General features: G+C 38.5%; 7 protein-coding genes and 1 long non-coding RNA gene across 12 annotated transcripts; 4 read left to right on the plus strand and 4 right to left on the minus strand.

Moving 5' to 3' along the window:
- Positions 1-559: 559 nt before the first annotated feature.
- Positions 560-9,118, minus strand: LOC141798252 (coatomer subunit delta). Its single transcript, XM_074680097.1, has 10 exons — positions 8,898-9,118; positions 4,588-4,851; positions 4,045-4,224; positions 3,467-3,672; positions 3,182-3,343; positions 2,798-2,963; positions 2,336-2,483; positions 2,100-2,208; positions 1,498-1,702; positions 560-1,405 (listed from the first exon to the last, which is right to left on the minus strand). The coding sequence occupies exons 1-10, from the start codon at positions 8,898-8,900 to the stop codon at positions 1,316-1,318; spliced, it is 1,533 nt and encodes a 510-aa protein (XP_074536198.1). The 5' UTR covers positions 8,901-9,118; the 3' UTR covers positions 560-1,315.
- A 1,545-nt stretch (positions 9,119-10,663) lies between these two features.
- LOC141798381 (porphobilinogen deaminase-like) lies at positions 10,664-19,075 on the plus strand. Its single transcript, XM_074680293.1, has 14 exons — positions 10,664-10,893; positions 13,041-13,094; positions 13,655-13,727; positions 13,971-14,020; positions 14,453-14,508; positions 15,068-15,145; positions 15,325-15,402; positions 15,543-15,618; positions 15,747-15,860; positions 15,936-15,974; positions 16,157-16,276; positions 16,760-16,813; positions 16,928-17,014; positions 17,108-19,075. Exons 1-14 carry the CDS (start codon positions 10,870-10,872, stop codon positions 17,279-17,281), a joined length of 1,077 nt encoding a protein of 358 aa, XP_074536394.1. The 5' UTR covers positions 10,664-10,869; the 3' UTR covers positions 17,282-19,075.
- A 7,532-nt stretch (positions 19,076-26,607) lies between these two features.
- Positions 26,608-86,844, plus strand: igsf11 (immunoglobulin superfamily member 11). The gene is made up of 7 exons (XM_074679223.1): positions 26,608-27,165; positions 70,610-70,773; positions 79,251-79,458; positions 79,749-79,904; positions 82,074-82,196; positions 82,403-82,550; positions 82,941-86,844. Exons 1-7 carry the CDS (start codon positions 27,084-27,086, stop codon positions 83,485-83,487), a joined length of 1,428 nt encoding a protein of 475 aa, XP_074535324.1. The 5' UTR covers positions 26,608-27,083; the 3' UTR covers positions 83,488-86,844.
- A 3,216-nt stretch (positions 86,845-90,060) lies between these two features.
- snrpd2 (small nuclear ribonucleoprotein D2 polypeptide) lies at positions 90,061-93,348 on the minus strand. The gene is made up of 3 exons (XM_074679224.1): positions 93,201-93,348; positions 90,977-91,156; positions 90,061-90,321 (listed from the first exon to the last, which is right to left on the minus strand). Coding segments are annotated over exons 1-3 (357 nt in total). The 5' UTR covers positions 93,203-93,348; the 3' UTR covers positions 90,061-90,146.
- A 4,940-nt stretch (positions 93,349-98,288) lies between these two features.
- Positions 98,289-123,656, plus strand: ptgir (prostaglandin I2 receptor). Its single transcript, XM_074679759.1, has 3 exons — positions 98,289-98,481; positions 98,715-99,659; positions 120,457-123,656. Exons 2-3 carry the CDS (start codon positions 98,814-98,816, stop codon positions 120,742-120,744), a joined length of 1,134 nt encoding a protein of 377 aa, XP_074535860.1. The 5' UTR covers positions 98,289-98,481; positions 98,715-98,813; the 3' UTR covers positions 120,745-123,656.
- A 3,738-nt stretch (positions 123,657-127,394) lies between these two features.
- Positions 127,395-130,373, minus strand: LOC141797919 (amino acid transporter heavy chain SLC3A2). 5 transcript variants are annotated; one of them, XM_074679620.1, is made up of 10 exons: positions 130,184-130,373; positions 129,646-130,026; positions 129,320-129,484; positions 129,153-129,235; positions 128,993-129,070; positions 128,864-128,919; positions 128,598-128,775; positions 128,186-128,293; positions 128,039-128,101; positions 127,395-127,937 (listed from the first exon to the last, which is right to left on the minus strand). In XM_074679620.1, the coding sequence occupies exons 1-10, from the start codon at positions 130,218-130,220 to the stop codon at positions 127,536-127,538; spliced, it is 1,551 nt and encodes a 516-aa protein (XP_074535721.1). In that variant the 5' UTR covers positions 130,221-130,373; the 3' UTR covers positions 127,395-127,535. The 5 variants fall into 5 exon arrangements, with proteins under 5 accessions (XP_074535721.1, XP_074535722.1, XP_074535723.1 ...); XM_074679621.1 differs by having other exon boundaries at positions 129,646-130,030; XM_074679622.1 differs by having other exon boundaries at positions 130,176-130,373.
- Positions 129,970-136,514, plus strand: LOC141797922 (uncharacterized). Its single transcript, XR_012599116.1, has 3 exons — positions 129,970-130,049; positions 131,466-131,537; positions 136,440-136,514. It is a non-coding gene; the product is annotated as an uncharacterized LOC141797922 (long non-coding RNA).
- ppm1na (protein phosphatase, Mg2+/Mn2+ dependent, 1Na (putative)) lies at positions 133,364-138,889 on the minus strand. The gene is made up of 6 exons (XM_074679625.1): positions 138,377-138,889; positions 136,433-137,004; positions 134,072-134,189; positions 133,879-133,993; positions 133,711-133,774; positions 133,364-133,396 (listed from the first exon to the last, which is right to left on the minus strand). Exons 1-6 carry the CDS (start codon positions 138,780-138,782, stop codon positions 133,364-133,366), a joined length of 1,308 nt encoding a protein of 435 aa, XP_074535726.1. The 5' UTR covers positions 138,783-138,889.
- Between the last annotated feature and the right edge of the window lie 5,290 nt (positions 138,890-144,179).

Below are 144,179 nucleotides of genomic sequence, written 5' to 3' on the forward strand. Positions count from 1 at the left end.
TGTACACTGGAATGTTAAGATTCCCCTTCAGTAATTTAGTTAAAAATGCTCAAATCCAGTCATTTTCAACCCGGCGTCCACACAACCATTGCTAAATTGAAATTTGGGGAGTACAAATGAAAAAAATGAAACAAACAAGAACATGAACGACGAATGTTAGATGCTGAATAATGTGGAAGTTCTGTGAAAATGAAAGTAAAGGATGACTGGGTGGATGAAGAGCAGAGTGATACTGCGTGACCCTCACTGCGCACAGGCGCATGTGTCTGTTAAAATGTTTTCTACCACCTCAGATCTGGAAGGCGTCCTGTGGGATGTCAGATTAGGGGGCTTGGATGTTGTTTCTGGGCTGTGTTCAAAGTATTTGTGCTCTGTGAGATCTGAGGGCTGATCTTCAGACTTAAATGGACCAGAGAAAAACACAGCGTCTCTTTTTTTGTACAAAGTGAGGAGTGGCTGCAATGGTGTTGAAGAAAAAAAAAACAGATAAGTCTAACAGATGTGATGCATGTTCGAGATGGTGGGTAACTTCGCCAAAGTCCTGCCCTTTACCGTCAAAATTTCAAATTCCAGATTAGTGGTAAACATTAAACAAATGATACAGCAAACAGTAAAAAATACTTAAAATAAAAAGGAACACATTTTCTGATGAACTGCAGACAGAACAGACGTCATACCAAGCACAGAGCCAGATTTATCATTCAGAGAAGGTCCAAAAAACTTCTCACGAGAGAGAAAAATCAGATATCGATAAGCAAATCACAACCGATTAAAATGACTGACACAGCTACAATCTGCAGTTATTATGGATGAGAAAGTCTGAAATTAAAGAGAGAAAGCAAGAACCCCAGTTAAAGATTTATCAATGAAACATTGAGTGTGAAGAAGAAAAGGTTGTGGAGGAAGCTAAACTACCAGCGCTTATTAGCTCTAGCGGTGCCAGACGGCGTGGCCTCAGGTCTGACCCCCGCAGTCATCCTCTACTTAGTCTGAAGTCCTCTTTACAGTCCCGCTCAGCCAACACAACAGCATCAGTGTGTTTTTCTGTTTGTGTGTGTGTGTGTTTGTAGGTTTTTCCTGTTCAATTAACTCTATATATAGATGATCCTCTCTCATACAAACATATAAATACACCACCGCTGCTCTGCTCCACCACAGGAAGAGGCGTAGTCCTGTCGATGTACACAGTCTTTGAAATAGTATACAGGGTGGGCAGGCAAGAAAATCTTCAACTTTCTCTGTAGCATAGATTTGGACTTTTTTCCCGTTGGTGATTTTTTTTTGTCGATTTTGTTTTATTTCTGAATATTTTTTTTTACAGGATTTCATATTTGTCGACAACAAAGGAGGTTTCTGAAGAGTATCTAACGGAGCTGTCGCCGTCTACATGAGTCACTTTGGTAACCTGAAAAAAAAAAAAGAACAGCGGTCAGTACAAATCTGAAGTTTCATAATACAAGTACTATTTAACACTAGCGCCTGTGTGCAGTGACCCACCTGGATGTCGCAGTAGTTGCGTTTGGACACAAAGGACACGTTGATGGGGAAGAAGTCATTGGGCTGCCCGGCAATGCTGAACTCCAGGCTGCCAGTCTTGTTGTTGGCATCGATGACGGGTAGGCACCACTCCAGGACGTTTCGCCTGCTGTCGTGTTTGTATTCACCGTCCAGATCGCCGATCACGGGAGCTCCCACACCAGACCTGCAGTGGAGAACAACAGCGTGTTAATACCACAGCCTCAGAGAGCAGCGGCCATTCAGCTGAGCTCTCTGATGTAGACACTGGGCAGTAAAATGGTTGTGCTTTCACTATCTTTGGGTATTTGTTTACATTTGCTGCCTTGTTTTATCTCTTTTTTAAAGTCATTTTTAATTAATCTACCTATTTTATCTATCCTATTTACTTTCTTATTTATACTTACTTTATAATGCTTCATTTCTTTTATCTCATCTTAATGTTTTACTCTCCTATCTTCTTCAGATTTCATACATTCTTGGTCCTCCTGCTCTGAGTCCATGTTGTTTGTTTCTTGTGTTTTCCATCTTCACACTCAGTCAATGGTTCAGATTAAGTCTGTGAGTTCAGCAGAGCTACTTACGGTACAGGGATGCTGATCACTACATCGTTGAGTTCAAGGCTCTCCTCTTGCAGCTCATATTCAATGTTGACATCACAGCCACTCCCACTCTCTGAAGGCCAGCAGTTTACTGTGGCAGGACAGAGACAAACATATTAATCACACATAGTAGTTTCTTCATTGAATAACAGATCACAGTCTTACAACCCCCTCTTCCCCTGGCTCTACTCCAGGGATGCACAGGTTTTAGGACTTACTGGTTAGAGGTATGAGGGACTCGTCTGTAGTCTGTAACCTCCACTTCAGCACACCAACGTCATTGTTGAGAGGGAAGGACTTCTCTGGGTTCTTCAGGCCGATCACTGACTCAGATGTGAACAACTTCTTGTCCACGTTGGGATGTGTCTGAGAGAACGAGACGGACACAACTCGGTCAACTCTAAGAAACAGTGTGTGGATATCATTCTCATATATTTTGTTATGTATGTTACTTTTGATGTTATTTTACACTTTTTATGCCTTTTTTGTTTACTTTTGAAAAGCAGGTTTCATGATATGTTAGAAAACTTTTTCCTGTTGGATCCATCTGACTTGGTGTGTACTAAGCTTCATTTTATCTCAGTTAGTTGAATGTATGGAAGAACCTCAATCAGCCTTCTTATAACTTCAAACCGTGCCGTAACATGGTATGGCGGTGTTGTAAGATGTGATGGACGCACTTGAAGCTGAAGTCCTTTGTTGTCATTGTTGTTGATTATGAGGCGGATGCGCCCATTTTTGTCCTCTGTGACTCGGAGCGTCACCAGACCCAGAACTTCCATGTTCTGTAGGCCACCATCGCGGCCGCAGGTCAGTGAGATCTTTTCCTCCACACGCAGGTGCACACTGATGAGAAAACAAACCCAAAGCGTTCATTAGTTGGTGACAGAAAGAGAGACAAGAAGCCAGCTGACGTCTTTAGAGAACATGAGTGAGAGACTCACTTCACATCTGCGACACAGTTCCAGTATTTTTAGCTTTGTGCTGAGCAGATCTGGACAGTATATTCCACGTGAGACAGTAAGCTTAGTTTGCTTTCAAATATAATGATGATTTGTTTGTACCTCTCCACATTGACTGGTGGTGGTAGAACTTTAGAAACATCAGAGCCTCTCTTTCCTGTGGAGGGCATGATGGTTTCGCCCTCAGACTTCAGTTTGTCGACAAAGTTGTCCACTTCTTTCCCTTTAGCGCCCAGTTTCAGAGCCTTACTGGGTCCACTTGGTCTGAAAAGACACAAACACCGTCTTTAACTGTGGCCATGAAAACACAGAACACCAGGCCAAGGACACCAACATCAAAACTACATATATTATAAATGTTCCCCATCGTTATTTCTGGACATGTACCTGGCTGGAGTAGGTGTGATCTTGGGTTTCTCAGGCTCAACGATGGTGTCTGTGATGATGGACCCTGAGGACACGCTGGTCATGCCAGCACTGCCAAATCCGCCAAAGGCTGGAACCTTCTTTCCAGAGCGCTCGGCATCCCTCCTCGCCTGCTGCAGCTCCCTGGCCTTCCTCTTCATCTCTGCCTTGGCCTCTCTTTCCTGGGTCTGTGGATCGACAAAGTGAGCGGCAAAAATCATTGAACAAGAGTTTATCTTCCAAAATATAAATGTGGTCAAAGGCATCGGCTGTTATTTAAAAACAGAGCAATCCAGTCTCACTGTCTCTGCTCAACATCAATACAACCACCAGTTTTCTACTTAATGTGACAAAATAAATGACTTCATGAACAAGAAAACATCAGTCATAAATATAAACCATCACAGAAGATTACAAATTATACTATCTTTCAATACAGAGACTAATTCTCCAGCATGTATAGCCACACATTCAAAAGTTCGCAACACAAAGTAATTGACAGATGTTTACTAGTTTACCATAAGGAACCGAGTTAGAAAGACAAAAGGAGGTAATCTTACCTCTCTGACAGCCCGGAAAACCTTCTCCTCATGAGAGTCCATCTCTGTGAAGGTTCGGATCTGAGCCAGGTTTACGTTCTCTCTGTAGCCTAGTGCCACGATCTCATCAAAGGCAAAGATCAGGTCAAAACAGTGCTCTGATATCTCACTCTCCTCCAGGACGCGGCAGTATTCTGGGATCTGGAACAAAAAAGGATAAATAAACTATTAAACCAGCTGAAACACTGTATTAAAAAACTGCCTATAGTGAGTAAGAGACTGGAAAGTTAAGGAAATACACTTTCCTTGAATATAGACCAACTGTAAATGTATATTGGGATCTTGGAGGCTGCGACATTGCATGCTACAGTGAATGTCTGAATGTTTGAAAAAGCAGACACCTGTTACTGTCCTCTGATTTATGATAACCTGTAGCTTCAGAGGGAAATAAATATCTAACTGTAACTATTCACACTGCTTCTGTAACCTATGGAAACTCCTGAGATGGATATGATTACATTTCTAAGCCCAGACATAAACAAACTGAGCTCTGTGTTGACTCACCACACGGGAAAAGAGTCTGAGCGTCTCCAGGTCCTCCAGGATGTTGCTGTTCTTGGTGGTGATGAGGACCATGTAGAGTTTCTCCAGCGGCTGATACACATAGCGAACGCTGTCTGTTTCCACGAAGGTGTGCTGCTTGCCCGTGTTCATCAGTTTGGGGAACGCAGCCAGGAGACCCTCAATGCGTGTTCGGGTCATTTCCACAAACTGCCGTGATACAATGGCCTTACCGGCCTTGGTGCACACCGCCGCTGCCAACAGCACCTGTGAGTCAAAGACACAAGGTTTAGTCTCACATTCCAGGTTTCTCTGGATAGTTTTTAGGAAGGGTATTTATTTTTCCAACCAAGGTGTGCTCCTTGATTAAGAAAAAAAAAAAGACATCAACACAATAAAATCATCATATCAGGGACAAACAGCATCTAATGGTCAAAACTAACCTTATATATAAAAACCCTTTGGCTTTCCTAGTTCTGTTTTAGCCTCACAGAAGCCTTTGTGATTCCTTTCATCTAGTTAAAAACAACACCTGGCAGAGTATTTCTCTTTAGAAACCATTTGTATTACATGCACAGGTTCATTTGAGCATGAAGCTATCATTGTAAGATCGACAAGTCAATTATACGACCAAAGGAGCTCTCTCACAAGAGTGAAACAACAGACTATATTAAAATATTTTCCTAAGACAAACAGTTTTTAGCCCACACTGCTTGAGGCACCTCACTTTGTTAACTTTTGGTGAGTGAGTGTGTTAAACCAACCAACAAGTAGAAAGCTTGTTATAGTAATTACTGCATTAACAACTTTGTATTACAGGTTCAACCAAGTGAATCAGAAGATGAGTCACGCTGACTATATGTTAATCAGTAGTGTAAGGAGATAAAGACAAAGATCATATTGTAAAGAAAATATAGTAAAGAAAAAAAGCTGTATAGCTCAGACTCAGTAGCACAGAGGTTTAAAAACGTGGTAACATCCACATCTGGAGCAGGTAATGTTTTCACTCACAGAAATTATTTTTCATAAATCTGGAAGTTTTTGTGTGGATAGAAATATAAAATTCTTAATGTTTGACTGTAGAATCATAGTCTCTTTGTAGGACACCCTTTATTTTAAGAAATGAGAAAACATGAACTGAGTGAATGTCAGAGTTTTGATTTTCTTCAATGTCCCTTTGACTCTGTTTTTTTGCTAGGTAGTAAAACCACCAGTCTACCATCCAAATGTAGTATGTTTTTAAGACATTCTTATGATTGAAGGAACATTAACAGTGGTCAGGATTTCGTGTGTATGAATGGCCGTAGGAACAACAACACTCCTCTATGTCCTTGTTCAGCATTAAGTAAGATTTCTATGACTGTGTGGGTAATGAGGGCTTCAGGAACGTGACGCATTGGATGTAAGACATGTCATCCTGTCATTCAAATATCCCTCTCAGCGGCATCTCCCTTGAGCTGCGGGCAGTGTATGGAGTGGATACCAGAAAAGATGCCACACTTTGTCTCTACCACTGACACCTGGTCAAGCTCAAAAATGAAGCTGTGAATATAGAATGTGGATCAGAATCAGGTAAAGTGTCTTAATATGAGTCTGGGTTTGATGCCAAATATGGACTTGTGCCAGAATTTAGTACAAAAGAGGCCAGAGTTTTTCCTGCAATCTAAAAGTAAGAGGTGGTCACCTCAGCTTAATTTCTCTACCGCCCCTGGCCCTGTCTGCTCTTACAGGCTTTTTCATAAGGAATACATTACTGGATTCTGGCATTACATCGAGGCAGCACTGTTTTGTAATCAGTCCAGTGCATCAGTGCAGCCTGATCTGCCTCCGAGGAAGAAAAGGAAAAGTTGTCCTCAGAGTGCAGCGTTTTTTTCTGAAAATTCAAACAAGTACACGTGTCTGATGTAGGATATATGGATTTCTATGCTTGCTCGCCATTTTCTCTCTTCCTCTCTGGCACCACTGAGCTGTAATACATCTGTTATTATAAAACTGATTAATTTAAAGCATCACGGTTCAAGCATGTTAGTGTTTTATGAAAAATCTTTGACATGCCCAAGTAAATATAAAAATAATAGAAACAAAAAGTGTTTTTCCCATAAAGATTCACTGAAGGAGAAGGGGATAGAAAAGAGACAGACAGACAGAATGTTCCCAGTACTGGTGTGCTAACAGGGTACAGTCAGGTCACGCTAACAGCTCAACCACTGTATTCGGGCTCTGAGGATGATACTGAAAATGTAGATGCATGTGGTGAATCAAAAAATAAGAGTTTTCAACTGTAATAAAATTACAGAATATAAAAATTATTTGTAAATCTGTCTAATAATGTCCGTACTGGATATTCCACACCAAAGTCTGAATGTAGTATGTACTATGTACTATGAGTATTGTGGAGCTTACTGGGCTTCCCTGGTTTTCCATTTTGGAAAGCATAGGTAAACAATGGCCAAGCTGATTGCACAACAGCTTTGGTTGAATCCACACACAGTTTTGAAAATGTTAACTGATGGGATTTATAAAATTTCGGAATTTTCCCAGGAGTCAGAATTTCCTTACAAGATGAGTATCACTACTGTAATAACTAGAAGTAACAAGATTCAGGGTGTTTCTGTCACTTTGCTTCACTCAAAGTCATGGGCCACTGAACATTAGTGTTGTAACTCTTGTCCACACTTTTAACCAATAGGTGGCGATGCACCCATGAAACAGGGTGCTGCTTGCCAAGAATGGAAAAATGTAAGAAACTGTATGCAAGGGGAACTGGTCTGCTGTATACTTATTTTCCTGATTTAGAAGGGTATCCAGGTAGTTTTGCATACTACAGATTGAGCTCTTCTGTACTTACAGCATATTTACTAAATCAATATATAATGCTACAATAGTTGGCAATTTTAAACAGCCTCTGTCCGAAAATATGAAGATAGTTTCATAACAAACTGACAGATTATGCATAAACATGAGTACACGGTATAGCTTTTTCATGCTTAAAAATGTAATGACAATGTTTCTTTAAAACGTACATATTAGCTTTATAATGTAATGACTTCAATTTGGATAAAATAATTGTTTAAATTTCCAAAATAAACTGCTTGTAATAAGTGTTTGGTCAAAAATATAAGCTGGCATGTGCCCACAGGAAGTAGGGTCCAACCATCCACCTATCAGATTGACCTATTCAACTCGGTTCTATCTATGCTCTTCTGTGTTCATCAGGTAGGTCAGAGGATTTTTGTTAGACAGAGCTGAAACAGCATAATGGAAGACAACTAAAGCAACTCAGACATTTGGTGGTCTGTAAGGCTTGTTCACCAACAACTTTGTTGGTGACTTGCAATATAAGTTAAGATTAGTTCCTGAATTACCAAGTTATCCACTTCTGAGGTTCACAGTTAGATTGTAATCAGTGTTTCCTCCAGGACACTACCACAGGAATAGAGAATGTAAAATTTATACTACCATCAGATAAGGTTAGTATTGATATTGGTCATTAACTAAGCCCAGGTATTAGAATTTGTGTTGTAATTTAAAGTTTGCACATGTGCATCCTTGGTCGTTGATAATAATATAAGCAACAATAATAATAACAATACTACTACTAATAATAATAACAATAATAATAGTACTAAAGGTAAGAAATATTTATAACTAGCCGATACTTATAAATACAACCCTAATGCAAACAGTACATATGGGTACGCTATGCTAATAATACTATATAAACCCACATAAAAATGTAAATTAGATTGTTTTGGTTGACAAACTATAAACGTAAATGTTCCTCCCCTTTGGTCTCTGTATTATAACACAGTAATAATTCCACGTTGACAATGGCTAAAGTTAGAAATGAAAGACGCCAACGACACAAGACAACACCTGTGGTTCAGCATGACAGTCCAGAACACATGTTGCATAGCTGAAAGTGCTAAGTAATGTTTTACCAAGTACTATTTTAAATGATTTCCCTAGAAAAGACATTTTGACAGCAGATAACGTTAGCTCGGATCAGTGACAGGAGCTAATGCTAGCGCTGGCTATGTTAACGTCAGCAATGTCTGCACATTCACTCCACGCCTACTCCCCCGTAATTTGAGCTTATACCATAGAAATCCAATTATTTTAAAACCTCATTTAAGCTTTCCAATAACTTGTTGTCAATGTCAGAGCAGATAACATTATTATCTTCTGATTTCGTTCTCGAAGAACCTCGGGGACTGACACTTAGCTTAGCTTGCCCCATGTTAGCCAATGTTATGATAATTGTAGGCCCAACTGAAGCCGAAGAAATGTGAACACTTTCGACCATAACTCACCATTTTGGTCTCTTCCTAGTACACGACGATCTTCTTTGTCTCGTTGTTTCTTGCTCTGGTGATGTCTGTTCACTCTGAAACAGCTCGGTGTAAATATTCGGCTGACTACAAGTTGTGTGATTGTTAGCTGGTTAGCGTCAATATGGCAGCAGTACAGAGCCACGTCTCCACCGGAAGAGCAGCGATGCAACCTGCCCACCGTGGAAACCAGTGACGTGGGACCCGAAATGGCGGCCTAGTGCTTTTACTACTTTAAGTTACGAGTTATTTGTTTGTTTCCTTATCAAACAAATTGCGAAACATCCTTTTTTCATTGTCAAAGCCATCAAATGATTAACCACTTTCCCGTTTTGTTTTATTTATTTTTATTTTACTTTAAGTTACTCACGGACGTCTGTTTGTTTTTTTCCCCTCATCAATAGCTTAACATCCTTATTATCAGAGTGTCAAAAAGTCATCAAATGACAGACCACTTTCCCATAACGATTTCGTGATTTTACTTTTACTTGTAGTTTTAGGGTTTTCTTAGTTGCTGGTATGTTTTTTTAATGAGGTAGAATGTATTTATAATTGTTTTTTATCTTTGATTATATAGAGCACTTTGGTCAAACCTTGGTTGTTTTAAATGTGCTATATAAAGAAACTTCAATTCACTTTACTTGACTTATAAATACCAGGACACCAAACAAATGATATTCAGTTGCCTTTGCATTTTCTTCTTTTGATTATGCTATTTATTTAACTTTTTTTTAGAAACCTGGATTATTTTTTATTCTCTTTTTATGACGTTTTATATGGAAGCCAATTTGTGGGGAAAAAAAATAAAATCTATTTTAAAAAGTTTTATTTTCTATATTATTATTATAAGTAGTAGTAGTAGTTGTTGTTGTGGTAGTAGTAGTAGAACTATTACTTGTTGTTCTTTACTTTTCCAGAGGAAACTTTGTATTTAACATGTTGTGTACTTTATTAATATTTAAAACGATTTATTTATTTATTTATTTATTTATTTATTTATTTATTTATTTATCTATTTTTGCTTGTATCTTCTGTTGGGTTTTTGATGTGATTTTTGGCATTTTGCCATTCTTAGGTCTTCTGTGGTTTTGGAATTAGAGTTATTGAGTTGTATGTATGCTTTTGTTTGAATGTATAGCTATATTTGTATTCAGTCCTGCACCTGGTTTCCTTTAATATTTTTTGTTATTCCTTTACGTTGAACTTCAACATTAGTTTTAAATGACAGCAACCCCAGAGACTTCTTCCTTGAACCATTTTCTCCACTAGATATCAGCATTTAAACAGTGCTTGGGACACGAGGAGGCAAACTGCCAGTTGTGTTTAGTCAGAGGGAGGATGTTGCAACACTAAATTTATGTAATTTGCACTTTGCATAGTAATAGACACAACACTTTACAAGTTTATATTCAGCACTGTTTATCTTAAATACATGCGTAGCACACAGGAAACGCTGTCAATAAAGTCATTCATGTTATCTTTTACATTTGTTTAGTTGCAGCTCTCTCTGTAACTTATTTTTCTATACCTGGAATAAAAAAAAAAATCCGTATTTAAAATTTATACAGGAAAAGTTACAAAACTGTCATTTAATTTCACTGCATGGGTCTTTTCCTTTTTTATGCACACTTTATGAATCAACAAATGTATTTACAATACAACGATGTGCAAAAAACATTCATTTTAGGTATATAGCATATATACAGTATAGAATGCATGTTTAAAGTGTTTTGGTTTTCATGTGACACGCAAAGCGACTACCTGAGGAGGAAGCTGACAGACGGAACAAGGAAACGACCTCTAGCCGGTCACGTGTTCCTCCTTCATTCATAGTGACGCTAGTTTGAGGAGATCTGAGATTCCTTTCAAATTATCGTGTTTTTAATGGAGCCTGTGATTCAGAAAACGAACTGTTAATTCGTGTTTTATCCACAAACTGAACCGGACCAGCGACATGTCTGAGGAAGCAAATTCTCCGGTAAGTTTGACCTGAACTGATCAGGTTGTTAGCCTCTGGAAGCATGCACGAAGCTCATTCAGCGCCCGCTGGTATTTGGAGCGCGATGATTGGTTAATCTTTGTGTCTGTCAAATGTTCCTGTTCTCCCATTGGATAACAGAGGAAATATGACGCTTCTGTCAAACGTGCTCTAGGAAGGAGCTAGATAAAGCAACTGGAGAGATAGAGACTCAGTTTGAGTTTTTGTATCACTTTGTTTGTTAATAAACTGATTTTATATAGTGTCGTGAGTTAATATAATGTAGGTACAAACGTTTCTCGGCAATCAAACCACAAGTCTTCGACAGCTGTTCCCTCTTATCTTCAGACCCAGATACTTTGTTGGTGTCACGTTAAACCTATAACTATCTTTAAATGTTAAACAAAATCATGTTTTGAAAACTTTTAGTGACTTTCCCGTTCAATTAGTTTAAATATCTGCAATCCTGCTTCTACGTGCCTAGCATCCTTGTCTTGTCCCACCCTCTTTCCTAACGCGTGTTTTGACAGCAGTTGGTCTCAGATTCAACTGTAATTCATATTCTGCGAAACAAACGAACACAGATATGACAGTTTATCAGACTGAGTGCTGTTTTCTACGCTTCATGACTTATTGAATGGAAGTGTGTGAACTCCTGACAAGAAAAAGATACGCTCATGTGAAAACGTTCGTTAAGGATCCACAGTGACCAAAACAGAGACAGTGGAAATAAAGGAAGATAGCCTTTTGTTAAATATATCCTATGTATCAGACACAAACCTACAGAAGAGACAAGTTACAGTGTGATTCACTTAAAAAGGTGCACACAAGAACAGATTCCTTTTCACTAAGTACAATATTGGTCTATTCAGATGGAAACACCTCTAAAATAGATTTAGTTGTTTTACTAGTTAATTGCAGAAAGTTTGGCTGTGTCTGGCCTCTTCTCTTTTTTCATCTTTTTCACATAGATTTTTATATATTTATTTTTTCATTTATCAAGACTCTCTTTTTAGCTTATCCCAAGCCTACACTCCCTCTGCAAGGCATAGATTTTAAGAAATTGTTGTTAATAACTTGCCTCATTATGTGAAGCTTAACTAAAATGGCAAAAAAAAGATGTATAGTGTACATATGTTGAACATTCGTGGTATGATCCAGGAAAAAGATGTTCTCCCTCATATTCCAGGGGTGGATGATTTAATACCCCCGGGTAATTCCAGTAGGGACAGGGTGAGCATAGTGTTGCATTCATGTGGCGTCAGGTAAATCTAAAAAAAAATGAGTTAACATGTTGGAAAATGCATGTGAATGTTATTGTTTGTGTCAAAAAACATTTAATTGATTTTTGACCTCTTTGAAAATGAGATAATTCATCCCACGGGGCTATCCTGCCAATAAATGAATTTATAAAATATCCATCAACTTTTTGCCCAAATATTATTTGGGTATATGGTTTTAGAAATTTGATGACTTCTTATGAAAGTGACTTAGATTTTTAGAAGTTATTTATGTTCATGTTAAACCTAATTTTCCAGGTTAAAAGCACCTAATCATACTGAAGTCAGTAGATCGACCTTTCAACTGGCCATCAAGGTGCACATGAATGCAGCATAAACCTTATACCAACAAGCTGTTTACGATACCAGAATGTGATCTGAAAATGAAAAAGTTTTTAGTGGCTGGATGCTAAGAAACATAAAACTCTTCAAACCACAGAAGACTTAGTGACCACACCTCAAACTCAGGACAAATCTTCAGCGCCCCTCCCTGCCTTTAATAACGGACTCTATGAATCGGCGCTCTTATCTTTTGAAGCAGAGATATCTTGGGGTGGAGGTCCTGATGAAGGAGGGGGAGTGTATTCCAGTAAAAGACAGCTCTGTTCAGTATCTTGAGTCTACATGACCTCAGCACATCTCCTTACTAAAGAGACACAGCAGGCAGACAGAGGACACAATAGGCCGCACAGTGCATGCGCTCAGTGCAGACACTCAGGATTATGGAAGAAGGACCTTACAAGTACATCAGGGTGAGGCCAGCAGAGAAAATGCCTTTAAACCAGTTAAAAAGGAGGTTATTCCTGTTTTTAAAACCTTTAGGTGTGTTATCACAAAGCCATATCAAACCCTTTCTTTTCCTCGCAGGATGGGAGTGGAAAAGTCAGTCGGGTCATCCGGATCGGGACCCGTCAGAGCCAGGTACAGATCTCCATTTGAACCATCGGCCTACATTTCACTCTGATCTGTAAAATACTTTAAATGTGTGACTTTCAACAGGGTTGAGCTTGAGTTAATGTGAGCCTCGGAGCCTCAATGTGAGGTTTGAACCTGAATAAGAGCTGAAACGATTCATAGACTTTAAAAAAGGATTCAGTCAGTGATTTTTTAAGCATCAGATAAAATAAATAATAACACTTTACGGAGTTTGTGATGGAAAAGTAGCTAAAAGGCCTTAAATCAGATATTTGTTTGTTAAAGGCCTTACTCTCTTTTTCTGTTAAAGTGTTAAATTGTCGTAAATGAATTTTTCCTCACAATAATCTACAGATTTATTGAGCTCTGTTAATGATGATCCATTTGGTTCTGTCTCTGGGCTGCTTCAGGCTAAGCAGTGAGATGTCCGAGGCTCCTCTAACACAGATAACAGAGCTGTGACTCTCAGATAACTGTGTCTCAGTCTGTCTGGACTGTAAAATAATTTTCTAGACCGTTGATACGATCCAGTTGAAGTCAAGCTCTTCTATTTTCCTCTGTTGCAGCTGGCTCGTATCCAGACTGACAGCGTGGCCGAAAAGTTGAAGGAACTGTACAGCGATGTCCACCTGGAGATAGGTGAGAGTCACAGCAGCCTTTTTTTTTCTGTCAGAGGATCCTGTTCAGGTGTTTCAGCCTCATTAAGAGCCTGATCCATTCATCTGTCAGAGCAAAAATCAGACTGATAAAAGTTACACTCAGGCTCCTCCTGAATTGAGGATTTATTGATCACTAAAAACAAAGAACGGTATTCATGTAAACACTGTCAGAGGTCTGGACAGTCTCTAAACTCACCTTTATGTCATCTCTCGTCTCTTTCAGTCGGCATGACCACGACCGGGGACAAAATTCTGGACACAGCGTTATCGAAGGTGAGACTTGTCATGACAACCACAGATCAGCGATTTCTTTAAAGAGGTGAAGTTGTGTTTATATTTCAGGATTATATGGTCCCTCTGATAACTGCAGCGTGATTTACAGATCAAACATGCTTTACTGATCTCAGGCTGCTGTTTTTAAGAGCCCCAGCCATTCTGTTGCAGTGCTCCAAACTCATTTTTGGCTTCAACAAATTATGAATTAGCCCGTTTTAAGGGAATTCTCCATCTGCCGGTGTCACAATCTGAAAATCACGTCTTGATCCCGCTGAATTCTCATGTGACTTTGTGAACAAGCCGTTCAGAGCACCCCGAAGTCTCGTCCTCATCAGTCGACACAAGTTTACCTCACTGTTCGAAACTGTGACCAAGTTTAGTTCAAACGTCCAACATTTTGACTCTAAAGTTTGTCTTTCTTTGTTTCAGATTGGTGAGAAGAGTCTGTTCACCAAAGAGCTGGAGAATGCTCTGGAGAGGAATGAGTGAGTGCAAACAGAGCCATGTGTGTGTGACAGCACACAGGCTTCACACACACACACTGTGAAGCATTAAAACTGAACAGTAGTCTCCACTCAGACTTTAGCAAAGCTACAAAAAGAAACACCACATGCTTGAGAAGCTGAAGAACAACTCAACGACTAACCATCTCCACTGTCACACCTCTCCTTCTGCCTTGAACTTAACCAGCCTTTGTTTGTGTGTGTGTGTGTGTGTGTGTGTGTGTGTGTGTGTGTGTGAGTGTGTGTGTGTGTGTGTGTGTGTGTGTGTGTGTGTGTGTGTGTGTGTGTGTGTGTGTGTGTGTCTGTCTGTCTGTCTGTCTGTCTGTCTGTCTGTCTGTCTGTCTGTGTCTGTGTGTGTCCCTGTCTGTCTGTCTGTCTGTCTGTCTGTCTGTCTGTCTGTCTGTCTGTCTGTCTGTGTCTCTGTGTGTGTCTGTGTGTGTCTGTGTCCCTGTGTGTCCCTGTGTGTGTGTGTGTGTGTGTGTGTGTGTGTGTGTGTGTGTGTCTGTCTGTGTGTCTGTGTGTGTCTGTGTGTCCCCTTTAGGGTTGACCTGGTCGTTCACTCCCTCAAAGACCTTCCAACCACTCTCCCTCCAGGATTCACTATCGGGGCCGTGCTTAAGTGAGTGTCACACGTGTAGTGTTCAGTGTGGAGCTCAGTCTAAATCAGTCACTTCATCCCTTTATTTTTCACTCTGTGTGTGTTTGTAGTGTTTGTGGTTAAGCTTTTTGTGGTTGTTTTGTGAGCAGCTCTAACCTTTAGTAACCTCCTGATGTAGTGTTACTTCCTGTTGCCTGTAGGAGAGAAAACCCCCATGATGCAGTGGTGCTTCATCCCAAACATAAAGGGAAGACTCTGGAGACTCTGCCCGAAAACAGGTTCAATCACACAGGCCCTTAAGCTCTCTTTGTGTTCCTCTCTGTTCATACTGAGGATAGTATCACTTCATTGTGTGTGTGTGTGTGTGTGTGTGTGTGTGTGTGTGTGTGGGTGTGTGTGCGTGTGTGCGTGTGTGCAGTGTGATCGGCACCAGCTCACTGCGCCGCGCCGCTCAGCTAAAGAAGAGGTTCCCCCACCTGACCTTCAAAGATATTGTATCCTTTCAGAGATTTTCAGAGTCAGTCAGAGCACTGAGAGCAGGAAACAAGGAGCTGAGCCACAAACACCTCATTTCTCAGTGTCAATACCTGTCCCTCTTTGTTTTCCTGAGCGTCATTTTCAGCGTGGGAACCTGAACACTCGTCTGAAGAAGCTGGACGAGAAGGAAGACTATGCTGCCATCATCCTGGCTGCTGCCGGCCTCAGGAGGATGGGCTGGGAGAGCCGGATCAGCCAGGTACCAAGAGTCCTCCATGATCTGAAGTCTGAGGAGATATTTCTCATCTGACAGTCTAATCTTTGTCTCTGCTAGGTTTTGGAGCCTGAGGACTGTATGTACGCTGTTGGACAGGTAAGAACGAGGTGCTGAAACACACCACTGAGCTCGAAGCAGGTCTGATATTTGAAACCTGTGAAACAGAATTTTAACCTTTCAACCTCAACGCATCTGAAACGCATTGATCTGTTTTATTTCAACAATTTTAGTGAAATGTGTGATTGTTTCATTTTCTGTGTGTGTTTGTGTGTTTTCAGGGCGCCCTTGCAGTGGAGGTTCGGGCCAGAGATGAAGATATCCTGGAGATGGTTTCTGTCCTCCATGACCCTGACACAGTGCTGCGCTGCATCGCTGAGAGAGCCTTCCTCAGACACCTGGTACACACTCACACACACATACATAGACACACACTGTCTAAGGGACTTGTACACACGTAGCTGGGTATGTTCCAAAACAAATAACCCCCTCTCATTCATTTAAAAAAATTCTTTCATCCACACGCAGCCGGCAAATCTGCCGGTAAGTGCGGCTCAAGGCATGCCAAACACAAACTTGGCAGTGTTTTCCAGATGTAAAACCTGTGCCAGCCAATCAGAATGAGCCAAGTCATTCAGCTGTGACATTTGAGAACTGAAAACTCTGTTGGCCAACATGTACACAAAACCATGAAACCGGAGTTTTCCAAAATCTTCACTTTGGCTAGAAAACATCGTCTTTAGTGATGTAAAACTGCGGTTTCGTGCTGCTGACAGGCCTAAATCTATGAAAACATATATGGTTTCCCAGATAACCTGCTACATGTGGACATGGCCTAGAGTCTTAGTGCATGGATGGTGAGCTGACTGTGTTGTGGTTTGTAGGAGGGAGGATGCAGCGTTCCTGTGGCTGTTCACACACAGCTGAAGGACTCTCAGGTGAGAACGCTCCACTAACACCAGGAAATAAATGTTTCCCCGCCAAATTAAAACACCAAAGTGATTGTCTGAATGTTTCTGCCTGAGCTCAGAGTGTGTGATACTTTCCTGCAGCTCTACCTGACGGGGGCTGTGTACAGTCTGGACGGATCAGACAGTCTGAAGGAAACTATGCAGACAAATGTTGCTGCTGCTGAAAAGGTAACAGCTGAGAGCCCAGAGTGGACGGAGCATGTTGCAGGTCTTTTTGACTCTTTTAATAAACTTTAAATGTATGATATGTGTGTATGCCAGAGCTCTGAGGGCGTTGACGAGCGGCTCCAGCGAGTGGGAGTCACAGCCACAAAGATCTCCGGTGAAGCCCAGGACCGGGCTGAGCGGCTGGGGGTAGACCTGGCCGAGTTACTGCTGAGCAAAGGAGCCAAGGAGATCCTAACAGTGGCCAGGCAGCTCAACGATGCCAGATAATCCTGAGGGGGTGAGGGGCTTGGAACACATGTTTGAGTTTAGTTTTTACTTACAGAGAGATAAATGCTAACTTCCGCAGATAAATAGTGGAGGATTTCAATCACTGCTGGGAACCAAAGCTGCTGAAAGGAGCAAGTCTATAACTCTCCTGTTTGTGGTTCCTGCCTGTTCTTCAACGCAGAACCTCAGAGAACCTTCTCCTGAGCCATGAAGTCTTCCTGGTACTATTAGAGAAATACCACACTGCCTTTAAACACACTAATGGCTGTTAAAGTATCATCACTGACTGATGTCCTCACTATTTTTAGATCATCTCAGTATTTACTTGGAAACTCTGCATCCTAAAAGATCTTCCTCATTCAGTGATGTCACGCTGAGGCTGAGATTGAATCCTGACATCATGTTATACGGCTGATAAATAATCCAAACACATGTACACAATAGTGAAGATAAACGCTCATGTAAGATTATAAAACAGTAAAATATAAACCTCTAAGTTAGTCATAAGTCAGTCAGATATGACTTCTACCTCCTCACCTGCAGTACCTTCTCATCCCACCAGGGGGCTTCAGTTTACACTCTCAGGAGCCAAACAGACTCGTTCATGTGAAACTCGAGATTCTGTCTTCAGACTGTAACAGAGTTTGACATGTGAACACTCATTTTGCTGACTCTAAACCAGAGGGAAGCTCAGTTTGGTTCTTTAATGGAGACACTTCTGAGTGTCAACAAACAATTCAAGCTAAAGTGATGAGAATAAGAGCAGATAAATAAGAGTCATCATCAGACATAGTTCTTAAATATCTGACTCTGGCCTGATTTAATCTCCTGTATTTTCCAACAGAAGATCTGACCTCATATTTAGGGTTTATTTGTCACATTTATGTGACTATTTGATAAGCTGATGTCTCACAGACCGTTTATAAGAAGAGGGCAGAGCCAGACAGACACTTCATGACCCAGAGTGATTATTAAGGTGAAACTTTAATTTATCAGGATGTTAATTCTGACTTCAGACCAATCACAAACACACTTTGAACTTCAAACTCAGAGCTGTGAGTGTTTTATCATCAGAGACAGCAGCTCTAAGCATCCACTTTCTTCATTACTTCTGTTTTATTCTACTCATCTTTCTACATCACGTTTTAATAAAGAAGAGCTCAAACTACAAACTGAGACTATGGAAATGTTTAATGAGGTCATAACTTAAAATAAGAAGTTTCTTTTATACTCAGACTTCTGTTTTTAAACACTGATGTCCCCCTGCTGGCTCATAGAGTGAAAGTCACATCCACTTAAACAGTCTGTGGGATTTCTACATCATAATCATACTTAATGAGATTAAAGAATATCATTTTACAGGTCTAAAATGATTTAAAATTTAGTGTAGAGCTTTTGTGCTCATGTAAAAGTCAGAAAAATAAAGATGAGCTTTTATATTTGCTGTAATAAAGACAAGCTAAACAGATGAAAGTGTTTTCATGTAGTTTCTATTGAAGTGCCAGCTCAGTTTATGTTTCATTTGTGCCTCAGATAAATGCAGATCTGCCTTGAGGACGGTCAGTCATCTTCTTTGTTTCAGTTTACTCTCAGCACACTCTCTGTGATGGTATATTTTATTTGTGTTATTATGAATGAACCACTTTAAATGTCCACCTCCACTGGAAGTTAGTTAACTTCAGCCATGTTTGTTTTAAAGCTTTAATGAATGTCTGAATGAACAAATACATTTGGTTTGTCTCTTTATGTGAACATGCAGAATAAGTCAAAAATAAATGTCAATAAAACCGTGGAGTCATGTCCAGATTTTGTGTCCTGTTTTAATGGGGTTAACTGACTCATTTTATTAGATTTGTGTTAGATTGTGTGATAGGAATTATAAATAATGTCTACAACATGTAAATGCTACATGAAATATATACTATATGTTGACAATGTATTCTTTGAAAGTCAGGATGTCAAAGCTGGCTTGCAGTAGCCTTTCAGTTTGGGACTGTTGCACATTTCCTGTTGCTTGTCGCTTAATTCATGACTTCAAAACAACCATCTTTTTATATCCTTTTAGTATAGAGCTTAGCTTTATGTGTTACTAGTCTTTTGTCTCTCTGAGGCCACCTTATCTCTTCCAAATGTCAACACTAAGGAGTCCAAAGCCAGCAAGTCACTTATGACTGTGAACAGAGTTTGTGGTTTCTGTAGCCTCTACTCATAAAACGTCAAAGTTTCAGTGTGAATCCAAGCAGCGTTTCCCCTTCATTGAAAATGTAGTTTCTCCTTCCATAGGAGACACTACGACATTGAGTCAGAAGACAGATTAAAAAACTAGCATCTTTATAAAGTCAGTTTGTGGACGTAATGGTCGCGCTGGTTTAGCTCAGTGGTTACTTCGAAACATCAAATCTTTCAGGTTTCGCTGTTCTCCATCCTTCCCTGGGATCGAGCCACGGGTGCTGTCCAGCGTTTTTACCTCCTGAACCCCAAAAATGTGCCACAGTACCCAAAAAACAAGACTCACAAACCCTTTTTAAAAAACCTAAACCTTTTTCCGGACTTCTAAAGATATATTGATTGATTCTCTGTAAAAATCAATCTTCAGAGATTTATAAAGATCATTATGATAAAATTAAAAAATAAAGAAAAGATCAGCTGAAAGGTTTGGCTTTTTATTGTCATCACTTATAAAATTATTCAGGTTTCTCCTGGACAATATAAATAGGCTTACGGTCATTGTCATGTGACTATGTGAGCTAGCTAAATAATGCCATTTGGTGACAGAAATTTTATTTTTATATTTATAAAATATAAAATGTTAAAAAATTAAAATTAGAAATATGTATTTATAAATCCAATTTTGATTACGCTTCTGGTGTTGGCTTAGCTCAGTTAGGCTACTTCGACCATCAATCCTCCTCCAGGATTTGATGCAGTCCATCCCTCCCCGGGCGCTGTCCGGCGCTCTCGGCACCTGAACCAAACTGTGCTCTTATGTTATCTTTATCTGACACTCCATGGTTTCATAGTTTCAGTAAACATGTTTAGACATCAAGCATCTTAATAAAGTCAGTTTTTGGACCTGATGGTCGCGCTGGTTTAGCTCAGTGGTTACTTCGAAACATCAAACCTTTCAGATTTCGCTGTTCTCCATCCTTCCCGGGGATCGAGCCACGGGTGCTGTCCAGCGTTTTTACCTCCTGAACCCCAAAACTGTGCCACAGTACCCAAAAAAGAAAGCTCACAAATCCTCTTTAAAAACAAGGACCTTTCTCTGGACTTCTAAAGATATATTGCTTGATTGTCTGTAAGAATTAATCCTCGGAGATATAGGGCCTAGCTAAAGATCATTATAATGAAATTAAAAAATAAGAAAAGAAAGGAAAAAAGACCAGCTAAGGGGTTTGGCTTTTCATTGTCATCACTTATAACAATATTCAAGTTTCTCCTGGACAATATAAATAGGCTAATGGTCATTGGTCGTAGTCGCGCTGGTTTAGCTCAGTGGTTACTTCGAAACATCAAATCTTTCAGGTTTCGCTGTTCTCCATCCTTCCCTAGGATCGAGCCACGGGTGCTGTCCAGCGTTTTTACCTCCTGAACCCCAAAACTGTGCCACAGTAACCCCAAGAGTCACTTCTTCTTAAACAGGTTGAGCATACGTGTTTGTAATTTTTTTTTTTGACTTAAATGTTAACTTTAGTCTGGATTATTTTAGGATAATTTATAATTCTTATTTTAGGATAAAGACACTAGAGACAGTGCCCATAGTTCGACCCCGGGTCGGATTGGAGCGCATCAATCCCTCCTTGAGGTGTCGATGCTCGCAGTAACCACCGAGCTAATCCAATGCGGATGTCTGCTGAGAGAAACAGACTTTAAGAAGTCTAATCTGACGCTGGGACAGGGAAAATAGTGCATGGTGCAAACTGACAACCGGCTTTAGTTCTTTTTGTTTTGTGAACACCAAGAATCTGACGGGAAGAGGAATTTGCTGCGTATTTCAGAAAAAAAAATCACTGGACAGCTCCCGTAGCCCGATCCCATGCAGGGAAGGATGGAGATCAGCGAACTCTGGAATAGTTGATGTTTCGAAGTAAACACTGAGCTAAACCAGCGCGACCATCAAGTCCAAAATCTGACTTTATGAAGATGATAGTGTTTCAATCTGTCAGAGAAATTGAGCCTGGACTTATGAACCCACCCTATAAAACCATAGACTGTCAGCTAAAGCTAAAATAAGAGCACACTGAGAGTTTGTGAATTAAAATGTGATTTTTAGTGTTTATTCTTTCGAGAGTACGGAAGCGTATTGCATTCACTTGAAGAAAAAAAAACAACTCAGGTTTTTCAGAGTAATTTATTCTTCGGTTTGTTTTTTGTGGTAATTAATTTTGTTTTTCAGATTAATATTTTTTTATTGGTTTGTTTTTTGTTATATTTTTTTCTGTTTTTATGAGTATTTTTTGTGGTAATTAATTTTTTTTTTCTGATTAATATTTTTTTATTGGTTTGTTTAAAAATTAGCACGAAAAACGGCAGGTTGGAGGTTCTCGCGGGATTTCGAAGTAGCTCGATACTTCAGGAAAAAAATTACTCCTAAAAACAGGAGGAAAAAAAATTACTCATAAAACAGAAAAAACTATAACAAAAAACAAACCAATAAAAAACATTAATCAGAAAAACAAAATTAATTACCACAAAAAAAAATTACTCATAAAAACAGAAAAAATTATTACAAAAAACAAAACAATAAAAAATATTAATCAGAAAAACAAAATTAATTACCACAAAAAACAAACCGAAGAATAAATTACTCTGAAAAACCATAGTTGTTTTTTTTTTCTTCAAGTGAATGCAATACGGTTCCGTACACCCGAAGGTTCGAGCCATCAATGTCATCACTTGCTAATTAGTCCAACTCAGATATTTGTTTCATTACTGGATTATACATAAATATCTTCTTCTCCAACTTTGCTCTCATTTTTTTTCCGTCAACAGACTTAATATTGATGTCAAGAGTAAAATGTTGAATGTCTACTGATTTCTACTGTTGATCTTAAATTGTTAATTGGATTTTCTATCATGTGTTAACTGTGAGGTGATGGACACAACAGTTTAAGGAAAGTTATAGGTGTGGTAAATGGTTTTGACAATACCTTTCGATACTCTAGTTTAATACACATATTCTGTTCATTCTACATAGGATTCTTTATCATTCTCCTCATACATTTATCTAACAACTTCCTAAAGACTCAGGGTAAATTTAAACATACAACTAATCTCTTAAGTAGAATACATTTCCTCTACTCTGGTAACTAATGTTCAGAATAGCTAACCTTTTAAGTTCTTCCCTGAGTGCACATTCCCTTTCATCTGTGTTCATAATTGTATTGTACCTTAATATATTTAATATATTATTTCTATATAAGTATAAAATACCGAGTTACCAAGCTGAAGTTAGAAGCTAACAACCCCTCAAACGTTGTGAGGAAGTAACCTAAGTTATTACTTTATTTCTCTTTACTTCCTAAGAAGGCTCGCACTGTTGTTTTAAGACAGTCAGAGTAATTTCAGTTTCTCTTTCTTCTCCTTTTTTTTTGTTTTGTTTTCTCTTCTTAGTGTTTTTTATTTGTCTAAGGGAATGGATAGCCAGTTGAAGGGTAATGGGAAGATTCTAGGGAGAATGGGTTGGGTTACTTGGGGGTGCTTTTCACTTAGATACCATATGACTAAATCTGTGATACTGAAAATGTTCTGGTCAAAGTTTACTGATGCAAAGTAATGCAACCAACAACATTTTAAAGTTGGAATGTTAGTGGAGTAAATAATCCAGTTAAAAGGGGGAAGGTTCTGGCTCATCTGAGGACACTTGCTTCGGACATTATGTTTCTACAAGAGACCACCTGAAAAAGAATTCTCATGGTAGATTAAAAACAAAATGGATAGGAGATATATACCATTCAACTTTTACAGCCAAAGCAAGAGGCACGGCTATTCTATTCAGAAAAGGTGTTCCCTTTACGCAAAAGAATGTAATCACAGATAAAGAGGGTCGATACATCATAGTAATAGGAGAAATTTACAATGTCTCTCTCACTCTTGTTAATATATATGCTCCTAATACAGACAATCCTATATTTTTTCAAAAAATCTTTTCATTGATCCCTGATATTTCCCAAACAAATCTTGTTATTGGTGGAGACTTTAATACAGTCCTTGATACTTACCTTGATAGATCCTCCACAAAGAGAATTCCAAGGAATAAATCAAGCGAATTCTTGAACACCTTCATTAATAACACAAATATTCTAGACGTATGGCGAACATTGAACCCAACAGGGAGGGACTACTCATTTTATTCATCAGTGCATAACTCCTACAGTAGAATAGATTATTTCTTAATTGATTCTAAACTTGTGCCTTTCACAGTGAATACAAAATATCATAATATTGTGATATCTGATCATAGCCCTCTCACATTCTCGGTGCATCTGAACTGTATAGATAAACCCCATAGGTCTTGGAGACTGAATCCTCTTTTATTCACAGAAAATAAGTTCTGTGAATACTTGAAAACCCAGATGTCGATATATTTTGATATGAATGATATTCCCGAAACTTCACCTTCAACTCTTTGGGAAGCTTTTAAAGCCTACCTTAGGGGCTGTGTGATCTCATATGAAGCTTCAAAAAAGAAGGAAAATATGACCAAGTTGAAAGATCTAGAACATCAAATAAAACTACTGGATGAAGAGAATGCCCAATCTCCTTCAATGATGCTGTACAGAAAAATTGCAGTACTAAAATATGAGTACAATAATGTAATGTCAACAAAAAGAAGTAAAGCCTTCCTCTATGCCAAGCAAAGATACTTTGAATTCAGTGACAAGCCACAAAAACTTTTAGCTAGACAGCTTAGAAAGATGGAAAGTAAGCGGACAATACACAAAATTAAAGCTAGGGACAGTACAGTACTAACAAAGCCAAAAGATATTAATGACAGGTTCCTTGAATTCTATACCGAACTATACACCTAAGCCATCAGAAACTTTACTTTTTGGTTAGATACTTCACTACCTTCACCTAACTGGCTCAAGATGGAAAAAGAAGACTGTAACCCATATTCCATTGGTGCAATCTTGCTTACCCCAACTAGAACTGGAATTAAAAAAGTGCTTTACAATAACAACCCCATAATACACAGTTCACTACGTATTTGGAATCAAATCAAATCCAATCTTAAACTTGAATCTTTATCTCTGGCCCTACCGATCCACAAAAACCCCACTTTTGCCCCATCTATTTTGGATGGGATCTATTCTACATGGAGTAGAATCGGTATACATTGTATCAGTGATTTATATATAAACAACTTGTCTTTAGGGACTCAGGGATTTATGACAATGTTATTCATTGTGAGTGGAATCCAAATTTTAGTGTAGGTATATAGGTAAGGAAATGTGTATGTATCTGTGTACATGTGTGTATATATGGATATGTATGTATATGTGTATATTTTTGTGTCTTCTTTTTTTAAATTTATTTATTCAAATTATTTATTTATTTATGTTTTATTTATTTAAATTATTTTATAATTTGTTATTATTATTATTATTATTTATATAAGTGTATGTGTATGTATGTATGTGTGTGTGTGTATGTATGTATGTATATATGTATATATGTGTATGTGTGTGTATATGTGTTTATGTATGTGTGTTTGTATGTATGTATGCATGTATATATATGTACTTTATTTATTTATTTATTTATTAATTTTTTTTATGTGTATATATGTGTAAATAGATGAAGAAATATTCTAATATGTATATACCTCTACAACTGAGCCCTCTAGATCCCACTCCACTCTATTCTCCCGCTCCCCTTTTTTTTTTCTTCTTTCTATTATTTTTGTAATTGTTTGCACAACTGTTCGGTGTTTCTTATTTGAAGTTTATTATTTGTTAAGATATAATAGTACAACTGTATCAAGGCTAAAAAGAGACAGAGATGTATATTTGGAATGTATGGGATATGAATACTCATTAAAAAAAATCTATTAAGTAAAAAAGTGGAAAATGGAATTACTTGTATTATATTGCATTAGACTGCATGCTAAGTTATTCCATCAATAGATTGTGGCAGTGTATGACACGCCATTAAATTGTTATGGTTTTGTTGTTGTAATGCCATCTCACTCCAGTAGGTGGAGGCAATGCACCATATACTGAGTCCCACCCGCCTTAAACAGAAACAAAAAAAAAAAAAAACACGATCATGATTAATGCCGTGCATTTTGAGAAACATGTGGGCTAGACTGGCCAGATGCATGCCAGAAAGTTTTCCTAAATCAGGTGGAAATCCGTTTATTTTTGACATACAGCAGATTTAGCTCCTCTCACATATTACGTGGATTTTTGTCTAATAATTAGGCTTTCTAGTCCACTGGGCGGTGTCAACGCTGCCGTGGTTCTTACTCTTTCCCTGTTTTTCAAATTATCTTCACACTTTTCGTGTAGTTGTATGTGACTTCAACAGGTACGTCCTCCCATAGCTTTGATATCCGCCCCTCTGCTACAAGCTGAGGGTGGGTGGGGGGAACCCTCCTTCTCTTTTGTTCGCTCTCGCGCTCGCCCTCTCTCTATCGCTGGCGTCAGCGGTCTCCAGGCAACTGCCGGGCTTGAGCTCATCTCAATCAGCCTCATCGGAACGCTATCAAAGTACAGAAATACGGGAAGGCCACAAAAGGAACTGGTTTGACTTACCTGACAAATAAAAGCGCACTGAGTGGAAACCTTTTTTAAATCTCCAGTGAAGGTCTAACCAAAGGAAACCTCCCCCATCCACCTGTGAAGGAATTTTTGTGAGAGGATTTCATCTCATACATTTTCCAAATACTTGATTAATTTTTTAAGACGATATCACGTCTTTAACAAATCCAAGTCAATCAAATTAATGTACTCAATTTCCAGGTTAGCTTTCTTTATGATCAACTTAGCTTTGTCCCGGCCCTATCTCCCCTCCCAAAACACACCACATACCCACACTCACTCTGTCTTACACACACACACACACACACACACACACACACACACACACACACACACACACACACACACACACACACACACACACACACACACACACACACACACACACACACTCATTATCCCCTAGTTTGTCAAAATCTTCGGATTAATGATACAGCTATATATCGTTCAAGTTAAATGTGCCAAATCCAGAAAAAAATGTCCCACAAATTTCCCCCGACACAACTGACCTGCTTCTCTGATATTTTAATTTGAAAGGCGACAACCGGAAATGCCATAGCCAACACCACTTAATTTGCTCCCCGTTCGGCTTTTCTGCATAAGAACAGAAACGACACATCAAGCAAACTAGCGGCGAATACGCGGAAGATGACAGCTTTATGTGCTTAGTCTTTAAGTCACTGTCAGATACGACTATGTTTTGCGTTTGATTGCGGTTGGACTTAATATCTTTGCAAGCTTGCACAAATTAAGTGGAGCGGTCGAGGAAAGAAAGAAGTGGCCCGTGGCTACCAAAGGAAGGGGGATAAGGCGGAGTTTGGGGTAAACGAATACAGGTTTTATACACATGCTGTCGGCGATTTTTCCCACACTATTTCCAACACATCTTATGCTTTTTTGGAGAAATGTCGTTGGTGCACGCTGCGTGACACCCGAACTGCGTTCATGTCTCGTGCCCCTAGAGGGATCAGTTACTTTTCTTCAAGGGAACTGTAAGCAGAGCTGAGATTTAACAAAGGATAGTTGGATAAAACTCAATGCATGAACAGCTACGAACGATGGTGAAGTTCCACAACTCAGACCTCTGGATAGCCTGGGTGGTCATTTTCTTCATGGAGGGTGAGTAATGGAGATGATTGTAAACTTGTTTTTCTATTCCTTTCTACTACACATGGCACCTCATCAACCAATAGTTGTTGTCCTACCACTTCAACAACTTCAACCTTTACTTCTGATAAAATATGATTTTATAATAATAATAATAATAATAATAATAATAATAATAATAATAATAATAATAACAACAACAACATAAATAAACTAGGCTACATGGAAAACAAATCAAATGGCATAAGTACTTTCTGTCACGTGTACTTATTCACAAGCCATCTGTATCAATTCTGCCAAAACAGATGTATCTGGAAATATAATGTCCCTCAGGTTCAGTGTCTTTCCTGTCAAAGCCCCCCTTAATACCGTATGTTTGGATCAAGCTGACAAATCCCAGATATTACCACAAAACTAAAGCACTGATTCAGATTGACTTCTCTCTATAAACCACCATGGCAGATTACTCCAGGAGCACATTTGATTGTGCACAACCTGATGTTCTCTTATTTGGCTGTTGTATTCTTTTTGATTTTTTTTCGTTAGACTCTCTGTGACCTCTCACAAACATGGAACAACCATCTAAACAAATCTTAATGAAGCATCACGGTCAGAGAGTCTGTGTTGAAACAGATATAAGAGAGAAAAGATAACTTGCGGTGAAAAACAATATACAACGTCAAAAAAAACAAACAAAAAAAAACAAACAACACAAAACACCCATTAATCTTGCCGAGTTTTGCACAAGTAAATAGTTTTGACAACAGCCTACTGTTAAAAATGCATGGAGATTATGTAGTACAAACACAAAAATATACACATTAAATTCTTAATGTCTCTTCCAAGTGTGGTCTGTACACCCCACACCAGAAATAAAACCCTCAGCCTTTATGACAGTAAAATTACAAATCTGCTTCTGACTGAACTCTAAGAACGAATCACTCAGCTGATTTAACTCAACAGCTCTATTAAATGGCCTTACTCAGGGAGAACTGCATTTGCCGGACAGTTTTTCTCCCTCTCCCTTTGGGTCCCGGTTAAGAGCTGCCAGTGTTTCTATAAATACATTTGAATGCAGCAATGTCTGTATCTATTGTAGTTGCTTGCGTTGTCAGTATAAACTGACCTCAACTTTTTTTGCGACAAATTTGTTGGAACGACCTGTTAAAGACGTTAAAAACAAGATCCTTTTGGGTAATGCTGAGGCTAAAATCGTTTTGATTTATTGTACACATACTTTCCACAGAAAAATATTTCAGAGCAAAAGAGTGTTTCGTGGTGTGGATATTCTAAACTTCTCAGATTTTGTTTATGGCTCAGACACATTTTCTGGGAAACAAGAGAAAGGAGTTGAGTTCTGTGAATCTGAAAAACAAAAGTCAGACAGCAAAGAGAAGACAAAATACATCTGTGACTAGCTATACTCAGAAATTTTGTAACTGTCCTGCTAGGATTAAAAAACAAACAAAAAAATCTTCTCATAGAAACGTAGTGAAGAAGCTGCTTGGTTTAAATCTGCAGTTCCTAAAACTTGAAGATAAAGTTTTTCAAAGTTGCATGAATAAACAGTAGAGGCCCTATGCCGATGAATTAATTGGTTCTGCTGTTGTCAGCACAATACCCTGTCAACACAGACTCAGAAACATTCACTCCCTGATATCCCAACTTCAGTGATTCAACTAAAACAACCCACAAGGGGTGCTGCTCAGACTGATCTTGAATGTTAAGTAGGACAACAAATTAAACATGCTGTGGATCTGTTTTAATTGTACTGCAGAGCCACCCTTTAGCTCTGAGTTGCAGGCTCATGAATACATGACTCCTAACAAGGCGTTTGTTTTGGAAAATGTTTAATACACACAGTTTAGCCTTTAGCTACTGCTCTGTCACTCTCCTGTTTGGCTTACTTCTTCTCTTCTGTCCTTTTTCTGTCTGACAGTTAGGCTCCTGTGTCCACCATCGCTACAAAATTAATCACTGAAATTGTTTTCGTTAGAGAAAAACACAGATCTCTCTCCTTGCTGCTAAAAGTTGTCAGCCAGCGTGGTGTTGTCATAGAGAGGTGCAGTCAATCAATCTGGTCCTGCTTGACCCGACAGAGAAGTCAAGGAGACGCATTTCGAAATGACCTATATAAGTGCTGATAATTTCATTTTAAAGTGTGGATTATGATCCGGCATATATCTAGAAGGGAGACTTTTTCAAGCTCACTTAGAAACTCCTCACAGGGACTTAAATTTCAAGTAAAGGTAGTGACTAAAACTTATCTAATACTCATGTTTTTTTTTGTCTATTTTTTTGGTTTACTGCCAATAGGTCCTGCGCAACATAACGATTTAAACAAACTTGAGTGTTTAGTCTGACTCAAGGCTACATTTGTCCTAGTCTGGAGTGAGTCCGGGGAAAAGATTGGACTAGGAGTGTAAAAATCAAAGGAAAACAAACAAAAAAATGTATGTTCTTTTGTTGATATAAGGAATGGATGTTTGCATCACAGCTGTGTTTGACTACATCTCAACTAAGCTTACTAAACAGACTAACTAAAAATGATAACATGGGAAGAAAAGAAGCATATCCACTATGACACAAACTTAAACATGGGGAGGTGTCTTGCTTTTAGGAACCCTGAACAGCTGTAGTAATGTCGAGTCACACTGGCACAAAACACACAGCACTTTTTGTGTTTTTGTAAAGATAAACAAATCACATTTTGTGCTTTGGGGTAATAAAAAAGAATGCGAGACCAGAGAGAGCAGTGCAACAATATCTTCCTTCTTCCTTGATTTTGTCACTGGGTAGATCTTTTTGTCTTAAATCCTATTTTAACCACAGTGTCAGGTTAAGAATATTCTTCAGTCAAATTCAAACTGATACAGAGTGGTAAATGGTGAATGCTCACAACCCAAAAAATATCCTGTCTTTGTCAGTAGTATATGAAAGGTTTTGCCCCCATCCCCCTTATATGCCTGCCGCTAAAAAGGAGCAGCTGGAACAAGAGTGTTCGACAGATGGAACTTTCCACCTCGATTATTTTTCTTTCTAAATATAGACTCTCAAAAAATTAAAAGACCTCTGGGATCACTTCGAAAGTGCATGTGTGAGCATGCGTTTGCTTGTGTATAGATGATTAAGAGAGACCCAAAAAACTTAGATGATAGGGTCCTGACATGATTGTGGTAGGAACAACCCTGGATTGAGTATAAAAAAAATGATGCCACAAATTTGGAAAAGAATGAACACAGTGTTCCCCTGGTTTAAAAAACTCCTGGGCACTCACTGAACCAGTTCCTGAAGAATGCACAACCTGCCGTGCTGTTGGTCAAGCATCACGGGCAAACATCTAAAGTTGTCAGTTTATAGGGTTTTAGGGAATGGTGCCCTGAGGTTTTGGCACTGGCTATACCTAGAATTAAAGTAGCATCCTCAGTAAATCATGAAACTTCTATAAACGGGATGACGATAAAGCAAAAATTGTATCTATCTTTTTTTCTTTAACTACATTTAGGTTTGATGAATGAGAGGCACTTTTAGAAGTTTCATTAAAAAAGAATCATTACACGGTGGTGGCTTTGCACCTTTTTTTCTCATTCCTTTACTTCTAGCATCAAAGACGCCTTAAGACTTAATGAATTGACTCTGCTGTGGCAGAGTTATATATTTTAGAATAAAAGCTATAATTGTCCATTCATGCAATTTTATTCTTTGATGTATGACTCAGACAAATTTGTGCAATGATCTCCAAGATAACCTTGCTTGAATCAGGAGCAGTAAATGCTCAATATCATGAATTCCATCCACAAGATTTGAACCTTCACTTTTTGGATGAAATGTGAAAAAACAGTCTCACTCCCTATGGTATGACAAAGCAAGTCCACAAAGTAGTCGGTTTGCAGTTGTTATGTTATACAACAGTATCTTGGTTTGTCATCCACAATACTATTGTACACTTAACACGCATAACTATATACTGTGACAGATTGTACCATTTGGATGAGTCCATTATCCCTTTAGAATGTGCGTGCAAAAAGCCTTATACATATTACAGGAGGATGTCTTCCACATGTCAGGGCACCATGAAAGATCTTCTTGAAATAAACATTTGAGCTTTAAATGCATTTGAGATTTAACAGGGTCTTTTTGACAGGACTCTGACATCACTTACCCAAGAGATATTTAGAGCATGAGGGTAAACTAAAAGGTAGGCCTGACCATGTCTTGGTCAGGGTAATTTAAAAGAAAAAAAGAAACTTTATATATATATATATATATATATATATATATATATATATATATATATATATATATATATATATATATATATATATATATATATATATATATATATATACTGGTCATTATTATTTGATAGAAATTGAAGTTCATTGTTGTCTAAACACTTCAACATAAACAAGGAAGTAAAAAATGCATTTGTATTCAATGAACCCATCCCACAACTCTGGGAACAGTCATTAGATGTGCCCGAGAATCTTGAACAACAGCATAGCAGGTTGTGCATTCTTCAAGGCCTGTGCCTTGAAGACTTTTAACACTGAGCTCAGTCTTCTCCGAATATCTGATATCATTTATTAATTCTTAATCCCAGGATGGTTTCTACTGGCATCATCTCAGGACCCCATCATCTGAGTAATGTTTTTTTGTTCACTCACCATGTTGGCAAATACTCACTTTGAAATTTGTTAGTCTTTACTGTTCTACCAGATAGCCTATTTTATTTTTTTGCACTATTCTTGACAGGACACATTTGCGTTTCTTTGCCCACAGCCAACTGTTTGGCTTATTTGTCCGTAATGTACAAGAGACAGTTATTAAGTTTTTGCATCTTAGTTTTGTATAACTTTTGGGTCATTCCAGAATTCAAGGAGATTTTGAGCTTCAAAAATTTTTCAAAAATAAACCTTATTTATGTGTTACATATTCATGAATAAAAGCTAAAAAACTGTCCAAGTCTGTATTAACCCAGCTTGATTGGTGCAGTTTACACATCAGTGGCACAATCTTTATAACATGTTTTATCTGTTGCTGCTTGCTATACTTCGTGCAACCACTCAAGAACATGAACAAAGTAAATTAATTGATCCCTAAAATATAGTTTTTTGCCATTAACAAAAGGAAGTAACACTCTCTCTGAATTAGTTTCACATTCAACATCATTTAAATCAATTCTAGCAACTTTGTTATTCATCTTGTACTGACTATCAATAGTAGCATGTTTCTCTTTACTAATTTTGGTATTTATTTACCATTATTACTCTAAAATAGTATGCATATAATTACATAAATTCTTCAAAGAACAATGGATAAAACCTTTAGCTGAGAAAGCAGTTTCTGATTATCTCTATTAAGATGATAAAACAAAAATTTATCATTGGAAACTTTTAAAGATTGTGGCAGTATCATGGTGTATTTCAGTTTTTTTTTTTTCATGAATGGTTTAAACCAGTGGTTTTATAATCTGAAATACTGATTAGTCTGACTGTCACTCCTCCACTCCATCACCATCCATACCAAAATATTTCAGGGCTTATTTTGATTTAATATAATGATAGAAGAATAAATCAAATACATGTTACAAGTGAAGATGTTCAGAGCTTTCTTGTGCTGCTGTCAGTCTGTCACTCTGCAGAGGAAGGGGCTTCAGCTCTCTCACTCATTAAAGAAGAGTCTGATAGATTTTAACCTTATATTTGTGTTATTTGATCTGTTTGTGAATGAGTCATCTGTAAGCATTGGCGCTAGCTGCCCTGGCAGAGAGAGCAGAATGGATACCATGTTTACATGTTCACATCTGTGCAGGAACAAAAGTGATATTATAGTTTCGGTGTTCATGGGGGTTTATTGCTGGTTTATGTCAAACTGTTTGAGACTCACTGCTCAGTGTTGAGGCTCAGTGCGTGCACAGCGCCAACACAAATATGGAGCACACTTTGCACTGAACCAAGGGTCAAACACCACAGTGAAAAGGGATGATGGCCGAACATGTTAAGCATTATTTTAATGGCATGCCATTTATTCTTGGAGCACCATCAGTTTACTGCATCCCTCTGTCATAAGGTCGTCCACACCCTAGTCTTAAAACCAGTTTAGCCTATCTAAATCCTTTTCAACCATCTGATATTTTAATGTTTTTAATGCTACAAATAGTTTATTTTTCGAATTGTCTCACAATTGGTTGTGTGCCACTGATTCTCTCACTAATAAAAGAATTTGGGTAAGAGTATTATTTATTTTTTATCTAACACTTATTGTAACTATGAGTATGCAGTTCACACAGGCCTCTGCTTTTTCACAAGGCATGTTACAAGTAGAGTGAGTAAATCCTGCTGAGTGCAATGAGAGCTCTTTAACCTGCATTAGAGCTCATGGAAGGGGAATAATACAGTACATGGCCATGTGCTGGTAATCTGACAATTCATGCAGTGGTAGTAGGTCAACAGTAAACCTTGGTATACTGATATACATGGTATAGCCGTATACTGCCCAGCACTGTTAACAGGGTTGAAATTAGAGTAACAGGATTACATATTTTTGACCACTCAAAGCGCTTTGCACTTCAGATCTCTTTCAACCAGATGACAATATGGTCTGTAAAATTTAGGAACATGTTTAAATATGTAGATAAGCTCAATTATAGATAATATAAATTCTTAAATTTAACCATGTAGTTTTTAATACTTTGTAAGTTCTGAGCAAGCCGGAGTAGATGCAACCCTGTTACTGTAATCATAATAACAGGGTTGCAAGTCCATGCTAATGTTAGCCTTTTCTTAGGGATAGGAATATTCCTAGCTTCTAAAAATGTTTTTAAAGATTCTTCTCTACTAGTATCTTGAGATTTGATCTCAGGACACAAAAAATTGCACAACTGCATTTTTATTTCAACAAGGATTATTTGAAATTTGATGGGTGGAGATGTAAAATGTCCCTAAGTTCTGGAATGATCCTGCTATCACTAAAGGCCTTAGATCACCCGACAGACGCATAATAGCAGCTGTAGAGAGTTTGATTCGAACATTGTTCTCTCCCATTTAATAGCTCAAACAGTGTATTTTAACAACAATAACATTAATGAGGCATAAACTTAAGTAGGTTAGAGTTTCCTGATACAAAAGCTAAAACCCAGACTAAAAATAGATATTTCAACTGTGAACTGCCACAGGAATCCCTGGAGTCCTGTGGCTTTGTATCACTAATTTGAAATTGATTGCCAATTGATCCACACAAGAACTGAAAGACCTTACAGCACTTAATGAACCCAGTGGCCAAACCAGCCAGAGTAACACTGAAAGATATTACAGATTCTCTGGCCTGCTGTAATTGCATGCTGCTTTCTTAAATTATGTAGGCCAGATTAATGTGCAGGCACTTAGAATCAACTTTAATAATTCTATAGATAATTTTATACTCTAGAGGAACTCAATTCTGGAGCTTACAGACAGTTCCACTGTAAGTCATTTGTGCTTTCTGGAATGGTAGTAGTCCAGATGGTATACATACATTAATTTTTGGAGCTCAAAGGTCAAGGGTCACAGAAGAAAGTTAAATGTAAAAACATGATGTGCCCATACTTCAGCTTCAGAAAGTGTATGTGCATGTAAAAAAGGCAAAGCATAACAACAGCAGCATATTTGACACAACTTTATACTTTTATCCTCCAAATATTGTGGTCAAGATTACAAGCTTACAAGAAATGTCTGCTTGAAATCCTGACACCCACATGTGCTCAAGAAATTTTTATGTAGTATACTGCAAAAAGAGGAAGAAAAGAGGAGAACTAAGTGAAAACGGGGACAGGTTCTCCTGCATAAAACATGCTCAGGGCTTTTCACAGCCATAGGTAATTTATAAACTGGCTGTTAAGATAAAACACTGTATTATTTGTGCTTTTACCCCATAAACTTATTCACTCTCTCTCTTTTTACAATCTAAAAACTAGAACCACATTTCTTAAAGCAATTGAGTGACAAAGACATATTTTATAGAATTTGGTTTTTGATCCCTCGATGTTTTGGTCGTTGCACTTGTCAAGTGTTTTCTGTCACCTGGGAACATTACAGTGTAGCCACAGCACATACTGTTTACACCTCTCGATGAAACTAAGAAACCCCCGCCTTGTTCAGAATCAGAGTCAGAATGCCCTGAATTATCATTACAAAAGATATGCAATGGAATTTGCAAGTGGTGTATCTACTTTTTTGTGCAGAGTTGAAGGATTTTAAAAGAAAAAGAAAACACAATTGGAAAACATCATCACAGACATTCAATATATATAAAAACAAGCACTAGCAGTGCCAGGTTCAGTCTCCCTGGTTGATCAGCCTGATGGCTCAGTGGTAGAAACCATCTTTTAGTCTGTTTGTCCTGGTTCTGAGGCTTCTGTATCTCCTGCCAAAGGGTAAGAGAGAAGAAGTTCATGGCCAGGGTGTGAGCAGTCTTTTAAAATCTTCTTGGCTCTGCAAAGGCAGCAGGAGGTAGAGATGTCCTCCAGGGTGGGCAAAGTGCGGCCGATGGTTTTTTTTTTCACTCTCTGCAGGGCTTTTTGTCTGCTGCAAAACAGTCCCACAGTACCAGAGGGAGATGCATTGCGTCAATACACTCTTGATGATGGAGCAGCAGAAAGCAACCAGCAGCTGTTGGTTTAGGCCATTCCTGCGCATGAGTCTCAGAAAGTGAAACTGCTGCTTGGCCTCCTTCACTGGGCCTGTGCTGGCTGACCAGTGAAGATCATTTGGGATCTGTACCCACAGGAATTCAAAGGCGTAAACTTGGGCTGGACGATTAATGGTTAACAGATTTAGATCTCATTCTGCACGTGAATGTAATCTTATCTCTAAACACAGACGATTCTTAAGCATTTTATTTCATGGGGTGGGTTATAAACAAAAATAATCAAGAATTGTGATTTTGATCAGGAATGCAAGTAAATAACTAATTTGGCAAACAAAAAATGATTTTGTGCTTTACTTCTTTTGTAAAACAGCACATTTGAAAAACTATACCAAGGTCAGAACAATGAGAACGGAGTGATTGAGTGTTGAAATAAACAGGCCAGTTGCGTGTACGTTTGATAGAATATTGATGAATGTTGATTGGCGTGTGTGTGTGTGTGTGTGTGTGTGTGTGTGTGTGTGTGTGTGTGTGTGTGTGTGTGTGTGTGTGTGTGTGTGTGTGTGTGTGTGTGTGTGTGTGTCCGTCTGTTTAGCCAAGGGCAGCTATGGCTGTGGTAGTAGTCTGTTGTCTCAATCCGAAAGGTCAGGAGTTTGAGCCCAAGCACTGCGGCCCATATGCCAAAGTGGGGGCAAGACACTGAACACAAAACTTCCCCTGGGCTGCAGTTGAAAAGATTTACTAAATGATTTCTTTAATGTTGTTATTAATAATCCCTTAGGTTGGATTTTACACAGCCAACACAAGTAATTTGATTATTACAAATTTTACCTTTTGTAATAATTTAACAGTATAATCTACCAAAACAGCTATTACTAAGACAGAAAAAGTACTACTATTAAAATTAATATCAGGTATTTTTTAAAATGTAATAATAATAATAATAATAATAATAATAATAATAATAATACAGTATAAGCAACTATACAATTTAACAATACAACAATTTTCAATGCAATCATAGACAAATAAATATGTCAGCCAGAACAAAAAGGGTGTCCATAATATTTACAGGTGTACCACTTTACTATACACTCAGTATATTTCTATATAGTTGTAAGTGCTGAGAATAGCTGTGTATCTCACTAAACAATGACAAATGATGCAATGCAACTGAGCAACTGAGGGATACATATAGTAAACACTGTTTACTTTCATCTGCTGTTTCTTCTACTGATATTAATTCTTTGTGAATGCCAGTAGTTTTCTGTAGTTATTTCTTTCATTCCCAATTAAACCAGCCTGATTTCTTGCATTTGCATAATTTATTGTTGTACTTAGGGTTGGGAAGAACTTTTTAAATCATTTTTCCACCTTGTTGCAAATTTATCTGTATTGAACAGTAGTTGGTAGGGGTTAGATTATATGTTCCATATTTTGCTGTGACTTTCAGTATACATCAGGTTTTTGGACATGTATGACAAAAATATATTTTTGGCAAACACTTTTGACTCATAAACCAGTACAGACAGGATATTACAATTGCACTGCAGCATACAAATGGGAGCTCTGGTATTGTACCTAGATGAGTTCAAAGTTCATACTCTTTGATCAATGTTAAAAAAAAAGAGTTTTATACAAAATTAAAGAGTTACCATGTTTGAAGATTTCCTCAGGTTAGCTGTCTGAAGAGTAACTCCAAAAACTCTGCTGCTTTCTTATATCCTCTTGATTGTTTGTGATATCAGTTTTAAGAAGAACACAAAAACATGAGAGTTGCAAGTATTGATGAAAACAAGAAAATGGCTGCGATTGATTTGCTGGCAGTGCCTGTGCCGTGATGGCGAAACCGAGAACTGTGTCAGTGAAACAAGAAAGGGAATAACCAGCATTAGTTTATGTGTTAAACTGAGTTACTAAAGTTAAACAAACAACAAACATGGATAAGAAATGGTGGCTCAGAGGAGCAGCAAAAAGAAAGGCCAAGAACGAAAAGAGAATTGAGGAAAAAGATACAGAATCTCTCGCCTTTTTTCATAAGTGATCTTGTCAGCAAAGAGCATTGCTATGATGCTTTGGATAGATTTCAATGATGTGGTGGAAGAGTTTTCAAGGAGAAAAGGCAGAAAGAAGACCATTGCATAAGATAGGCTTTTCTAACATTAGGGACTGGGACTGCCATCGTTAAAAGACGGTGTTGTTGTTGGGAAAACACACCTCATACATATCCTCATACGTGTGTGATTTGAAGTTGTGTGTGTGTGTGTGTGTGTGTGTGTGTGTGTGTGTGTGTGTGTGTGTGTGTGTGTGTGTGTGTGTGTGTGTGTGTGCATGCTCTCTGCACCTGTGTGATTGATGGATGCTATAGCCCTGTTAATGGTGGAACGTTTGGTAAATCCTGTATGATACAAGAAATTAGCAGGTGTCAGTGATCATCGGATTTGGCCTATCTGTGTAAATCCTGTATTAGCTACAGGTGTTCAACAGCATTGTTGGGCTGATAGCGCATGTGTAGAGAGATTGGGGAGGTTGAGGGTTATGCAGCTGTAGAGCTGTTTTTTTAATGAAGTAAAGAGGAAAGTAAAAATTTGTTATTTTTTAATTATTTATTGAACAGAAATGAGTGAGAGAAAAGAGAGGAGTTGAAGAGTTATGATTGCTCAACAAAAGAAAGAAACCAAGAGCAGGTTTCGAAATACTGTAAGGCCAAATATAGAAAGATGTTTCAGTTTATTTAGAAACGTCACTTTCCATAACTAATGTGAAAGTTCTGTGAGGCATTGTCAAACCGTATGTATTTCATACATACATGGCGTAGTTTTTTTATGCTTTCAATGCTCATTTGACCTTATTTTCCACATTTTTTTCTTTTGGGTTCACATTATTTATGTCATGTGCTCACATTCTCCTGATTAATTCTGAGCTTTAAAAGCTAATTATCTTATCTTAAACTTTTGTATTGTAATGGTCTTTTCTTGATTTTCTGCATGAGTTCATTGGACCAATCCTTCCCTACGTCATAAAAAAAACCCTGTATACTGAAGCTAAAAGCTTTGTTTGGTCCTGAATGCTACAAGCCAGTCTATCACTGCCAGGCACCTACTTAGTGCTGGTCTCTTTGGTGATGAGAATGGCAATCAGGGCATTCTGCACCAGACACTGAAAGGTTTGTGATTGAGTGTGCATGTTGAAATGGCTACGTATTGTCGTGCCAGTTTATACTGTTTTTCTCCCACCCCCAGCCATATAAGATGTGTACTGTATGTAAAGGAGATAAGCTGATACAGCAAAAGCACTGGTTTGCACATGTTTTTTTCTCTCTCATTATCATGTGAATGCTTTATATTTCCTGGGACTTGCCTCAGGCAAACAAGGGGGCTTCTGTTCTCTGTGCCAGGGCTTAAGACCAACAGTCGCAACAGGCAAGGCCCAAACGCGGTCCTGTTTTGCATTGACACAATTCACAGAAGTTAAACTGCACAGGCACTGCTTGTAGCCTATAAAACTCCAGTTTATCTGGTTTAACCACAACCAGTAAATGGGAATGTGATAAATCAATTCATTTCAAAAATAGATCATGACTGATGGGTGCTATGTCATGGATGGGATTAAGAAAAACATATTTTAAGGAAAGGGGTTCTATCTATCCGTCTATCTATCTATCTATCTATCTATCTATCTATCTATCTATCTATCTATCTATCCATCTATCCATCTATCTATCTATCTATCTATCTATCTATCTATCTATCTATCTATCTATCTATCAAAATGCATCCATACATCCATCCATCCATCCATCCATACATACATACATGCATACATACATACATACATACTCCCTGCACTTTTTTCACTATGGGTAATAATAAAGTCTAAAAATAAATTTTGAAAAATGTGCAAACTAATTAAAAAGGAAAAACTTAAATATCACATTGGCATTGGTATTCAGACCCTTTGCAATAACACTTACTGTTAGGTTGGCGTTCACCTGTGGCTACAAAAGTTCTGTTGTACTGAAGGATCTTTAGAGCACAGTGGCCTCCACAATTCTCAAATGCAAGAAGTTTGGCACAACCGGGACACTATCAGTGCCTAGTTGCTGGATGGAACTGAGCAGTGGCCTTGGTATAAGAAGTGAACAAGAACCCAATGGTTATTATGGAACAATACATCAGGTAGACCCCACAAATAACAATCACTGCAGCTTAGCCTGGGATTCCATGTCTGTCATGACACAGGGCGATCAACGACCCAAAATCAAGGTTGTTACTAGCGCTGACTGCAGCCCAATTTTGACTTTGAAAGAGTGCGCCAAACATGGGACACTGAAAGGTGAAAGAATATGGAAAGGGGAAAAACTTAACCTTCACAGTCCTAATGGCTTCCAACATTACTGGCATGACAAAAAGATCCCACTTGGGATGCTATCTATGCAGCACAGTAAAAGGGGTGCCATCATGATCGGGGGTGCTTTTTCCCTTCAGCAACAATGGAGCTTCAGGTTGTGCAGGGTGGCAAATGGTGGCAGGCTATGTGGAGATGTTGCAGAGGGCCTCCTTTATGCTTGAAGGCACTTGTGTGGTAATGACTGGGTTTATCAGCAGGACAACCCTGCGGTGCACAGTGTCCGCCTGACAAAGGACTTCTTCCAGGGGAATAACCTCACTCTTTGGGACCATCCTGTGTGCTCCCTTGATCTAAATCATGTTGAGAACGGATGGAGAGGAAAGTTTACAAAGATGGCCATCAGTTCCAGTTAGTGGATGCCCTCAATGAAGCCATCTTCAGCACTTGGAGCAACATTCCCACTAACCCCCCCCAGGAACACTTCCATCAAGCATATCTAAATGAATCTTTAAAATGATCATGAAGAACAGTGGAGCTACACATTACAGAGTCCTTTTCTAACACTTTTATTTCTATTTTAGGGAGTTTCGGGGGGTTGAGCTGTGGTCTTAAACCCTTTATCAGCTGACACGCAGCCTATTTCAGTCTACTTGCTTACACATATTATTTTGTCTAGCTCCATTTTCTTAGTTTTTTTGCATTTTAAAACTCTACTTAGAATGGTCTTTAAGATCTGACAACCCAAAATGAGAATTCTTGCAGCTTTAAACTGGGCAGTGCAGAGACTAATCCATCTTGCCCCCTGATGTGAGTTTTGACTGCTCTGTTGTGTGTCAGCACTGGTCTGCAAGCAGGTGTTAGCAGAATGGATTTGTGGTCAGGCAGATCTCAGCAGTGTCTGTATAGACCAGGTTTTTCTCACAGTTGTTTTTCGCCAATTGGAAATCTCTGGTCTAAAAATATGAAGCTAATTGGGAGGTGCAATAACTGCAGCAGAAATGAATATAGTATGGTCTGGATCAAAAACCACTCTGGTCTGCTAAGCCAAATTCTCCATGTGTACACAGCTGACGGAGGCGAATTTATTCAATTATTTTCAAATTTTTGAGTTTTACCAATACAAGAACTCAGCTGGCTTAACTGACAGGAGGGCCTGCTCCATTCAAACTTGCACAAAGCTAGGTTGAGGTCAGCGTTAAATGGACCATTTTGAGAATGGCTGTTTGTAGCTGTTTTAAGACCTTGTCTAGTGCTTCATTTACATAATATTTCCTCAAAAACATGATGAAAAAATGTAACTAAAACAATAGGGGGCTGTATTCTCATAACCTAGCCCAAGGGCCATAATAAATTTCAACAGACACATGAGTAAACTATATTTAAATGATTTACTGTACTAGCAGTAACAGCTAAAATAATAACCACTATGGGCTGTGTTGGTCAGTGATGTCATTAGTGTGAATGTGGATGCCTGAGACCAAGTGTTTAGAGTTCTGTCAGATAAATCAAACACACACACACACACACACACACACACACACACACACACACACACACACACACACACACACTAGAGCTGCACGATTTGGGGAAAAGGTGCGATTTGCGATTAGGTGGACAATATTGCGATTGCGATTGTGCTTGCGATTTAATAAAAAAAGTTGTGTCATGATGAGTCTACACGCTTGCTTGGTTATCATGGAGAAAAATCTGAATTGCATGTGCTGACATTGCGATTGCGATTGCGATAATCGTGCAGCCCTAACACACACACACACACACACACACAAACAGGGCGTGTGTATGTCAGCTAGGATGAGCCCTCTCTAAGAGAGACTTTATTACTGCCATTTGACTTTTTTTTACCCCCAAAATGCCAAACCCTGGTGATCTACACTGGCATCTCTGATCAAAAGCAAGACAAGGGAGGGTCAGACAGAGCTGTTTTGGAGAGATAAACCGATGCCGCCACAGTATTCAGTGATTGAAAGAGGGCATGATTTGTCAAACTTAAAACTATGAAGGCTTATGGGAAGAGGTCTTCTATAACTTGTATTATATTTTGAAAGATTTTCAGATGAAAGATTTTTTGGGGGCTTTAATCCCTGCCCTGTGAAAAAAAACACATTTAAATCCATTGTGTTGGCTACAGCAATCTCATTTTCCTCCATCCATGTGTCCCTGCCAGACTGAGTTTAATCGCTCATTCTTTCTCTACAGTTTCTTTACATTTAAGTCAAAAACAGGACAGCTGTTAACACTAATTTTGTAGTATGTTTAAGAAAATATTTATATATTAATATTTGAGAAAAAAACACAACTTGTGCTTCGTGATTTTTATATCATATCTAAATTTCCTGTTTGGTCTCTATTTTTAACTGCAAGTGTGTTTGTGTGCTCAGACGTTTTTGATACCAGATCTTAGTGACATTTGCAAGTGTTTTGTAAGTGTGTTCCCAAATGCTTCTTTATTTCACAGAGACTGTTTACTATTTGTATTTTTAAAGAGTATTGTGTATCTGAATAATTGATTTCACAACCATCCGTGGCACATATTAAGAGGTTATATAGCATCTCTCATTCTGGCAACAAATGCTGAAAAACAACTTGGATGAGAACCAGACTGTACATTCATACGGAAAACAGGTATTTATCTGGTGTGTTCCAACAGAACACTTCATTTGTTTTATTTACAAAAATATATTTTACATGAGCAATATTAAAAGGTCTCATCATCCATAATTAATAGTCTTTGTGCAGTAATGTAGGTTAAGGCCCATGAGGCTGAAGCTGGAATACAACACAAACAAATAAGTCTCTGTAATAGAAAACTTGAAACACCCTCTTAAGTGCAGCCTACATTAATACGGCCTGTATTTTGAACTTCAAAGATAAGAGTTGGCCATAAAAAAATCTTCAGTTTTAAGATGTCATCAAGGGTTTTTTTTTTTCTGTCAGGGACAGTGTGCACTCTGCTGCAAAACAGACATGCATATGAGTGAGCACACAATCTCATTCAAAGGAATTCATGCCCATAATCAAAGACAAAAATAATTGAAGCCACAAATCAAAAACTTGATTAAGTCTGAAGGGAGAAGAATCAGTGGAGAATGCTGTGAGTTGTATGCCAAGGTTCTTTTTAGCTGTGCTAATTGTTTAATCAAGAGGGATGCTCTGTAATCTCTTGGTAGTGTGTTTTGGCATGATATCTCCAACCCTGCTTCTGTTACAAACAAGATGAGCTGAGCTAAGTGTAGGTTTGCCTCAAGGTAAAACATTTTTGGCTACTTAAAGCTGCATGTTGTTAGCTGCACGTTTTGTACAGAAAAAGGATCTTGTTAAGAAATGTGAGACTCTAAACTTCAGAAACATTTCCTTTTTGTTTTATTTTGATTCTCATTGGATCAGTTGTGAGTTCTGTCAGATGGGAGAGGGCTGTGTATGACTTAGACCTGGTTTATACTTTTGCATCTAATCTGTGACATAGCCCACACTGTAGTCTTCACCTTTTCCAAAGCAGACGCCATATAGCCTGGTGTGCGCCTCCTCCTAAATGTAACTAAGCAACAAAAAAAGGAGCAGACTGCAAGCCCTGTGATTGATCTATTAAGGGGCATTGCATTTCCTGCATTTACAACACAGAATCAATGTACGTCTACCATAAATCCTCTGATGTCTTGTGTCTTTGTGTAATAGCTGCTTGCTCTAACTAGTCATGATGCTCTAGAGGTGACAAAGCATGCATAAAATGTGCAGCGTAGGTCCAACATGTAACTCTAAACCAGGCTCTTGTGAACTCACGTAAACACACACACATTACCATAAAGAGTAATCATGATTTATGAGCTGAGTATTGTTAAAGCCTAAAACTATTCCCACAAATTATTGATTGTTAAGTTTAAATGATTGTTAAGTTTTCCATGAATTAGTTTATTGGCTTTTTGTGTGTCCACCATTCACATTGTGTTTTGTTTTTTACTGTAGCCACAGTGCAAGCAGGCAGCATGTTAAAAACAGTAAAACGTGGAAAATGAATTTGAAGACTACCACTCACAGACTAAAACACAAACAGGCTTAAGGGACATAGCTTATTATGACAGGTATTATTCAAGTTCTTTGCACAAACTTTGAATTGGCAAAAACAGACCATAACTCTGTCCCCAGAAAAAATAATTTTTAGTAGTCTTTGGAAGCGGCACATAATTATTCCAGTAGCCATTAATGCACAAAACAAACTTCCTCTAAAGTATGAACACGGTTTAGGTGAAGTCTGAATAGAAGAATGTCCCTTCTGTTCTTTGGTAATTAATATAAAAATCAGCTCCAGGTTTTGTCTGAATTATTGAGAGCCCCAGGTCTAATTAAAGCCTCCGTTATTGTAAGAGAAATGAGTGGAAACAGTTTGCTGCATGAGACTTTGACAGAATTTATGCATGTCAAGCAGGATTCATCATCAGTGGAGAATTTAATTAACTTTCTTCTGTCACTGAAGATGGAAAATAGTAATAGTAACAGTAATACACACTCACAAACACACCCCATAGAACACATACAGACACAGATTCTTTCTCTTCCACCAACCCCTCTCTCTTCCTTTTTTTCCTATCTCAGTCAATCTCTCCTTCTCTGTTTCTCTTTCTTTCTTTCTTTCTTTCTTTCTTTCTTTCTTTCTTTCTTTCTTTCTTTCTTTCTTTCTTTCTGTCTTTCTCAGTCCCTCCCTTATTATCTCACTTTTTCTCCCATAAACATATGTAATAAGTCAATAAGTGCGCCACTTTTATGCTGTGCACTTTCATGCTTTTATTCTGTGACTAGAATACGTTAACAATAATTTCTGCTAAATAAAAACGCAATTAGTGGAATATGTTGAATGCCACTAGAAGGCTACATGCCATGTAACGATGAGGGAAAAAAGGTTTTGGTTTTTTCTTTTTTTTTTTTGACTTTTTTCAAATTCACTTAAAATAAAGACTCAGAAACCACATGTACATAAGCATTCACAGCCTCTGTCACAAAGCTCCAATTTGGGCCCAGGTGCATCCTGTTTTCTCTGATCATCCTTGAGATGTTCCTACAGATTTATTGTAGTCCACCTGTGGTAAAATCAGCTGATTGGACATGATTTGGAAAGGCACACACTTTTTGTATCTTAGGTCCCACAGGTGACAGCAGAAACCAACCATGAAGTCAAAGGGACTGTCTGTAGAGACTGAGACAGGATTGTCCCGAGGCCCAAATCTGGAGAAGGGTCAAGAAACATTTCTGCTACTTTGAAGGTCCCAATGAGCACAGTGGCCTTTATCATCTGCAAACGGAAAAAGGAGCTGGTTGGCCGTTTAAACTGAGCCATCGGGGGAGAAGGGCCTTAGTCAGGGAGGAGACCAAGAACCTGAAGATTGCTCTGTCAGAGCTCTAGCGGTCCTCTGTTGGGAGAGGAGAACCTTCCAGATAGACAACCACCACCTGTATGGTAGAGCGGCCAGACGGAAGCCACTCCTTATTAGAAGGCACATGGCAGCCTGTCTGAAGTTTGCGAGAATGAAAAAGAAGATTCTCTGGTCTGATGAGACAAAGATTGAACTCTATGTCATGAACACCAGGTGTCATATTTGGAGGAAACCAGACAAAGCTTATCACTTGGCCAGTACTATCCCTATAGTGAAGCATGGTGGTGGCAGCTTCATTCTGTGGGGATGTTTTTCAGTGGCAGTAACTGGGAGACTAGTCAGGATTGAGGGAAAGATCAATGTACAGAGTCATTCTGGATAAAAACCCGCTCCAGAGCGCAGGTGACCTCAAACAGTTCATCTTCCAGCAGGGCAATGACCCTAAGCACAGAGCCAAGATATCAAAGAAGTGTCTTCAAGACAACTCTGTGAATGCTCTTGAGTGACCCAGCCAGAGCCCAGACTTGACACCCCATCCAACCTGATATAGCTTGAGAAGTGCTGCAAAGAGGAATGGGCCAAACTGCCCAAAGATAGGTGTGCCAGATAGGTGCACCAAGCTTGCTTAGCATCATTTTCTCAAAGACTTGAAGCTGGAGTTATTGCCAAAGGTGCATCAACAAAATATTGAGCAAAGCCTGTTAATACTTATGTACATGTAACTTCTTGTTTTATTCTTTGATAGATTTGCAAAAGTAAAAAAAATAAATAAAAAAACACATTGTCATCAAGGGTTGTGTGTGGAATTTTAAGGAATACATTAATTTATTGCACTTTGGAATAAGCTGTAACAACTAAATTCAGAAAAAAAGGAAGCGCTGTGAATACTTGCTGACATGAAAGGATGGTTTTAAAACTGAATTTGATCATTACAGCTACTGTGGGCTCTATTTGGTGTATTTTGGGCAGATGGAGTCTGTAAAGGTTTATGTCTGTGGCCTTCCCTCTGTAGATCCCAGAGTATTTTAGTTCAGAATAATCCCCACCATCTGCTGTCTCCCCCACTATGTTTTAGTCTGCAGTATCGCTCTATCTGTCACTCTTGTGTATTCCATCCTCATTTATTATTCTTGTTGATATCGTTTTTCGAATTAAAGAAATATTTAAACAGCAGTAAATTATGAAGTAGACAATTTTGATAAAACAGATAATTGTGTGTTAATATTTTTAAAATTTTTAACACACTTGTTGTTTGAAGGTAAAATTTAAAGAATTAACACAACCAAAATTTGGAAATGCGATCCAAAGCATTTTCTCTGCAATTACAAATCTGAAAAGATGTGTTGTATCTCAGCGTCATTTTCTAATTCCACAAAGCAGCCAGGACAAGGCATTTGCCTTTCAGATGATTCTCTGCAGCTTTTCTCTGGCAGACTATACCTGATGTATTCAGAGTTCCTTAACTCTGCAAGACTTTATTCTCCCTCGCTGCGCCATATGCTCTTAACCCAATGTTTAATGAGGGACTTTGTTTTCAAATTGTTTCAGCTGGTGACGGCAATATTTTTCCTTGTGCAGGAACACATTTGGTCATTGTTCTGGCCTGAGACATTTAGTTTGGTGTGATGTTAAAGTCAAGGTGCAGGAGTTACTCTTCCTGAAACACCCTGATTTTATCGAAGTGTCATTGTGTGACTTTGTATAACACCAGCAAAATGAAAAGAAATAGCATCTTCATCCCAGTGGTGCGTGCAGTATGTCAGCCCATGAATAGCACATCTCTATTGCACCCAGTTGGATTAAAAAGATGACATAGATTAGTGAGTGTGAGAGTACAGTATGTGTGTAAAAATGAGAGTCAGACTTACAGAATGATAAAACATAGTGGTACCTCCGGTGTTATGTGGAGCTGGACACTTGAAACAGAAATAGAACTGAAATTCTTAAATTTGTCTCAGCTTCCCAACTATGTAATCCAAACATAAATGACTACATTAATCAGACACTGTCCTCACCCTCCCACCTCAACCCACACAAATAACAGCTTCTCTTTAAAAAATAACTTTTTACACGAGCTTTTTTTTTTCTTTAAGTTGTTATTTTGGGCCTTTTATGCCTTCAATGGGATAGGACCGAGGACAGTGGATAAAGCAGGAAATAGGGTGAAAGTGGGGCAACATCTGGTTGAGAAAAATGAAGCCTATCCCAAAGTGCTAAAGGTTGCTGTTCATCAGGAATCTACTTGTGGCTGGGTGCAGAAAGACCGGAAACATTGTAAACACCAAGCCAAAAAAAAAAAAAGCCGGACTTTTACAGCATTAAAAAACATTTACAGCCTGGTTTCTGAAAAAATGGCTTGGGTCTTAATTTGCTACCAAAACACAACGATGGGTGAATTTTTTTTGTAGCTCAGCAATTTAGAAGATATTAGGATCATATGTTTGTCCAATCAGAGACACGTCTCAGTAACATGATTGACAAGTGCCCTGTTATAAAAGGAAGCTCAAAGCCTGAGTCATATCCAATATGGCCGGGTCTGACGATTGGCTTTATTTTACTGTATCAGGAACAGACTGGTGACATCACGGAGACTATGTCCACATTTTATACAGTCTATGGGATTGGCATGCAGGCAAGAGGCCACAGGCTGGGTTCAAACCCAGGCCACCCGTGCCAGGGCAAACCTCATGGAGTGTGACCTAGACCCTTAGGCCATATGGACTGGATTGTCTATACTAGGACCAGTCCTTTAATCGGCGGATCATTATTGCCACCGTTATTTTCTCTCTCCTTATCCTCCATTACTTTGTTTCCTAATTTTCTAAAGCACCTGAGCCCTCTCAAAACTGTTCAGCCTAGCTACAGCTAGCAAGGTATACCCAGAATGCCTTTCAGCAATCTAACATTAAATGTGCATTCCATGTTACAAACTGTTTTGTATATAGTTTGTCTCAATGTTTTGTATGCTCCTGAATTTCTCACTTATAAACGAAATTGAATAAAGATTATCAGTTCTTGTTACTTACCAATTATTTTACCTTTGAGTGTGGAGAAAACGCAGTTGATAGGGGACCTTACGAAGCATAGGAGAGTTGAATAGGTGGCACAACAGACGTCTCTATGCTCACCTCGATCCATTCAGCACTCCTGCTTAAACTACATTTACATTGTCCTGTTATGACGGTATATGGGAAAATTAGAATGTTACAGAATGCTAATTCTCATCTGAGTGAAATGTCAAGAAAAAAGAGGAGACTATCAGTAAATTTGGCACCCTTATCCACTTAGACTTTAGGGATTATGGCTGGGACGATATGCTATTCTAGCAATTTGATTCTATAACAATTTTTGGGGTGCTGATTCAATTTAAAATGCGATTCTTCGATATTTACAATTTTTGAGTTTGCTTTTTTAACACCAGACCATGCGAAAAACTTAAATGATGCTGGTAATGTTTACAGACTATATCAGGAGCCATATTTTCCCATAAAATGCACATTGCACGAGTCAGAGAGAAAAATTTCTCCCTCTGCTGGAGAAAAGTGGTAACTTTTTTCCAATCCAGTTTATAAACAAAGACTGAAATGAAGAATTTGAATTTGAAAAAAAACAAAACTTTTTTTTCAAAGAATTGCAATTTTGATATTGCCAAAGAAAAAATCCTTAAAATATATCGATTTTCGACTTTTTCTCCCACGCCTTTTGATTAGTAGGCAACTGCTCACTTCTATCCTTTTGCTGTACTACCCACGGTTTAAGTGAGGAAGACATTGAGGTCTGTAGCAGTGCTAAGTGCCATGACATATATTTAGAAGGAGTTGTGTCCGAGTAATTTGAGCTAAGGGGAAACTCCTGATACACCCCCCCCCCCCCCCCCCCCCCCCCCAACACACACACACACACACACACACACACAAACAAACAAAAATTTAGCATAGTGGTACATACAGCTCTTTGGATGACTTACCACTGACATTAGACACACGTGACCCTTTTTCACTCAATGAAACAGATATGTATGTAGAAGGGGAAGACAGCAAGTGAGCCTTTAAGGACACAAAACAGATGGGAGGAAATATGGTTAGTTTGGAAATGGTGAGGTCAAATGGCTGACTATAAGTGAGGTAGACAGGAAGTAAAGTAGAGGGGGCAGGGAGGGAAGAGAAGTAACAGCTGTCCTTAGACGTCTTTCTTTGAGGGTCATCCCAGAGACATTTCTAAAGTTTCAAACAGTTGTAGTTGGCCACCAAGATAAGGATTTAAAACTGTGTCGCAGTTGTCTCTTTTTATCCATCACCTCTCATTCCTGCCTGATGCATGTGATCTCCCCTCTGGCATCTTAACAGGCTTATCTCAGTACATGTGGACATGATCTAACCAGCACATTAAACCCTTTTTGCAATTTACCCCTTAACCATCCCCCCCAAATCCCAAGGATGCCTGTAAAATGCATACCCAAATTAAATTAGATGCTGTTCTTGAACCCTTTGGAGTACGTACAAAAATTTCTCTCTCTCTCTCTGTAAAGGTCCCTCTGAACTTTTAACCTCAGCAGTAAAATGTATCGTAACTATAACTAGAATGTGTGTGAAATCATAACACATGGAAATTGTGCTGGCTTTGTTTTGTTGTAATTTTTGTTTTGTCACTGAACATGGAAATATGGAGGAAAAGACTGGAAACTCAAATGAGGCAATAGAATGAAAAAAAAATTGAGAATAGTAGCACAAAAAATGACTACTCTGGGAATGTTTTTCAGTGGGTATGTGCGTTATCTATCCACTATAACACATAGCAAAGTATTTACAATTTTACTGTATTAAGCTTAGAGGCTTTTCTCATCTCATCATATGCTGTTTTTTTCCTTTCCTGGATGGTTAAATGCTGGTGTCCACCTGCTCTGCTCATTTGCAGCATCACCTTCTGCACTACTCAGATGAAGAGCCTGGAGGATTTTGGGCTACTTTTTCCCAGAAATGACCATCTGTAGGAATGCTAAACTGCAAAAGTATCAACTCTTTCAGTAATCAGTCAGAGACGGGCATTTCACAACCGATGTGTAACACCATTGACGGAAACAAAACCATGTCCTGCAGGGTAATGTCGATCCAGGGCTTGGATTGTGCAGAGTGTTGGACTCTCCCATGCTTATTAGTGTTGTGCAGCGTTGTCTCCATAACAGTGTCTGGCTGTATGTAGCCGCACTGATGGGCTGGGCTCCCTGTGTTCATGTCAGACAGAAAGTGGGCTTGGGGGGGTGTTATGTCTCATCAACACCATACCATCTCTCCACACCTGGAGTTGAACTTTTGCCTCCAACCCTGCCTTGTGTCCTTCTTCCTCTGCCCTCTCTGGAAATGGCTCAGTGCACCTTGGGTCTTTTTCAGACTGGCCACTACACATTCTTTCTACCGACTATCCCCTCTGTTTGCACGTGAAGGGTCCACCATATGAAGTCTATCCCAAACCGATTAGCAGGGGGTGGCAGTAAGCTATAAAACCCTCCACCAGCAAGTCTGCACTGATGCCCACTTGCTGAACATGTGCATGGTTGCCAATGTTTTACCATTATTCTAAATTCACATACTATAATCCAATAAAAAGTATTGTAATGTGAAAATAAATTGCATTGTATGTGCTGTAAGAAAACTGGTAACTCCCTGAATTTTTCAGTTATTTTACAGTGACATTTTTACAGTGTGCACAGTGTTTAGAGTAGTTTGATATAACAAGTATCAATGTGTAGAACATTCAATGAAGGATTGCAGGCCATCTTTCTGTTGCTAATCAACCTTCTTTGGGGAACTATGGTTCCTAAATCAACTCAGAGTTTGATACGTCTTGTTTTTTTGTTTGTTTTATTTAAGCTTCATCAGCCTTTTTTTTTTTAATTAAAAAAAAAAGTTTCACACCGAAGAGTTCATCTCCTGTTTTTTACCAAATCAAGTACTGGTGTGTGATAAAGTGATAAAGTGTTTAACACATTTTACATAAATGAGTAAAAGTTTAACTAGAAGTGACTAGAAGCTGCTGCATTCTTGAAACAAAAGCATCAGCTGACAGTGAAGGTTGAGGTCAGGAGAGGTAGGGGCTCAAGAGGAGAGGTCTGCAGCCAGGCAGGTGTTTTGTGTAGCTGTGTGTAGACAGGACACCAATATTAGAACAAATACTAGCAAAAAGAAGATACCAGCTTGTGCATAAATATACAGTTTGTGTTGTTTTAATTGTTTTTCTTCTTCTGTTATGCCAGCAGGTCTGTCCAATATGTATCGTGCAATGTGCTGAACTGTATGTGTGCATGGAGCATTGTGTGGTTATGTTTACCGGTTCTTTATTTATTTATTACTGTTCATGAAGGAAGTGTGATGTAAGCTATGGGTCCACAGCAAATTTCACCAAAGGGACAATAATGTACTATTCTGTTCTTTTCTATTCATAGATCTACAATCAACAATTATCTGAGGGGACTTCTTAAACCCTTAAGAGACTGTTTATCGCTTTAGCTGAAATTTGCACAGATAGAGTTTGTGTTAGTGAAAGCTCAGTCTTTGCTCATGTAACCACTTACTGCTTATGGATCGCTCCATAAGGTTAAAAATACTTTGACAAATTATTCATAAGTAAATTTAAAACTGTCAATAACTCTCACGTTGTTGTCTCAGATTACTATTTTTCAAATTACAGGCTTCTCATAGAAACCTTGTTCACTTACTGAACTCCATTTAGAGAAAGTGCGCAATCCTGCCGTGTCAGTGGGCTACACATCCCAGTCCCTCACTCACTCACACATACACACACACACACACACACACACACACACACACACACGATCTTTTTGCTTTGAGGCTTCTTCTGCTTCACTGGCATTCCTCTAGTTGGATAAATGACTCTGGGTAACCTCTTGAATTCACTCTGTGATAGCAACAGTAAACCATCTCTCCAGCTATACAGACAATGTCTAGGATTAAGCTGCACTTTAGTCATGGTAGAGCTTCTGTTTCATTAATCATAAGGCAAGGACTGACATCCAAGCCTGTTTGCTTGCATTCACATTGCTTACTTTCAAAACTGCATCCACTGTAATATAATAACACTCCAGTTTAAAAAAAAAAAAAAAAGATTTTTATACATATCCCAATTATGAGGCTCGCACAGTGGGGTTATTTGGTGATCAATATTTTAACAACAACCCCATCAAATGCAAAATATTAGAAATAAGAATAATAGAAAATAGCTTAATAAAAGCAAAGTCAAACAAGGCCACACGCTCAGACATACATTCTGGAAAATAAGGAGAGGTCTTTATCAGCAAATTTAAACTACAAGGCTAGTTTATATGTGTAGGATTCAGTTGACACACAGAGAGACTTTTAGTAGATGCCAAGCTGGTAAAGTTGTTTCTTCTGCTTAATGTATGATAATCGATCAGTCATAGGGTAAAGTAGCAAAACCCATAAGAACTGAGGCTCATCAGAGAACCAGAAATGTGTGATGGACTTGTAGCTACAGATAAGTCCATGTAGAAGAAAGCCCATGCACACATGCTGGTGGTATTTTGACAGTCTAATGTGTGTATGGACATACCTTGTATAAGTAGTCCAGGAGCTCATCACAGCTAAGCTTAAAGACAGAGAGTTGATTTGTGACCTTGTAAAATAAAATGTACTCACATTTTTTACCTGTTTTACTTTCATGTAATGCTTGATATTTACTCTTTATTTTTTATTTTTTATTACTATGTACTGCGGTCTGAGGTCAAAAGCACTCTAGAGCATGTTTTCATCCAGAATGTCTCTGCTTTCATTTTTCCCTCAATAATCACAATTTATTTTTAATAAATTTGAAAAAAGAAAATATTTAAAAAAAAAAAATCCAGGTGGTCATTATGTGGTCATTATTGGGTACCATGTGCAGTTTTTTGAGGCAAAAAATGAATGTATTACATTTTGAATTAGGCTGCCACATAGCAAAATGTGGAACAAGTGAAGCAGTAACATTAAAACATTAAAAGGAAGTTGGAAAAGGTTTATGCAAAGATGTCTTGGGATATAGATATTAAAAAATATAATATAATATAGAGGTCAAAAAAGTGTCAAAGATGTCAAAAAATGTTTGGCTTTAGTCAATTACATTTCTCTTTAAAAGTGCGTTGTTGTTTTTTTTATTTACTTGTTTTGATTTTTTTTAATCCCCAATACCTTTTTTTATTTGTTCCACTGTGCAACAGATAAATGCAAGACAACATTAAAAATGAGTAGCAATGGCAGTTATTTTATTTACCATGTAACCATGGCTCACACCATGGTCACGGGCTGACCCACCCAGTTCTCTCCTGACCCAGAGATAGCTGAAGGAACCCCGTGTTGGTGGGGATCACCAGGCCTCCAGTCTTTGATCCATTCTCTCTCTGTTCTCAACCAAAGGGGCATGGTGACAGGCAGCAATGGCCCACACAGGAAGAAGCAAGGAGGAAAATGGAGTTATTGTGAATTTTGGCTATAGCAAAACGTTTGAAAAAAAGAAAAAAAAATCACAGGACAGCAGTCAGGAAAACCTGAAATCGTTTTTTTTATTTCTTTAAAAAAGAAAAGTGTTGAAAGCGGAAAATAACTGCTCATAATAGCTGTACATTGAGTGGTGATGAGGAAGAGGACATTGAACATTCATTTTGGTATTGCCCTGTTGTTCCATCATTATGACAGCAGATGACTGATTGGCTGGTTGATCAGGCAAACCTTTGATTCTTTATCCCCTGACATCTTTTGTTGTTGTTTAGGGGAACAAAAATGTTACTGACCTTTATTGCAATTCTTACAAAAAACTATTCTGGGTGTAGTAGACACCCAGCTGTCTTTGTATCACCCTGTGTCTGGATCCCCAACCAGCGTCCTATATTTACAAGGTAGACTGGGAAACCCATTTCCCCACTATGTGACCATCAGGACAAATCTGAAATAGACACAGGAGAGCACATGAAAGTAACGATTCCCGCTACATGTATTATACATCTTTACCAAAATCATTGAAGGCATGTATGAAGATGATTAACAGAGACTTACCCATTCAGTGATGCAGCTGTGCCCCTGGACCTCACACTGATCCCAAACGGCTTTCATGCCTGGCGCTCCACCTTGGTGTTTGGGTCAGAAGCAGTACACACACTGACAGGTAGAATTAGACATTCAGCAGTTTGATTTAAATTGTCATTATAAATGATGGATGCAGCAGGGTGGCTGCCTGTGACATCCTCTGACAGGACTTTAACTGCTTCTGGGATCTGGGTTGTTTTCTGCAGCATCATGCAGAGTCTTCCATGCTGATGGCTGACAGTGCATCCAAGCAAATCTGGGTCTTTAGAGCACTGCATGTACTACAAAAATATAGCAATAACAGAGACATGACAATAAAAAAGATAAATGCTCATAATGACTAGAAAAAAATTAAGACAGAAGCAGATCATTACAGCTGCTACGTTATAAACCTATTACATACAAACATGAGGTATCTAATCTTTGTCATCATGGTCAGGTCATGACAGTCATGACAGTCAGTGTCCACTGCCTTTGTTTCATCCAATTAGGACACAGACTACCTTTTCATACCAGGATGTTCATGTGTCATCATCCCAGTCAAGCCTAGAAAGAAAAATACACAAACTGACAGAAAGGATTAGGTTTACCACCTAAATACTCATGTACGTGGGTTGAATTGCAAAAACTGTTACTTTTATCTGCATCGATGTCTTCAAAATCTAGCCCCACTGAGGAGAAAAAAAAGAAACAAAAAAAAAGATGTAAAATCACATCTCATGTCACATGTCTGTGAATAAAAGTGGGGATAAACACATTAGAACAGAGTATGTCAATGCAGTTTACAAACCATTCATCCAGGTGTTAAACAGGTGTCTTTTGAGCAGCACTGTCAATCTTGTCTATTCTAGCTATTGAGAAATCATCATCATCACTGAAACTGATGAGAAATACAACACAAACGATATATTTTTAGATTCATTTATGACCACTTTGCAAATGGAAGTTCAGTTGCTACAATTTGTTACTATCACAAATCACTAAAATGTGTTTAATACCTAATTCATTGTGTATTGTACCCGTATTATACTAATATTACAATAATAGTAATAATCTGTTGATTATCTCATATTGTCTATATCCTTTATTTGTATTTTTATTATTTATTCCCTATTGTCATTTGCTGGAATCTATAAAAAGCTGCTCGTTCTGCTGTGGGCTTGGATTGCGAGTAAGCATGCAGATTAGAGCCAGAGAGTAAGGTTTTACAAACAGATTACTCTGTATATCTGTATAGAGTTGGCAATGCAATGTGGAAGCTAAAAGAGGCAAGAGACCCTCTGTGAACAAAAATAAAACAAGCTCTGGATAAAAAAAAACAGCAAATGATTGTACCTCAATGCAAAAAAGGTCCAAGCAATTTTCACATTTATCAAGTTCTGTCTGGAACTCAAACTCACTGGTCAGAGGGAGGCTCAGAGCGAATGGTTGAAACAACGGGGATGGCAGCCTTGCCTTTGTGTGTTTCAATCCTTCGTGTAGCTATGGAAACCACAGAAGACCACATGAAGGCTTCGTAAAACATCCCATTCTAGCCGATGAACCGCAACAGAGAAACTATCTGCTAACAGACGATATAGAGGGTTCGTGCAAACTCAGTGACAGGCCATTAGCCTGCTGCTAGCATGAGCTGAATGTGTTGCTAGCTTTCTCATAAATGAATAAAACAGACAAATCAAATCACACAATTACCTCTCTAGCAGAAATTCAGCAACCAGGATATCGTTTCAGGGACCCTTTGATTTTGCCATCTTTTATCACTGGGGCAGCAGTGTGTTTGCTTCGATTCTTGAAAAATGGTTTAATGCTAATAATTCATAACATCACCATGTTAAAAAATGCATGATTTCTGGAAACTGGGCATCATATATTGGCTTTAATTTATGAACTAGTGAAAATGTCTTCATTCAATGCAATTCTGTATAAAGCTCAAGATTTCTCAAACCAGGAACCTCTCTGCACACTCTATTACCCACTTCATCACCTCATACATGATGTACTGTCAAGACTCTAAAGGTCTGGGGAAACACTTATAAATCAAATACTTGTTTTTCTGTCATAAAAAAACTATACTAATTATAAGTTTTAAAAAAAACATCTTTTGAACCAAGCAATCACTTTTATTTATGTAGTTTTGACAAATTAGCATAAAACAAAGAGCTGTTTATTTGACAATAATAAAGATCATACAAACCAACATGAGAAACTTGCCAGCTCTTGTTTTAATGCTGCCTTACCCAGACTTCATTATCTTACTTTTCTTTAAAAAAAAATGCAGAATATTGATAGCTACATGAAGCAAAACACTAAGTTTGCCTTTCACAATTATTGTTCGGAAAGCCCAAGCTAATGTGTATCTACTGTGACCTTTTTGTCTAATGCCAAAGCTTTAATTAGACACGGCTGCAAAATCTTTGACAAGGATGTTTATGAGGAGTGTTTTGCAATGACTGTCTGAAGCTATACGTTATTCTTTACTTTTGCATCTGGACATGAATTTTCCTTGACTTAAAAATGTTGATCAGTTCGTTTGCTAATACTGGTGCTCACTTTCCATGTGTGTCCAGAATGTGTGCATATCTGTTAGTCAACAAGCATAACCATATCAAATGGGACTGCATCATGTGCTGATCATCCACTCGTCTGTCCCCAGGACAAATGTCTCTTCCTGCAGAACTTCATAGGATGTCTTTGTCCTCACTGATAATCCTGCCGTTCAAGCTGAGCTGTCTTTGTACTGCTCTAACTTTGTTTCTTAAGAGTATCCTGGGACGACTGCTGTTTCAAATCATACTTTGTAATGCAAAACACCAGCTAGTCAAAATTAGAATGTAGACATAAGGGGGAAAAATCAACCATTATTGGAAATAATGTTTCATGAGAATGTTTGACACTTTAAAACTTCTCATGGCTCAATAACAGTGATCAAAAATAGTTTTTCACAGTTGGTTCAGTTTCCCCCATGATGTCAGGGTTACATCGCAACACATTTATTTGCTTCTTCGTTTGGGTTCTCTATGTCATCCACATCCATAACCAATTAATAACCCACCTCCAATGTCCTTGTCTCTGTAGTGTTTACCAGAGTGACTGGTGTATGGGTTAGTAACAGGGAATCTGTTTTTGTAGTTTGACTGTGGGGGCATATTCCAGTGGACACACATAAGCTGACTGACCAATTGACCACCTGTAATCTCACCTATAATCTTGAGTTCTTTGCTCACATTGTAAAATAGTATTGGTTTTGTAAATAACTTTTTTTGTTAACCGACAGCAGAATGATTCAGGGTTTTGTTTAAGTTGTGGGGACCTGTAGTAACACCCAAAGTGAAATTTGAGTTGCTGTCATATTGTGAGTGAACAGTGGGAATTCACACTTTCCTAAAATTTGATTGGTTGAATTTGATAATTAATTGAGTCCATCACAGTCACTACAAATGCTACACTCATACACACACAGGTCTTTTTGCACTGTTTAGTTTGTTGCTAAGCATTGCTTTCTTTACCTGGTTTGCTTGCTGTCTGTGTGTTGTTTTCTATCTCATTTGTTTTTACGTGCTTGACAAACATGCCTTGTTTCACAGATTTTCTGGATAATAACTTGGATTCTTCTTCTAGCAATCATGAAATCACATATAGCTTGTGTAAAATACCGAACTCTTTAACACCTGAGGCTGGAAATATCTGCCTGGACCTTTTTGCTTATTTTGATAATAGAATGGTCAAAAAATGTCCTGTGAGTAAATGCTTTGGCCCATTTTTCTGGAATACTTACAACTTTCAACATCTGGAGTTTTTTCCAATTTATATAATAGCGTGTGCTATGTTAAAGCAGAAAGTAGAGATTTTGGGGGTTTGGTGAAGGACAAAATACTGCAATCAAACATCAACAACTACTTTCAACTTAAAGTTAGAACACTAAAAAAATACATGTATACCAACATTTCTGAGCACTGTCTCCGATTTTGTTAGAAGAAGGTTTCTGACAGAATCACCAGAATCTCCAGCATCCTGACAGCCTCTTCCTCTCCTAGCACACAAGCCACTTGAGGATGGCTGCTCCTCATCACATGACAAACTGAAAGTAAGGAGAAAGATATCCAGCTGGTTATACACACTGGCTGTGTTCAAAATGGCATACTAACATACTACTCATACTAAGTGTGACATCAAAAAAAGTATGTAGTGCGTTCACATTAAATAGTATGAAAAGATTGTGTGCGTGAGAAATACCCGGATGTATACTATATCGGTAAAAATTGTAAGTATGGGAGGTGGGCATACTAGTCGCACTGACACGCCCCATAATGCATTGCGAGCCCGGTATTTATAAACATAAATAGTGAATGAGATGACAAAATGAGAAGCAACTAAAATGGACTTAGCTCTACAGGGAAACCTAAACGTAAGTACAAAGAAATAAAGTGCCTGAGGCGACGGATGGATCGTCTTCGGTGTCTGCGAGCAGTAAACATTTTTTAATTTTTTGAAAAGAGATGAATTCGTCTTGAGACCGGTGTTAGCTTAAAAATAATCCACTAAGGAACTTCCTGTTTTCAAAATAAAAAGCACCCTTTATTATGTCCTTTAAGTTCTTTTAACGCTTTTGTAAATTGGGCTCTTGTTTTGGAGCCAACCGGAAGTTTCTTCGATAGCATATTGGCGCTTTTAACAGAATGTCCGAAATGTCGAAATTAAATTTGTATCCGTGCGTTTTGTGGCCCAAATGACCACATTTTGATGTTCTACATGATGACTTTCTCGCCTAAAATGTTCTGAAAACTTTCAAATGTGGTGAATCAACAGAGATATTTGATAGCCTGGTGTGCTTCCATAGACTTATGTGTGCTTCCAATTTTTGTCGTCGGAGGTTTTGAAATGCATCATGGGAAACCGAGTAGTATACTACAGTGTAAACGGTTGGCACTCTAATCGTACTTATAGTATGTAGTATACAGTATATACACAAAGACCATGTAGTATGTAGTACGTTAGTATGCCATTTCGGACACAGCCACTGTATAGTACAAATAAGGCTTGGTGCATTGCTTTACAATGGATATCACACAGCACAAACCTCAAACCATGCTCACACAGTAAAAATAAGACTTGGTATACTATTCTAACATAGCACAATAAATACATGCGTTATGTTACAATGTGTATGACGCACAGGCTTACACATATTCAGTACAAATACAGCATGGGGTTCTGTTCTTTAAAGTTATTACATATCGTCAATGTTGAATTTTACACATATTGTACAAATAAGACTCGGTGAACTCACTGTTCTAAGCATCAATCAACACATACAATTCTTTATATGAAGTAAAAAACACTCAGAGAGAGCTCCAATCATCTTGGAAGTCAACCCATCTAACGTTACCTTTTCTCACTTGAAGTTGCTCCTTTTGTCTCAAAAACATGTAAAAACCTCAGTGGAGGTTTTATAACCCGGGAGGATCTTTTTGGTATTTTTGGACAAACTTAGCTCAGTTTTCTCTGTGCACTCCTGTCATCCATCTGCTCTGCACTCTGTGTGTATATGCAGGCTTCTTAAATGCCTGAGTGGAATTGCCATAAGAACCACATATCGGCTAAAAGAGCAGGATCTCAGCTTTAAAAAAACATTGGTATATTTTTGATTGTGCAAACCGTACTGGAATAACAGTCATTTGAAGTGCACTTGCACAAATATGTTGGGGCTGACACATCTAGAGTTAGAGAGTTTAAGAGTTAATTTCACTATTAAACGCATTGTAAGGCATAACTAACATAAGGCACAACTCAGCTCACGTGACTGACTGGTGCCCTTTAGCTGTTAGTGTGTCAGACTCATTTCCAACATGGCCGCGCCAGCTGTTTTGCTTCAAAAATCTGTTTAAGAAACAGACAGGTGACGTCAGAGACTGCATCCGTTTATTATACAGTCTATGATTTTGGCAACAGCCTTCCACTCCAGCCTTTAGACTCCAACTGTCTGATGAAAACAAGTTATCCACAGGATTAAAACACTGATGGTTTACTGGAAGTATTTATGCTATCCCAGTGATGTAAGATTACATGACTATGTTTCATGTTTGATCGTAAATGAGAAAAAAAAATTATTCAGAACTCGGGAGTGATACAGTGATTGTCAGCTTAGTGACTGTTTATATAAAACTTAACTCTTTTGTTAAACACGAGTGGAAGTTATGAAGTTGCTCTCATGTATCCTCACTCCTTGCTCCTCTGATCCTCCTCCTCTCTCTGCTGTCCTCTTTCCTCTGAGCAGCATTAAGAAGTTTTGGATGCACTGTGACATAGCAGACCCAAAAGTACTTCTAGTTTGACTCAACCCAAGGTAAAATTTGTGTCACTCTTCATGCTGTGTTAAAATAAATAACTGTTCCTTTTCTGCTGACCAAATCTGTAAAAAAAAAAAAAAAAAACTCTGCAGTCTTCCTGTGCCCAGACATTTGCTGCGCCCAATCATGCACAAATGTTCACAAACATACAAAGGCCATTCGATTCTGCTCACAGCTATAATACATGTTGCTTATATATTTGTTTTGTGCAGTTAAATCTAAATAATGGAAAAATTAGACTATAGCTCATGCTCTTGGAATCACCTGGAGGTTGACATAAAAAGTCCATAAAATGTTAACTGATCTTCTTTGACGTCACAACAACAGACTAACACAGTCTGCTTAAACGGATATCTCAGAAACAGTTATATGTTTCCATTGAGCACACCATGCAAACATTCACAGTGCAGTGTGGAAAAAGTCTGTGAACCTTTAGATTTGATAAGTAGTTTACCATCATTTGGCAGCAAGAACCTTAATCAAATATTTCCTGCAGTTGTAATTCAAACCTGCACAACAGCCAGGAGGAATTTTGGACCACTCCTCTTTAAAAAACTGTTTCAGTTCAGCAATATTTTTGGGATGTCTGGTGTGAATTGCTTTCATGCAATCAGGCCACAGCATCTCTATTTGGCTAAGGTCAGGACTCTGACTGAGCCACTCCAGGATACATTTTTTTCCTGTTGAAGCCATCCCGTTGTTGATTTGCTTCCAGCCATTGTTCTGTTGCACCACCCATCTTCTGCAAAGCTTTAATTTATGGACAAACAGGCTACAGTTCTCCTGCAAAATGTCTTGATAAAGTAACCTGTGGGCTGCTGAGCACTGCTCATCACAAGGCGGCCACTTAAGAGGCTCCTCAACGTGAACTTTTTCACTGTCACATTTGGCTTTTTTTGCCTGATGAACACTTCTTCTCAGAAACATTTTCTCTGCAGGCAGTTGCAGTTTAAACCCTCAGAATGGCTTGAAGCGGTATCATGAATGGGTTAAACCACTGGTTTGGTAATTCTATAATACTAATTAATCTAATAAATTAAATAATCTATTTAATCTGGTTGTCTCTCCTCCTCCTGATCACTATCCATAATAAGATGTTTCAGGGCTTATTTTGATATAATGACAATAAAATAAATCATATTTATGGTACACCTGTGAAGATGTTCAGAGCCTTCGTCTCCTGCTGTCAGTCTGTCACTCTGCAGAGGGAGGGGCTGTCGCTCACTGAGTCTGAATGATTTTATTTGATCTGTTCGTGAGTGAAAATCAGCCGTTAGCTGAAGAGCTAGCTGCTCTGACAGAGAGAGCTAAATAGGTACCATGTTACATGTTCACATCTGTGCAGAAAAGAAGTGTCATTAATAAAATGGTGTTTGGATCACGGTGATTTATTGCTGCAAATCATTGAAAGTACAGGTGTGGTCACCTCTGGTACATCTTAAACTTTTTGTGACTTCACTGCTGTGAGGTTTGGTGCACACATTCAGCGCTAACCAGGATAACAACACAAAGTACAGCAGCGTGGTTGAAGCATAGCAGCAGTGCTGCTAAACACACAGAGGGACACATGCTAAAGAAAGCTAAACCAGAACCAGCTAAAATTCTGTCAGTATTAAGGAAAATATGTTTAATGGGGTTTATGTCCACAGTTTGCAACCCACTTAAAGCACCGTGGTTTTTCTGTGGGGAGAAATTAGCCACAGTAGCATGAAGCCAGCACTTCTTATTTATTTTTTTTAACAAATCTATAATTTAAAATTAAGTTTATGAATTTTTTTGTGAAAACATGTTGATTTATCTATTGTTAAGTGAATCATGCTGGTTTGAAAACAGCCCTTTATTTTGATTCCAGAAGAGGGCTCCATAAGTTGACAATTATTTCTATATGCAAAAATCTTTTATTTAAACAAATCTTTAGTTATTTTTATTTTGTAGTTGATGTAATTATAATGTTAATTATAATATAATGTGCCTATCCAGTCACAATTTTCAGGACAAACAAAAATGTTATTGATTATAAAGAATATTTAATAAATGAGACACTAATAGTATAGCGCTGTGTTTTAGGGTTTCCAACCATTACTGCTGTGTGCTAAACTTGGCAGGAAAAAAAGAAAACATGCCACAGGGGGTACTTCTCTGAAAAAAGTTTGAAAACCACTGAATTAAACAATGTTTTGAGGATGTTGGCAGCATGCCAAATGTTTGGGCTTATTTTTTTCCACTTGGGTTTAGGTGGTAGTTATGCTGAATTCAAGGTCAACTCGGAAAATGGGTATTTCTTTCCAGACCCCAACAAATGACAGCCGGGCCATAAATGCTGCAGATTTCACTACAAAATTGACATCATATTATGGGCAAATGTGTTGATATTTAGAAATTATAAATGGTAAATGAGTGTACAATTAAGAATCTTGGTAAGTTGAGTGAGATTTTAACACAAAGGCACAAAAATACCCTGGCTTTTACATACAAAAAAATTTGCTTCAAGTTTAGACATTTGTTTTGACATAAAGCTGCTTTCATTTGCTGAGATGGACTCTGGTACTTTGTTTGACTTTGGTCAAACATGTGACTGATAGTGCTCAAATATTTAGGACTCTCAGCTACATCTATTTAAGATGCTTTCTCTAGTTTCAAGGGACAAAATATGTGTGTGTGCGTGTGTGTGTGCGTGTGTGTGTGCGTGTGTGTGTGCGTGTGTGTGTGCGCATGTGCACGTGTTTATGTGATGTGGTGTATAGAAGTGTGTGTTTGTATCCCTGTTGCACGCACATGTGTGTGTGTGTCTGTGTGTCTGTGTGTGTGTGTGGCTGCGGTTGTTATATTCTCACAGGGTCCAGGTGGAGTGAGGAGGCATCCCTTCCAGTTGCTATCTTGCAACCCACACACACACCCAGACTCGCTCTGATGGATGACTGCACGTTTGTACGGATGATTAGATTACATAAGAAAACACTGCAGAGCCCTAATAGTTGGTAAACCCAGATTACACAGGATTATCGTCCCTTTTGCTCCGCCTCTGCTCTCCCCCACTGTTTGTGTGTGTCAGTGTGCAGGGAGAGTGGACGGCAGGGGATAAAACAGGAGAGGGATGGGAAAAAGGGGCAGTGTGGGTGGGGAGGGGCAGTGAATGATGCTGCAAACACCAGAGCCAGATGGGACGGAACCTCTAAGCAGCTTAGAGCCACAGTAATCACGTACGCTAAGTTGCCATCTATGGTGTATGTGCATGTTTTTAAAATGTTGCATTCATACAGATGTGCATTTCTAGAGTCTCATACATTTAACTTAGGTAGAGCAGATGCATGCTGCTCCACAAGATAAGGTTGAAAAGATTATTTCTATTGTGGACTCTAAGGCAATCAAGATATCGTGGAGACGGGAAGAAGGCGGAAGAGAGAAGAAGAAAAACGATTAGGGAAAGCTTGTGAAAAATATGGCAACACCATCCTTCCTCCTTAGGATGTCTTGATCGACCAGCATTGGCTTGGCTAATTAATAAGAATACATTTCATGTGGTCAGAAAATCAAAAACTGTCATGGTATTATGCCTTTATCAGTGCTTCTGTGCTGCATGAACATGTGATTCCTTCAGACCATTTCTGTAGCATTTCACCATCACTCAGGGAGACTGCTTTTAATTAAAAAAAAATCAAACTATACAACCCAAAAGAGAAGTATGCAAAGGTGTTATTAGAAACATGACTATCTAAGAATGGGACTGCATAGGGTAAACAAGAGAATTAACTTATTTATTTATAGTGGGGTTTTTTTTTTTTATGCTGTAATGCCGTTGACAAGCTGTTGGGATGAACTGTGTCCTGACTCAAAGCTTAATGAATGTGTGGGTCTATGTGAACCGCCAGTATTGATTTGAATAGATCAATAGTGATGACTGTTTCCATGTCCACAAAATAAGACAGGGCATTAATTTATACATGAATGATGTGTTTCATTTAAAAGCTTAAAATCAATAAAACCATCAATATTTTTTGTTCCAATTTATCAAATAGAAGGCAAATAAAACCACTCGTCCTCCGCTCTTGAATACTTTAGTGTCTTATCTTTCTTTGTACTCATCAACAGTTTCTTTCATCTCCTATAGCCTCCTCCTTTGATACGACAGGGTCACAGCTTGCCTGACTCTCAGCTCATTGAACATTCAGCTTCACTTTTGACAGAATTCATTAAAATGTAAATGATGCTATGATGGAAATGCAGACATTGACCACAGCATAAATTTCACACTGCATTACCATTGGTGGGAAATCTGAGCCAATCTTGGAGGAAAAAAAGAACAAGGTGCTTTCACCTTTCCTTTTGTAGTTATGAATGTTGCCACAGGTGATTGCATTAAAAGCTTGGAAGGCCTTGAGTGAATTTGTCGAATGACTTTTTTAACACATTTGTTAACTCTGGTTTCTTGATTTTGAATGTGTACCACTTACTACATGACTTGTAAGTTGGCATTAAACACATTTATTTATTTGACATGAGGGCTATATAGGAGGATGTGCACTAACTCTAAATGTAAAATATAATACAAAATATAAAAGGCTGCCAATTAAATAACTAAGAAGAGCTCAGAATATAAAAGAACTTTTAAGAAATTAATTTTACAATATATCTTATCTGATACACTAAAAACATGTAAGAGGCAATGGTAGAGTCTCACCCTTTATTACCCTCTCTTTAGCTGGTGATCTCATATTTCCCTGAAAAAATGAGGGTATGCACATGAATTTACAGGAATGGCATAGCCATGGTTGGTAAGGGTTTGCCAGTGTCATCCACAACAGCAGCTGGAACAGTTACAATTTATTGTTTTTATTATTATTTTTGTTTGTTTTGTGTTTTTGTTTCACTAAAATGTTTTATCTAATCTAAGAAGATTATCTCTTGCTAAATTATTTTATTTAGAATTTAATTGACGTTTATTTTAAAAACAAACTAAAAGCCAAACAACATGTCAAGGCCAACCAATCAGCAAATAACCACTAACCTGACTGTGACCACAACATCCTTAACCTAAGCAATGCTTAGGTTAAGGATGTTAACCTAAGCATTGGAACACTTTGTAGCACCAAGATTAAATAGAGCTCCCTTCTTAATGTGTTCTTAATGTGAAACCTCTTAAACTTAATGGAAAGATAGACTCAAAGCCTTCCCTGGGAATGGTCTTTTTCCTTTCCCATCAACAAGTGGACATTGGCACCCTGAAATAGGAGCAAAGGGTGATTCCAGGCTTTTTTTGCTTATTAATATTCAGGTCTAAGTCCATGATTACACCCAGATCACTGGCTTGAACAGTGATTTCTGACTTTCTAACCTGAAGCTGCTTAATCTGTTTAAGTTCCAAAAACTACTTCAGTATGGTCTTATTTTAGTAGGAGAAAGTTCTGGAATATCCTCATATTGATTGATTTGTTCATAATTAAAGAAATATATTTAACAAAAAAAAAACTGTTGGCAGAATGTCTTGACTGCAGGAAGAAGAATTGAATTGAAGTAGTTCTGCATTCCTTTCAATGTCTCTCACATCCTCTATTTTGCCTTGCATGTTCGCCCAGTTTCAGTCATTTTCTGTTTTTGTTGCGTATTTCCTCTTTGCGGAGGGTTTGTAGGAGGCATGTTTGCCAGCCATATGGCGGTGCCAGAGGCGCCTGGAGCAGATGTGATCTGCATTGGTGCTCTGCTCCATCAAGCACATAAAAGCACACAAAAGTACGCTCAGACACCCACACAATCAAACACAGAGCAAGACTTATTTGATGTCTGTTACCAAGAAAAGGTCTTAGACTGACATCATCTTAAAGGTCTGTTTCAGACAAGGTGTGTATAGGATGAGTGATGGTCATGGTGCATGGATTTTACCAGGGCCAATGCCAGCCATGAGACCCACAGAAAGGAATAGATTTGGGTGATCTGCCATAAATGTATTTTCAACATGCATAAATTAATTTATCCTCAGATAATCTACAAATCAACCAATCAACAAATAAATAAATAATTCTTAAACTGGTTCACAACAAATATGTCTAGATGCTAAAAAGGGCAGGTTATTTCCTGAAAAATATTAGCCCATTTCAACTTTGAAGGCAGCACCTCCTCAGAAAAGTTAGAACAGAGGCAACAGGTAGAATGTAATCATTTCATTTCAGCTGTGCCTCAGTGTAGTGACGGAGGTTATGCAAGCATACGTCTTTAATGTTTTCTGCACAAACACATCAGCTAGAATAGACATGTTTTGTGAGGAAAAAAAAATCCTAAAAAAATTTAGAGAAAATATAAAAAACTTGTATTTCTTGTGAGTTTAAATACTGCAGTGACAATGTAGAAAATAACTTTCACCTTATGAAAAAGGTACTTAACTATTTTATAGTCGAGGTCATCCTTATTGTAGCTAAAGTGTCAGGAACAACTGACATGGAGTTCGATTGGGTACAAGCTGCCCACGTTTGAGTCCATGTTTGAGTTTTCCTGCTTTATGCTTCGGTTCTGAGACTTGCTAAGACCTGCTGAATCCGATCACAGTCCGACAGCAATCGCAATACGTGTGTCAGTCAAGCTGTGCTCAGTCCGTTCTCATTCTGACTAGGCAGTTAACATGCATCTCAAAAGTCCGTTTTCCTGCTTGTAAGCTCGTAGTCTGATTTCTCAATCTGCATGTTAAGGTACTGCGTAGTGGACTGGATGGGACAGTGTTATGTAGCTACTTCTTCTGACAGTTTTCTTGCAGCCTTCATGCTTTGTTTTACATCAGTAAAAAGCTCTAAATGTTGGTTTTGATTATTTCATGAAGACATTATATATTTTTTAGTCAATTGGAAATAAAGCCCAAGTGTAAAAATGACAAGTTGTGGTTGATGCAACACCTCTTGCAAGTTGTTGTGCCAAGAGAAAGAAAAAGTACAGCTTAGAAGCCAACTCAAAGTTGAGAATATGTTTATGAATCACTATACTAATGACTTTTGACCAGGATGAGAAGTGCAATAAGTGTGCTTGCATTTTTTTTTCATCAGCAGTGCTTTGAGCATGGTGCTTGATGAGTTCTCATTTAGCAGCTGGGTACACAATTTAACCACCTGGGTTACTTGTGCTTTTGCTTGCTTGTTGATTTGTCCCATTGCCTTTGAGGCAGTGGCACTGTCACAAGATCTGCCATGCACAAACACAATTTCTCTTAAAGCCCATGGGTTTACTGCAAAAGAATAGTATACACACCTGTGCCCACACACAGTGTGTGTGGGCACAGGTGTTGAGGTCATGTGTTGATGTGTTGATGCTTTTGTTTGATCATTTATTGTCTCTTGATTCACCTCTGATTCACTTCGGATGAGTCCAAAATTTGAAAGAACACTGATTCAGAGACAGGAATTTTGTTTAGTGTTTCAAGAGTTGCACATCAAACATCTTAAAAGCTGGGTTATCTGTTAGTTCCTCATGTCTGTGCATCACAGCCAGTCTAATTAATCTATACCAGAGTGCACTGTATGCATGTTTTTGTTTTTACTCCTAACTTATGACTTGTCATCATCTCTTATTATTATAGTTAAGGATAATTCGCAGGACAAATAAAATATCAGGGATGAGTGCAATCTCTCCATTTTTCCTTATAATTACTTCCTGCTGAGTTTCTAGTCATGGTTAAGTTCTTGTGGAGAAGATTTAAGTTGATTTAGGCAGTAATGCGTTTAGCTGGTCTCAAAATAGCATGGGCATGTTTGTATCTATTGATTTGTAGTGGTTGACAGCATAGCCCACATGAGGGAAGTAGCTCTGTCGTCTGCTACAGCAGATCACAACTGGAACAGTCAGCTTTACTAAAGAGACTGCGAATGGCTGCTCGTAGCAGCTATTTGCATCAGCACATACAGTATGTGCACAGACTTAACCCTTTAAAGGCAGTCATTGAAATTGAAATTTTCAATCCCAGTCTTATTTTGTTTAATGAAACTTTTATAATTTGTAGTTTTCGAACAAGTTACCAAAGATAGCTCCTTGTCCCATTCAGTGAAATGGTTTTTCTCTAATAACTGCTAAGGCGACTTGAAGATATCATTTGGCTACCTTGTACTCAAGTTGACAGCTGTTGTTCTTGTGTATTTTTTTCGGGGATCGTAAAATATGTCGAGAGATAGAGCCAAGAAGAGATTAGACTCTTGAAGGAAAAAAAAGAATTATTATTTTGTCGCCCAGCTCCACTCAGATTTTCCCAGAATCCCTCACAGTCTCTACCGCGCAGACTCTGGCTGCACAACTGCAACAATGGCTGCTCCTGTGACGGGGGAATTTTGGCTTAAAAACCGTACAATGGTAAATGGCGGAGCCCGCTGTCCACTCTATATACAGTCTATGTTCTTGATCCATTCCTAAAAAGATCAATTCATTGTTATGTGTAGTGGTGTGCAGATTGATCTAAAGTATTGATTTATAGATACCAATGTTAAATCAGTATTGATCAATACTTGCATGATGAGCTGAATACTTGGTTTCAGTTTCTCTTTTTTATGTGCGCTACTGTCACTCACTTCACTCACTCATGTGTGAGAGGGAGTTTGTAAGACTGTGTGTATGATGTGACCTTTTGTTATACCACTGTAGTTTTTGTGGCTCTTGGTCTCTAATTGGTTGGCCACTCCTGCTGTAGCCCATACAGTTGGAATAATATATATTTCTACAATTTCTCATGAAATGGTTTGCAAAGGTTATTTTAGTGTTGGTGTTTGGCCCCACTGATACAATATAATCATTATCGTTGTAATCCATGAATCCTCATATGTACCGTTTTAATGAAAAAACAGAGCAAAAGATTTTTTCACCAGTTCCAGGAATGAGAGAGGATATCATTTAAAAGAAATAAAATAGTTAAATAAAACAATAAAAAATCCAACAGATAAATGAAAACCACAAAAATGAAACTGAGATAAAAGTCAACAGATGATGAATAATAAACAAGTATGTGCAAATATCTCAATATCTTTTTCAGCTCAATAATAAAAGCAGAAACAAAGCTATTTCTGTATCTCAATGCCTTACACCTCAGGACTGTGAACATCTGTCCAGAGGGAAGAAGCTAAAACTAACAGTGCAAACAGTGGGAGCCTTAAAAAAAAAAAAAAAAAAAAGAAAAAAAAAAAGAAAAAACAAGGAAGCAATCTGCTGAGTTATGAAGTTTTCCACCTCCACCTTTAAGATAAATTTTTCCTCATCCATGGAGTTAGATTACCTCTGGGTCTCAGACCTGCTGATAATTTCTGGCCTTCTGACACCAGTAGTTACGTAGTATAGAAATATAAGGACGAGATTTGCTGTCTCCTGATCTTAAATACGGAACATGGCGCTTTATTTTAAAAATGTAGAAGATACCCTGTTTGTTTCCAAGTCTGTTTTCCTGCAAAAACAGACTTGCAGCGAGCAGAGACAGACGCAGTGCATGCTGTGTGAACACAGTGATTGACCAGAGTGGCAGCTAAGTACGGCATGGTGCCTGTCGCTGCACGCACTGTGTATAAATCTAGGGTTGAGTTGTGATCTACAAGATGCATCTTTCCAGTGTTTCACTTTGTTGTGCTGAGATACATTTGTTCCCTCTGTTACATGCTTGGTTGTGAATATCAAGACACTCACTCCTGCCTCCTTCTTCTTCTTGCAGTGTGTGTACAGGCGCTGGATGTGACAGTATCCCAGAGCAGTATCCAGGTGGCCCGTGGCCAAGCAGCCATCCTGCCCTGTTCCTTTACAACCAGTGCTGCCCTTAACAACCTGAATATCATCTGGATGGTTATACCACTGTCCAATGCCAACCAGCCAGAACAGGTACAGTGCTCATCATTTAGGCATCCAGTTGTTCAAAGTGAAAACTCATAACATTGGTGCACATGACTTGATCTGTACACATATTCTCTCTAACATACATTTGCTCTTGCACACCCTTACATATATTCCTTTCTTCAGTATACACACAGGAAACTACATGGAAGGAATAGCATGAAAGTGAGAGGAGAATTCCAGACAGATCTTGTTCTCATTGCTAAACTTTGCTGGGTTGCATGGTGGTCAGAGGGACTTTGTGCAGAAAATAGCTTGGTCGGGTTGCCCACAGAAACTGAGACATAGCATTTAGAAATAATTGATTTTTGTGCTGATGATCTCATTTTAAAACATGGATTATGAACAGGCTAATAAATAGAAGTAAGACTATTTCAGTATCCCATGAAGTCCTCACAGGGCCTTTAAAAGACATCCCTAATGGCATTTTTTTTTTGCCTTGGGTGTTGATCAAGTAAACAGCAGTGCTGTGGCCCACATCCAGACATAAATGATGACCCAGATCTGGCCCAAGTACACAACACCAAGACTGTACCCGATCAACTAGCATATGGTTCAATGCTGGGCTTCATATGGATTACCTGTTTGGGTGAGTTTTGGTATGGCCGTTAAGTACCAACATGTCTGACAGACAGAAATCCATCCTGTGTGAATGATGGGCTAAGCCTGGCCCAAAAGCTGTTGGGTGTCAGCGCTGGTTGTTTTGTTAACAGTGTGATTACTGAAACATACTTTACAAAGCATCGTGCAATTTCTTTCAAAGGTTACCATTGTATGTTTGACTTCCTGCTAACATGCCTGCATGAATTGCACATTTCATATAGTGTCTGCTTTGGTCAGAAACTGTTGCAGTCTTTGTCTGACTGCGTCTTGACAAAACAGACTGTGGAATGAGAAGACAAGGAAAAGGAGCTGTAGAAAAAGAGGATAGGATTATCTGGAGGGCAAGATAAGAGCCTGAAAGAAAAATATTTTAAGCTTTTTTAACTTTATTACCACTTGTTTAGATTAACAGGCAATTCACCAACATTAAAGAAAACAGTTTTACTTTGAGGTTCATTCTCGGCTAATCTTACCATTGTTTTGGCCAATGTTTTGGCTCCTTGGACAACAAGTTGGATTATATACAACTACTCTGCTATATCCGTGGGACTGTGAGGGACTGCTGTATTTTTGTGTTCATGGAAACATGGCTCAACAGCAGCCTTCCAGACGGTGCTATCCAAAAAAAAGGCAGATGACCATGAAACAGCCTCTCCAGGGTCTTCATCAGCTGCGATGTCTGCGCCATTGGCCTGTAGCTGTTAAAGTCCTCTGGGTGAGGGGTTTTCAGCACCACTACCAAGCAAGAGGTTTTTCATAACTGTGCTCTCTAGTTTCAGGCTCAAGTTGGAGATGTGCCCCATTATCCCGCCCAGTTTGTCAATACGTTTTAAAGAGCCTTGAGCCGATGCCATCAGGATGTGCAGCCGTCTTAGTTTTGCACCCACTCAGTTGTGTCCTCTCCTGGCTGGTTGAGAGGCACACGAAGGGGCAGGGGGCTGAGCACAGGTTGCTGCTGAGGTTGGGGGAGAGGGGGTCAGTTGCTGGGGCAATGGGGGGTAATAGCAGTGGTGTCTGGGCAGGGAGGGGCAGGTGATTGTTCAAATCATCTGAAAAAATAAATGTTCTTGTCATTTACCTACTTCAGTCTAGTTGTTGTCAGTTTCCTTGTAACCAGTAACTGTTCTGCTGCAGCTGGTTCTCCATTTCCTCTTGTATCAGTCTTTACTCCTTTACCCTCCCTGATATTATGATGGGGGTGAATCACATCGTAGACTATGATTGAAGAAATCACAGTCCCATGTAGGATTTTCTCTACCAAATTTGAAGTATTTTCACCAGGCTAATTAAATAAGATAGATGAGATCATGACTGATAGACCGTGAAGTAAAAGATAGACCACAGATAGAAACTGAAGCTTTGGTCTTTTTGGCCTTAATTTTGTAGCAATTGACAGAAAATTCTGTCATTGCCAATTCAAAATTAATATGAAATAAAGTACACAGAGCAGGTTGTTGGGGCTACTTTAAATACTCTTTTAAACTAGCAAATTATCAATTTTGGAGGTATATCCAATTGCGAAGCACTCTATCAAAATGGTTTGGAAGCCTTATCTGCTCCACTGGTGGTGCTCACTAAATCTTTATCTCATGGAGACATAGTCACAAAGATTTTCTGCAGGATCAACTATATAATCCTTTGTCCAAAGTTAAAAACAGTGGGCTGCAGACATAAAACATCACCCAGTGAATGGAAACAATTCTTAAATTCAAAGAGCTTGGAGATGAATTCAATCAGTTAAACTAAATCAGGGATTTTTTTGTCTGTATGCCCTCACCTTTTTTGTTATTTTTGCTTTTTCTTTGTTCCATCATGTTGTTTCTTTTTTTATTCTACCTCTTTTTTGAAAATCAGTAAAAAAAACTTTTTAAAAAGTGAGAAACCTGTATATTCCTCCCACGAGGAAGAGGGTTAGGGTTAGGGTTAGGCATGAGGAGACTCCATGACTTCACCATGACAGTAAATGCTAAAACTAACCAAAAACTAATCAGACTACCCTAGCAAGTCACTTCAAAGACACTTCAGCTCGTCCAAAATAAAGCTGCTCATGTGCTGACTGGAACTGGAAAGAGAGAGCACATTTCCAACCTTTGAAAACATTTTGAAAACATCATTTCCTACCATTGTTTATTATAGTAGTTTATTTCTTGTCTTTCTGCAGCCTCTCATGCTCTCCTTCTCTCTACATGCAGCTGCGGGCCATACAAGCTCACCTGCCTCCCTTTGAACCCTTGCATTGGTCGGCCGTCCAAATGATACAATCATCTTCTGCACTAATTACCTCACGCCTATAAAGGGCTCTATATGACAGCTGTTCCCACCACACAGACACACACACAGAAACACACACACAAAGTGCACATGCATGCAAACCCACTGACAAACTACACATCCACACAGATAAACTGACTGAAGAAGGACACTTCACTGCCGGGATGTAGGTGTTGACTTTTGCATTGGCAGCTTTGTTGAAGGATTTCCCCTCTCTGACACACTCAGTTGTTGATTAGATGATCTGTTTCTTAAGTTTCAGTGTGTTTCTGACACACAGGGCTGCACAGCTACAGTCAGAGAATTTTAGGAATCTTCAGCACGCCATGCACCGAGGCACAGGTCTTGGTGTGAAGTTGCGAGGGCCAAGAGATGAGGAGCCAGCCGGTAAAATGTAAAGAAAGAATTTGTGAGAAGAGAGCTGAAGCAGTTCTTAGTTTTACAGGCTTGTGCACTTTAGGGCAGGGACCAGTCCTGAGGCACGCACACTTACTGGTTAAAGGTTATTTTAAACTGCTACTTCTTAGCTTCCAGGGCGGGTCGTCCAGGACCGAATCGACATATCTAGGTCTCCATGACAACACCACGCCAGCTGACAAAGTTTAGTAGTGAGGAGAAATAATAACAGAGATCTGTGTTTTTCTCCACCAAAGATGATTTCTATAAGTAATTTTGTAGTGAAGGTGATAGACAGAAAAAGGACAGAGGAGCAGAAGAAAGATAAACCAGAGAGTGATACAGCCCAAGCTAAAGGCTAACACAGGGGCTAAGCTGTTTGTGATAATGTTCATTTCAACCCACAGTCAGCAGTTATTCTGCAGTGGTCTGTTCAAACTTGAGAGTCTATCAATAAAATGAAGAGTGAGGTTATGTTAGCTCTGCTGGGTAGATGACTGGCAGGACAGAACCAGGATTCTCTAACGTTACATATTAGCACCGGACTGCCAGCTGCGCTAAATATAAATGGCTACTAAACTACTTACAAACTGACAGTGTTTACTTGTTGTCATGTCAGCCTGTTAGTTACAGATAACACATCTTAACATAAGCCAAAAAAACAAGTAAAGATGAAGCTCTGTTCTCTGTGTTGTACTGACTCCGATGAGAACGCGCCTAAAGTGGAAGTTCAAGGTTGAGCCTCAATTCAGTGCATCTGGAAAGTATTCACAGCACTTCACCTTTTCCACATTTTGTCATCCTAGCCATATGGAACAAATTCATTTTTTCCACAAAAATTTAGCCACAACACCCCTTAATGACAACTTGGAAAAAAAAAAAGTTTTGGGAAATTTTGCAAATTTGTTAAAATAATAATAGTTTTCACAGCCTGTTCTTTTTTATTTTGTTGATGCAACTTTGGCAGCAGTTACAGCCTCAAGTCTTCTTGAATATGATGCCACAAGCTTGTCAAACCTGTCTTTGGGCAGTTTGGCTTATTCCTCTTAGCAGCACTGCTCAAGCTACATGGAGCGTTGGTGCACAGTTCGATTGGATTCAAGACAGATCTCTGGCTCGGCCACTTAAGGACATTCACAGAGTTGTCCCGAAGCAACTCCTCTGACATCTTGGCCCTGTGCTTAGTTGTCCTGCTGAAAGATGAACTGTCTGAACTGTCTGAGGTCAAAAGTGTGTTGGAGCAGATTTTCATCCAGGATGTCTCTGTACATTGCTGCAGGCCTGGAGTGGCTAATTGGGAGGATCTGGACAATTCCAGGTGGCCTGGTTGGACTTGGGGCTACAGGGGCCAGTGTCCAGTCATCACGCTGGGTTGAAATATATCACAGTAGCTGCTAACACTGTCCCTGGGTGGCCTGCACTGGCAGCAGTGCTTGTCAGAGGATTATGAGAATGAGTACAAACACGAGAAAATGGACAGTAAGAATAGCTCAAAAAACTCAAATCAACTTTGTTTAGTGCACACTTTAAAAACAACTACAGTCTAAACAAAGTGCTGTACAAAAAAGGCAAAAGCATAAAACAATTGTCTTCAAGAGCAATTTAAGTACAATAAAACAACAAAAAGTAAAATACTAAAACCGGAGCAGTTTAAGGCTGGATTAAAATCCAAGGAATAAAAATTGGATTGAGGATGGTTTTTAAAATATAAACAATGAGAAGGTTTGTCTAATGTGGAAGGGAAGCTTGTCCCACAGTTTGGGAGCAGTGACAGGAAAAGCTCTATCCCCTGTGAGCTTCAGTTTTGACCTCTGTACCTCTAGGAGCAGCAGATTGGGGAAAAAAAAGAAAAGCATTACAGTCTGACGCAACCACATGTGCCAAACTAAGCATCTTTTTCATCAAGACCAGCTCACGGGATGTAAAAGAAACTCCAGATGGAGAGGAGGAAACGGATAAGGCAAGGTGTAAAACAAAATGCAGTGTCGCTGAGACCACCTTCAAAGTTTATGAATTGTGTGACATTATAAAATAATATTATATGATTTATCTAACAGCTTGATACGATGTCATGTAACTTAACAGTTAAAGGTTTTTGTCTATAGCCCCTTAGCAGCAGCAGCAGTAGCACTACAGTTTGCTAGCAATGAGCTGAGCATTTGAGATTAGGTTAAACTTTGTCATTACACATTTACAAGTATAGAGTAACAAAATAAGTCATGTCATCTCAACAGAAACGCAATAAGCAGAAAGTGTAAGCCTCTATGCTATGTGCAGAGTACTTAATAATTTTGCAGTTTGCATAGACTGTTAAGAGCGCTGCAATGTCTGATTTGACTTAAGTTTACATGATAAAATAAAGTTCCCTTCATATGTGCTTTTAATCCCTTAATCCTTGTGTTTTATTCACACCATCTATTGTGATCGACTCACGCTATTCCAATTTGAGCCATTCGTGCCATGGCGCAGGAATTCGCATCTGCTAGCGTCTTTACATTGACTCTGAAATGGGAATATATTTGACTAAAAAAAATAGAAAGGATAAAGATCCAAGCAAAGATCATACAGTTACCAAAACTAATTCACTCCTGTTGAGTGGATATACACTTACCAAGACTCCAGCACTCAAACATTCTTAAGATGCAGTTTTATAAAGTCATCACGAATGAGGCACTGTCAACACATCAGCACATAGGAGGAAAAAGCATAGTGTGCCAGGGAAAACCATCAAGAGAGGATTCAATCTTGATTTGTATCCATTCCAACCATTATTTCTATCTCATCCACAAAGATACACACACACACACACACACACACACACACACACACACACACACACACACACACACACACACACACACACACACACACACACACAGAAGGCTGTTCCCCTGCTTGGGCCTCAAAGCAGTTCAATAAGAGCGCTTGTCACCAAAGTGAATAGACCCTCTGATTTCCTCAGTGCTTGTGTGTATTTCTGTGTGTGTCTGTGTTACTTCTGTGTGTGAGTGCCAGAGCTGCTAGTATGAGCTATATGTACATGTGTGTCCTGTTCAGCTTTTATGTTGAGCCAGCTGAGAGGTGAAAAATGTTTTGCATGCAAGGGACTTTGTCTGTGTGCACGAAGTGTTTGCTTGTGCTTCATCCTTTGTGTGGGCGCATCTGATCTGTGAAGTCTGGTTTGAACTCACCTCGGCCTCTCAAATGAGCTGTTAATTCAAAGTTTCAGTCTGGAAGGAGCTTTTGTGCTGATACATTTGGATTTTGAGGAAAATGTAACATTTTCTTTCATATATAAAAAGGCTAACCATGAAACCATCTAATCAGATTTAAAGTGTGTGAATCCTGGGGGTGCTGTCAAGTTGGTATTAAAGTGGGTCTGCTAGCTCCCTCTTTATTAATATTTTTATTATTTGTGCTTCCCCAACATCAATTTAACTGAATTCAGCTTAATATAGTTTTTTTGTATCCATTCATCTCCATGCTAAGTCAGATTGTCTGGGAAAAAAAACAAAACCATGATAAACAAGACCCAGTCAACACGCCGTTGCCACGGCCTTTCAGCATTCTGAATTAGACAGAGGTGCTCACACTTGAGCTGCTGGCCACTGTGAGGAAGGACATAATGGATCTTTACAAAATCTGTCAGCTATCAGACTTGGTGTTATTAACCAAGAGGCTGCTCACTAACTTAGTGACAATGCTACCACAATGCAAACCATGAAGAAAACATTGAAAATAATCTTTCTGCTCTTTATTTGAAAGAGGAAGAGATTTTCAATTGTATCTCAATCTTAATCAACAGGTAGAAATTTGTACTTGACAAAGTGGTTGTAACTGTCAGTGCCCTCACTGTTAGATTCACACAGCATTAAAGACTTCTAGTTAACATTAAAGAGGATGCTATATAAAAGCACATCATAACTTGCCTCACTCTTGATTAACTCAACATGATTTTGTCATTCACGAGAGACTGCTGTCTGTAGCTCAGTTTAAGGCTCAGTTTCACCTCATTGAGCCAGGGTGTGTAGGAAGCAGGGGTGGCATTATGGGTGGGCCCAAAGGTCCCATGCCCTTCTGTTTTTCAACAGGCCCACCCCAAACTTTTCATGATTATTTTGTATTTATATATATTTTTAACCAGTTTAAAGAGCATGGTAAAATTGTATTACTTTATGCTTGTTTTGTTGGTGTTAGATGCTCTGTCTTTGTAAAATGAGCCATGTTTTTTAGCCTGCTGGGGAAAAAAAAGTTATCAAACATTCAGCTTCATGTGGGCTGGATCAGAACATTATTTTGCGAAAGAATGTAGATTTTTATTTATTTTATTTTATTTAATGCCCTTGCTTTTCCAGCTTACACTAAACAGAATGCTGTAGCGCTGTAGCATACTGGTGCGTTAGAGCGCCACTCTTTGGTCAGTACCATGCAGAGCAATTGCAGGTAGAGCTGTCTGATGATGAAAAGAGTTATAAAAATGCAAATAAAGGTGAAAGAAACAACCAAATATACTTTAAACATTAGTATATTTTCAGTCATTTTTATTAATTAAATTAATGATCTACAAACTTTTTTAACAAAAGTTGTCTAAACCACCCAAAACTGAAATCCTAGCCCCGTCTCTGGGAGAGAGGGTGCGTGATTGTGTGTCTGGTTGTCAGATGATATTTTCTTTCATGTTTGTGTCCATTATTTTGTAACTGTGGTAGTTCTCTAACCATTTCTGTATTGTGTTTAAATTAACAGTTTATTCTCCTTCACTCCAGTACTGTGCTTGTATGTTTTGTTTTTCTGTAATGAAAAAACTGCTATTTTCCCAATAATTTTTTTTTTAGTATGTATGCGCTCCTTACCTGAATAGCTGCCATCTGAAAAAGGTTTTGATTGTCGGTTTCTCTAAACACAAAACTGCCTTTCCTGTTAAACTATTTTCCTCCTTGAAGCAGAACTCAGTCTGGCTCTAGGGACAGATGTTTGAACAGGTTGCTAAGGAGATGTTGAAGGTGCAAAGACAACCTTTTTGAAATGATATGACAGAAATTGAGACACCCCACTCCCTGTTACAGTTGATTTTTTTTCTTTTTAGCAAGATGAGATATTACAGGTTTTATTAACGTTTGTTTACCACATCCTGTTGTAACCTTTACCAATGTTTCTTCTGTCTTCCACCCCTTCCCTCTGACTTTTCAATCCAGGTGATAATTTATCAGGGTGGCCAAGTGTTCAGCCTCGCCAACCATCTGAATGGTCGCGTGGGCTTTGTGGCCACCATGCCCAGTACAAGTGCCTCCATCTTCATCAACAACACACAGCTGACTGATACAGGGACGTATCAGTGTTTAGTCAACAATTTCCCAGACAGAGGAGGGCGCAACATTGGCGTCATAGGGCTCACTGTGCTAGGTAACCAACTGCAAGTTATCAGAGAACTTTTCTTTTTCATTTGTTTCTTTTTACAAATACAGAAACAGTTTCTTTTGTGAAAAGAGTCTTTAATGATGTCTGATTTAGTCCATTGACGAAGATTGAGTTAAGTTGTTTTATTTTCTGAAACTATTACCTTTATTTCTCAATGTTCAACTCACAAGACAAATCCTTTGCCAAATTTTATGACAAAAAGGTATTTCCACTGCAGCAGGAAAACGTTTGATTTCTTTTGTAAAATAATTCCACCTGTACTCTCTTTCTGCAAGTGCCCCCCTCAAAGCCAGCTTGTCAAATCCAAGGCTCGCTGGACATGGGTAGTGACATTATGCTGATCTGCAGCTCAGAAGAAGGTATTCCCACACCATCCTACTCTTGGGAGAAGCTGGACGCTTTGCCCAAACTTCCACATAACTCCATGCAAGGTATTATAAACAAGCTGGCTGTCTGAATTCTCCTGAGCCCCTCTTTCCTGGTAAATCTGACACACTCTAGGATCAGTCTTAACAACAGTCTGCCTTTATGTAATGTGCCTTCCTAACAGCTCCTTTCCTACTGATCCCTCTGAGAGGTGATAATGAATATATGGAATTATTCACAGTGAGAAAATTTGGATTTCTGTGTCTGTCTGTCTGTATAAAGAATATTAATTTTTGAGATACCCACTTTGAGTACAATATGTGCAGCTTTATTTTTTCCTTTTTCTTTATGCTTGATGTCAGGCATATTTTTGAACTGTTGCATTTCAGTCAACTCATGTTTTTATTTAGCAAAATTGTATTTCAACAGCAAAACTTTTGTCTTTGTTTGGCATCTCAGTTCTCAACCTCATTACTCCTTGCAGTCTGCTCTCTTTCCTCCTCGTCATTCACAAAGTCTCAATTTCGGTATGAAAACTTAAGTCGTTGTAGTACTTAGTCACAAATTTATGAGTTCATTATTTCGTTTAACAGTGCTTGGGAAGTTTTTGAAAAAAACCCAAAAACAAATAATTTCAACTGTATGTTCTTATCAAACGATTTTACAGCAGTAATTTAGGAGGTTTGATGATTTGATTGTCTGTGATTGTGCAGATGCATTCTCCCAGTCCCTAATGGATCATGTAAAAGAAAGATCCCACTGCTGAGGAGCTGGAGGCTCCGTCATTCAAACTTGACCATGTGTCTGCTGCCATCTACTGGCTGTTTTCAGTTAGTGAAGGCAGAGAAGTGAAACCTCGGGGTAGATAAAGACAGGGCAAAATCATGCCGCTGCAGAAATTTGTTTTTAATCATGTTTTACTCTGGGGCACTTTTAGATCCTGTAATGAAAAGTGCTTTACATTATTTATTACTTATTTACATACAGTATTATTGTTATTAGAGAGGGAATGGACAGTGTGGGTGGTACAGCTGGTCAAAGTCTGCCAACATAAAACGAGCCCACTTTTTCAAAGGGGATCTCTTGGGAAAGAACATCATCATATATTCAGAGCAAATCAGTCAGCAATTGATCAGTTTTGTTTCAGCATGTACAACAGGAGGTAAATACATATTGAACGTTTCATATTTTTCTTGGTATACATATTGTTGATGGATCTACTGAAAAGAAATTTGAACCAGGTGCTGGTAACAACACTTACAACAAAATCAAAACATATTTGTTGTTAAATCAAGGCATGTGTAAAAAAGAAAAGTGTCACTGGGAATAAATATTGAACATGTGAAGAAAAAATGATGCAAAAGGACATGAAAAGCCAAGAAACCAGCTGAAATCTGTGACTTTCTAGAGAGCAGTCCTCCCCCTATCAGTGCAAATTGATATCAGCTGTTCAGTCTGAACTGATGGTCTAAGAGAAGGTGTCTCATGACCAAAGTGTCACACAGCATCTCATGACGGAGAGGAGCAAATCGCTTTCTCAAGACCTTTTCAACCTTATTGCCTCAAAACATTCAGATGGCAATAGTTGTAGACTATTTTCTTAACTTTTGAATGTTCCAACAAACACTGTTGGGCCATTATTTGGAAGTTGAAAGTTAGTATTTCCTTTTAAGCTGGCCATAACCAAGTGCTCCTCACAACCTTGGTAGCATTAGCATTGTGGAGAAATATGTACTCTGCATGGGAGCAAAAACTGAGTCATTGAGATTCACAGTCATAACCATATGGCATCCCCAATATAAACCATATCCCAGCTTGGTGCGAGGGCCCATTCAGAGCTGCTACAGCCCCAGTGGTCATATTTCTGGTTACAAGGTGGCAAAGGTGATAATCTGGTGTTCGAAAAAAAAAAAATGATGATCTATCAGACACCTCAGCTCAAACCATTCATAAATCATCAACTGGGAATCTGAAACCTTTCAGTCTACAGTTTTCTTCACTTTGACCTTTAGTTGTTGCTCTGTCGTCCATGATGACTGTCCTAAGAAAATTAGGAAGATCAGCCAAATTCAACCAAGACTTGGTGGCTTCATGCTATTTTAGATAAACATTAATGATAAACTTTGCACGCCTTGAATGTGTTGTTCATGTGTCCCACTGAAGTGTGCTTTGTGTGGTGCATTTGATGATTTGCCTCTTGACTTAGCATGTGTCTCACTATGTGTGTTTACCAGATCAGATGCAAGGCACTGTCACACTGAGAAACATCAGCACCAGCACATCAGGACTCTACCAATGTACCTCCAGCAATGTAATTGGCAAGAGCACCTGCCTGCTCAACCTGCAGGTTGTGGCACGTAAGTTTCTTCAGCTACGGTGCCACTTCAGTGTCTGACATTGTTCTGACATGGCTATGAATGACTAGAGAAGAGCATTCATCAATGGAAATAAACATTCTGTCTGCTTTAACCATGAAAGTTAAAGTCGGAAATCTACTTCTCTCAGAACTTGAAATATCTGTAAAATGTTTGCAAATCTGTTCCAACATCTCTTTGTCCTGCAGCTCAGCCTCAGAGCGTTGGACTAATAGCAGGGACCATTGCTACAGGAGTCTTAGCTGTCATCATTTGTTTCCTGGTAGTTGCAGTCACAGTCTTCTACTGGAAAAACAAGAACAAATACGATGAGGAGGAGATACCAAATGAGATCAGGTTTGGTTTTTATATTTTGTCATTTTTACAGATGGTTTCGAAGTCCAGAAATACTACTTTTTCCCAGTTAACACCAGCCTTTATCTAAATGCCTTTTCTTCAGAACAAGTATTCTTTACTTTGGGTTGATATGAGGCTTGCACTTCTATGACTATTATGCATATTATCTCAGACCATTTTATCAGATCTATGAGCTCAATATTAAATGTGATCTTGAAAAAACTCAGGACAGAGGTATAAAAAAAAAGTTTATCAATAATTTCACTGTGTGATGTGAGGAATGCCTAGAGAAGCTCTTACATTTTAATTTGTTGAATAATTTCATTTGTAACTTACTTCTACAGTACCTCCTAACAGTGACACTCACACCATCCTTTCCCTTCTCAACAGAGAAGATGACCTTCCTCCCAAGAGGTCATCCTCGGTAAAGGCTTTCCATGCAGATGCATCATCTTCAGAAAATGATACTTTGACGTCCACCAACACATACAACAGTCGCTACTGGCACAACCCCAAACCCAACTATGACACCAACTCATATACACGCTACAACGGAGACACTCACCACACCTTTTCTTCCCACGCACATGGACAAGGCCAGGGACCAAACACTGGACACAGCCACAGTGCAGAGGTCATAGCACCTGGTTCAGCCCCAACAGCCCGCCATATGCAGCCCACAGCAGCAGCAATGACTTCATTTGCCAATGGCAGCCACACACTACCGCCACCAAAGACTTTAGTTGTCACTACAAACTCTGCCCCTTCCCCACCTACAATGGTGCGCAGCAATGGCTCTGTGAGCCTTAAACCTGGGTTACCTTCTCCACACGGGCAACACACACACTCGTATGCAGTGAGCCAAGCCACGCTGGAGCGGATGGGGGCAGTGCCAGTCATGGTGCCTGCCCAGAGTAGAGCAGGTTCACTGGTCTGAAATCTGACTCATTGCAGTGTTTCTCAGAACGTAACTCATTAATATTTGTGACTTTGTGGAGTTAACCGATCTTAAACTTACTAAACATGAAGCAATTCAGCCAGCTGCCCTTTTGTAACTTTCAACAAATCCTGACCTGTTTATCTTAGAGCAAACTGTTTTTCTGAAGTGCAGAGTTTATTTGAAGACACTGACTTACCATGGACAAACTCGTTTTTGGATCAGTTTTCCTGGCATGTGGTCAGAACAACTATAACCCTTTCTCTACAACCTGGGCGCTAAATCTTTTCATGACTTGCTCAGTGTGATATTTTTTTCTTGTCTGTCTGTTTGTCTGTCTGTCTGTCTGTTTGTTTGTTTGTTTGTTTGTTTTGGACTCCAAACAATGTAATTTCTTATCTTCTAATCTTAGAGAAACGAGGGAGGATTGTCAAATAAGTGTATTTTTTTTAGAATACACAAATGTATTCCCAGTCATAAAAAAAGACTACAATGTTCAAAACTTTGATGAGGTAAGAAAATATAATGACACAAAAATTAAGCCAAGTAGGCCAAGAGAGAGCAGTTATATTGATTTGAATACATTGAACGGTATATTTTGCTTCACTTTGTGCACCTTTTTTTGTCATGCCCACCATGGAACCTATGAACAATATTTCTCACCTGTTCCATTAAAAAATAAAAAAGTAATAATAACAACACAAAGGATACACTCAGCATTAGACAATCTTTACAGCTTTGGGTTTGGATTGATAGAACACAACAATTTTCTAAATTTTGTGAACTGTCATCCTCCTGATGACCAGACTTGACTTTAACATGCTGGTGACTGTTGTAGTTTTTACTGTTTTTGTCGTTGCTGGTGTTCTGGACACATGACTCATCATTGCTACTTTGCAATGAGGTGGAAAGATGTTGTCTTTTGTCCTCAGTGATAACATGATGTTACAGCTAACATGATGATTTTTTTTCCCTTCTTCTGATCGGCAATAGGAAGGATATGGGCCATTCCACCTAATCAGTGCCATTTGCTTGTTGTAACTCTCTCAAAATAAACATAATTTTTTGTCTTTTCTCAACTTTAAATCTGATAATATACACAATTAACTACTGAAAATGTGTATTTGCACATTTCAAGCATTTTTTTTTTCATTTTTTCATTTATTTCTTAAGTTGAAGATGATTGCTTTTTTCTCTGTCCTGTTACCAAAACCCATGTGACATCTAAAAAGAATGATTAAAAGACTCTCAACTTTTTGCTTTGTTTTCCCCTCAAGAAAATGTATATTTTAAAGAAGGGGTTGGTTACATGTTCATAAAAAGTATATTTTTGACAAAAAAAAAAGTCACAGTAAATGCACACAAGTAGTAGTTTTTCATTTTAATCAAAGAAATTTTACATTTTGAAGGAGACCTAAGACTCATCAATTTTCTCATCTTGTCATTTTTTGAACACTTGTGTAAGTGATGGACCAAGAACAACTGAAAAAAGTGGTTAATGTTGTTTTTAGAAATAACAGTGAAGTAAAGGAATGAACTTGGTGTAACAGAAGGAAAACTAACTTCAGTGCTTCAAAAAAGCAAAGCAAAAAAAAAAGTGATTTTCTTGCGCTTTTCTCAGTGACACTGTTACTGCTTTCTATGTTTATTGCGGTTGATGTGGAGTAAGCATGTGCAACATGACTTTGTTGGAAAGGCTTTTCCAGGGAGCTCCCCAGACTGCACCTGCCTCGCATTCATGGTGAAATCAGTAAAGCAGCCAATTTTTGGCAGTTATGTATGCGGCTAATGCTGTGGCTGAATATGCTGTTCCATAACGGTACATTACGACCAATGGTCCTGTTTGTGTAATAACTGGATCTGCATACAGGCTCTGTCCTTTGTGATTAAGAAAAAGATTTGTTGGATTATTTTGAAGTAATAGGAGAGCTTGACTGGCAAAATGAAAATGTACAGAAGAGCAGAAGAAAGCTCAACGAGAAGGTGATAGAGCATGGGCTAAAACACAGGTTAAGCTGTGTGTGATAATGTTTATTCCAACCCACATGTAATGGTCTGTTCAAACTTGAAAGCTTGGTGATGTTGGAGTTGGAAGATGAGCACTGGTAAGATACAACCAGGATTCATTAATGTTACACGTTACAGACACGTCTTTGAGCACCCAGCTGTGAGTAGCACCATGCAGGTAGCCTGTTTACCTTCTGAACCAGGGGTCTACAACCTTTACTATCAAAGGAGTCCTCTCACTTGGATTCATGTTATTCCAGAGCCACAAAATCGATCTTATCTTCTCCAAAACACTTTAAATTTTTTATGTAATCATCCCAACAAGAAGTTTTTTGAATTTATGACATTGTAGAACTACAAAAAGAAGACTTAAATTTGATCACATTGCAGACAATAAAAAAATAACAAGTAGAGCAACATTATCAATGTAGGCTAATTTCTTGTCGTCAAGTATGTTTATTAAGTTAGCACATTGGCAGTAAAATGACCTTAGTTAAAGTTAGTAGGGTTAGGGTTGTTGGGTTTTAGATTTAGGTTAAATTGATTTTTTTTTCAGGATTTATTAATATTCTATCTTACAAAAATGAAAATTCTTTACATCAATAATATTTATTCAAAGCCACAGGGAGTCACTGCCAAAGAGTCAAACAGCCACATGAGGCTCCAGAGCCATAGGTTGCAGACCCCTGTTCTCATATTACCTCGTCGCTTTGCATCCTGGGAAAAGTTATCTTAAACAAAGAAAAGTAGTGTTAAAAAGATGATCTGATCTCCGTTCATTTGCTTTAAAACACGAACGCACCACTGCTTTTCTGCAGCACTTAATGGTTCCCTGTTCCCTGTAGGTGTTATACTCACACTGTAAAATCGATCTTAAATCCAAACAATATAAGAAATTAAAACTCAAAGTCAGCACTATATCAACAAATACTCACACCAATTGACTAGAAGGCTATCGTGATTAGACGATCCTAATCACTTCTTTTACTGGTTCTCAGTTCTGTCATTCCCCATTTGAGTAACAGGACTGAACCCTACAGGACTGAGTTTTTTAGTATAGAATTAGCCTATTTTGATTGACATCGCCAAGTCATATTTGAAATTTCATCAAAAATGCAGAGAAATAAATGAATGAAGTTATTATTTTTGGCTGAATGAGGCTTCTCCCTGTGTACCATGTGACGTGTGGAATATTCCAAAATGTTCAGAGAGGTTATTGTTTTAGGGTAACAGGACTGATTGAAAACCAAGAAACAGGACTAAACTGTGAATTTCAACTGAATTAAAAAAAATAAACTTAAAAATTGGTTGAGATAAGGAGTAACATAGATATGTAAAAAAAAAGAAAAAGTTACATTTTTGAAGGATTGAAATTATATTTCATGGCAAAGTCTAAGTGTTCAAGGTCTTTTACAATGTATTCATCAAATATGCTGTCAGATCAATGTGTGGGACACTGCTTTAAAAAAAAGTTTGTTTTTTTACAGTTAATCTTATGCATTTAGACACTTTATTTTCTGGGAACGCAAATGGCACTGGAACTAGGGCACTGGAATGGCCCATATATGAGGAAAGGGGGCAGGAAGCGCACCAAAACAAGCCGGGACCAGGATCTGACCCAACAACTGCTGTAACAAAGACATTAGTCTCTGGATCTGGGACCCTGCTCTGCCAACTGACCAAACATGTATTCAGCACATGCATACTGTACACAACAGCAGTTGGATTTTGAACTTAAGGAAATTATCACATGTTCGGCTGAAACATACATCAACTCATGTGTCTTAACTTTGATTTAAATTTCTCTGTTACATGTTACAGCGTGTTTCAAAGTCTTACATTGTTTGACCTGAAATTTATATTTAAATAGTCCTATTGTGCATTACCCCAACAGGCAGAACAATTTTTTTTTGTTGTTTTATTATGTAACATAAAAAACAGAGTTTAAACATGCACTATTTTGCATTGAAGGTCTTATTTGATTTTTATTTTATTTTTTTAACATAGGTGCTATAACTGATCTGTCTTTAAGCTTAAAGTTACTTAAGGTCGATTGTGTCTGAACAATATTCATGTCTCAAGAATCCTTTTTTGTTTTCAAGGGATCCAGATTTACATCTCGAAGCCCTTCTGTAAAGGTAGACGATCCAGAATCACACAAAAAAGCAACAAAAAAATGCAAGCTACTGCAGCTAATTTAAGGCACTTTAAGGTAACACTTTTAAACTTAAGTCATAATCATCCTCCTTGTATCCCCAAAATATTTCAAAAAGAATGAGTAGTCTGCTGTGCTGTTGCACTACTAATGTCATCTGTTAAATTAACATCATTTACATCATTGTTGTCTTGATACACTAAACAACATAAAAAGTGTTTTGTTGATTTCTTTTCTTTGTCAAGAGTAATGGGTGCCTGTTGTTTACAAATTCAGGTCAAAAGTAATCTGGGTTTTTTTTCAAAGGAAAAAGCAAAACTGAGTCACTACAAACTTTGAATAATTTTTTCATGAGTTAATCTTTCAGTCAAGTATCTGTAGTACTTGACAGAACAGTGTAGCATTTGTCCCAAGTTTCAGTTGCATTTATGTTCATTTCAGTACATTTAAGCTCACAACTGTGCAACATTTCATCACAACTCCACATTTTTTTCCTCCATTTCAATGAGTTGTTTTCACTATAAATAGTGCAAAGACAACATATCAAATGTTAAAACAGAAATATTGCTGTTTTTAATATTTTTTCTCACTTCAAAATTGATATTAGCAGCAACATGGTTAAAAAAGGTGTGTAATGCATCCTCTCATTTTTTAATAACATCCTATAAATGTTTTCATATGTTTTTGCTGTGATCGAAGCTGAAACCTTTCTCTAAAATACAGCTGGTGTAAGACTTTAATGGAGGGGCTGATATTCTCAAACTCTCAATTTATAGTGGGAACAGGATTCTGAGCAGCTGCTTTTTATTCTTGTCTCGGTTCCTGCTACACAAGTTTTGTTGCAGCATTCTACTTTATTCATATCTGATTCATCTCCTCCGTAAAAACATTTTTTCAAATTTCCTGAAAACTTAAATATCATATACTGTAGATGATTAAATCCCCAAGTTTAACAATAGGGTTCATTCTTTCCAAATTTGCTAAAGTGTGTCCCCACTGAGTCTCTCATAACAGAGAAATCAACCTTCTATGATCTTTACTTCTGACAGACTTGAGCTGTTTTTGAAACCCCCAACTATACTAACACAGTGCATACTAATTTGGCCAAAATGTACTAAGTGTAGTAGAAGGGCAACATATGCAGTCCTTCATATTGGGGGAGTTCTAAAGTCTGTCCCCTTACATACTATTACCTACAATGCTCAGTATTTGCATTGTTAGTTTTCTTTTTCCGTTAATTGTGCACAGCACTCAGTTTTGGGGGCATTACCCCCACCCATTAGGATGATACGGCTGAAACACCCAGTATTTTACTTCTGTTAAATTAACAGGGAAGGGATGTTAAAGATGTTGGTGAACACCGTCATAAAAGAGGCAATAGCCCTTTCATAGGTTACTGTTTATTTCTATAAAAATGTATTAAAGTTAAAGTAAACCATAAGTTGATGATACCAAGGCAGCGTTGCTTTCAGCTTTACTTCCACTTCCTAGAACCAAAATCCTGCAAAGCACACCACAAGCAAGTTGAGCAGTACAGTCATACAGCTGCCTTGGCCTCTTAATACTCTGTTTATATCCAGTTACGCGACTAACTTGTACCTCTAGATGGTTTTACTTTTCACCGTTACATTACTCTTCCAGTATTCTGTTATCTGGCATCAAGAATAAAATGGTCTTTTTTTCCCTTATTAACAGTGAAACTTTTCAGTTTCAGCATTTGATATGTTGTATTTCACTTTTTTCAATTAAATGTGGAGTTTCTGTGAATCAAAATCTGTTTCATCAACACTTTACAAAGCTTCTTAACTTTCTGGAGTTAGGGTTGTGTTTTGGAGTAGAGCTGCCACTTGGCAAGGTCCAGCTTTAAACACATGTATGCATTCAAACACATTTATAAATACATTACAGCAGGTTGAACATTCATATTGGTAAAGCTATGATGGAATTACTTTAATTTTTATTATAATTCCAAAAGTTTTAGTAGAGGGGGACGTGGGGGCACAATACCCAGACAACTGCTTACATTGACTTAAGACTAAGCTAACAGCTCATCCTCTATCCTACAGATAGGTTGGTGTGTGGTGGAATAACAGCTGGCATATGGACTGTATGTATACAAGAATAATGGCGTTATATATTTTTGATTGTAAATATGTGAACAGAACACTAGAGGTTTCTCTAAGTGTCAAATTAAAATTATAGGAAAAGTTACACTGGAACTTTTAATGAATAAATACTGAAACTGTCTAGCTGGAATCCTACTTATTTACTTGATTGTGTGATGCCTGTGTTAACTCATTGCAAACATAACTGTATGTTTAAATGATATGCCAAATCTAAATGTATGAACAAAGCTTTACAGATATATTTGGGGACTGAAATGAAAGAGACATAAGGGCTTTAAGCAGAAATATTTTTTACCACTTTTATTATTCAAATGAAAACACAGGAAACTCCAAAACTTCGATGAAATAGAAAATAAGACAGGAAACGGGTCTCATTTGCCTGTAATCAGAGGATTTCTCAGCACAATGATGACAGAGTCTCCCCTCAGGAACATTTTAGATATGTAGCGGTCCTTATTCACTGGCTTAGACTTTTTCTTTCCCTTCCCACTCTTCGGCACTTCAGTCCACATCTCTTTCACGTTCTCCAAAACCATGTTGCAATGCCTTCAATGAAAGGAGGGGTAGTAAAGTTAGATTCCTGGATGACAGGCATATTTTCATCTCAAATAAGCTGTGTTTGAGGGCACTGCACCACCACTAGAGTCATGAAACAATTGACATTTTTGGATAACATGTCCTTGACACACCACATCTCTGACATTTTCATACTAGAAAATATCAAACTACACAAATAAAACATTGTGGTGTCAGTGTTGGTAAGAAGTACAGAACAGGGCTAAGGGTCTATAACAGGGTCTATATATATACATATATAGACTTTCATATATAACAGTTCCTGTTATATATGAAAGCTTTAACAATAAAGTCAGTTTATATATTTTTGTTCAAAGTATTACCAGTATAGAGAACCATTTACAGAACTATTTAAGATGACTTTTAGTTTTTGAGGACATTAAGGTAAAAACAAAGTTATCTTTTAGCTTGTGTGCTGAAACGGACATACTTTAGTTATATATGTTTAAAATAAAGAAGATTCAATTTATATTTAAATGTTTAGCACAAACAATTGTAAATTTATACATGTAACAGGCAGCAGGGCAAAAAGCAACAAGAGCAGGATGGAAAATCTGAAATGAAATGCACAGAATAAACACATCCATGTTTATAACACTTAAATCTACGAACTAGGTTCAAATACCTGTCAAAAGCCTTGACTCTTCCAAGCAGTTTTTTGTTATTCCGGCAGTTAATCAGGACCTGAGTGTTGTTCTTTACTGACTGGGTGAGTACCGACAGGGGGCCAGTGTTGAACTCCTCCTCCTCCCTTTTTTGGAGCTCCTCCGGAGTCATCTCCGATTTGGGTTTTGTTAACAGACTCCTGAAAAACATAACAGATCAACTATGAATTTTCTTCCACAAAAAAAAGTAAGACAAGATTGGAAAGATAAGCTTTCACTCTTTTTAGAAGGAGAGTTCAATTTGTATTGAAGCAGTGTAGGTACCCTTCAAATTGGACACACTGAAATCTAAAAGAAAAAATAACTACGCCCCAAGCATCTAACCCAAGGGCTGACTCCACGATGGTGGTAGGCTGAACAGCTGACTATTAGTTGGGATAAAGTGGTTTTGCTGTCAACTGCTTTAACACGTCATGGTTGATTAGCAGTGAGGGCCACAAACACCAAGTGTCTCTTATCTGTCTCAGACACTTGTGTGGAATTGCCAGTGTAGTATGAAAAAGTGACACCTCTGCTGAATGATGTACTTGATCTGTACTGCCCAATGGTCAAAGTCAACCACTAGAAGCATGGGTTTAGCTCAAATTCAAATGTTAGATGGGACTGAGCTTCACAAGTAAACTTCATCAGCATGATCAAACTAACATGTGAATGATGACACTTTAAATCTAATAGTGCTCAGAGAGGCTGTTCATTTCTCTGTAGTTTCAGTCTACTAAACACGTTGACCTACATTTATAGTATGTGACTGGAAATATGGGTGTAGATTGTTTTCCTTGTGCGGATCAGAATTTATCAGTTGCAAATGTAGGCAAAGGCTACACCAAAATCTGACACCAGGTCTCAGCTCCTGTTCATATGTGTCAAGTCTGAGTGGAGCTAACTAGCAAATAATGATTTCAGTCTAACTGAAATCAATCTGTAGGTTAACCAGTTATCTGCACAAGAGTACAGCTTCCTAGCCCCATCCGTCTATTCTCTTTGAAACATGTTTTTAATCTCAACAAAGCTCTTCCTGGAAGAATAAGTCAAATAAATGAAATAAACTACACATGCCTGGAACAGCACAAACACAGTAAGGTTTGACAACTTTTAACTGGAATCTAAATAAGTTATCATATTAGGCTTTTAAAAGTTACAATCACAGAGAATTTAATGTTTTCTTCTTTCCGTTATTTTTATTAACCCTTTTAACATACAGCTGAGGTGTTCCAAATAAAACCAAATAAGGATATAATTTTGAGGAAGATATTTAGCACTACTTATAACAGGTGATATTCGTTGTTTCAGCGTGGCAATGAATGAGTCTTAACAAACTCACCTTAATACTGTCGAGACCACTATAAAAGTTGGTGAGCTCTACTACTGGCAATAAAACAAACTTAGACCGGTATGGTCGCACCACAATAACAAAAGTCGGGAGGCATTAGTTCCGGTACGTGTGAATGCGCGGCTTTCCACGATGTAATGAGCAATATGGCGGCGCCGTTGATGTACTATTCGGTTAATCAACGCCGCACCTACGACTATCCGTCTACGGACTGCTTAAATGCGATGGCGGGGGGGAAAGCAGGTTCTCAGTTGATCTACCTACAATTCTCATTTTTTTCCTCTAAATGCACGAAGCATTTCTATGCACAACTACAGTAGCCTTCTCTGAAAAACAGCTACTTTCTCTGAAAGCTAGCTTCAAGGTTGGGTCACAATGTTTGTGTTTGTAGGCAGTCGGTCCGTTTCTGGTATTAAGTTAACGGCATTGAAAGCCAACCGAAAGCTTGCACTTTAAACAAGAACTGACTCCTCTCATTTAAATAATTAAATAAATAAATAAAATATTGCGAACAACGATCATGAAAATGCCGATAGCTTTATGTTAACATGTAAACATACTACGAACAATTGTGCTGATATTCTCATATAAGTCTGTCCAAATACAACTGAGTTGAATGAATAAGTCCCTATAAAACGACGGAGAAGTAATTGCTCAAATAAAAAGTAGGCCTTCGTATACTAAAAGCTCGCACTTGTATACAGCGTTTATTAGCTTGAGCTAACTAGCTTTGTTTCATATCGCTAGCTATCCATGTAAATGCTCGCGATGTAACAGAACTCACAATGGGCTGCGATTCAGCCTTTAACTGCAAGATAGGAGACCGTAATGGTAAGATCGTTGTGGTCACTCACATGATGTCCAAAAGCACTTTTCTTGGGTCAAGTCCGGCTCTTTTCTTGGGTATAGCTTCGTAACAACAGCGTTCTACCAACGTCTCGTGGATCAGATGTACTTCCTTTTTCTTCTTCTTTGGGTTTTTTTTATCTAAGGTTGAAAAACCATCTTACCGGCGCATTACCTCCACCAAGTGGTTCTCTGTGGAACTTCATAATACTTTGCTTTAACTAATTTCCCCAAAAGACGTAGTGACGTCAAGAAGTAACGTGTGATTGAGACCTGTATGACCTATCCTTTGATGCATTGAAATACCTTCTTCTCTACATTTGAAGCCCGCCTTCCTCTCATCACCCATATGCCTTTGTATGTCCATCTTTGTAACTCAGAGTTGCTTGGCCAAAATATGCACCTGCCTGCTCATTTCCTTCCACACCCACATAAGCAGGGATCCAGATGAACCTTGTGTATTTGCCTTTGACTTGCTTTCTATACATCAGGATTATTTTCTTCGCCTCTATCCACTGTAATGCCAGTAGTATTGTCAACAGCTCTGTGGTGTATACTGTTAGATGGTCTGGCACCCTTTTCTTAATACACGTGTCACTCAGCAGAATATAAACTGCTAAACTAAGCTGCTTTATCCATACATCTATTCTCAATCCATCCATTCACCCACTAGTGGTCTATTAAATCTCTTCACTTGTTACCTGAACAATCAATAAGTCCCAATCAAACAATTACTCCCTCCATGAATCCATTCAAAATTTTTGTCCTCCAATGTTTTCATTAATTTACATTTAAACAATTCATCAATTCATCCACTGTCCTTCAGTCCACCTCAAATGACCTGAAGTGCATAATGTTTTTTTATGAAACCTGGGTCACCACACCCCTTTATTTATTTAACTGCATTCTAACAAAACAGCTGCAACTTCTTCTGTTACTAAAGCTTTGGTGCACTTGCTATGAGGTACATTTGCGTCAAAGATAATCTCCCCATGTGTGCTGATGTCTTTATTTTAGTTTTTAATGTTGCAAAACTGTGAAAAGACAACAGATTAATGTAAACCTGCCGTTCACTTGAGATGCCAACTTTGTTTGATGAGCTGTGCCTTTGTTAACACTCTGTATACCATTCATGTCCTAAGATGACTTGTTGTTATAGTTCATGTCAATTACATTTCTGTATCCCAGAGAAGATTAAGTGTCAGCGAGGAAAGACGGTTGAAAAAAATGTATTTCCTTTTGGAGTAATATAAGAACAGCTAGCTGTATGAGTGTAATGACTGTGGATTAACACTGTCAATAGAGCAGAAAAACAAGGGAAATCCTTATCTCCATAGAGACAGGCATCCATTCACACACTCACTCACACAAACAGGCAATCTAGACGGACCAGTCAACCTAATGAGCAATTTAAAGTGACTCATCAACATCACGCAGCCCCTACAATTCCTTTTCCATGGCTGCTCCGAATCGTACCATTCTGAACATTGTGGAAGAACATTCACACACTGTATGGAGCTGGCGCACTCAAGGGTCAAAAATTGACTGGGGACCACTGGACACTTCTCACTTTTTATCATCTTGGCTTTATAGTAGAAGGGGCAGGAACAGATCAAATAGTGGATGATGATTGTAATTAAAAATTGCAGAGGAATACCTGTGAAAAGTTGTGAAATGTGTTTGTTTTTTCAACTAAGTTAGTTAGTTAGTTAGTTAGCTTTTAAGTTAGTAAGTGTGAATTTATTTCGTTTTGTCATAAAAAATAAAGAATAAAAAATAGTCTCAAAAAAGAATGAAAAGAAGCAGAAAGAAAAAAAAATCTTATAGCATTAAGGCTGAGGGCCATCATGCATTTTCACATTCCATTTTTTATGTTTTCAAAAACACCAAACAAAACAAATAAACAAACATAAAATTTCACATATTAATTCCCATTTCCCCCAAAACAAAAAGCTTAATTTAAATCAACACATTTCATGTATTTGCTTAGCATACTGTTTTTTTAATCCTTTTTTAAGATAAAATGTTTGTTTTGAGTCAACACTACCCTGCCAAAAGTAAATAAATAAATAAATGAGTAAAATACATAAATGTGTGCTATACGTACACGACATTCATTGGTTAACTTAAATGAAGGAGAATACACTGAAAAAGTATTCACTGATTAAAATTATAAAAGTTTCACAGTTTTGCACATAATATTCACCGAAGTAAACAATAAGATTACATCATTTTGTGCAAAATATGACTTAATCATGATCAACTGCAAAAACAGCCACACCATTCTGGGTCAATCAAATTGATAAAAACAATTTTAAAGGACATCTGTTGTTAGTAACTTAGTCATCATTGGTCACACATGGGCAGACCAGTGAATGAGGCCACTCTGTGGGATTTCCCTAATTTCATTAGGGAATTACGAAACAGCAAAACACTTCCTGCCTTTGCAGCAGAACATAAATTTAATTGATTATTTCTATTCTTTGCTGCATTACACTTCTGGAGGGCACAAACTCAACATCTTAAATCAGATATTGGTCTAAAGTATAGTATAATGTAATATCCATTGATAACTGTAATGACTTATTACAGGTATGGCTTCGAAACAATGTTCACAGTACATCGATTAGGCTCTACTTCCATCAGCTCTTACATAATATGCAAGTATAGGAGATGCAAATTGATTTCAGATGTAATTATATGTAATGATCTAGAATTAGGAAATAATGCAATAATGATGTAGACAAAGCTAAATGTGTCTTGGTAGTAGCACAAAGCTCTAACTGCTTTTTGAATCACTTAGTTTTTGGTTCTTATGCAAGATAGGAAGTATGAGCCTTCCAGTGTCTACCCAAGCAGTTCAGAATCACCACTTTATAGTTCAAAGTACTATTTAACAATGATAAAATAACTATTTGACTTACATAATTTGCTAAACTAAAAGGAATAACACATTTTGTTTAGTACTGGCAAGCACTTTTATTTACTGTTCTATTTTCTGTTTTTGATGTTGCTTTTTTTGCAGTAAATGACATGGTGATGGTTGTTTTAACCATGCACAAATTGGTTTCCAAACCAACTCTATGGGTAGAAACAGTGTTACACCATTGCTTAGGATGTACATAGCAGTAACAAAGAAGACAAAGATATCAACTACTTTGGTGGAGATGCTTTGAACGGGGAGCTGTGTTGTAGGGGGCATTAAGCCTAATTTATATCTCTGCATGGAATCAACACTGTGGCCTATGCTGCACATCTGCATGGCGCTTTTCCAACACAGAGGCCTACATGCGTAGTCTGACGTGCATCTCCTCAAAAATCAGCTGTGCTATGTGGCTGATTCACTGAGTGGCATCACACTTCCTTATAACATTTTCAGAATTGCTGTGCATTGGCCAGACATGTTATCTCCTCTGATGTCTCTTTATTCTTCTTTGTAATAACTGCAGTTAACTGTAATAACACTCTGTACTTTGGAATAATAGATATGGACTGTGTAGGGGAAAAAAATCTTTAGTTTTTAAAGATTGGTTGAGAAGAAGTATTTGGACTTTGGTTGACTTGATGGATAACAAATAGTGGATTATGAACAGTTTTGCACTATAAACAACCTCAACCCATCAAAAGAAGATTTTGATCTGGATAAACTACAAAAAGCAATTCCCCAAGAATTTGTCTTTCTGACAAAAAATACAATGGCACATCAGACTACACAACAGCAGCTCTACTTTCAATCTACAGCCATTTAACCTCAAATTCTAAAAAGAAATGAAATTATTCCTCTAAAAGAAAATCTTTTATTGAAAAATCATTCTCACACAAACAAAACAAGAATGACATTTTACATAAATTTAGTGAGAATTCCACTATGTATGGGAAACTAAGACCCTTGTATCCAAAACTCCCAATACCCCCTAAAACTAAAGCAACATATTTCCAAATAATGAATAACATTTATCTCTCCAAAAAAAACTTCTTAGACTGTGTTTAAATATCAATGACAATATTTGCTTATTTTACAAAAATGACAAAAAAAAAAGGTACAATTACAACTGAATTAAAAAATCAATTGACTCTGCATTAATGTGATTTTGCAAAAAAAAAAAAAAAAAAAAAAAAAAAGACTTTTAAAGCTTTAGTTAAAGAGATTTATTTAATGAATGTACCTCAAGTCTGTAAAGTTTGTTAAAGGAAAAAGCACAAACAATTTTATGACATTTTGAAAAAAAAAATCTCATGAATTAGAAATTTCAAAAATGATATGCCCTTGTTTTGGATTCATTGTTTATCTATTTATTTATTTATTTATTTATTTATTTATTTTGTCATTCATTTTGTTATTCATTTGTTTGTTTGTTTTCTTCTTAAGTCCAGACCTCATTATCTGCACTTTAAGACACTTTCAATTTATTTCAATCTTTTAATATGTTGTACTGTTAATTATTGTCATGGCAGCTGTTTACTTTAGCAATTTTGTACTATTATTCTGTTTTGTAATTTTACATGTGTACACGTACAAGAATGTTTAACAAATCAAAAAAGAATAAATAAACAAATAAATGAATAGATAATTACATAAATAAATACATAAATACATAAATAAATACGTAAATAAATAAGACAATCTGTGCATCATAGAGATTATACTGCCATCAAGTGTTCCGGTGGAGTATTGCAATTCAATATTGTTCAAACACATCGAGGCACAGTGTAGTGCTCAGTGGCTATTCTGTGCAAAGATGATTTCATTACTTTCAGATGAGAGTATCAGGATCATTTTGTTTTTCAAATATAATTTTGTAAAGAAGAGAAAAATATTTTTATTGTGATTGTATGTTTTGGTCTGACTAAAGAAAAAAAGGATGGATATTTTTTTCAACTGATTTAAAAGAAAGAAAGAAAGAAAGAAAGAAAGAAAGAAAGAAAGAAAGAAAGAAAGAAAGAAAGAAAGAAAAGGCTATAGCTTTTTATTTGACATATGTCTGACGAGCATCAGCACACCACTTGAGTTGAGTGCAGTGGGCGGGACTTGACACACAGACTGGGAGGTACAGGGAGAAAGTTAGCGGAGGAGGCACATTACTCGCACAGTCTCTGAGAGCACAAGGTGATCATCGCGGCGTTACCAGGTCTCGGACACTCTGTATTTAAACATCGATGTAGGAAACGTTGAACATTTATTAAAGCTGGACTCTAAATCACAGAAGACTGAAGAGACAGAGGAGAAGAAATATCAATGATAGACAAGTGTTGCTGCTTTTCTGAAGCAAAGATTAGGCGAAAGATGAGGTAAGTTATTATACGACTTTATGAAATAAGTGAATGCTTCAGATGTTTCTGCTGTGGTGTAAGGTTAATCTGTATGATTACCAATGAATAAGTAAAACTTGTCTTAAGCACTGGGTTGCAATTTTCTTTAATTTCCTTCAAAGAAATACTTTGAGTGTTTAATTCAGACGGACACATGCTTGAAGTCAGTGAAACATGATTGGTCTTACTAAGCATCCCTGCTTTCTCTGTAGCCACCCAATGGGATCAAGAGGTCAGACTTACCCCTCGCTGTCTGAGGACTCCTGGATTATTCTCCACTGAGAACCTCCCTTCACTTCCATAAGGTTAACATGACCAGAAGCATGCTTCTAAATGAGTCATGCCACAACATCACCTGCAATGACACTCTCATCGTTAATGGGGATGGCAAGCCAGCCACAAGCATTATCATGTTTTTAGCTGCAGTGGTTGGAAATCTCCTGGCTCTCTTCATCCTCGGTGTGCACCAAAAGGAACATCGCTCCAGATCCTCGGTCTTCTGCATCCTGGTGACTGGCCTGGCCCTCACTGACTTGCTGGGCACCTGTCTCCTCAGCCCACCAGTGTTTATCTGCTATGCCCAGAAGTTGTCCCTGATTGGTCTGGGTGGTGAGAGCCTGTGTAAACTCTTCGGCTTTGCCGTGAGTTTCTTTGGTTTGGCACCAACTCTCATCTTGTGTGCCATGGCTGTGGAGCGCTGTTTGGCCATCAGCCATCCGTACTTTTACTCAGTGCACATCCGCCGTAGCTTTGCCAAATTTACACTTTTCTTTATTTACCTTTTTTCTTTGCTCTTCTGCCTTCTGCCATACGCTGGCTTTGGCAAATTCAGACAGTACTGTCCTGGGACGTGGTGCTTCATCGACATGGACGCAACTGGGGATGAGCAGGCCACCTTGGTTAGGGCCTTCTCTGTTACCTACTCCTCCCTAATTTCTCTCCTGATCCTGGCAGTTTTTGTCTGCAATGGCTCAGTGATTGTGAGCCTGTGTCAGATGCACCGGAACCAGATGATGCGGCGTGGTTCGGTTGGGTCTAATGTGAGGAAGAAGAGGCTCAGCCTGGCCTGGTTTGGACAGGGGGAACAGGAGATGGACCACCTGGTGCTGCTGGCACTCATAACGCTCATCTTCGTCGTCTGCTCTCTGCCCCTCACAGTAAGTCCAGTTAAGATCCTCCTTTGAGTATGTTTGTTGAAGTGACTTCCCTTTTTTAAACTTTCCACTCCCTATGTGTCATTTTTTGTGGCCTGTCTTAAGCACATTTTCTGATTTCACCTCTTAATCATGCTATGTCAGCAACTTATCAACTTAGTAGCCTAGAGAAGGAGAGAGCGGTCACAATGATGTGTCATTAAGTCAGCTAAAAACAAAACAAACCTCCCAAGTGAATCCAAAAAAAGGAGAGAAAAAAAACAATGAAATGTTGGGGTTTTTTAAAAAAGTATTTCGTAATTGACGCTAAACTTAGGCGTGTGTGATTACACTCTGATTGTTCGAGCCAGTTTTCCAGGGTGGACAATAAATGTTTAAACTTGATCTTTACCTCTTAGTACCAAGTGTGATACCTGATTTAGCAGATCCATCAATCAAAATACCAATTCAATAGAATTAAATCAATAAAATAAAATGAAGGCTTTGTACCAGTGATTGTGTACTGATGGCATGCAGTCATTTTTGTTTTGGCTGACTTAGAAAGTCTTCTTTTTTTTATTTAGAGTTATGAACCAAAACGAATAAATCAAGAGTAACAGATTTTGGGACCTTATCTCACAAAAATATAGTGAATAAACAACATTTTAGCGTCAACACAGCATACAGAGAGTAAAAAGTAGAGCAGTGTCATCAAACATCAATAAATTTAAGATGAGAAGATTCACCTTTATGTTCATAACATATATGCAAGTATAGAGAAACAAAATGTACAACCATTCGGCAAATGTTAGCAGAAACAAACTTGATGATAAAATTTATATGTATGGAGGATATTTTCTCCCAAAGGTTCTGAACAGTCTACCTAAAATCAAGAGAAGACAAATTAAGCAAACATCATTTTAGCTAAAGCTTTGAGGCCAGTGAACTGTCTGCTGAAGTGTCATGAGAAAAATTATTTGACTCCACTGCTAGCTCTGTACTGCTGTTTTTGCTCTTAAAGATTGAAAGATGTGGATATCCGTTTTCCTTTGCTTTTGTAAAACATGTGTACAGCAGTCTGCATGTTGTTGGGTTGGCTTCCTATTACGCTACCTTTTAGTAAAAAGGTACATTTTCAGCTGAATTAAATCTATGCATTTGATGTAGCTTATAGATTATGGTATGGGGTCTGTGCATGGACAGTCCTGTATTTTCAGACAGTATTAGCAGCATTCAACATGCTTGTATCAGTTTTGGAATAATTCTTTAAAGGGTAAGAGTCATTTTTGCCTCAGAGACTTTTCCAAACCCTTTAGCTTGTAAGAATAGTTTGTTTCCTTTTCATTCACTTTCACATAAACAGAAAGTTCAGCAATCTCATTGACAGATGATGTTTTTGTTTACGTGCCAGGACGGCGTCTCTTTAATGGTTGTGAATGGCTTGACTGCCTCCAGTGATGAAAGGTGTCACTGAGCGTGAAGCCTCCACCTTACAAGGCATGCTGTTGTTGTTCCTGTTTGTATGTTTGTATCTTTCAATAGTCTTTTAGCTCCATTAATGTCCTTGTTTAAAAAAGAGTGTGCCAAACCTGGAGGACTGGTCCTGCCCTGCCTTTCCCAGAGGCCAAAGCTTGTCTTGCAGGAGTCTGAGGTTAACCCTCCTCCTGTTTGCTCCTCTGTAAACTTTGGCCAGAGGTTCAGCAACTGAAGGATATGATCCATGCTAGTTGTATAATGAAGGAATCCCTACTTTATTTATTTAGTATACTAGGTTTTTCTTATCATAAAGATCATATGGTGAAAATATTGAAAAGTGAGTGTTGCAGTCTTGCTCTTGGTATTTCCCAACCACTCATTGTCTACATCTGGATGGCTTGTGGCCAGGGTAAGTTGCCAGGTTTGACTAAGGCACACAAAGGGGTTGTGGCTAAGAGCGCCCTGAGGAATGATCCGTTGTAAGGAAACACACTCATCAACACTATGTGAGTAAGACTAAAGGAAACCAAAAGACCAACTTAAACCTTCGCAAAACAGCAGTATGTAATGTGTCCATGAATGAGGAAAACTGAATGAGGAAATTTGCAGTTTCATCCGACTGTAAGATGTCTCAGTGTCTATCTAGCTACACCAATTTGTAACAATTGCAGTTTCTTGATCACCAGTGTTTTACAGTGAATAATTCAGGGCCCTGTTACTAAGTATTTGTGCATCATCTCAGCATGCGTGGGCGTGTTCGTGCCTGTTTGTTTGCTCATATGCATGTACATCTTTGTGGCTGGAGCTGAAAGGTGCCAAACGATGGTGATGAGGTGTGAGAATGGATTTCTTCTGACTGATTTGGCTTCATGATTAACACAAGTTTGTTTGCCTGGAGCACACCAGATGTTGAAGAAAAGCAAGTTGTTAGGCATTATGAAAATGTTGTATTTGGCACCCTTGAAAGGAAGTATCTTGACACCTTTCACAAGTAAACAGTCAAAATTAGACAGTTCTCTCAGACTCTGATGAATTGGCTCTGTGGACGGGTTTTTGTAAAGCAGGTGACAGAAAATAAAAGCTTACTTTTTTGAGCATAGATTTTGGGACAAAGGTGATGCACATCTGTATTTATAGATTAGGTCTCAAAGAAAGGAATGCTGAGTGAAAGCAAACAAGTAGAAATGTGCTCTTTGTTGTTGAGTGAGATTATTTATTTGTATTGAGGCAAAAAAGTTCACAAATTGTTTTGGTGGTATATGTACTAAAAGATTATGATAACATGTGTGGGAGTTTCTCAGAAAAATGTTTTTTTAGGCTATGTGGTGAGTTGGCCTAATTTTCAAGTATGGAATCTTTTGTCTGTGAATGTTTTTGCTGTAGCATGAATCACAGAGGCTTCCCAAGTTTGTGGGATGGTTATTACTAAGGGATAGTTGGTCATTTTCCAACTTAAAGGTCCAGCGTTTGATTCCCAGTCTCACTGTCTACATGTTAAAGTGTTCTTGTACGGGACACGACCCCAAACTGCCTTTGTAGAATGAATGAAGCCCCGTTTACATGACAATGTTTCATCCAAAAACGCTAAAAAGCAATATATGTATGTATATATATATATATATATATATATATATATATATATATATATATATATATATATATATATATATATATATATATATATTTATATATATATAAATAAATATATATATATATATATATATATATATATATATATATATATATATTTATATATATATACATATTGGTCATCCTTGATCTCAGCCTTATGTGAAATTAATTTCCTGTTGCTAACTTGTTGTAGTAGGAGCACATCTCATCAACAAAGTGTTAGCCCTGACAAAAGGTTTCCACTGAAAGGAAAACCGACACTGGTCCATTAGTCTTTTCTGTGGTTCTGTTTGTCCTGTCCTCTTTACTTTATAAACGGCCAAAGCTGTCTTCTTTTGAGAGGTGTGCATAGGCTGATAGCACATTTTGACAGCTGCCAAACTCCTTCTCTCTGTTGTTCCCATGGGAACCACCCAAGTATGGAGCCCATTTGTTGTTGATCAATACCAGGATCAATAAAGTGCTGCAAGTAATACCACAAGCTTTTATCAAGATTGGAAGTAATTTGTAATTGTAGTTCTGAATTCCTCCTGTACTTATTGATTGGTTGTTTTGAAGGAGAAGAAGTGAATGTGGGGGATAGTTTTAGATCTATAATAAAGGTTTTCAATAGTGTTGCTTCTGATTTAGGGTCAGCACTCTAATGTTCACTCATTCCTGTAATGATCAGCCCTGGTCCAGCCAAGCCGTTCAGTTTGGTTGTCTCGATACAACACTCATTTTGTAGGTCTTGGACTAAGACTGGAACAGGTTCCCAACTTGAACCGTCCTACTTTCTGGTACCCTTCTGTTGGGGTGCCTGACATATAGATTCAACCCAAAAAGGTGCAGCTAGGAACACTGCCGTTCATTGATTGGTCAAAAGAGTCACTTCCCATGTGACAGTAGTAATAAAGAACAACACATAACCCTGCCATGCTTAAATCGACTTTGTGAAGACAACCAGTTGACTTTGTGTAGATAATGGAGAAGACTTTCTTTTTGTTTGGAAAATGGAGTCATGAAACAGCGTGGAACTGCTGTCAAAATGAGACTGTGTCATGTTTTTCTTCTTCATTGGATTTATTAGCGGGGTATGCTGTGTCACACTGCTATGAGGTCCTGCTATTATGTAATTGATGCGGCTATCAGCATCCGGCTTACACGCTGCCTTCCAAGAAGGGTACGGTTGGCGATGGAAACACAAGCTGGATCAGGCCTTGCCGATCTGACCAAACTGTACTGCTCCGTACTGGATGGCTTGGTGCAAATGGAGCTTTGGGTGACAAAACACAGCAAGAAGCCAAAAAGTAAATTTTACATCATTGTGCTGTAAGTGTCCTTTGGATGTCCAAGCTTCTGACCCGGTTTCTGCGGCTGAACCCAGCCACCCTTCAGGGAAAACTCACTTCTTCCCACAATCTTTATTCTTGGTCACTGCTGACAGCTGGGTAGAAGATCAACTAGTAGATCTGAAGTTTTCCCTTTTGACTCAACCCCCTCTGATTCAAGAGTGTCCAGGTAAAAGCCTTCATTACTGCTGAAACAACACCACTTGGCCTGTTCATCTCCAACATCCAGCAGAACTGCAAAATCCTGAACTCACTCACTCATTGCAGGGACTCACCTCCTGCACCAAGAGAGCAATCCAACATGTTCAGCAAAGAACCGACAAAAATGTTGCCTCATCGTGCAGCCAACAAAGCACGTAGTTCCTCTAGATCTTGATTGCTCATCCTCTTTTCTGTGGCTTTGCAATCAGATGTGAAATGCAGAGACAAAACATGTTAGTGGGTTACAACAGGACAGGTGTTCATTCTGTTCTTTGGAAAAAAAAAAAAAACAGAAATAGAGGAATACCTCCAGGGCAAACTGAGCCACAAGGGTATTTGTAGGGATGAGGATAAGCACATGAAGAGTCACACAGCATCATGAGTTTTGGGGTCAATGCAGCATCACCGCAAACATTTTTGAGGTTAAAGAAGCAATGTCAAGGGTAAAAAAACACAGATTTTTACATGTTTGCAATGCTTGCGTCTCCAGAAAGAAAAACAATCTTATGCAGTAAGACGATAGTGACTCTTTAAATCCCTAAAGGACTTTGACCTTAAGTACACAACTGAATTGTTACATAACAGCCCAGAGCATTTTAGTCCATCAACTAGCTCTGACTTGAATGCCTGTAAAAATATGCAGAATGACAGGGTGATAGCTGATCAGACACTCCTCGCATAGAGCAGGACCTAGATCTAGTGAAACGAGAGCAGGCGTATTGGGGAAAGTCCCCAGAATGAGACCTGTCCAAGATGACTCAAAGCTGAAATCTCTGAAGTGCTGTACAGAAGTGGAACGAATGGGTCTGCTCATGCAAAAGCACATGTTTGGAAATAATGACTGAAATAGGACTCTGTGATAGCAGCGTAGAGAACAATGATATTTGCATATGTATGAGGTGACAGATGAGTCCACACGGCACAGGAGTGGTTTAGTTTGGGCATGTAAGGACAAAGTCAAGATAAGAGGCAGCTTTGTTTCTCAAACTATTATCATGCCTGAGGTGCCACAGGTGCTGCTGGGAGATTGATGCTCTCTGATCCTCATTTTGGGTTTCCACAAGGAAAGATGATGCTATGCAATCAGTAACTGGCTTTGTATCCTAAACAATAAGGACTCCCTCTGGCCGCTTAATGCTTTATTCAGCATGCACACAATACACACAAGCTAGGCTATTTTTATACTTGTACATTCACTCCTAGTACAAAAACACAGGGCTGTGAACACTCCCTTTAATCTAGTGTAATCTATATATCATTAGTTTTGCTGGTGTCACCTGCATAGAAGATACTGAACAGGCCAACAGTGTCAGCCGAAAAATAATGTTTTTATTTTATCAGGCAGCCCAGGAGAGCATTATCAGGTACAGGATGTCAGCGTGGTTTGGTAATCTCCATGCACAGTCAAAATCTAAGCTTCTGTCTCTGGTACAGTCTGCCATGAAGGTGATGAAGAGGACCGTCTATGAGCAGGCTGTGCCCAGACAGGCGGTATGATATCAGCGCTAAGTCCACAACAAATTTCCCCAAGGGGACAATAAAGTTTCATTCTGTTCTATTGTAACAACAAATCACATCAGTAACAGCCCTTGAGTGAAAAATAGGGGTTAATATTGACGTGTATATCTGTGAACAGAAGAATATGGCCCCAGGCTCAAATTAGAGGACAAAAACGGGAAACAGGTGCTGGTGAGTGTGGTAATGATAAGCACAGACAGTTTCAAAATGGGTAAAGACAGATGTGGAGAGCCGATTGCAGAGAGGAAACAGATTAACAGAGGTTTTCTCTTTTTCTCATAGTGTGTCTTTCGTAATTGAAAAGATTTGGTGTGTCTCTTCAAACCCAAACAAACTTCTTTCAAGCTCACACAGCTAGAAATAAAGCCAACGCAGACATGCTTAAAATTGCAATTCAGTAAGTGACTGAAACCATGTGCGTACTGATTCAAAACAGCAGATCGTCACCACAAAAATAGACATGTTGAAAAACTTGAACAAAAAATTACTTTGGTCTTAATATTTTCCTTTCTACACAAGCTTTACAGGTGAGTTGGCTCAGCAGTTTGGAAAATATTAAGATTATAAGTTAGCTTAATCAGAGGGACAGCTGACAGACGGGCATCCTGAGGCTGTTCCTGAGGAAGCTCAAAGCCCACCTCTCTACCTCACTTTACGTCTCCAGAGGATCAGCTGAGTTCAGCTTTTCTAATTTAGCTGTAGATGACAATAGGCTTCAAAACAAGGGGTGACGCCACAGAGACTACATCCATGCACTGTATGATACTATAATTGGGCCCAGGAAATGTATTGCACATTTGAAGGGGACTTTGTAATGGGACAGCCTTCCAAACATGACTGTGACACATGCAGTGTCTTCTAAAGCAGCCATTGAGGGAGGAGTTGCAGCTTGTGATGGATTGTTTGTTATCATAGCAGCACGTACGCGTACCTGAAAACATGGCTGCAAGTGAAGGCACACTGGAACAGTGCTCTGGGTCTTTTTTTCTTTCCCCCAACTTGAGTAAATAACATTTGCAGTTTGCATAATCTAGATGGAATACATGTAGACTGTTAGAGGGCTTTAAGATCCAGTAAAAGCCACAATGGAGGATAAGCGGCCACTGCATGAGCAGCAAAATCCGCCTCAGCAAAAGCCATGTATATAGATGAGTTGTGACTCGTATGGCAAATATACATGGGTAGCTTTAAACATAAAAAAAGGGTTGGAGCACTGCTTCTGACCAGGCCGTGAGTTTGATATAATTATCATATTCAGTAATGTAGATGATAGGAAGCATGTTTGAAGGAGTTTATTGTATTGAATACCACTTGTGTCCAATGAGTAGCACTATTGCTATCACCCAAATGCATGTGTGCATGCGTCCAGAGTAGGATCATGATTGTGTGTTAAATATGAAACATATTGATGTTGTGTAAAAAAAAAAAAAAACCAGAACCATGCATTTCCAGAGGGTAGAGTTGATGCAGTTGCAGAGAATTGAGCATACATGTGTAACTTGTTATTATGGTTATTTCTCTATAGTCAATACAATACATTTCCAAAGATGTGTTTAAAATGTGCAGTAGAAGAAATCCAGGAAGAGTACCAAACAGGAACTGGATCTTAACTTTAATGGACCATGATATATTTGTTCTTGTCTTTAGGGAAATTCAGAGAAAACAAGAAGATCCTCATTTCATACCCCGATTTGATTACAATCTCTGGAGATATATGACCTAATAAGACACAGCAGTGAAACACAACACCCATCAAACAAACCATGAGTGAAGCAGAACGCTGTGATCATCTGTTGTTCTGCTGAAGGAGGAAAAACAGCGCGAACATAGTTTCATAAAACTGCCATCATTTTACTAAAGAATTAGCCGCAAAGAATCACAGGATGAACCTGCCTTACAAAAGAAGAACTGGTCAAAGAAGCAGTATGCACGCTTAGAAATGTCTTTCAAACATAACTGTTACATAAGATAAAGTTGGATGTTGTTGACTCCAGTCATTAATCTCTCCATTTCATAAAGTTGGTTATGATTCATGACTTTTGCTCTGACAGTCTTATGAGCCCATCATTCAAGCAGTTTTGGCCTGGGTGGGTGTTTTCTGTTATCACAGCTTGTGCATAACCAAACACAAATTCTTGACTACGTGACAGCACAGATTGAATCACTCTGCTGCCTTTTTGAGCCGTTAATCATTCCTGTAAGTTCAAACAACAAAGCACACATTTTTCTGGTTAAATGTTGTTATTCACGCATTTTTTAATTTTACCTTTTGAGAAAAGGCGTCATTTTGTTTCATCTGTCATTTTTTAAATGTGTTGGAGGAAGGAACTGCCCTCAGAGAGCGCCTGAGCTGGAGTGTGCGGTCAACGGGGACTAAACAAATCCAAAGAGATAATTGTAACCAGACAGCCAGTGCAGATTCTGTGGTTGGGAAATTTTAGAGCCTATTGAAGCGCACATGACGTTTACAAGTGTACAGGATGTGAAAATAAGTGCTGGGAATAAGTCCCCCCCTCCCCCTCATCTGCATTTCAAAAGAAAAAAAAATACACTCAACTTGTCTCCCACTGTTATTGTCAGAATTGGGGGGGTTGGCAATAATAAATAAATAAATAAATACGGAAAGCCAACAAAAAACAGCTTCTGTAACTATATGCAGGCTGAAATTGGAAAACAAAACCACTGCTGGAAACTAGAAAAGAGCACTCAGCAGGAGCCACAAAAAATCGTCTTACTCTTTACTAACTCCATCATCGTAAATAGAACTTCAGGAACTCATCAGGAAATGTAAGAATTTTTGTTTTTCTAACACACTTTTTTCTCAGACTAAATCTTTATAAAGAAAAAGGGAATCAATAGGGAAATGAATGAACTGATTACAAAATGATATTTTTAATCTATTCATTGTATTTAACAGTATAAAATATATCATTGGATGCTGAATCTGACCTCACCCTTTACAAAGACTGGCTATGGATCCTTTGCTATATTGGTCTTTATGATGGTTGTTTCTCAGTACTTTGTGCTTCAAGCTCACATCAAACCTTTTTTGAATCCAAGCTTTATGACCTGTTCCAGATCCTCAGTTGCTGTTTTCAGCGTCCAATCACTGGGTGATATCCCATGTGGGGCATGTCTGACAGTGAAAAGACTTCCACGGAGGAGAGGGGAGACAGCAGACTGCAGTTTATCACTTTGAGACACACCTTGTATAGTCCACTAAATATATTCCACAATGCATTTTGAAAAGTAGTGAATGAGCAATGCTTACTAGGCCTTCTGTTTAACTCTAGGACAAGCGCGTCACACAACTCCAAGCAGAGAAATACATAAACACAGACATTGGCCTCTGAACCGCCAATCAGGGGTGATGCTCATTTATGAAATTTGTTTTGTTTACATCATTTGTGCCAGGCCATCTCAACCAAATACCTTAAGAAGTGAGGGTGTTGATCAAATTATTTGGCTACATCATGTAACTACATTTCCCTCTCATAATCTTAGATTTTCTGTAGATGGGTGTCTTCTTGTTGAGTATTTTATAGGGGATGTCCTAAAGTGATATGATCATGATTGACTGCTTGATCTCACGTTAAAAAGTGAGTCTATCATCCATCTCTCCGATGGCCACTCGATTCACCTTTCTCCCTCTGAATTCAAGCTGGGAAAGAGAAAGGTGAAGGAACTAAAATCACAGCTGTCTGGGCAGCAGTCATTTTTCTCTGGGTTGACTTCAAAAGCAAAGGCAGCCACCAAAGCCTTATTCAGAGTGAGTCACACCGATGTTAAGCACAGAAGTCTTTCCAACACTGAGAAATGATAAAAAAGGCATTTGTGGAAGCTGCTGGCTAGTTGTTTGGGGACTTTAAAAACCAACTGTAAATATTATCAAAGCTCTACAGCTACCAAGAAGTACAGTGACACAGCGCTGCGAAGCAGGGCACTATTTGACATGTGTCTTCAGCCTCTTCTGGCAATACTCTTATGATGAAAGACTTTAATGCTGTTCTTCTCCCATAAGCACCAGTATACATAAGAAATTAATCCATAGCATACAGCTGCACAACTTTTGAAAGGAGAAAATTGGTTTGTATGTATTGTTTGGTGGATGGAAATATTGCAAATACAGCAGGTTGTGTAACTGAGGCAAATAAAGTCATATGTGGTTTGGCCTGTAATTATCTCGTGTTTCCCTAAAACAATGTGAGCATTGTTTCTTATATTGATTTTAGTTTGATCATGTCTATCATGTAGTGTTTGTTTTTTAAGTCTCCAAACAAAACAGAAACTCTGAAATGACAGCTCGAGTTTGTTGTTTATGTCTGGGCCATTAAGGAAACACTAAAACTAAAGGCCTGGAGACAATGATTTTTTTATACCTGCAGTGTAACTGGCTGTAGTGTGCTTTTACAGTATGTATTCAGGTATGAAAACAGACCTAGCTATTTAATTAGCTCCTGTTGGTTTATGAGCTACAGGTGTTGATCAAACAGACTTTATTTGCAGTGTTGTAAAGGTAGACAGCCTTATGTCAGAGTGGTAACATTGAAATACAGCAGTTTAACATTAGGGAAAGCTATAACCAGAGTACCAGTCTGGATTTCTGGAACAGCCCACCAGCGTAGGATGTGAAATCACCCCCATCAGCATATCTGGCACTTTAGCATTCCAAAACATGTTAAATTAATGTCATCTGTGTACTCCTAGCTGTGACTGGAGACGAGACTTAAGGGAAAGAATTCCGCTACTTACTTATAGGTAATATGGTAGCAGTAAAACACTCAGTAAATCAATTAAAAAGAAGTTGATGAACAAAGTTTGTGGGCAGCTGTGGCCTAGGGGTTGACTTATCTTTCAGTCTGAAGGTTGGGGGCTCAAGCCCAGCTCCTGCAGTCACATGCCTAAGTGTCCTAGAGCAAGACGCTGCTCCAGCGTTGTTTATGTGTATAAATGTGTTAGCTTATACCAGTGGTATTCAAACTTTTTTCACCGATGCACACCCTGTAAAATGTTGTTTACTGCCAAGTACCACTAACAAGTGCAAAGCAGTTTTAGTTGGAACAAAAGATATAAAACACAGCACTGTACTATAAGTGTCTATTGGATCTTATACTTTGTTTATGAACTTTAACTTTAACCTATATTGAATAAACGGTGTTGGAGGGATTTTGCTTGGTTGCTCTTTTTGAATATACACGTACCCCCATTCGAGAACCACTCGCTTAACCTGATGGTCCCCCACCATATCAGTCTCTGCACTGGGTGTGTGAATGTGGTGTGGATTGGTGATTGCAACTAGCAGTGTAGAGCACTTGGAGTGGCCAGGATGACTAGGAAGGTGCTATATAACTCTGTTACCACTGGGGATGGGTTCCAAGTTAGGTACTCCAACCAATGTAGTACCAAGTACCAATTCACTGAAATTTAAAAGGTACCATGTAAGGGTACCTAAACGCATCCTTGTGAGTGTGAGGGATTGGAAGAGTATGCAATTTTCTATGCTGGACAACAACACAGCATTGCAAGGTTATATAATGAAGAATACATTTGTTTAAGATCCCGTATTATGCTCCTTTTCTGCAGTTTAATATGGATCATTGATGTTTTTATGAAATGGTAGTAACATGTTTTGGTCCAAAAAGCCAATAAACCAAGCACAGCAGCATTGTTTCCAGGCTCTCATAGCCCCTCTGTTCAGAACGGTCTGATTTAGTGGGCGTGACCTTCATATGTAAACTAGCCACCGCTGATACCGCCCCGCTCTTCCCCATCACTGAGAGCGGCGCCACGGGCTCTGAGTGCACAATGTTTAGAAATCATCAAAGCTAGTTTACCATAACATTACAGGCTAAACAACAGGCTAACCGCAGCTAAAGTTAGCATCCTGAAGCTAACACAGAGACAGGGGGGACACTGAGGAAAAGCTCTTACATCTGCTCCACAGCACACAGCATTTAAAATAGTCACATTTCCAGGGTCCCAGGTTTGTTGGCGGATGGTTGGTAATGTGCCTGGATTCAGGACCAGTCTATTCGCTATCCCTCTGTTGTACTGTCCAAAGTTTGAAAAGCAGTCAGCCGTGAAGTGGCTAGCATACACCTACAGTTTTACTGTGTGTAGCTGGCACATTTTCTTAATAAATGAACTTTGGCCACTTAGTCTTGTCTTCTTCCGAGACGGAAGGAGACAAGACTAAGTGGCTAAAGTTGCTCCAGTGGACCAATCAGGTCAGACCTGCTCCTGATTGGACAAAAAAGGGAATCGCTGACATCGGCAAAACCCCAAAATCCAAACAGCTCATTTTAGGTCAGGATTTTACATTCACAAGCACGAGTAAGTACAGGTTTTGTCATCAAATATCACATTTTGTGGGCTGGGAGGAAAGCTAAAGACCCACAAATTTCACGAAAAGACTTAATAAAGTGATTTTTGCATAATATGGGACCTTTAAATTGAAAAACTTAAGGATTTTATTATTGAACAAACTAACAAGTATTACCACGTGAACACACAAAAGTACCAAAAACTGGTACCAGTGACTACAGATACCGAGTGCTAGGTATCAGGCGAATGTGAAAGTTACCCATCCCTAATTACCACTTATGATAAAGCACTCAGACATGTAGACATATCGTGTCTGAATCACAACGGAGTTTTAATGCATCCCATTTACTAGAAAGTATAAAACGTGGACAGAGTCTCAGTCTCCTCACTCAGTAACTCAGTCAAAAGCATCAGTCTTTGGTTTCATAAAAGGAGTTATGACTATTACAATTCTTTCCTTTCAGTCTACAAGAAAAATAAACAAGTGAAGAGGCGGTGCGCCTTCAGCAACTTGGCACAGACACACACAGTACTCCACATGAAATTATGAAATGGAACGTGGCGGCTGATGACGTGGCTTCCAGTGACCACATTTGTGTTGCAATCAACTGAAAATGACGACACAGGCTTTTAGCTGGCTTCAAAAAAGGAAACAACACAAGCTTGAAAAAGGAAATAACTCGAGCTCAAAAGTACTTTCACAAATGAATCTATGACCTACTTTTCTTGTCAGCTAACAATAGTTATCATGTGTTGGAAACATACTCTAAAACCATCATAAATAGCCAACAAAGTAACAAGAATAGTCAACAACCTGACTTCAGCAACATAAGCTGGTTCACAGAAGACTTTGGTTACTTGTAACATAATCTGACCAAATATAAGGGAACAAGAACTTAGGTGAACGCCTGTTTTGTCTGACTTTAGCTAAACAAAGTTTTGTGATGTGATCATGGTCACATTTACCAAGCCAGTTCACATAGAACTATTGTAGGGTTTTTAACCTTTTATAGTTGAAAATGTGTGTGAGTATGTAAAACATCATCAACTTAGTTCATTTTTTTCTCCATATAGTTGATTAGATTCTGTTCATCTGGAATAGTTTGTAACATTAGCTCATTCAGTCAATGGACAAGGGGTCCAGGTAACTGGCAGCTTTGTGTGCTTCCTCAAAAGAAAAACCCACTAATGGACATTCATGACAGCAGAATTCCCCTGATGAAACTCATCCAGAGAAAAACACTCCGACATCAATGCCTCACTTTGCTGCCACTCATAAATGTTTAATGTTTTTAGCTCCTGGAAAGGATGCATTCACTTTGTGTCTTATCAACAGTTTAATACCTCTTAATATATGTCCAACAGATGGATCTTCTTTTTTTTATTTCAATGTCACCAGAGTTAAGATGATGAGTAAAATGTTGATGAGAGCTAAATATGACATTCTGCAAAACATCAAAAGCTTATGTTTTAACCAGAAAGTGCAAACACAACATATTGAATGTGGAAATGTTGAAACTGAAAAAAGGTAATTGTTGGTTTGAAATATCCTAGCTAGGATTTTTTGATTTTTTTGTTGTTGTGTCCAAGGGGGAACATCCAGTTTAGAAAAATGAAGCCTATTTCTAAAAGATGCTGTTCATCAAGAATCCACATGAGGAAGGCTGAAGACCTGAAACCATGTACACACCAAGCCAAAAGAACAGACTTTTACATTAAAAAAATCTATTTACAGCCTGGTTCAAAAAAACTATCAGGAACAGTTGTGTGACGTCGCAGAGACCACATCCACATTTTACATAGTGTATTGCTGTGCTGGGCTTCACATTAACTTTTTTGCTCACCAGACACTGTGCCTCATTGTGCTGACTCGGATGAGATCGCGCTTCATGTAAACAGATGCTTCACAATGATGTAGGCGGGCCATTGGTTTGCGTGATGCCTGCTAAAGTCCTGTTCATATTGGAGTAGTGTGACAATAGACAGTAAAACAATGGGCGCCCGCATGCTCGGCTCGAAGTGACGTCTCCACAAAAACTGCTCCCCCTGGTGACTGGCTGCAGTATAGGTTAAAAAATCCGGCTTTCCAGTCACTACAGATGGGCTGTGGTCAAACTTTAAAAATGTAATACACCTGGTATAAATGTTTCTCATGTCTGATTGTTGTGGTGATTTGAAGATATCCTTTGGCTGTCTTGTATTGAAGTCCTCTTTTTTCTGAAAAGTTTTGTTTTCATTAGTTATACGAGGTAAAAACGAGGTTTTACGTAACATTTAACGATGATTGACAGATTCCGTTTTCATGTACTTTTTTCAGGGATTGTAAAATATGTCGGTAGGTAGAGTCAGGAAGTGAGTAGACTCTCGAAAGAAAAATTAAAGATTATTATTTTTGTCAGCTACCTTCACTCAGATTCTCCCAGAATCCCTCATCGTCTCTACTGCTCAGACTCTGGCTGCAAACTGCTACAACGGTGGCGCCTGAGACGGCGGTATTTTGGATTCAAAACCGTACAATGATAAATGGCTGAGCCACGCTGTCCACTCTATATACAGTCTATGAGTGTGACTGATGGCCGTGCTCTCCAGCTGGGGAACAGCGCTGCAAGGGGGCAATTGTGCTTGAGTACAGCACGGTTTCGATGGCCAGTGTGACTCTCAGAAAACCACCATTAAACAATTTAACCTGCCAAAGTAGCTGGTGGGACTGGCAGTGTTACCTGCCACAGCTGAAATCTACCTGCATTAGGCGGGTTGGCAGGTGTTCATGTCAAGCCCTGGTCGTGGGCTATGTTTTTCCTTACTGTCAGTATGAATGTGCTAATGCACGAAAAAGAGTCTATGGCTGTGTCACCATGCATCAAATGTTTTCAGTTGGCTTACATGTCCAAATTGCAGTCAGGCCAACTTAGCTTCTGGAGTCTTCCACTGTGGGGCCATGCTGTTGTTAATCATGCAAACTGTAATTTGGCATCTTCAGTCTGTATCATTCAAGTTTTTAACTGTAAAAGGCATTGTATGGGTGGCAGTATTTGTTGCTTCGAAATGTTTGTACTTTGTTCAGAATTAATGGTACTTTTCAGGATAAGTAAGCTAGCCATGTCATGGGCAAAAACCACAGCAACACAGATGGTGGCTTTAAGACTGTGTGCTAATGGCAAACCGGCCGGTGCCTTGGAGGATGTGGATGTGGCGTCTATGAAGAACCCCTTAAGTGATTTATCCAGGGCTGCAGCATTTGCCTCTCTCTTTATGTGCTACACAAACAGCACACTCTGACAAGATGGAAAACAATGGGCTGGGCTGGGGAGTGCAGACATCCATTATGGAGGTCGTTTTCTGAAGACACATCAGTCATCAACACTAAATAGCAGCTTATGTCTCTGCCAGGATGTAACCATTGATGGCAGCTGGTCTAGGCACATTAACCCAGCTGCTGGGCTTAGTCATTTAAAATTCTAAGGATAGTGCTCAAGACCTGAAATGATTGGTTAATCAAGCTGTACTCATTGTATTTTGATAATCTATTCTTCAAGTAAAAAGTGCACAATATATATTTACAAATCACATCTTGTGGTAATTTCTAAGAAACTACTTAGCCCATAGACATCTGTATACATTTTCAAATTTAATTATCTTTAGATTTGACAACTGAGCATAAAAGTAAACCCATAAAAAGTTAAGTTCGAAAAGTCAGTTACATTCCTTAACTCAAATAGGTACTGTTTTTTTCTTACATTTTTGTTTTAGCAGCAGATCCAAGTATAGGTTGCAGTGGTGTTGTTGGTCATAAATTTGCATGTCTTAAATGTCTAACAGACTCTGTAGGCATTTAAGTGTTTGTATTATCTGTATGTGAGTGCTGTGGCCTCGATTCATGTCTATGAACAGACCTACAGTGTGTGCCTTTAAATCTTTTTGCTTCTGCATGATTCTTTGTCTTCCCAAATAATCATGCCGGCCCTGAGCTGCTGCAAAACCATTTCAGGACATGTTTTTGAACACTAGACTACTATATGCCCCTGTTTACACCTCATCAGTTTTGTCTCCACAACCAGCAGTGCTTAGAGAGAACAGTTTATTATATGTAACCTTCTCTGTCTGCTGAGAGGTCCATAAGAGGCAGAGTGGCACATGGAAACAGGGGAGAGACTGAGGGTGATATTGTGAAGGAAAGGGTGGTAGCAGTGTATGATTCATGTCTGTTTGAAATGTTTTTGACAACACTACATGATGGATAAAGTAAATGTTGAGCGCAAGAGACATTCGTCCAACATGTTTGTTTGGGTTTTTGACACAAGTACGCCTAACATTTATTGAGTTTAACTAATAACAAATTGTAGCTACCAAAAGGTATGTTCATGGTTGTGGGCCAAGATATTTAATGGTTTGTAATTGTTTAAGTACAAAAGGTCAACCTTTAAAAAACAGGGTCATTTTTTATTGTTGAGCACTGACAGCTTATAGCATACAGTATGATAAACTGTCTTATGTGATGTTCTTACATCTTTGCAAAAGGTGCCCTGTTTCTACTTACCTTTTTTATGGGTTTTATATGTTTCCTAATTCCATATTTAATTAATATCTTGGACAACAAGTAAATTAGCTACTAAATTAGGGTTCCATATCACTGCCTATGCACACCGAATAACCACTTGGTATTGTGCAGCCAGCTAAACCATCTAAGTAAACTAGTGTTACCTTGCAATAGATGCAGCTCATTGATTGTGAGGAGTAAGGTACGGAAATAGGCAAACAAAACAAATTAAACAAATGATATAAGAACCACTAAGATTGTTTCATCATGATCCAAATTTTAAAGATTGAAAATAACATTTAACAATAAAAACACAGCAGACAACAATCATTTCTGCTTGCCAAAGTCACCAGTATACCATCTTTCTTAATAATTTTACACTTAATTACAACAATAATGATAATCAAAACAATAATAATAATAATAATAATAATAATAATAATAATAATAATAATAATAATTATTATTATTATTATTATTATTATTATTATTATTAGATAGTAACTAAAGATAAGCAAGGGTGATGACTCCTCATCATACAGTCAGCCTAGGGGACACATTACATTATGACTAACCATGGTGTATGAGAAATAGTTAAAGCCATACCTTGAAATGTTCACAGAAAAATACAAGTGGAATTTTTAGCTGAATTTGTATGCCACCTGATACTGAAGTGTCTGCTGGTGGAATTGTGGTTGTGCGAGTATTTTCACAAAAACCGAAGTCTTGATGTTTTAAACCTGTGAAATCAGTGAAAACCCAACATTTGCTGACAGCATTAGTTGCGCAATTCAAACATTTTACTTGTCCACAAAAAATGTGATTACTTCTTAAAATATTATGAATGTTTGGGCGTTGTTTTGTTCCACCTTGGATTAAAACCACCTCTGACACATTGAGGATGACAACATTCCAGGGCTTTGTAGGTCACATGTAACTAAACCCAACATCTTTCAAGAAGAATCAAGAGATAATTATTGTTGATTTGTTTTTGCGAACACATTCTCTTCCTTTCCCTTTGCCTCTCATTCTGGTGGGTGTACATAATTTGATCACACCCTCCTAAGCTTCGCCAGGAATAAGCACAGAGACAAAGTTTGCCAGGGGTCTGGTTCCTGGTAGTCTGGCTTGATGTGGCTTTGGACTTTCTCTCACTTTGTCTTCAGCTTATTAGTTTTCAGTCCAGGCCCTAGCAACAAGGAAACATTTACAGCAGTGCACACAAGTACTCAGCCAGCACAAACTATTGATTGGGTCCTGGTTTGTTAGATATTTCATAGAGGCAATTGAGGACTGTTGATATAGTAGGACAGTTAGGTGACAACAAAGCTTTAGAGTTCAGCCACTGCCCTTTTTTTTTCTCCCTATGTGATGTATGACGACCAGCTGCTGATGTCTGGGCTGTCTATCTGCAGCAAGTCATACCTTAAAGGTTAGCTCAGGTGTTCTCGTGCTGTATTGTCTGTATCTGAACACAGGACAACTTGTGCTACTGGTATCAAATGTGAGCACTGCACACACACACACACACACACACACACACACACACACACACACACACACACACACACACACACACACACACACACACACACACACACACACACACACACACACACACACACACACAGGCTGTTTGTTTTTATAGAGCAACTGATGTTGACATTTGTTAGAGCCTTGCAGAACAAAAAGGACTGCAGTCTTAACTGACACTGGAGCTAAACACACGTCACATGTTGTCATCTGGCTTTCATATCAAAGGGCAGACAACTTTATCATGCAGAGCGGCAGCTCCACAACTTATTTTGTTCTGATCTCACAGAGGTATGATTCAGACTCAGTTTGGCTCCCTTCAGTTTACAAGATGTTTAACCTTTATACATGACCAGAACCCTGTCCTGTAAATAAGCTTCCTCTGGTATGATTTTACTTAAGAAGACAGATGTTGACATGCTTTTTCCCATCAGTATTGTCCAGTGCTGTGTCTCAGTTTGTTCTCTCCAAAAGCAAAGCAAAAGTTTGAAAAATCAGATGCTCTTTATTTAATGATAATACTTTGGTAAGGTTTTGCATCTTATAAGTCCAGTTAACTTATGAAGACAGTGAGCTCATGTGATGCATATGTATTATACTGCAACTGACCTATGGCAAAGCACAAAGCCTTTGTGCATCTACTTTAGTTTGTGTCTTGTTCATAATGAGAGATCAGTATGATTTTTATGCAACTCATATTTATATTTATGTTCACACAGCGTGTCTTTTTCATTTTACAAAAAAGTGCATTCCTCAGGGGTTGAGCTAGAGATTTGGTCTAAATTACATTTCTGCAGTTTATTTAGTGTGGGGTTCATAGGGGAGATGACTCATATTTATTTCGATTGGTAATGATAATTACATTACACATCTACAAGGCTTGGAGTTAAATCAATCAGTCAATATTTTACTGTGATTGCAATAGTTAAATCATATGACATGTTAAAGATATGTTATTCTTATCACTTCATGCTTCAATCTTCTCATTTCATCCTAACATGTAAATGGTTTGTTGCTTGTGTTCAGTGAATAATAAATCGCAATCGCAATATAGGTCCCAAAAAAAAAGAGCAATTATATTCTTTTCCAAAATTGTTCAGCCCTAAAGGTGTCATAGAAGGAGACCTTTTTCAGGGTGCTATTGATGGTTTTTCAGTGACAGAAAGATCAAATATCATCTAGAGGAGACCAAAAATAGTCTAAACCAGATGAAGGAGGAATATATTTATCATTTAATTGTTGAGAAAGTCGATAAAAGACCGCAGTTACAAAACACAATTTAATGGTCCCAGTGCAAATGTGATAAATAGCATCTGGTTACCATCACCCTCTTAGACAACAAGATAGAGGATCAGCATTAATCATGACAAAAGTATAAAGGCCTTTTTATCATCTTTACCAAGAGCGTGTCTCTGTTAGTTTGGTGCTTCAGTATAAAAACTATAACAAAACAGACCAATGAACTCCCAACAAACAAAAAGACAAGATGAACAATGCAGCTAGGAGCCAATGTTCGGCTAACTTAGCAAAGTATGAACTACCATGGCCACTACTGCTAAATCTTTTGTGAACAATAACCACTATCTCCTTGTTATTGTTAAAACCACAGCTTTTCAGACGATCCACTAACTGCAAAAGTTGATAAATTATTAGTTTGTATTTATATGTTTCTTCATTTATTTATTCATAATTATTCAAACTTCATTTACCATTTAAAATGTCTTACACCATTTCTTATAGAAAAACATGACCTGGCCATAAAGCTTTTTCCAATTTTACAAAAACAAAATTATTTTTATACTTGTTGAAACATTCTTACAGATTTTATGTTCACTAAGTAATGCTAAGTACAACACTTGTTAGCTTATTTAGAAGAAGCCTGATCAAGAAAAAGTATAGGGAATTAAATATAGTGATCTCATGAACAATTGAAAAAGACAACAAAAGACAGATTTTGAGTCCGGCAAACCAAATTTTACCTGGCAAAACAAATATTAGAAATGCATTCATTCAAGTAGACAGCTGATCATTGTAATAATGATGTTGAGATGAGGCAGCGAGAAGGAAACAAAGGAAGGAAAAAATAATATGCAGAGTAGGTTATTGGAAATGTTTCTTTGTCACAAATGCTTAACCAACCTGTACTGGATAAGTAAAGATTAAAACCATATGGCAAAATGTTCGCACTAAACTAACTAATGTATCTCTTGCCTTAATTTTAACCTTTAAATAGTCTACACTGTCTAAACCCAACTGTTTCTTTCTTTAGATTGCAGGCTTCATCAATGCAATTCAGCCTTTTTGTGGGGACTCAGAGAACCTGACTGCTTTCCGCTTCTACGCCCTCAACCCCATTGTGGATCCCTGGGTCTTCATCATTTGCCGGAAGTCTGTGTTTCATCATCTTTGTTCGCTGCTCAGGTGCCACTTCGGCAGACCATCGGGGAAGACATCAGTACACTGTGCTCTGTCTTTACCCCTCAACAATCACATACAGCACGTCCCCCCAGATGTGACACATACGCAGGCCAACATGTACCCGAGTTTACCTTTGTGACGCTTCTGAAACACTCACTTGAAAGGGTTTGTAGTGGCCTGGGGGCTTTTTGAAACTTGTTCAAGAAGAAGAAATCATATATGATTCCTCCACTTGACTTTGATGATGACAGGAATCAACGGGAAATCTTCTGCTCAAGACAGTTTCACCAAGAATGAACACTGGAGAAGTAATTGCATGTTGTTGCAAAGCTGTGCCATGGACCAAACAGCACTGCATTTCAGTACCAAGGAATGGATCACACCATATAAAGCCTATGAATACTATACTTAAAATCTGACTATGTTAACTTCAGTATAGCTACTTCTATTGGTTGACAATATTTATGAATGTATACCGTATTTTTTCTCTTCACCATTTCTAGCAATTGTAATGTCAATGTACATTTGCAGTATTTACAGTTTGCAGAAAACTGTCATCACAACAGGTTCATTACTTAGTTGTCCTTTCCCTGTCACTTCCAGTGTCAATGGCATGTGAACAGATAATGGACTGGTAACAGGTGAGTGTTAAGACAGTGGTTTGTAAAATAGGGGCATATGTGTCATTTGGAGTTAGATATAAATCAAAGTAATGGGTGTACCAGGACTCTGACCTTGTGACAGCACTGAACAAGTAGCTCAATGACAATAACAGTATTTCAATCAGGAAAGACTTATACACCAGAAAGCGTTATGAACAGATTTGATGAATAAATGCAAAAAAAAGTTAGACCTCTTCAAGCATTATGCAAAATAATCAATGTAGGGCGTATAATGACGAAATGAATCATGAATATCCCCTAATGGAGTCTAGACACTGGTGGTGGTAGGAGTCTTGAGAAGGCCAGATCTTAAAGATTCAGAGAGGACCGCCGGGAAGGAGGAGGGTCAAGATGCGAGCCTGAAGGACAGCTGACAAGCAGACGAGACAGCGTTTAACCTTTGACAGCTATGAGATGATTGGCTTACGATTGAAGCTGTGACCATGTAATTGGATAGAAAGAGAAAAGCTGACACACCTTCAGTCAGCTGACAGTGAGAAGTGGGAAGAGTGAGAGAGGGAGCAGAAAGGTGGGTGCACACAGTCTTACTGACTGATCTGTCACTAAGCTACATTTGTTTTTATTTGCTTGTCCCTGTTGGTGACATCATCAGATACAGAAAAACAGAAAAATAATAACCGTTTGCTGATGCCTATAAAACCAAGAGGACGTAGCTTTTGGGTCTGCAGTGATGTCATTGTGAAATAGCTGGAATCTGCTATTGGTCTGGTAGTCAGCAGTGCAGATGTGAAAATGTGGCAATGTATATTCACCCACCTGTCAACTTGTAGTCACATTTTTTTTCTCCAAAACACCTTAATAGTAATCTCTGAAATAAAAATCTTCAGGCTTCAAAAGGGTTTCAAATGGGAGTTGTAATCATTTTGAACATATCTTGGTAGATCTTGACCTCTCCTGAGGACAAACCATGCTACTGTATGTTTAAACATTACAGGGGAAAAAAAAGAGTTCTTAAGCACAGATCTTACAGCATCTTACAGTAAATACTCGAGCGGACATAATCAGAAGTCTGTTTTCCTTTTGCATTTCCTCCTCTTACCGCGCTCTCGCTCTCTTAAAGACGTGCTTGTATGACTCATAAAGCGTGTTGGCGGTTAATGTGGTAAACTAAATATTCTTGTTTTCTTACCGACAGCACTCTTCCACTTGCAGCACAGACACCTTGTAGAATGAACTGTAAATGTTAAGATAACATTTAACACATAATACTCTTTTTTTTATATAAACAATTGTGAAAAAAAAAAATGTTATGAAAGCTTCCTATCCAAACCATTGTCTTTGTAATGCATGAGTTTGTTGAATTCTAACTCTCCTCCTCAATCTCACCGATGTTTTAGCTCCCTGTTGATGAGGTGAATGTTTTATAAGAACCTGTTTAGGTTTTAAAATGCACTGTGATAATTTTTCTTTTGCTGTTTTGACTTTAACCTTGTAATTGCATTTTGATATAGTATATTTATACCATTTCACGGTAATGTAACGTTGGGCATACAATCAGTTGTATTGCTCAGGTTAATGCAGGTATGTGTGGAGACATACATTACTCAGAAAAGTTAGGGATATTCAAGGGAAATTTATGGAAATGCAGAGAGTTTGATTTTATGTCTTAAAAGGAGGTTATATAAGGATAAAACTAAAGTTAATGATGTTATTTAGGTAGTATTGGCTTAACAAAGTGCTATTTACAACACTACCACCCCCAAAGGATTAACTGATGACAACAACAGCTGATACATTGCGCCCCCTTTGACATTTCCACTGTTGTTGGTGACTCTCACTTAAGCTCAGTGTAAATCGCCTTTCATCAGAGAACAGCACTGAAACCCACTTATTTCTCTTCCAATGCAAATTCTTCCTGACTAATGCAAGGCGATGACGCCTGTGCCTGGTGTTGTAGTCAGGTATCGCTGCAAGTCATCTAGCACACAGACCGTGCTGATGCAAGCTGTTTTGAACTGTTCACAATGAAGTGGTCAACAGCATGGGAAGTGGCCAAAGCTGGGAACTTCTTTGTCTTTCTGGGACTCCAAGCACAGTTGAAACCTCAAATAAAATCTTGTTTGGAGCCCTGCAATGGCCGATTACTGTTGAATGATTGTTGGGTGTCATCTTGTTCTGATAATATCAAAATGTGAAGGGCAAGGTGAGGAGGACTGTTTACATACTATGTGTCATTGAAGCAGAACATTTAGTGGTAGATTCATGGATCAGACACTGGCTGTTACAGAACAGCATGCTTTGCTGTTCAAAAGCTTAAAGGTCAAATTAAATTCAGCTGCAAAGGTTACAGTGCATATGAGTTGTGTTTTGAAACTTGATCTAAAAGCAGAGTATCCCTAACTTTTTGTGAGTAGTGAATATATGACAGAGGGGGTTATTTGGAACTTTTTTTCTTCTTTTATTATTATTTTGCTGTGTTGCACATTAACTTCTTACTTTGTGGCCTATAAAGTCTGTCATGCATGACATCATGTTGGTCAGACAAATTGCCACTTGCGCTTTTGGGTTTAATCAAACCAATTGATTTTACACCAATTAAAATGACTTTCTGGCAGAAAAACACCCTTTTTTGTTCGTACATTCTTTTTAGGTGAAAAAGTACCAATGATGATGTTGATCATATGTGTGTATGTTCAGCAAAAAATATAAATGTTGAAAGTTACTGTAATGTTAAACAGCCCCAAAGCCTAAAAATGGTGTGTGTGAATTTATATGTTGTGCTTATCAAATGTGTTTGACCACAAATCTCTGCAAGGTGTTTGCCTCTGCTGTCCTAAATTAACAGTTTGTTGCTAATTACCAAAATGTGTTTTGTAATGCTTCACTTTAATAACTGTGGACATTGACTATTCAAATTTACTGTTTTATGACAAGAAGCAGAAAGAAATAGTAAAGCACATTATTACTTATTGACTGCCAAATTACAGTTATTTGCTTGCATTCCGGATTTATATAATATAATATAGTGTAATATAATATGATATTATATGATATAATATAATATAGTGTAATATAATATGATATAATATAATATAATATAATATAATATAATATAATATAATATAATATAATATAATATAATATAATATAATATAATATAATATAATATAATATAATATAATATAATATATAATATTATCTGATTAAAGACCTTGTTTGTGAGTGTTTATAAAATGATGAGAAAATTTGACCTTTTTGACAACCAAAATACAGGGTGTCCATAAAGTCTCTTCATAATGTATCAAATATTACAGAGGCAACTGATGAGATATAAACAGATTTGTTTTATGCACTCAGTATTTCTCAAAGTCTTTAATCACTTTTCATTTGTGAGACTTTCTTGATGTGCTTAATTAAACTTATGGTGCCCATATAGAGTTGTGTTAAATTACAAAAAAAAAAAAAACCCTCAATATTTACTTGAAATTTTCAAACATTTTCCACGTTGGTTCATTTGCCTTTACAGTAATTTGTTTTTAAATGCAAACAGACTTTATGGACACCCTGTAGAATCCAGTTTATCGAGACACAGAGGGAATTCACTTATGTTTTGTCCAGAAATTCTTCACTATGATTTTTTTTTTGTGTGTGTGTGGTTTTTTGTTGTTTTGTTTTTTCCAATAAATGTAAAAAGTAATTGATGACCTGACTTAACATTATGATTCCTCCCAGGCTGTGTGCTTCTACTCAAGTTTTTACTGCTGTGGGTGATATTCAGTAAGAAAATATATGAAAGCATTGCCTGAAAGATGAATAATGTTCATTTATTTGTCTTTCTTAGTGTTGTTCAGAATTGTGTTTTGGCGACAACTGTTAAATGTCAAAGGTTCTCAAGAAGTATCAATTGTGAAGCATCTGCAAGTAGGAACAGATGTTTAGAGTAAAAGAAAGCTGACGCACTCACAAATATTTTCATTTCAAAGTGTTTGTTGATGTGGGAAAAGAAATCCGCTGCTAATAAAATGTCTCGCACCATTAACAAAGCTGAAATCAAAAGCATTTGACTGTTGTTGAATCTGTCATTTCAGGATTATTTCAACAATATACAATTTGTCCTTAGAGATCAATAAGTTTGTTGAATATCAACCAAACAATCTGAAAAAGTCTTAGTTAGAAGCTTTTTAAAGCATAGCTTGTACTTAAGCACAACTGGGTGGTCAATCATTTTACTTTGACTCTCAAACTATCATCTCAAAGTTATGTACTGCTTGCCAAATCCCTTTAGAATCTGTGAGGCTGAAAAAGTGAGTAAGAAAGAAATAGTAATAGAATAACTGATAAATAATAGAAATAGAAAAATAGTGTTGTTGTATGATGTATTTAAGGCCTTGTGCTTTAACAAAACTCTTTTTGTGTTATCCCAAAAAGCTTTCTAATGTCCTTTATCGTGTTTATAAGTGTGCCATATTTTTATGCAAGTACTATCATACTTTGACCATGGGGAGGAAAGTGTTGAGACTCAAATTTTTAAGAGGCATGGGGGAATCTACAAATAATGAGAAATTGCAACATGACTACCAAATCATTGAAAGAAAAAATTAGTTTAGTAAAGAGGAAGAAAACCCAGTTCAGAAAATGCTTGCCACACATCATGTAGCCGGAAACCATCAGTACTCAAATGAATGGTTCCTACAGGACCCTTGAGGCCCCGATGATGCACAAGGGTCTTGATGCAAGATAAGTGGAAGAGGTCCAATGGCAAAGACAAGATCCCCTAGGAGAAAACACATTGGTAAAAGGGACAAAAATGGGCTTCATGACACATGAAAGTACTTCTTCAAAGTTATATTCACCGATGATCGCCAACCAACCCTGGATTGACCAGACGGATGGGCATCTGGGTGGATTTCAAGTAACCGTGCCACTCAAACTGGACTATGGAGTTGACAAGGCAGTTGTGGTGTTATATCCTGTGCTGCCAGAGCATGACGTGAATGATGAATTTGTTGGTCTGTTTTTGTTTCAGCAAATTGTAAAAGTGAATTCTGAGGAGAATTGCACTTTCCTCAAGACTGATTTCCTTCTTTGATGGAAAGGATATTTAGCTAAAGAGACAAAAATGCTAGTGTGTATGCATGACAATGGGCCAAGAAATGCCTAACGTTATTCCCCAGACGTGTTGGCATCTCAGTGCGCAAAGATGATTGCCTTATAAACATGCCTGCATGCTGGTCAATAATTAAGAGGAGGATTTACAGGGACGAAAGTCAATACAGCTGCTTTGGAAATCCATACAGGGGCAGCAGAGAAAATAATATAAACCGAAAAGGATGAGTTGACCAGCAACTTCTGCCCCTCATTGAAAGGAAGGTTGTATCAGAGATTTGAACATTTCATTTTCATTAAAAGATGTATTTTGTATACAGCTGTAAAAAAAAGTGTTTTTTTTATTTTAAATATAGTTTTAGAAAATATTTTTTCAACCAAACACTTTTAACATGCCTGTTTTTTTTTATACCCTAATCACCAACTTGCATAATAGCTTGGCACACTCATTTCTAAATATATTTATTCATTTAAGAATATTACTTGAAAAGTTAATTAACCACAGGTTGAAGACATAGTCACTATCTAACTTCTAAACAAATTGTAAAATGACTATTTACATATTTTTTAAAATATTCCCAAAAATGTGACTTCTATAATAATTTGCACACAGTATAGATTTCCCTTAGGCTGCCACTCATTAGTGACAGTGTAGTGGAAGAAGGGGTTAAGTTAATGTGCTATAAATCATTACAGCTGTTTTACAGCTGTATTGATTTACTTTATTAGCTTTCCAGGCATGAGTTGTTTAACAAATGATCCCCTGCAGCTCTTGATGAAAGGAACCGACATGCAGGATTAATTATGGCTCACAGTGCAGTTTCTTCCATCAGTTAAGACAAGTCATTTATCAGGCCATGAAGCCACAAGCCACATGTTCTGAGTAATCACTTCTGTGAAATTAACCAAGAAAATGTCTTCAGTATTTGATGTGAATAGAGAAAAAATACCCCACATGCAACAAACCCAAAGAGGAAGTTTTTGAATCAGTTAAAGACAAGCCGATGAATCAGTAGAAAGTCATGTTTTTAAGTTAAAAATAAAAAAGACTACAGAAAGTTTGCTGACTCATTTTACTTACACACCATGCCACAAAGAACTATTCAGTTATTTTCAGTGACCTCTTTCAGACATGCCATCAAGAAAAAAAACAACAACATTTGTGAGATAGCAAAAAGACTTTAACCTCTACACAGCTGCCCTATGAGTAGCTGCCTGCCTCGAATAGTTTGATGACAATGGCTTCATGGGGCTGCAGTTCCAAGGAGTCTAGCGCTGTGGTACCCAGACGATCCAGTCCTGTGCTGGTCACAAACACTCCAGCTTTGGGAAGTTTCGTGTCCCAGGCAGGATCCAGGACACGTGACTCAGGCCCAACGTTAAGGATGATGAGGAAGTGGACACATCCCCATGAGCGCAGGTAGGCGAGGAGCGGAGGAGTGGGTGGGGAGTCAGAAGAGAAGTCAGAGGAGACAGCATTCGAGGAGGAATTAAACGGGAGGAAAGTGAAGCTGCCATACAGAAGAGCTTCTTCTCTGGCTCTTGAGTGGCTGAGGGATGTAAAGAGAGCTACAGCCAAATGCTTCTTCTTCTTCTCTTTGTCCTGAGTAAAAGATGGACATCACATGTAAGACGATCCAATGTGAGCCACAAATTATAATGCAGTGGAGAAAAAAACAAGATGACTAAAAGTTGAATACTCACTGAATGACTGTCTGATGGTGTGTTATTTTCTCCAGGGGGCGGACTGACTTTCAGAGACACGTTCTGTCCAACAACAAATGTTTACAAGTCAACGCCAACTTTTTATAAGGATAACTGATCACCTCAAAGTTTGACAAAGAAGCTCACCTGTCTAGGGTCGAGGTCTTTGTCATACTGGACTGCGGGTGATCCAGGCAGTGTCATCATCAGCACCAGAAGTAGTTTCTCCAAATCAGGAGAAACTTTGCCTCCAATCTGCAGAGAAGCTTACATTAGTAACATGACACCCTCCATAAATGCAGCACTTTCAAACCTTACAACATTTTTTTCTTATTCAGCTTAGGCTGACACAGTTAGTTAAAAGAAAAAAAATGTTTTTGAAATGGTTGTTTTTATTTAGTTTGGGCACAAATTCCAATATTCTGTCTTTCCCTTTAACTAATGTCAAAGACAGTGTCTATTTTTAAGGAAATTGTGTCAAATGACTACTTTACCATTATAAAAAGTACACCTGATCCTTTTTTTTTTTACCTTATATTAATAAATACATGTGTCTTACTGTCCAGCTGGGCCATATGTCCTCTTTTGTCTGCAGGTTTTTCTCTATAGCATCAGCAACTTCCTGGGCTGTTAGGACTTGATTTGAAGGAGGCAGAATAGACCTCACAACCACGTCCACCAGTGTAGAATTGTTCAGAGGAGGCAGAGTGTCTTTGGTCTGTTTAACCACGATAACCCTGAAAAAGGTTCACAGCAAGGTGCACTTTAATGACCTTCAAGCCTCATGTTATAATTAAAAACCCACATCTGCATGTATACAGTTACCTTTCCTCTTCTTGACTGCTGAACTCTCTGAGGACTCCTCTCCACTCAAGCAAAGTCTGAAACAAATAGTTCATGAGTTTGTGAAAACTTTGCTTGTTACAGTAGAGAATATTACTGACATCATCATACTTTCTCTGAATAAGCAGCATCCGTGTCACAGATTGCGAAGCCTGCAACACCCTGCTGCACCCAGAACCGCAGTCCATGCTGTAGAAGAAGAGAGGTATTCAGAAATCCAGCAAACTGTGAAAAACCTGAATAACTTCACAGCTAAAGAGAAGATTTTTACACGTACTGTTGTTGACAAGTTTGTTGCCTCATCTTGTGGTCCAATGAGATCCACTTTACAGAAGTCTAACACCACCTTGACACCTGAGAAGAAGAAGAGACAAGAAAAACCTCATGTTAGTCATTCAACTTTGCAGACTCTTAGTAGACATAAAACCTCTTACTCACCAGCTTTATTGCTCTCAGCGACCAGATGCTGAATCTGAGGCAAAGTGCCAACGCCCCCACCAGCTGCTGTGAGGTTTAAAGCAGGTTCTCCTTTATCAAACAGGCCCTCCAGAATCAGGGCCCCTATGCCCAGGGACTTTAGGTAGGGAATCTGCTCACACAGGGCTTAAGAGAAAAAAAAAAGATTATGACCTTTCTTATTAATGTCAAATGCTGAAATGCGCCATATTTCATCTGTATTTTCCTATTCACTGTGTCCACAGTTAGCCTACCATCTTCTCTATTATTTCTAACCTCAGTATTATTGAATAAAAAGATTTCCTCACCAATGATGCCCTCTGACTTCTCGCTCTGCTTGTCTGTGAACAGGTCCGGCTGAATTTGATAAAACACAGACTTCTGCCACCATTTGAGCTGAGTGGCCACCGGCCTGGGGCTCACCACTATTATGGCGATGGAGGTGGCAAGCATGGCGACCCAGGCCAGCCAGAACAGCAGCACCAGGTAACAGCGTACCCTTCTCCAACCCGGACCCCCCGCGGCTACCTCCAGCTCTTCCTTGGACATAGGCTGCCACCGCCGGACCGGTTCTGGTTCTTCGGCCGGGATTAGTAGCGGAGCTGACTCGGACGCGCCCACACTGCCTGTCAGGCCGGGGCCTGGCACGCTGCCGTAGCCCGTGTCTCCTGCATTCAGCGGCATCCTGCCTGGCTAACGTTGGTCACATTTGGTGAGACAAAAGGATGTTATTTGTTGTTTGGTTAATGTGTTCACACTCATGTTGAAACTTGAATGAGTTTGCTAACATTTGCTTGTTTGAAATGTTATGACAGACTCGTCTGGTCTGTTAGCATACCGTGTTACCTGTCTCCTCAGCGCCCCCAGTATTTTTTCGACCCATGGGAAGTAAAAGAGAACTACAGATATAACCCAGCAGGGTTTAAACTTTTAGACTATAATGCTTGGACACACAACTTGCTGCACCGCCATGGCCTGCATTCTGCTTTTCCTTGCCTGAAGCACTACCTGTTTTCCACCAGGTGTGGGAGGGTGAGTTAATTAGCTGCGGCTGCTCGTGCCGTGAATCAAAAGCGCTCACTATGTGGATGGAAGTTAGATGCCCTCAACAGACCACACGTGTCATTCACATCACATGCCATGCGGTTTTCTTGTAATTCCTCAAATAATACGAACATGTTAAAGGAGACAGGCTATAAAACTACGATCTGAAACAGATTTCCTTTCCAATTCCACTCAAGACATAAGCAGCAGCCCCCTTCTCACTGTGGCCCAGTGACTGCACTTGGAGATGAACTGTTTTATGGTTACACTTTACCTTGTATAGTAAAAATTGTGTAGTTCTTAAGCTTTTCAGACATGTTGATCTGTTATTTTCTGATAAATGTGTCACTTATGAAGTATTGCAGGGTGCTGTATGGTGTTGTAAGCCATGCACCAAGAAATGTAGTATAAACCTACTGAGTTGCTGATATGAAACCTATACTGAGACCACTCTATAAGCGGCGTGTGTATTTGCTCATCTTATTCATGTTATAGCTGTCATTTGTCAGTCCATCTCTCACTCTTTTTGCATCTCCCCCTATCCCTCAGTCCACCCACAACATGGTTAAAGCAGGCTGTCTAATAAAGGTCCGGCTCTGTTCAGGTTTCTGCCTGTAACAAGCAGTTTCTCCTTGGAATGCTGTTAAGTGCTCTGCTGGTTGTAGATTAAGTTGAGACAAGACTCTTGACTTGATGTTGAGTCATTATTAGTAATATAACATCAGCAGGTCTAGAACAGTTATTCAAAGCATCTTGAGATGACATTCATCATGTTTTTGGAGCACTGTAAAACATGATTAATTGATTTAAATTTGTTATCCTTTGACCACGTCCTTGCTCACTCTTTTTTTGTCTTGGTCCTGCACATTTTGTCTTTGCTTTGCTTAAATGATGATTAGCATTTTACCCTTTAGGGAGAGCATTGTTATTTCTACAAGTTCCCTTGGTATGTCTTATGTCCTTGAGATAAATATTAGCACCCAGAAGAACTCAAAATACCACCTTAGCATGGTCAGTACTTACGTTTTCTATGCGATGTTTCTTGTCTTTCTCTGATTTCCTCCTCTCTTGGTTGTGTCCAAAGTGTCCCAGCGTCTCCTGCTGAACTGTGCTGCCCTTGAATATTTGAGTGATCCAACGTGCAAGGCGTGAGGAGGTGAGAATGGCGCTCTGTCCAACAAAAGCTCTGCTCTCATTTAATACAGAGGTGCTGAGCCTTGCCACACCCTTGCAACACATTCTGGAGAACCCATGACTTTAGTACAGAGCCACCGAGAGTCCCCCGCAATAGACCACTTGACTTTGACCTGTTGTATTTTTCAATCTTGAGATAAGCTCAATAGAGAACACATTTTAGTTACAAGAGATGTTTTCCCTTTGTTTTGTATCTTACAAGCTTTTGAAAAAAGAAGTTGTAAAATTAAAACCAGCAGGATTTTAGGCATGAACTAGTCATTGAAAGTGTCAGCTACTCAATTCTTTTTGTGTGTGCAGTAGAACAAAAAGGAAACCGACCAACACAGAGGTCATCCTTTGTTGTAAAAACCTGCTAGAATTTTAAGTTTTGTTTTCTTTTTGTTTGAAGGCACAAATACCAAATCTTATCTGTTAATGTCTTGGAAACCAGATGCATCATTGGTATTTTTCCTTGGGGGCTTAATACCTTGACTATATTATGAACTTGACTGCAGTTTTGACAAAACAAACATTGAAGTGTTGTGATTTTTTTTGACAGTTGTAATGTAATTAGACCACTTTTTTTTTAAAAGAATTTCACAAAACACAAAACTTCACAGAAAGCAAAAAAGACTATCAATTAATAATTTTTTTTAACAAAATCTTTTTAATGAAAATGTTTGTTTTCTAAATTACATTGTGTTTTGTGAAATGTTATTGTGATTTGGAAATACTTTCTTCTTGGGAAATTATGTATAACAAACTGAGGGGTTCTTAAGGATTTGTTCTCAAGGTAACAATAAAACATCCAAAACCGGGGAATTTGCTTGTGGAGATTACAATACTAACTGTAAACTGAAGCCAGCACACCAGTACTTTTGTACAGACTAATGAAAGAGTGAACAATGTATAAAAATTGTAGTCAGTATAAAAATAAGTGTAAATATATAGTGTCAAAACTTACAACTGTATCATTTTGAATTCATAGTATCACATTAATTTTTACTGTCAGTGAGCCAAATCAGACAGTGCTGATCTGCTTCCATAAAAAGAGTGACCCTTAAACAACACACTGACATCACACATGACACATCTACTCTAAAGTCCTGTGAAGGTCCATGTTAATTGAGGTATGTGTGCTAATTCCTGGGAACATTTTATCCTATTTCCCAGTACGACCCTTCTTGTTCATATCCCCCCTCCTGTGGCTCACCCCTGCATCTCTTCTTCCTTTCTTTTTTATCCTCTGGCCTTCCTATGCTGAGGCATACCTTTAGTGTCATGCTATGCCAAATCACTGCTCTCCATGTTGCCTTTGCTACCTGACAGCATTGTGCAAAATAGTTATTTACAGAGAGACACTGCATACTGCATTCCATCACGAGAGGCTCTGATGTGAACGAAGGTGAACATAAAACGTTCCCAGAGGAGAACATTTATATACTCAATATGTGTGTGATCAATTGGCAAAGAGTGTTTTTCACTTTGATATCACATATGTAAAATGAGCTGTCTGACATAAGCTGCTTGTCTGAACAATTCTACACCTAAGTGTCCCGAGGTGCTGTTCGGTTATGTACTATTGGCAAACAACCCTGAAAATAGAATTCCAATATAAAAACCCCACAGTAGACTTCACTTCACCTTAAACTTCACTTTAATTAACTGAATTATAAATATTTCACTGTGAAATGTGTACAAAGAATCACAAGCTAAATGCTCATCTAAAAAGTAAAGCATCTTGTTAAAGCTGCTCTTCAAGACGATGATGAGGCAGATGATTACTCTGTTGCCATGGTAATAGCTTTAGTTTGATTCTTCTGATGATCCTTCGATGTCCTAAAATGCCACAAGACAATGATTATGTTAAAAAGGAACTTACTTGATAAATAAGTAGTGTTGACTTATAATAAGCAGCCTCTTTGGGCCATATTGAGTAGTTTTTCAACCAAGATTTCTAACATCTTCAGTTCTGTTGTTCAGTATTAAATAATCTTGTTTGACTTAGTCAAGTAGAGTAGAACATTCAGTTAGATCATGGGATCCGAGGATTGCATATACTTTTTGTGATTTGACAATATTTTATCATCCAAAAGATAGAATAACATATTTCTGTAAGGTCATATTTTTGTGACATGTGACTTAGGTCTTACCATTGGCTCCTGGGATCTGATAGCCACGATGTGTTTCTGATATGCCGATATGATACAGTCACGCCTACAAACAGAGAGACACCGGTGTTATGACAAAAGGGTTATTCTGTGAAAATTTAAGGAATTATTCAAATTGTCTAAAAGCTCTTAAGAGCTACTCAGACTGACTTGCTGGTGATGCCTCCTCCTGGGGGCAGCCCTGGAATTTCTTCTGCAGCCAAGAATTTAATCACATACAAAAGATCAGGGTCTTCCTCTCTGGACCTCATCATCTGGATAATTTCTGTGGGAGAAAACACAGTTACAAATCTGGGAACTAAAACGAAGTAGACTATTGGGTTTTGAAGTAATCTTACGTCACCTTCCACTTTCTCATCAATCTGTTGCTCTAATTTTGCCTCTTGCTGCAGTGCCTCCTGTGACACCTGGGGGGCACCAGGGAAGCAGACAATAATGATGCTGATGTTATCCAAGCTGCCCTGCAGGGGTAGACAGAGTGCATAAATTGTTAAAGAGGCACTGAAAATGGAGCAGCATGTTCTCACTTCATTATACTTTCTTTTTTTACTTTATTGCTTTTCTGCACTCCTTGAATGAGCATTTTGATTTCACTAAAAAAGGTTTATATAACCTGTTCTACTGCAAAACATAATACCCTACTTTCATCTATTCTATACACTTATTAAAATAAAGGTAGTTAATTTAGATTAACCCATCTGTATTTTTAGTTCATTGAGACAATAATTCATACAACTTTGCCTGAACGCTAAACATAAAACTAAAAGTCATAGTACATTCCTCCAGTTAATGAGTGTTGAATGATTTGAGATCAGTTACTTATTTAGACCATATGGTGGCAGTATGCGCTTGTTTGGGTTGCAGTTTCAAATGCCATAAAGGAAGTGTTGTAAAATGATATGGCAAGCCTGGGAATGCATCAGAAGTGAACAAAGAAAAACAAAAATTTGTGCGAGTGTTCATGCTCTGCATTGTTGATATATTTATGTACCGGTTCAAGTAAAGCGAAGGAAAGCAAACCAAATGTCCAGTCATGTTTTTAGAAGTCACAGCTGAGGTCCCACATATTTTGAAACTTTTTTTTTTTTTTTACAAAAGCTGCTATTTATGACCAGCGCTAATAACCCAATGATATAACTTAAGGAAATAAAACTCATAGCATTCCTGCACGTGACCATGTTGGCTTCTGAACACTTAAATAAAACTCAGTTTCTTTGATAGTACATCATCCATATTTTAAATGCAGTTCTGGGAAAAAAAGTTGCTCTAAACAAACATACCCCCTCCCCCATAGGATCCTTATATTGCTTTCTCCTTTGGATTAAATCTGTCTGCAATAAAAAAAAAACTTACAAAGGGCTGAGGTTGCATTAAGATAAGTGTTGTAGTCTGTTCTATATTTTAAAATTCTGTTATGCTACAGTGTTGTCGTTATGAGCTCTGTCCAGGTAATATTAACTATCCATAAACTCCACTGATTTTTGGAAAAAAGCACCTGTGAAGAAGTGTTAGATAAAAGACTTCTGAGAGCTGATGCTAGAGGCGTATTTGTTTGCTGAGAAATAACCCTGAAAATTCAGTTTAGGAAGTGGAAACTGTGGTTAAGGAGCAAACAATCCAAACAACCACAGTTAATATTTTTGTGTGCTGTAAAAAACAAACAAAAAAAAAAAAAAACCAACAACTTATTTTTGTGTTGTTTCGTCAATGTCATTAACCCCTAGTTTAATATATATCCAGATAATCTACTTTCAGCCAGGCTATATTTTGAAGTCACTGCAAGTCTACAACCAGCTTGTTGGTTATGACATCAGAAAGGCTAAGTGTGTACTGGTACATGCAGTCTTTCAACTGTAAGCCTTTTCAGGTGAAATAAATAGCAGCACATCTTGGCAACGACAAAGCCTCTAAGCTGGTATGTATGGAGTGGTAACACTGGGCTTTCTCTAACAGACTTGCATTCAGTGTTAATCTGAGCCATGAGTAGCATTCCTCCCCTGCTATCCTATATCCCTGTGTGCCTTAGATAGCTATTTATAGATTGAGCACGTCACAGTTTAAACAGGCATTTACTAACAAGCATTAAGGCGAGCTGCAGGAGAAATCTACTTATGTAACGCCAGTGTCTGAAAAGACCCTATCCTCAGTTCACACCTGCCCACAACACAGTCTGCTCAAGATTAAAGCCCCCATTCATGAATTCAGCTGCTCTAACACGGTTTGGCCTGGAATAACCCTGTGCTTTGGATAATAACACCTGGTTCATGCAGTATTTGGGCTGTAGACTATTTAGTTTAAAACTTTCATTTGCAAAAATGGGTTGGTAGCGCTTTTGTAAACACAAACAAAAAGATCCAAACTTAAAATCATTTTTTTGCACATGTGTCAGAAAGTATCTTATTTGATTGATTTGTTTTTTTTCTGGATTTGATCTAATTGTGAACCATTAATATGCAAAATTTTGCTTTAGGTTTTAAAACTTTGACTCCAAGTGAGAGTAGCACTGAAACGCAGTATAAAGATCTGGATGCAGTCCAGTGATTCTTCTAGGTATAACGGTTTGAAGTTGAATGATTGTCTGTCGTTAATACTTAACCTACAACCAGAGTTTTAAGTGTATTTATGTCTGGGTGTTTTAAAGCCAATCTTTGATTTTTGTATTGTTTTGTGCTCCTTGTTCATAGTCTGTTTTTTGGATCTTCACCTTATAGAGACAGAGGTCGATGACCTGGGCACAGATCTCTCTTAGGTCATCACACACTTGCAGACGACTGCGCACAAAAGCGCACAGTTCCTCATTACCGATGGCATCCCACACACCATCGCACGCTAAAATGAGGAACTCATCCTCAGGCGTCCTCCCCAGTTCATAAACCTCTGGCTCCGGGGACACCAGCTGCTCTGTTTGGGGCCTCCAGTCTACTTCCTTGAAGTCAAAGTCCCCCAGCGCCCTGGAAACAGCCAGCGAGCCATTAACTCTCTGCAGAGTCACAGAGCCTCCAGCATTCTGAATGCGCTCCTTTTCCCTGGGGTTGAATGGCTTGTGATCCTCGGTGTAGAAGACCACCTGGCCGTCATGGCAGAGCAAAGTGCGCGAGTCCCCACAGTTGATGAAGTAAATGTACTGCGGAGAAATCATCACAGCTGCAGCGGTGGAGCCACTGCGGTCCCAGTTGTCCTGGCGAGCAAGTTTGTGCATGTGGCGATCAATGTCAAGGAAGCCTTCGCGGATCCCATCCTTCACCTGCTCAGGGTCTGCACTACCTTTGACCACACCTGTGGGAAATTGAGAGGAATCATTTAGTTTTTCCACTGTTCTTTGTACTTTGAGGTACTGACTCAGAATGACTCAGGCTCCATTAAAAATGTAGCTGTATCTGTGTCAAATGGATAAAAATCTGTCCCAAAGACATCAGCTGTTCTGGCACAGCTACAGTCAAACTGAATTAAGACAGATACTGAAGCACTAAACTGAAACAACCTTCATCCTTAGCAAATGCATTTATCTTATTATCCAGATGAAAATATCTCATCAGATTAATTTATACGCAAAATTTACCAAACATGTCCAGACAAATATCTTGTTTTGATATATAAAAAAAACAAAAGAAGCTTGAATTGCAAATAAAGATTTCAACAAATGCATTTAAAAAATACAGATAGAGTGTAGTCATTATCCACTTGTTAATTGGATAATGGTAAATGTCAATAATCTTAAATTAAATTTGCTCAGTGCATTGGCAAATAGTTTTGCATGTTACAAGCTATGTAGGTGTGTTTCTCTTTTTTTTTTGCAATAACTTGAAATAAGATTTATTTACAGGCTTGGTAAATATGGCTTATGAGAAGTCTGATGATATTTTTGTTTCAGAATAAGGAAAATACACTACACAAGATCTGAGTTTTGCTGTAAAACTTAATTTTAGAGTGCAGGGCTGGATTTGTGCTATTATAAAGCATTACAACCAACCAAAAGAAAACCTATCTGAAGCTAAATGCCAGCAGCCTCGTCTCTAGTAGCAAACCTACTAGTTCAAGGCACATGTTATTTTATATGAACTTGGCATCTGAGTACATTAGCACCATTTTTGATCTCTGAACTGTCTTCACAGTTTTTGCTACAAAACAAAAAATATCACAATATCAAGAGTCCTGATTGAAATTTGGCACAAATTACAGATACATTTTTTAATAATAGCTTTGCATAGACTCAGCCATGAGAGTAAACATGGTAATCTCTGTTTAAAGCTGAATTCTTAAAGCTGTTTTTATCTGCTTAAAAGCAGCTCTTTTGAAGCACTACAGTATTTTTCTAAGTATTTAACTGATATGTCAAAGTATTATTCTTCTGCAGTATCATGATTGACGCTGTATAGCTCTTCAGTTTAATTTGTTAAAAGTGTTGTTGCTGTTTATTTCCAAATGACCCCCTTGCATCATACTACACCAGATAGATCTGGCTGACTCTGTAGTCTTAAACGGCTTAAAGAGAGTGTATTTAAGGTGAACAAAAGCTTAATGACATCAAACAATTAGAAGCACATCCTTCCCAAAACAATGATTCTAGTTTTCACTGCTAGAGGAGGGAATTTAATTATCCTAATTTATGAGCTTCATCTCCATTAGCTGTTAATGGTTTCTTCCGTACCTGTTGCCAGGATGTGATCCAGAAGGTTTCTAGAGCAGTACTGTGCCACTGTGGTGCCTGCATGTCCATCAAATACAGCAAAGTACCCCCACTCTGACAGCTCTCCTCTCAGCTGGGGCATGCAGGCGTGGGCGTCCTCCATCTGAGCCCTCCAGCCCTGCATGCTCGCCATGGCGTAGTTCAAGCCTGACTGTGAACCCCCCTCTGACACATGCTTTTCCAAGATGGGGCGGTCCAGGTACGGGCTGGGCATAGAGTTGTCCTCATCAAAGCTTTCCCCCTCCCCGTTCACTGTTTCCCTGGGTCCCCCTTTGAAGAAGAAGGTGACCACCCTCTCTGTCTCTTTGACCAGCTGACGGAGGAAGGATGGTACCTCCACATTGCTGGCACGCCTTGCTGTCCGCATCACCCCTCGGAGTCTTCTCTGGAGCTTCCTCCTTGGCCTGGCAGCAGCACGTCTCCTCCTGGCGGCCCTCCCCCTGCCCTGTGTTTTCCGCAGCAGGTCCAGGGCAACAGTTAGTTTGAGCCTCCCAAAGCAGGTAAAAAAAAAAGTAACTTTAAATAAGGATTATTATCTCAAGTGAAGAACTGAACAAGAGTTCTGTTAAAACTGATCAGATCCATCAGTATATCCCTTTCCCCAGAGGTGAAGTCTCAGAGGTCTTACGATGTCTGTGATGTCTCAGTCTCTGTGTCAGTCGCTGTGTCAGTCTGTTTGTGTGCTTATTTAGCCCTCCTTCCCGTCTTTACCTATCCAGCATTAGCCCTGTGCTTCTATTGGCCTGTCTATTTCTGTTGATTTATCCTTCTGCCCTGCCTCCCTCCCTCTGTCTGTGTAACACTGCTTGATAGTCACCTGGCCTACAAAGCGGACCACATGGTCTATACCCACGGAGGATTAAAAGCAAGACATTTTACACAACACTCAAAGATTTCATGGTTAGTTCTGCAGCTATGTATAGAGATGATATCTGAAATAAGAAACTAAACAGAGCAACTTAATGTTGGAAAAGGGCTGTGCAGCATTTCACTTAAAACAATGAATTGTATAAATAAAGGATCACATATTGTTTTTTAACATCAGAGCAGTACAAACCAAAACATACAGGTTTTTCAATAGCAGTTTTTAAGAACAACATCATATGACAAAGTTTTTTTCTTCTTTTTCTAAGGCACTTAACCATCTTAACTGACTGTTTAAAGAGATAGTACATAATAATCCCATCCTAAGTCCCCTGGACATAATAGTGTCCCGCATAGCTGTTTATTCGTTGAGCTTTACCATTAAATCACAAACTCTATGTTTAAAGCCATTGTCCTGTTAGTTGGTTGCCAGGGTCCATTAACAACCTGCAGCTCTTTGCTGTATGTCATTCTCTTCTTCCCTTTACCAATTTTCAACACTTTCTGCTGTCTCCTCTAAATTAAGACATCAAATCTTTATAATTAAAAAAAATAAAAGCAAAAATAATCTTCAAAACAACTGCTATATTGGAACCACCTGCCTAAAACTTGCATGCAGTTGTGAATCCGAACAGTGAAAGATGAGTTTGACAACCTTGAAAATAGCAATTGCACATACAATTCCTGGTTCTTAAGTGGGAATAGTTGATTTTTCCTAGATCTCCACCTGTTCAAAGAGAAACAACTGTTACCAGTCCTGTACTGCACAGTGCATCACAATCTGCCTGATTTAAAGTCAATGGTGAGCTTCACGCAGTTTTTCCTGAAGTTATCTAAAAACATAGATGGTATGGTAATTGGACTGTGTTAATATGCTTACATATTATTTATATAGCACATTCTCTGACCTTCTAAAACTGCTTTGTTTTACTGGTCCCGTTCACCCATGTATATCACCACACTTATACACTGATTGCAGAGGCTGTTATGTGTAAAGCCAATCAGTATTAACTAATCTCATTTGCTCACCAATGGCACAGTCACCAGGCCCCCTCCTGCTGTCCAAACACCAAAGTGTCTTACCTAAGGAAGTGTGTGGACAGCAGGACCAGGGATCAAACCCCCAAGCTTCCAGCTGAGAGGCAACAAACTAAGGGTGGGAGAAAAAAATCGTAGTATCAGGATTTTTTGTTTCACAGTTTTAAATTGTGATATTTTTGTTCACCCCCCCTGTCTTTTTTTTTATAAAATGGGTTGGAAAAAAAGTAGAAATTTCAGATCCCCTGAATGAACCCTAAAAACTAACTCACAAATGTTGTGCATTTTTTGGGGAAACATGTCTCCTGATATAGTCTGAAGTAGGGATGTCCCGATCCGATCACGTGATCAGGATCGGATCCGGATCCGGGCATTTTTTAACGATCGGAGATCGGGGAGACAGAATCGGAAAAAGCCTGGGGCCTTAGTTCTTGTTTTTAATTAAAATGTGTATAATAGAACATCATCATTCGTTTTAGAATATAACTTTATTTGTCATTATAAAAAATACAACGATATTGCAAACAAGACATTGCAACCTTATTGTCACACACATACAAGGTAATCTTGTCGTGCACCACTGAAAAGCTTTATTTTTACTTTGTTGATCCCATGCTGGACTAAGTGGAGAAAAAAAGCTATATCCATGTTGGCTACAATGATACCTTCATTTAAATAAAATTAAAAAAAAACTCAAAGGACAACTTGTAGGAGTTTTTTTTCATTTCGTTTTTCCTAATGCATTGCTGAAAGATCGGATCGGGATCGGCAGATACTCAAAATAAAAAAATCGGAATCGGATCAGGAGCAAAAAAAGGGGATCGGGACATCCCTAGTCTGAAGACATCATCATCATCATCATTCAACTTTTTCACTTGATCTGGGGTTAAAAAAGCAAATTAAAAATAGCAAAAATTTGAAACATCGAAGTATGGCAAATTATCAAATTATCACCCCAAAAATTACAAAAGAATCAAATCGGGAGAAAAGCGCATTTTGCCCCAGCCCTACAACAAACCCCACCACACTGCCACATTGGCCAACAACATGTTAGGATCAAAGATGTTCTGCAGGACCCCATCCTAAATTGTATAGCTTGATAACTAGCAAACAGATGGGAGCAGCAGCAAGGCCATGGAGGCTTGGGGCTTAGTTCAGGCAGGCCAGTTTGTAACAAGGCAAGTCCTAAAGAAAGAAGGAAGCTGGTAATGGAGTGCATACGTATGCAAGGGGAAGTTGTTAGGTGTACAAAGGCAGTGGCTCAAGCTCAGCAGGGACAGTGGTTAAATTTGGAGAGTGTAGAATAAAGAAAGCTTAGCTGGAGGGACCTCTGGGACATGGAGGATTAGATTGAAGCATTAGATTCCTGCTGGGGGCAACTTAGAATGTGCTACCATCACCCCAGAACCTGAAACATTGGATACAGTCAACATTTAGGCATATTCAGTCAAGTTGGAAAGTTAGTGTGTCCCAGGGACAACACACAAGGCAATATCACCAGATGATGAAAAGCTTAGTGGCTGGGATTGAGAGTAGGAGGCGACAGGTGAATTCAGGACATAATCAGGGAAAGAGTGCAGCCATTCAGTTTGTGAATTTAAGTATATTTGAGCTTTATGAAAACATAAACGTTTGTTTTTTAAGTGCAAGAGTTGGTAACCACATGATTTTTTTAGGTTGAAGTATTTCAGTGGAAGATGTGGAAAGTAAACCTTGTTTCACAGGAAGTGGTGGGCACAAATTTGGGGCTTCACACAGTCCTATGGGTAGCTGAGTGGAAGGTTTGTTACATCAAATGACAGTGCCATGGGAGGGCTCATAGGAGGAATATGAAAGGAAAAAAACTTGGATCTGCAGATTTGGCAGCAGAAAGAAAACTGTTGGAAAGCAAGGATTTGTCTAGTCCAAGTAGGATGTGGAGGGTTTGTTTTCACTATTGGGGAAATTGGGAGTGTGTGGACAGAACTTGTGAAAGACGGTCAAGAAAGTATCAGTGTAGTCACAACCTGAAACTCGAATAAATAGAGCGTGAGAACCAAGCATGAGATCTGGCATGGAGGGAGGATTCTGGGACACCCGAGCTAATTGTTAAGCCTTGCTGAGGTATCATGGGCCTAACTTAACCAAATACCAAAGATAGAAGGTGTCCATTTGATAACCCCAGTGATAAGTTGACTACTGCTGTCCATCCGTCTTCAGGCTTTGGTTTTAGGACAGTAGAAGCACAAGGTAGTACGTGACTCATTGGTACAGACCTTTGTTGGGTGTTTTTCTTCGCTGAGCGCTCATCCTTTCTAACATCACAAGCATGAGAGCCCAGATTCATGATACATGATCACCTTAGGCTTTATTTAGAGGATACACCTTCCCCCCTCATCAGTGCCATAGGGGTGGCACTTACTTTTATTTCACTGAGTCTGCTGACAGAAAAAAAAAAAGTTTGGGAGATTAAAGTAACTACAGCTAAGTATTTCCTTCAGTCTTAAACTAAAGTACGTTGTCTTGTTAGCTCAGCCTTTAAAATAATGTTTGGAATTATATCTGAAAACTTGCTTTATTTAGGAAAAGACTATAAAGATAGTTATCTATATCTAATAGCACTGTAATTTGATGACTGTAGTACTGTTTGTATGGAGTTGAGCCAGCGAGCCTTCAGACTGCCTCTGATTTGGTTTGTAAACTGTGGATCCACATTGTTCTATCAAGGCTGCTGTGCATCTTAATCTCATTAACTGCTGGGTCATTTGGAGATCCTGACCTGGTTTTCATATAAGAACTCTTGAGGTTGTGTCACTTATCTGATGATAAGTAGGGCTAAACCTTTTAATGACTGATGCTGCTCCCTGTGGCCGTTATTTCAGGTGAAGTGTGTGTTTGTTTACTTCTATCAATACAGGTATGAATCAGCGCACACAGTAAGGATAACACAAAGAGTGGAATGCTTGAAGACCTTTCTGATCTAATGCATTATTGAAAACACGTTGTCGGTGATATGTTGGTTCAGGAAAAAAGACCATGTTGTTTATGAACCTGCATATTTATTAGGAGATTTCTTGTTGTGTTTCTCTCTTTTTTTTAATTTTGTGATGATAATGTGAACATGTAATACATCTCAGTTTCCATGTGAAAATAATTGGAGTTACCTGACATGTATGTCGCCTGGCAAAAAAAAAAAAAAACATACAATTTATTCAAACTTACATGTTTATATAAACAAACAAAGATACATACATACATACATACATACATATATACATACAAACAACACAACACAACACAGGGTATTAGACGAAGATGCTGTGAGATTGGTTTTAACTGGACTGCAGCGCCACCTTTTGGCCCAGAGTTTTGCACACTGTTGTGAATATGTGACTCATTGCAAGGGGTGTGTTTGTTTTAGAGTTAAATGGAGACCGGATTGAACCAAATATTCTGTGTATAGGACAACCTTTTACTGGAAACAACGTGCCGAGGTAAGGTATTTATTAACATTTAGATAGCACTTCAGTTTGAAACATGACAACAAGCAAACTTTGTCAGTTTTTACGTAGTTTAGTAGCCGTCTATTTTTAGCGCTATTGGCAGCCCGGTGCTCTGAGGCATGTCAGTAATGTGCAACATTAGTGAATCCTGGTTATGTCGTGCCAGTCATCTACCAAGCAGAGCTAACGTATCCTCACTCTTAATTTTAATGATAGACTCTCAAGTTTGAACAGACCATTTCTGTTCATTTTTCTGTCTGACAGTTAGGCTTCAGTGTCCACCATAACTACAAAATTAATCACAGAAATAATTTTAAGAAGAGAAAAACACAGATCTATCCATCATCTCACTAGTAAACTTCATCAGTTGGGGTGATGTT

Source organism: Halichoeres trimaculatus, unplaced genomic scaffold, assembly GCF_033239565.1.
Source record: "Halichoeres trimaculatus isolate MK-OKI-2021-1 unplaced genomic scaffold, fHalTri1.1 fHalTri1_scaffold_9, whole genome shotgun sequence".
NCBI classification, from domain to species: Eukaryota; Metazoa; Chordata; class Actinopteri; order Labriformes; family Labridae; genus Halichoeres; species Halichoeres trimaculatus.

Excerpts from the sequence above, each read along its gene's own strand:
- LOC141798252 (XM_074680097.1), bottom strand. Across the intron at positions 4,225-4,587 it reads TCAGACTCTTTTCCCGTGTG|ATCCCAGAATACTGCCGCGT; the intron begins GTGAGTCAACAC and ends TTTTTGTTCCAG. Across the intron at positions 2,484-2,797 it reads ACAAAGGACTTCAGCTTCAA|ACACATCCCAACGTGGACAA; the intron begins GTGCGTCCATCA and ends TCGTTCTCTCAG.
- LOC141798381 (XM_074680293.1), top strand. The coding sequence starts at position 10,870 with ATGTCTGAGGAAGCAAATTCTCCG. Across the intron at positions 10,894-13,040 it reads CTGAGGAAGCAAATTCTCCG|GATGGGAGTGGAAAAGTCAG; the intron begins GTAAGTTTGACC and ends TTTTCCTCGCAG. Across the intron at positions 13,728-13,970 it reads CGATGTCCACCTGGAGATAG|TCGGCATGACCACGACCGGG; the intron begins GTGAGAGTCACA and ends CGTCTCTTTCAG.
- igsf11 (XM_074679223.1), top strand. The coding sequence starts at position 27,084 with ATGCATGAACAGCTACGAACGATGGTGAAGTTCCACAACTCAGACCTC. Across the intron at positions 79,459-79,748 it reads CATAGGGCTCACTGTGCTAG|TGCCCCCCTCAAAGCCAGCT; the intron begins GTAACCAACTGC and ends TCTTTCTGCAAG. Across the intron at positions 82,197-82,402 it reads CAACCTGCAGGTTGTGGCAC|CTCAGCCTCAGAGCGTTGGA; the intron begins GTAAGTTTCTTC and ends TTTGTCCTGCAG.
- snrpd2 (XM_074679224.1), bottom strand. Across the intron at positions 90,322-90,976 it reads AGAGTCAAGGCTTTTGACAG|GCATTGCAACATGGTTTTGG; the intron begins GTATTTGAACCT and ends CTTTCATTGAAG.
- ptgir (XM_074679759.1), top strand. The coding sequence starts at position 98,814 with ATGACCAGAAGCATGCTTCTAAATGAGTCATGCCACAACATCACCTGC. Across the intron at positions 99,660-120,456 it reads TCTGCTCTCTGCCCCTCACA|ATTGCAGGCTTCATCAATGC; the intron begins GTAAGTCCAGTT and ends TTCTTTCTTTAG.
- LOC141797919 (XM_074679618.1), bottom strand. The coding sequence starts at position 130,220 with ATGGGTCGAAAAAATACTGGGGGCGCTGAGGAGACAGGTAACACG. Across the intron at positions 128,776-128,863 it reads AGCAGTCAAGAAGAGGAAAG|GGTTATCGTGGTTAAACAGA; the intron begins GTAACTGTATAC and ends AACCTTTTTCAG. Across the intron at positions 128,294-128,597 it reads ACATATGGCCCAGCTGGACA|ATTGGAGGCAAAGTTTCTCC; the intron begins GTAAGACACATG and ends GCTTCTCTGCAG.
- ppm1na (XM_074679625.1), bottom strand. The coding sequence starts at position 138,782 with ATGCGGACAGCAAGGCGTGCCAGCAATGTGGAGGTACCATCCTTCCTC. Across the intron at positions 133,775-133,878 it reads GGAGGAGGCATCACCAGCAA|GCGTGACTGTATCATATCGG; the intron begins GTCAGTCTGAGT and ends CTCTGTTTGTAG. Across the intron at positions 133,397-133,710 it reads TCAGATCCCAGGAGCCAATG|GACATCGAAGGATCATCAGA; the intron begins GTAAGACCTAAG and ends GTGGCATTTTAG.